The 144179-nt window shown below is 41.8% G+C and overlaps 1 protein-coding gene across 1 annotated transcript; it reads right to left on the bottom strand.

Annotated features, from left to right (window-relative positions):
- Positions 1-41351: 41351 nt before the first annotated feature.
- Positions 41352-139051, bottom strand: zbbx (zinc finger, B-box domain containing). Its single transcript, XM_080185473.1, has 20 exons — positions 138972-139051; positions 134336-134459; positions 131973-132086; positions 129876-129972; positions 127465-127513; positions 127280-127383; positions 120113-120208; positions 111473-111613; positions 106879-107074; positions 97585-97705; positions 94723-94832; positions 90212-90321; positions 89421-89500; positions 83897-84108; positions 80133-80464; positions 75530-75692; positions 56297-56461; positions 48879-49145; positions 46437-46530; positions 41352-44724 (listed from the first exon to the last, which is right to left on the bottom strand). The coding sequence occupies exons 2-20, from the start codon at positions 134401-134403 to the stop codon at positions 44607-44609; spliced, it is 2637 nt and encodes an 878-aa protein (XP_080041599.1). The 5' UTR covers positions 134404-134459; positions 138972-139051; the 3' UTR covers positions 41352-44606.
- Between the last annotated feature and the right edge of the window lie 5128 nt (positions 139052-144179).

The raw sequence follows: 144179 nt of genomic DNA, 5'->3' as shown, positions 1-144179 counted from the left end.
CAAGGCCAAAATATCTTTGCGCAGGTGCAGCGCCCAAAACTGCACACAGTACTCCAGCTGCGGCCTCACCAATGCCCTATACAGCCGCAGCAAGACCTCCCTACTTTTATATTCAATCCCCCTCGCGATGAAGGCCAGCATCCCATTCACCTTCCTGACCACCTGCTGCACCTGCAAGCTGAGTTTTTGCGACTCATGCACAAGGACCCCGAGGTCCCTCTGCACCGTCGCCTGCTGCAGTTTTTCGCCCCGTAAGTAATAGTCCTTCCTACCATTCTTCCTACCAAAGTGGACCACCTCACACTTGCCAACATTAAATTCCATTTGCCATTTCCTGGCCCATTCGCCCAGCCTATCTAGACCCTTCTGCAGACTCTCCACACCCTCCGCGCAATTTGCCGTTCCACCAATCTTGGTGTCATCAGCAAATTTTGACACCCTACACTCGGTTCCCTCCTCCAGATCATCTATATAAATGGTAAAAAGCTGAGGCCCCAGCACCGACCCCTGGGGCACTCCACTAGTCACCATCCGCCAATCCAAATAGCACCTGTTGACCCCCACTCTCTGCCTCCTATTTGACAACCAATCCTATATCCACGCTAACACCCTACCCCCAACTCCATGTCCCTCGACCTTCTGCAATAACCTCTTGTGAGGTACTTTGTCAAACGCCTTCTGAAAATCTAGAAAGACCACTTCCACCGGCTCTCCTCTATCCACCGCCCTAGACACATCCTCATAGAACTCCAGTAAATTTGTCAGACACGACTTCCCTTTAATGAAACCGTGCTGCGTCTGCTCTATCAAGCAATTCCCTTCAAGATGCCTCGCAATTTCCTCCTTAATGACAGATTCTAACATTTTACCTACCACAGACTTCTCCTCATAAATGTGGACTTTCTTCTTTTGCAGATAACAGTCTAATTTATTTTTAAATATTCCAATTGAACCTGCCATCACCGCACTTCTGGACACTGCATTCCAAACTTTAACCACATGATTTTCTTTTCCCTCTGTGTTGTCTTTGTTTCTTTTATCAATTATTTTAAATCTATGATCTCTCATTCTCTATTCTTCCATGAGTAGGAAAAAGTTTTCCACATTTAACCTGACCAGGTGCTTCATAATCTTTAATATCTCTTTCAAATCTCTTGTCACCTTTGATTTCTCAAAGGAAAACACCCAAACTTCTCCAATCTATTTTCACAATTGCCATTTCTCACTCCGAGAACCATTCCCGTAAATCTTTTCTTCACTCTCACCAATGCCTTCACATTCTTCCTAAACCTTACTGCTTTTAACCAATCTTACTACTACAATAAACCCCTACTGATAAATACTACTAATACTTAAAGCACCTTAATAATAGTAATTAATTGTTCTGAATTAAGGGCATATAGAAAAATGTCTGTGTGCTACCTCACTGAAGGTGCTGGCACACAACCGTGTTGTACAAGTGAAATGAAGAATGAAGAATTGAATACAAATAACTGTAAAATCTGCCTGAGATCAACAGACCATTCCATGGTCCGCTGCTTGCCTGCTCCAGTTCCTGAAGTGGGAGGGATGGTAAAATTCTTGCCATTGGTACTCCATCTGAAATGATGAAAGATCTTTCCCATTTGTTTACAGAGCCTAAGAATCTGGGGGATATATTTCACTTTCTTCCAAAATTCTATTACTAGAGATTTAACCTCTGGTTTGACAGGAATATGGCCTGTGATATTAAGGGGTTTCATGATATTTGGAATCATAAGAAATTTGACATATCAATATCTATTTGGTAGGTGATTGGTGCCTTTAAATGAATCTCACTGCAGGTACATTGCCGAGTTGAGCACCATCTATATTTAGTGTGCGCTGGCAGAAATTGCTTTCATCAGCAGATATGTCTATAGATGATTTCTCAAAATCTAGATGGCCATGATGAGTTGGTGCATTTTTTAAATTACAGCACCAATAGGTTTGATCACTTTTGGCTAATTTATACATAATCATCGGTCACTTAGGAAGGATGTCGGCTTGTCATCTTGTTTAGCGGCTCAGTGGGCAGCATGGTGGCACAGTGCTTAGCACTGCTGCCTCAAAGTGCCAGGGACTCAGTTCCCAGCTTGAGTCACTGTCTGTGTGGCTCTGTACACATTCTCCCTGTACCTGCGTGTTTCCTCCGGGTGCTCTGGTTTCCTCCCACAGTCCGAAAAATGTGCTGGTTAGGCGCACTGGCTATGCTAAATTCTCCCAAACCGGCACCAGAGTGTGGTGACTAGGGGATTTTCACAGTAACTTCATTGCAGTGCTAACGTAAACCTACTAGGGACACTAATAAATGAATTTAAACTTAGTTGAAAGCCAGAGTGTGTGCAGCCTGCCTTAATGTGTTGTCAACTCACCTTGAGGAATAGCTGTACTTGTTTGTACTAAAACTGTTTTCTTCTCCTTTGTGTTGAGAATAGATGAAAGACTTGAACTTAATAATCCTGCTACATTATCGGGGTGGTGGGGGTGGGGGAGGGGTGGGGTGGAGGAGAGTCCCACAGGGTGTTTTGAGTGCACAGAAGTAGATTGATTGCTTGGTGCCCAGGCAGCGATATACACTGGACTAATTTACTCTCTCTCGATTCTCGCTGAACTTGTCCATTCAGTGAATAATGCAAATAGACAAGGTGAAAAGAATCTCATTAACATACGAAGCTTACTGTGCGAACCCTATGTGTTTCCTGACAATACTTCTTCATATTCAGCTAACCTGACAGTCGCATCAAGATAAATTGTAAATTGATCTTCCACCTAGTAAACAGATAGTAAAAATAAATGATAGACCGCCTTACAATTTTATCTATGTTGCAAGTCTCTATACATCACATAATGCTTCCAGTAGTTGAGACAGCATAGCTATTCACTACACCTTAACTCAATAAGAACAAAGCACAAGGTAAGATGCATTGATGAAGGATTCGAAAATTTCACAGACGACAGAGGAAGCAATATATTCAGCTTCCAGGTTAGATGGATCATGAGGTGGATGTTAGTTAACAGATGAGTATGGGCATAATAACCTTGAGGAACAAACAGTTACAGTAAGCAAGTAAGGAACTAATACTGGGAGAAATAAAAGGTAATTATACATGAAGAATCTTATTTTTGAATAAGAGCGGTATTCAGGATAAAATGACCAAACTGAAGCTGATGATGAGGATTGCAGAAACATGGAATGATTCTCAGGGGGTGGGAATTAATATTCAGGTGTAGACAGTGTTCAAAAATGACAGAGAACAAGATCGTGAAGCCCTACGTGTCGGGGACTTAGGTGGCTTGTGATTTATCTCCTGTCAGCCAGGCTGCTCACATCCACAATCAATGCTTTACTTCGGAGAACTGAACACATTACTTTGTACAGTGGAGTGATCTGCCAAAGGTTTTTCCTCACCTTTCATAGTATGTGTCAGGGCCTGGCAGAAAAACAGACGCCATTGCCACGTGCTCAGTCCTTTATGCTTCAGCTTGTAGCATCAGAGCAATTCAGTCAGATGGTTGAACATTACACTTGGGCTTCACCAACAGCTGCTCCTACTCAATTGTCTGCTCTCACATTACTGAAGGAATCATATTGGGTGGAATTTTCCAAACTGAAAACTAAGTGTGATAGTGGATGGGAAAGGAAACAGGACTCCCACCCAATGGCATGATGGGCTGCCGCTACGACTCATCTATTTCCTAGCTTATGTATGCATAAAATGCAGCACATTCATGGTGGAGTGAACTGGGATTCATTTAACTCACCATTGCCTCATCAAATAATGATGAGCACCACATAAACATTCGCTCTCCGTAGACCAGGACTTGTTATAGTGAGAGATACTCCGCGGAAGAGACAAGCACTGTGCCCCAAAGCTTAGCGATAATGCACAGGTAACACTCCTCCAGATAGTCAGTGACCAACTTTAACCCCTGCGATGGAGCCAGAGGTCCAGCAACCTCACTACCATGGAGGAGGCCACCAGGGCAGTGAGTGCCAGCAATCTGCAGAAAAGTACCACTATCCAGTGCAGAAATAAGGATAAATGACCTCATCTGTTATGCCAGGGTTAGTCAAACTTTTCCTCAGTCTCTATTCATAGTCTCATAACGTCATCAGGCATTCACAGTGTTGCAATCACAGGGATCTCACATTCTACCAGGGACCTGGGTGTTCTTGTCCATAATTCACTGAAGGCTAGCATGTAGGTGCTATTAGGAAGGCTAATGGAATGTTAGCCTTTATCACAAGAAGATTTGAACATAGGAGTAGTGAGGTCTTGCTTCAATTACATTGGAGCTTGGTTGAACCTCACCTGGAGTGAGTTGTGTGCCGTTTGGTAACCTTATCTCAGAAAGGATATTATTATTATAGAGGGAGTGCAGCGAAGGTCATCAGACTTATTCCAGGGATAGGGGGACTGTCTTATGAAGAGAGATTGGGCAAATTGGGCCTATATGCTACAAAGTTTCAAAGAATGAGAGGTGATCTCATGGAAAGCTACAAGATAGTTAAAGTAGCATGAAGCTTTTGTTTTTGAAACTTCAATCTCAAGGTGCATCGCACCAAGCAAGAAGAAAGAGAAAAAAAACACCATATAGAAGAGCTGAGAAGTCAATCTCCCCCATGAAGAATGGAAAAACCAATGACCATCCATAGCAAAAAATAAGGAATTGACAAAGAATGATTTAATGCCAAAGAATGGGAAAAGAAGAAAAGACACCCAGATGCCAGAACAACCTCCAATTCAACAAAGTTTACCTGCAGTGACAGAGACTACCACTCCTGTGACAGTAGTGAGAACAAGATATGATAGGGTTAGAAGGCCTCCAGACCACCTGAATTGATGAACCAAATGTATTTAATATTGTGAAAGCATGTTTGTGAACATCTTGAATTTCAGTCATCTGATTGCGGACTGCTTGTTTTATCCTACTTTATTATAGGACACACAGAATTTTAAGAATCTAATGAGCCATAATATAAACTTAGATTGTTTCTATTCTATTTCAATCTTTTATTAGTTGAAAGAAAATAACCTTAGTGGCTAAAATGGAATTTTGAAGATGTAATTATAATAATTATGCAATAGTAATGATATATAAATACTCTCTACCTCTGCAACATTGTTTATCCTATTCAACGCCCCTTGCCCTATTTTCTCTGAATTCATTGACGTATATTGAAGCGGGAGTTTTCTCTGAGGTGCTATTAGGCAGAACCCAGTTAACCACAAATGCCAGAATTTCACCGGTATGCCCGTCCCAATTCTGGGCATGGGTGAGGCATTCTCCATTGGCCTCAGGTGGGATCATATGAACATTGGGCAGACATGCTAGTAAAACTCTGCCCAAACACTCGTGAAAGATAATATGCTAGTTAAAGATGTATTTATTGACCAACACATTCTGGGAGAAAGGTTACATCAAGTCCTTTCTGAAATTTACAGTGCAATGGCAAAGCGGTTACACATTTTCAAAACTTCAGTTCTCCTGCCTACCCTGTCATCCTAACCGGATGCTCCAATCGCATTAGTGCACATTATTTACCTTGGCCAATTCAATCCAACCTCCAGCAGAATTAGGAATTCATTGGTCTAGAGGACCCGGAAATTCTTACCCACTGTTGCTAAGCAATCTAACTTATGCAAATCTATAAGGTTCAAGGGTTGCTTTCTTACTGTAAGCCACAGAGTTGAAAAGTGATATCCCCATTGTCTCATTCTGCTATAATATGTGTAAGAATTTAATATTTTAATCAGTGGAATTAAATACATCATATACTTTGTGAATACTTCTATTCATTTTCTAGCATGTAAGAATTTAAACTCTGCATGACTTTTCTAATAGCATAACTGTATCTGCGGCTTATTGTTCCCAAAGAACGTGGTCCAACTAACTTACTATTCCCCTTATGTTTCAGGGCAGTTTGCATTTTGGCCAAGGTGCACAATACATTCAAAAATATTTGTTTAAACCTAATATACGTGTTTAATTTCCATAACAGTAGTTATGTGCGTGTCTATACAAATAATACCGATGTATAAAATAAATATAAGGCACATTGTGGTCCTTACTCGAAGTTAATTTCCCCCCCATTGAATAACTGTTGTAGGAAATTCTTCTAGGTGGCCTGTTACTTTGAAGACTAAATCTTTTTCATTAAACGTTTCATTTCATAAAGGCCAAAATGTTTATTTAGTTCAATGAAATTCTTCAATTAAACTAGTTTTATTAAAACATTGAAATGTTAGAATCAAAAACATTACAAATTAATAATATTCAGACAAACATACAATTAAGACAAGACAAATCTCATTTTGGCCCCAAATGGGAGATAAATGGTTCCACCTACACAGTTAATGCGCGAGCAGGCTTTCACAAAAGAGTACGGATTTTATGCCAAAGAGCAGAATTGGTTATAGTTTTCGCTATCAGATTATTCAGCCCAACACTTAATTAAAAGCAATGTCATTCATTCATTCATTGTTCTGTCAATCTAACAAACAGCATGTCCTTCAATCAATCATATATTGACACTTCAAATATTGATCTGTCATTCATCCGTCCGTTTTACGGAAGTTCTCTCCCAAAAATGGCTTCTTATGATTCAGCATCTCCCTAACCAATTTAAACCGGTTCCATTGAAGGCACCTTTGTCTATGCGACTTATTTCCCTGGCTTAGATATGCATTTGTAATTTACTTTGTTGTATTATTTGTGCCTGACTTGTACTGATATCTTTCATGAATATATCTTTCATTTTACTGGCATGTTACAAATTCATTTCTGACAGACATTATTAAGATGTAACTTAATTGTTTTGTATTATACTCAAACCACATATAAAAACGTTAGCTGCTAATTATTCTCATGTTGAGTGTTTAGAATTAATCGAAATCTCAACTACAATATTAATTGTATTAGTTTTTAAAATCCCAGGGTTTTCTGAACCCCCGACCCCCCAACATATATGGAATAAGCTGTCAGAGGTGGTGGTAGAGGTGGATACAATTACAACATTTAAAATACATTTAGACAGTACGTGGATGGGAACGGTTACAAGGGATATGGGCTAAATACAGGCAAATGGGACTAGTTCAGTTCAGGAAACTTGGTCAGCATTGATGAGTTGGGCCAAAGGGTTGTTTCAATGCTGTCTATCTCTATGACTCTACGGCTGTATCCTCCTTAAACCTCTCCTCTACGTAAATTGAAACCTCTTCTCGGTGCCGTCCATCTTCTATTTCCGTAAACCTCAGATCAAGCAAAACTCTGCTTCTGTCTTCAGGATAACCTAGTCTACTCCTCCACTATACCCAACACCTCTCCCATCACCCCTGGCACCTTCCCATGCAATTGCAAAAAGTGTAACATCTGCCGCTTTACCTCTTCCATGCTCACCATCCAAGGTCCAAATCACTCATTCCAGGTTAAGCAGCGTTTCACTTACACCTCCTTCAGTTTGGTCTACTGCATTCGCTGCTCTATGTTGGAGAGACCAAACGTAGACTGGGTGATCGCTTTGCAGCATCTCCAGTCTGTGTGCAATCAGGACCCAGTTGCTTGCCATTTTAACACATGATCCTGCTCCCAGGCCCACATGTCTGTCTTTGGCTTGCTGCAATGTTCCAGTGAAGTTCAACGCACACTGGAGGAATAGTATCTCATCTTCTGGCTAAGCAGATAAAAGGATAAAAAAGTTTTTACTCACATCCCCCCAAACCTCCTTCCCCTCACCTTGAAACTACATCCCCTCATGACTGACCCTTCAAGTAAGGGGAACAGCCACTCCTTATCCACTCTAAGAAGTCTCACAACAGCAGGTTTATTTGGTAGCACAAGCTTTCAGAGCCCTGCCCTTTGATCAAGTCTCAACATCAAATCCAGCAACTTCAGGTGATTAGCTCTACCCCACCTCAACCCCTCTATTTTCCGTTCATTTCATTTTTAACTGTTCTCTATCTTTATTGTTTTTCTTGAATTTTCTTCACCGCGCCAACTCTTTTCCCCTATTTTATCCCCCTTTCCTTACTTTTTCTCCCCATTTCCTTCCCCTTTCCCCCTTTTTCTCCATTTAATCTCTCTCCCACCCATTCTCCTCACTCCACTACATCTTCAACTGTCACAGCTTACCCTCTGATTTCAGCTTCTCTACTGTTTGGCCTTCACACCTTTCATTCTCTCTTTGGACTGCCATTAGCAGTCTTTCCCCTGGTTTTTGTAGCTATGATTCATCTTTCATTCCTTCATCCTGCAGTATAAATATCTCCCACTTTCGGTACTTTTTAGCTTTGACAAACGGTCATCTGGACTTGAAACGTCAGCTCTTTTTTGCTCCTTCCAGATTCTGTCAGACCTGCTGAGATTTTCCAGCATTTTCTCTTTTGGTTAAAACTCTGCTTTTGCTGCCCGTATTGTTTGGAATGGATGTCACTGTACACTCTGGTTCCTATCCCTAACCTGGTTAAAAATCTACAAGAAGCATTCACTGGCCTGATTAGGCCTTCCTCTCTCATCTGGAAAAGAATTCCCACCACTGAGAGCTGCCACTTAATCTGATGTCTGGCAGTTCTCCAGCAGTTCTCTAATCCCAGCAATGCCACTAGGAGCAGTGGTCACCACTGCAACTGCGTCCAATTCTGGACATGGAGGAGCCAGGAACCAGATGTGAGTTCATTGGATCCAGGCAGAATTCACACAAGGTATGACCATGGGTCTCCATCCACTCATCCCCACTCCCCAATCCAAATAGTTACGGCTATGGGTAAAATGCGCGTGCTGGTGGGATAAGGCTATTAATTGGCCAAATGGCCATTTAGCAGCATCAATCAGTCCGTGTGTGTGGGCCATCTGATGGATCCCCTACTGCATGAATAATTATGGTGGGGACAAGCACAGGCGAGTACATAACGGATATAATGCCCAAGGGATTTTGCTCAGCCCACCCATCTCCAAACTGGTGGGGCAGGGGTTGGGTGTAAAATCCAGATGTATATTACACTAATAACCATTCTCCCATCACAATGGCACAGTGGTTAGCATTGCTGCATCACAGCGCTAGAGATCCAGGTTGAATTCCTGCCTTGGGTCACTGTGCGTGGAGTTTGCATGTTCTCCCGGATGCTCCAGTTTCCTCCCATAGTTCAAAGATGTGTGGGTTAAGTTGTTTGTCCTTATTAAATTGCCCCTTCATGTCAGGAGACTAGCTAGGGTAAATGTATGGGGTTATGGGGATAGAGCTTGGGTGGTATTATGGTTGGTGCAGACTCGATGGGCCAAATGGCCTCCTTCTGCACTGTAGGGATTTTATGATTCTATGATCACTCTTCTCATCTACATTGGTTCTTCAAATTTTAAATTTTCCTCTTTACCTTCAAAGCCCTTCCAGGCCTGTTCTCGCACAGACTTTGAGTTCTTGGAATGCTGCCGGGATAGTTTCCTGGAACAGTGTGTGTTGGAGCCGACGAGGGAGCGAGCTATCTTGGATCTGGTGCTATGTAATGAGGCGGGTAGAATTAGGGAACTTGCGGTGAAGGATCCTCTTGGGGAGAGTGATCATTGTATGGTGGAGTTTCTGGTGGAGATGGAGGAGGGGAAAGTGGGTTCCCGGACACGCGTCCTTTGTTTGAACAGAGGTGAGTACGGTAGGATGAGAGAAGAATTGGCGAATGTGGACTGGGGGAGCGCGTTGGAATGTAGGTCTGCTGAGGAGCAGTGGAGGATCTTTAAGGAGATCTTTCTTGGTGCTCAGCAGAAATTTATTCCGATGGTCAAAAAGGACCGTAGGAGGAGAGGTAATAAGCCGTGGATAACGAAGGAGGTGAAGGAAAGTGTTAAATTAAAAGCAGAGGCGTTTAGAGTAGCTAAGAGTAGTGGGCGAGAAGAGGATTGGGAGAGGTTTAAATGTCAACAAAGATTGACAAAGAAGTTGATAAAGAAGGGTAGGAGAAACTATGAAGCTGGGCTAGCGCTTAATATAAAAAAGGATAGCAAGAGTTTTTATAAATATATAAAAAGGAAGAGGCTGGCTAGGGTGAACGTTGGTCCCTTAGAGGATGAGAAGGGGGACTTAGTGGTAGGGGATGGGGATATGGCTGAGGTCTTGAATAACTTTTTTGTCTCTGTCTTCACGGAGGAGGACGTGAATAATTTGCCGGATGTTAGAGATGGAAAGGTGGTAGGACTGGAGGGTCTCGATGACATTACTGTTACTAGAGAGGTGGTGCTCGACAGACTGGAGGGGCTGATTGTGGACAAGTCCCCAGGACCGGATGGAATGCATCCGAGGGTCCTGAAAGAAATGGCGGAGGTGATAGTGGATGCCTTGGTGGTTATTTTCCAGACGTCGCTGGATTCTGGGGAAGTGCCGGAAGATTGGAAAACGGCTAATGTTACGCCGTTGTTTAAGAAGGGTGGCAAGCAAAAGGCGGGGAATTATAGGCCTGTTAGTTTAACGTCTGTTGTAGGTAAAATGTTAGAATCCGTCATCAAGGAGGAAATAGCAAGGCATCTTGAGGGGAACTGCTTGATAGAGCAGACGCAGCACGGTCTCGTTAAAGGGAAGTCGTGTCTGACAAATTTACTGGAGTTCTATGAGGATGTGTCTAGGGCGGTGGATAGAGGAGAGCTGGTGGATGTGGTCTTTCTTGATTTTCAGAAGGCGTTTGACAAGGTACTTCACAAGAGGTTATTGCAGAAGGTCAGGGGGCACGGAGTTGGGGGTAGGGTGTTAGCGTGGATAGAGGACTGGTTGTCAAATTGGAGGCAGAGAGTGGGGGTCAATGGATGCTATTCGGATTGGCGGATGGTGACTAGTGGAGTGCCCCAGGGGTCGGTGCTGGGGCCTCAGCTATTTACCATTTATATAGATGATCTGGAGGAGGGAACCGAGTGTAGGGTGTCGAAATTTGCTGATGACACCAAGATTGGTGGAAAGGCAAATTGTGCGGAGGGTGGGGAGAGTCTACAGAAGGATCTAGATAGGCTGGGCGAATGGGCCAGGAAATGGCAAATGGAATTTAATGTTGGCAAGTGTGAGGTGGTCCACTTTGGTAGGAAGAATGGTAGGAAGGATTATTACTTACGTGGAGAAAAACTGCAGCAGGCGACGGTGCAGAGGGACCTCGGGGTCCTTGTGCATGAGTCGCAAAAACCCAGCTTGCAGGTGCAGCAGGTGGTCAGGAAGGCGAATGGGATGCTGGCCTTCATCGCGAGGGGGATTGAATATAAAAGTAGGGAGGTCTTGCTGTGGCTGTATAGGGCATTGGTGAGGCCGCAGCTGGAGTACTGTGTGCAGTTTTGGGCGCCGTACTGACACAAGGATATTTTGGCCTTGGAGGGAGTGCAGAGGAGGTTTACTAGGCTGATGCCGGAGTTGAGGGGGTTGAGCTATGAGGAGAGGCTGAATAAATTAGGCTTGTACTCGTTAGAGTTTAGAAGAATGAGGGGAGATCTCATTGAGACGTATAAGATGATGAATGGGATGGATAGGATAGAGGTGGAGAGACTCTTCCCGCTCAGAAAGGATAGCAGGACTAGGGGGCACAGCCTCAAGATAAAGGGGGGGTGGTTTAGAACAGAGTTGAGGAGGAACTTCTTCGCTCAAAGGGTGGTGAATCTCTGGAATTCTCTGCCCGTTGAATTGGTGGAGGCTACCTCACTAAATATTTTTAAGACGCGGGTTGATGGGTTTTTGATAAGAGAGGGGATTAAGGGTTATGGGGAGAGGGCGGGAATGTGGAACTGAGCCACGACAGATTAGCCATGATCTTATTGAATGGCGGGGCAGGCTCGAGGGGCTAGTTGGCCTACTCCTGCTCCTATTTCTTATGTTCTTATGTTCTTAACTTCACTGACACCAAAGCCTGAGCTCTCCATTTCTCTGCCTCCATCATCATGTCCATCTCTCCTTGCTTTAACTCTTTTGGAAAGGATGTCATCAGTTGCTTGAACATCACACTTCAAAATTCCTGCCTCGTCCCCTTAGCTACTTCACCTTCAAGTTTGTGTAGTTTAATAAGGTCAATCTCTTCAAATCCAGAACTAGATCAAATCTAGAACTAATAGAAGAGTGCTCAATGGGCATCTTTTATACTTTTTCATATCTTTCTTTTGTACAAAAATGAATCATAGAAACAAGCAGCACAGAGATAATTTGGCCCATTTGTTCCTGTCCTGGCCCTTTAAAAGAACTCCCCAGTGACTCCCACTCCTCTGCTTTTACCACTTAGCCCTGAGATTTTCCTTTTTTTAAATATGTCCCCTATTGCCTTTTGAACATTACTATTACATCTGCTGCCACAATGTTTTCAGGTAGTGTATTCCAAATTGTTAAATCCAATTCTTAGACAGGGAGTTTTATCAGATTTGCAGAAAGCATTGTAATCCAGATGTTATATGGGTGAGAACTACAATGGGTTAAACAAGATGAATTACATACATTAGATACAAATATATTTTTCAGAATGTCAAGGGAAAGTTTTGGTTAGATTATTTAGCATTGGAAGATATGATCCAGCCATTTTAAAGTATTGACATCATCAGCATGCAAAAACATACCAGTGTTGTCATTTGTGAGCATAATTCACTGACGTGGAATATACTTATAGTTGTTACAAAGATCCCAAAGATGAAGACTTGATGTGCTCTGTCTCCACCTATTTTGAAACTGTTGAGTGGCACCCTTCTATGATGTGGGCAGTTAAATCCTGGCCAATAGTTTTTGGGTTGGAGATTGTAGCGTTTCATAGGAGCAATTGCTGTCCGTTCGTCATACCAGCTAATCAGTAATAAAGTCACAGGAATCAGGAATGACTGATCTTACTGAATGTTTCGATGAGATCAATGGTGGATAAAACAAGTCAGAATGAATTGACAACTTGATTATGTCATGAAGTGTCATCAACAATCTTGCCACTACATCTCAATAGTGAAGATATGGAGGAATTAGTTTGTGGGAACCGATAAACATGTGGGTTGGTGAGGGAAGAGCATGCAATATAGGTTGGACGTCAAGTAATATTCTTAGAAAATATTTCTTGTAAAGTTTACCAGTGCCTGGGCATTAGATTAATTTAGAAGCCATCTAATGTCTTGCAAAGATGGTAGTATTTGTACCCTGGAAGGATGAGATCAGATGATTTGGAGGACCCACTTCAATATTAATCTTCATAACAAAAGTTAAGGTTTTTACAGTAAAAGAATACTCTCTGACCAATGCAAAGCTGCCAAAATTTCTATAGCAATACGGCTTTACAATAATTAATCAGGATGCAGCTGCTGCAATGCGAGTTCTAGTGCAGCGTTGTTAACTCTGGATAACAAGTCAATCACTCTGCACTTTAGAAAACTGATGGACTTATTTGAATAATTGTTAACTCTTTGACTTAAATAAATATTTGTTGATGAATGCATTTGCAATAAATGACATTTAGAATGTCAAACAGTCTATATTGAAATAAGGAATTAAAATATAGCTCTAAATTTTAGGACTTTCCAACTTTTACTCAAATTCCATAGCATATTGAGCCAAAAGAATAATCTTCTAGGTGTTCAATGTTTTCTTTGAAAATGTAAATATATCATTCTTTAAAAGCATACAATTTTCTCCTCATAATTTCATTATTTTGCACACACTGCAATAAAACTAACAGATTTGGCTTTGCCTGCATCTACTTTGTTCCACCTCCGAGCACCACAGTAGCCTATTTTAACTCTTCGGTATCCCATTAACTGTACACAAAATCTTAACATCCATTGAAGTTGACAGGAAGGATAACTGGGGGAAGGATTGGAGCGCACGGAGAGAAGCAAATCCATTACTGCTCATCTTGTGTCCTCACTACAGTTGAATTTCACCCTGAAGGTTTCATCAAGTTCTGTAAAATTCAGTTAAAGGTTTTGGGAAGTGAAAGTGAAGATTATAATGGTTGATTCCTTCCTTTAAAATGAATTCAATTTGGTGAATAAAAACTAATACATTTGAAAAATTGAATCAAAGATTTCTCCCTATTCAGTGACGTGCCCTGAATCCATACGCCAGCTTTTTTGGTACCTAAAACTTCCGTTGAAATATAATGAAGAAAATGACCCAACATTTCATGCTACACTGCAATACAGGGTCCAAACTACAGAATATATCATGGCCTCAATCTTCTGGTCTCCATATTGTCAGCGACTAGATGTAACCCCACCCTGCACACAGATGTTTCAGGACCCAACAGAAGTACTGATACATTGATTCCATGGCAAATGCCTGGGAAGTTGGAACTTGTAATGGGCAATTTCCATGCTCCTCAAGACCCTTCTGACTTATTTACTTAGATAGGGACCCAGGAAATGTTACATACAACAAACACCCTGACTCTCCCCTCAACTTTCCCGACTACTCCCTGACACCTGTCCTTACTTGACCAGCCCCCATCACCTGACTCCCTCATCTCCTAATTCTGTGACTCCATCCATTCAAACCCTACTAGCTCCCACCACTGAACCACTCCCAGCACTCTGACTCCACTCCCCTGACAACCCTTCCTGACCTGACTACACTCCTGGCTCATCCTACCCAGCCACCACCCTATGCAGCTGTCACCCTCCTTACCTACACAGTTCAACCATGCAACACAGGTACTCCTCCACACAATTACCCTTTTACCTATTTACTTATACAGTGTAAAGCTATCGAAATGTCTTAAAATCTTTTCAGTTTGTTAGTGAAATTTACTAGGATACAGCAGCTGGCGCCATGAAAAGGTGGCGTGGCTTATTACCCTCCCCAACAATCCAGCAGATTGATGGGAACCCACTCCATGTATCTGGAGATGCCTGGATCAGAAGACCAGGCCAGAAATGCGGAGCAGTCATGATGTAGAAAAATAGGGGAAGATTCAGGGAAAATGTATTCCTTCCTAAGAAAACAAATTGTATTGAAATGAATAGGAAAGATTAAAGAAGTGTGGATTATTGCTTGACTGACTTTAACTTGTTTAAGAATATATAATAAATATTAACAATCATTGATTGCTTTTAATTTACAGATTTAATTAACTTCCATTTGTATGTGCAATACAAATTGTCCCAGTCATACGAAGTATAGGGAAAACAGAAATACGAGATCGGGGGTTTTATCATAGCCACACAACAGAAGATTAGTACTGTCATCACCTTGATGAGGCGGTGACATGGTAGCAATATCACTGGACTAGTAATTGAGAGACCTGATGTAATGGGTTGGGGACACGGGTTCAAATGCCAGCAGGGCAGATGGTGAAATTTGAATTCAGTAAAAATCTGGAATTAAGTGTCTAATGGTGACCATGAAACCATTGCCAATTGTCATAAAAAGCCACCTGGCTCACTAGTGTTCTTTAGGAAAGGAAACCTGCCATTCTTATCAGGTCTGGCCTACGTGTGATTGACTTATAAATGTTCTCTGAAATGGCTGAGCAAACCAGTCAGTACAAGGTCAATTAGCGATGGGCAATAAAGTGATGCCTACATTCCCTGAATGAATAAAACTTAAATCAGGTGCAAATGTATTTTACATTTTCTGTCAAACTTTAGCATGTGAAGGATCTCCCATAAGAGTGGAGAAATATGAACTGCCAAGTCTACAATGGAGAGGCACAAATGGTAATTAGGAATAAAATAACAGTGAACATATTTCCATATATTTTCCATGCAATCTCCATACAGCCTCAATTTCTAACATTGTGCATATGACTTTGACATAGTGCAATCTAGGTATCGTTCACTAATGCATTATCTACATCATTGGTATATTTAGATACTGTATGAGGAATGCAATAATACATCCAGAATTTTTAAAATCAGAAATCTATTTCTTTTAAGAGAAAAAAATGTGATTTAAAGCATACTTCCGAGCAGAGCACTGTAGTTCTGCTTGAAAAATCTGTAGAACATAATAAGATTAAGATCTCTTGACTCCTCTCCTTACCATTTCCTCACATCTTTTAAAAAGGTGTAATCAAGTTGATGTATGAGACCTGTCATAACACAGTCTGATGTACCACAGAAATTGTTGACAAATGACTGCAGTGCTTTTTCAAAAATGTTTAAGGTCTATAGGAAAAGAAGCTTTCCTTGATAAAATCTGAGCACTGCATTCATCAATTTTAGAAAATTTATGCTGCCACAGAATATCTCAATGACCCAGACTTTTGCATTTAACAGTGTCTGCATAGCTAGACTCACCCTTGCATGCTTAAGTTTTTACATTTGCTGCGTGACAAGTTGCTGAAAGTTTATAACAGCACAGTGAGAGAAACACTTGAGCAAACAGGCAACTAACTGCACACCCTCTTACCAAGGAAACTGAAGGACTATGTAATAAATACAAGGACAGACTATGAAGTACTAAATTAGAGTGAGTGAATTCAATGTCGTCAGGTACAGAAAGAGAAAATAGAAAGGGGAGTAAGAATAGTTGTACGTCCATCGTCATCGATGAGGACCTCGACACCTGGTGCATGACTTTTGTCCTTTTAATGTTGATGGTGAGTCCAAAGTTGTCACAAGCTGTGGAAAATTTGTCCATACTGACTTGCATCTCTGGCTCTGAGCCAGTTTACAGGGCGCAATCATCGGCAAAGAGAAAGTCTCTCAGAACAGTCTCCTTCACTTTGGTAATAGCTTGAAGTCTCATCAGGTTGAAGAGCTTCCCATCCACTTTGTACTTGACGCTGATTCCAGCAACACTGTCCTGGATGGCATCATTCGGCATGGCAGTAAACATCATACTAAACAGCCCTGTTTGATGCCATTGGTGACTGGGAATGCCTCAGAGGATTCTCGCCATCATGGAGCTGGCGTACTACCTGAATGAATTTGGGTGGGCAGCCGAACTTTGACATGATCCTCCACAGGCCTTGTCGGCTTACAGTGTTGAAGTCTTTCACGAGGTCAACAAAGGTTGTGTAGAGCTCACTATTCTGTTCCTGACCCTTCTCCTGAAGTTAGCGCACAGCAAAAATCATGTCAGTAGTCCCACGACCTTTGCAGAAGCCACACTGTGACTCTGGAGGCAGGCCCAGCTCCAGATGAGTGACCAGATGATTTAGCAGAACTCTTGCGAGGGTTTTTCCTGTGATGGAGAGCAGTGAGATTCCTCAGTGGTTGTCGCATACTTGATGATTGCCCTTCCTCTTGTAGAGGTGTACAAAGGAAATATCTTTAAGCTCCTGAGGAATGGATCCTTGCTTCCAGGAGGTCTGGAACAAGTCGGTGAGCTTCTTGATAAGTACAGGACCAGCAACTTTGTAGATCTCCGTGGGTAAGGCATCTGTCCCTGGGGCTTTGCCACTGGATAGCTGGCTGACAGCTTTTGTGACTTCGGCTACTACCAGTGGGTCATCCATGGCGCTTGTGATATCAATCTGGGGAGTCCTGCCTATTGCCTCAACGTTAATAGATCAAGGTTGGTTGAGGACAGCTTCAAAGTGTTCAGTCCATCTCTGCAGGATCTGAGCCCTCTCTGTAATGAGAGTTGTACCATCTGTACTCAGGAGGGGGGAACTACCGAGAGACTGAGGTCCATAGAGAGTGTTGAGACCTTCATAGAACCGTTTCAAGTCGTTTCTGTTAGCATATCCCTGTATTTCATCTGCCTTGGCGCTCAGCCAGGCATCCTGTATTTTACACAGTTTATTCTGGATTGTCCTGCGAGCACTGGTAAAAGCATTTTTCTTGGCAGCTGATGATGGGTCATTCTGACAGGCCCCATGAAGACGGTGTTTTTCAACAAGTAAAGACTGTATCTCCTCATCGTTCTCATTGAACCAGTCATGCTGCTTGCGGATGGAGGGCCCGAGCATCTTCAGTGCAGATGTATGGACAGCATCCCTGAAGTGTTCCCAGTCGTCCTCAGCGCTGCCTGTGAGGTGTAGGTCAGTAAGCTTGATTTCTAAGTCTTCAGCTAGTGCTGAAGCTATGCTGGGGTTCTTTAGCTTGGTCACGTTAACTATAATTACAGAAGAGATTCCTCCCAGCAGCGTGTGACTTTCTTTTTTTCCATTTACCGTACCACTCATTGCTAAATGAGATTTCCCACCTTTACCAGATCAGGAACACTTTACTCTGACTCCATACCCATCAGGCAATTATTTGAGGCTGGCCTTTTAAAGTGACTTGAGGAAGAAGTGTTTGATTGCAGCAGTGCAGAGTGAATATGAGTCAAAAGCCCTAGAAATAAAGAAATGGCACTTAATATATTTAATTTTGTGGATCCAGCACCCTGACATCGGGTGGATGATGTGGGTGCTGGACCCACACAATTAAATATATCGTCGAGTGGGAAGCAAAGGAGAATTGATAAAACAACCAAATAAAAACTGAAAGAAAGGAAAGGGGGAATCGATTTTAACCCTACCTGCTGGACAGAAACCAGAGAAGTAGGCAATTAAAAAGGAGCGGGTTACTTACTTGACCTTGTCTTGCCTTCCATTATTAACCTGCAGGGTCCTGCAGGCAGCAGTCTCATTAATTTCAGTAAATAATGGTTCTTTTGCATCAATTGAAGACCAGCTTGCAATTAAACCTGAGGTTTGACTGGGGAAGCACTGGTGAGAAAGATGAAGATGTCTTCTCGCCAAGTTCACAAAATGACCTTTTGGAAGCCAGGAAAGGAGGACTGCTTGTTTAGAATGCACAAGGAAATTTATGACCTCCCTGACACTGGACTTACCATGTCACTTATTTGGAACCTGAGGATCGACTATATTCATTGCAGGCAGCCAGGTATTGAATTTTTCCCACAATTTGTTTTCCCAATTGTACTAATAACTTTTCTTTAGGGATCTCCATCTTTAAAGCACAAGACATACCCAAAAGCATAGAACATTTTAATTAGAGTTTTGTTTCTTTTATATTTGCTAATATTAATCATTTCCATTCACTTATTCATAAGAAATAGTGAGTTTTTTCAAAGGGTTAATTAAACAGATTTATACCTGTTTCTGAAGCTGGATTGCATCTGGTTTTATACACTTTGGATTTGATTTGATTTGATTTACTATTGTCACATGTATTAACATACAGAGAAAAGTGTTGTTTCTTGCACACTATAAAGACAGAGATCACCTTCATAGACAAGGAAACGAGAGAGTGCAGAATGTAATGTTACCATCATAGCTAGGTTGTCAAGAAAGATCAGCTTCATGCAAGGTACGTCCATTCAAAAATCTGACAGCAGCAGAGAAGAAGCTGCTCTTTAATCAGTTGATATGTGACCTCAGACTATTGTATCTTTTTCCCGATGGAGGAAAGTAGAGAATGTCCAGGCTGCGTGGGATCCTTAATTATGCTGGCTACTTTGCCAAGGCAGCAGCAAGTGTAGACAAAGTCAATGAATGGGAGGCTGGTTTGCTTGATAGATTGGGCTATATTCACAACCTTTTGCAGCTTCTTGCAATCTTGGACAGAGCAGGAGCCATACCAAGCTGTGATACAACCAGAAAAAATGCTTTCTATGGTGCATCTGTAAAAGTTGGTGAGAGTCATAGGTGACATGCCACATTTCCTTAGTCTTCTGAGAAAGTAGAGGAGTTGGTGGGCTTTCTTAACTATAGTGTCAGCATGGAGGGACCAGGACAGGTAGTTGGTGACCTGGACACCTAGAAACTTGAAGTTCTTGACCCTTTCTACTTCATCCTCATTGATGTAGCCAGGGGCACGTTCTCCTTTACACAATGATGACAATCTTCTCCATTTCACATGCAGCATTTCAATCTTAGCTCTCTGCTAGTTTCTGATAGTTTTTCTACTTTCACGTATCCTTTACACTGGCAGGATATACTGCTAAATCAATGCAAGAGAAAATGGTTATGTGACTGTGGAGAATGGATATGGATGAATTGTGATTTGTTCTACATATTAAAACAGTAATATTGAAGAACTGAAAATTTAAGGAAATGGCTAATTGCAGTTTCACATGAGTTTGAACAATCCTTTGTCAACACTCCCAGATGAATAATTCATTTAATAATTTACCCCAAGAAAAGTGCATTGATTTTATGCAGCTACTTTAGTTTGTGACACAGCACCTTTAGGCAAATATTGGTGGTAAAAAAAACACCTTGTTATATTGGGATAATTAGTCCATGCTACGCACACTGGAGACAGATTGAGATGGATTTCCAACCTGCTGCTTGGTTATAGAAATGTAATTTTAGGTCATCCCTTTTAGAGAAATTTCCCAATTTACAGTCAGTTGACAGTCTAGCCTCTCAGTATTTGGTGCACCAGAACAATTGAATTATCGTTGCTGGTGTTTGATAGGATCATGGTTTCAATGGTATGATGATTGGCTTTGGAATTGGTTTCATGGTACAATAGGAGGGAATTATTAACTTAGATTCCTCATCTTACAGGAGAGAATAACGACATTTATCTGAGATGCAGAGGTGGATAACGGCTTTTAACAATTTGTGCGGGTCAGTTTGATTTACTGATTTGCTTATCATGGTGTAGGATCAGAAGCGCAAACAGCATTTAACACAAGGCACATTCCATTTAAAAATATGCAAAAGAAGTAGTGCAATGGTGTACATCAAGCTTGTTATTGACAACTGACGGAATGTGTTCATTTGTCTCACAAGAACAGGTTTGGCAAATTAGCATCACCTGCAATGACACAATGGCCTAGTGGTATTATCGCTTGACTATTCATCCAGAATAGTCAAGAATATATCCAGAATTCATCGATTTTCAGAAGGCGTTTGATAAGGTGCCACACAAAAGGTTGTTACAGAAGGTTAGGGGGCATGGAGTTGGGGGTAGGGTGTTAGTGTGGATAGAGGATTGGCTGTCAAATAGGAGGCAGAGAGTGGGTGTCAATGGGTGCTATTCGGATTGGCGGTTGGTGACTAGTGGAGTGCCCCAGGGATCGGTGCTGGGGCCTCAGCTATTTACCATTTATATAGATGATCTGGAGGAGGGAGCCGAGTGTAAGGTGTCGAAATTTGCTGATGACACAAAGATAAGTGGAACAGCAAATTGTGCGGAGGGTGTGGAAAGTCTGCAGGGGGATCTAGATAGGCTGAGCGAGTGGGCAAGGACCTGGCAGATGGAATACAATGTTGGCAAGTTTGAGGTTATCCACTTTGGTAGGAATAATGGTAGGAAGGACTATTACTTACAGTGTGAAAAGCTGCAGCATGCTACGCTGCAGAGGGACCTTGGGGTCCTTGTGCATGAGTCGCAAAAACCCAGCTGACAGGTGCAGCAGGTGGTCAGGAAGGCAAATGGGATGCTGGCCTTCATAGTGAGGGGGATTGAATATAAAAGTAGGGAGGTCTTGCTGCAGCTGTACAGGGCACTGGTGAGGCCGCAGCTGGAGTACTGTGTGCAGTTTTGGTCACCGCACTTGCGCAAGGATATTTTGGCCTTGGAGGGAGTGCAGAGGAGGTTCACTAGGCTGATACCGGAGTTGAGGGGGTTGAGCTATGACGAGAGGCTGAATAGACTGGGCTTGTACTCGTTAGAGTTTAGAAGGATGAGGGGAGATCTCATTGAGACGTATAAGATGATGAAAGGGATGGATAGGGTAGAGGTGCAGAGGTTCTTCCCGCTCAGAAAGGACAGCAGGACTAGAGGGCACAGCCTCAAGATAAGGGGGGGGTAGTTTAGAACAGAGTTGAGGAGGAACTTCTTCACTCAAAGGGTGGTGAATCTCTGGAATTCTCTGCCTGTTGAAGTGGTGGAGGCTACCTCGCTAAATATATTTAAGACGCGGGTAGATAGGTTTTTGGTAGGCAAGGAGATTAAGGGTTAGGGGGAGAAAGCAGGAAAGTGGAACTGAGCCACTTCAGATCAGCCATGATCTTATTGAATGGCGGGCAGGCTCGAAGGGCTAGATGGCCCACTCCTGCTCCTATTTCTTATGTTCTTAAACTCAGCTAAAGCCCTGGTTCAAATCACAACATGGCAGATGGTGGAATTTGAATTCAATGATAAAAAAAATCTGGAATGAAGAATCTACTGATGACCATGAAACCATTGTTGATTGTCAGAAAAACACATTTGGCTCCCTAATGTGCTCTAGGGAAGGAAACCTACCATCCTTACTTGGTCTGCATGTGATTCCAAGGTCACAACAATGTGGTTAACTCTCAACTGCCCTCAGGCAACTGAGGATGGGCAATAAATGCTGGCCAGCCAGTGACACCCATGCCCCACAAAATGCATCTTAAAAATAACTTGTAATGAAGGAATATTGGTGACAGATATTTGATGCTACTTTGAATCTGTGTGGGAGAGTATTGTGCTCTGCTACTGTAGGTGGGTAATAAGTGGTTTTTCAGTCAGCAATGCATTGCAGTAAGTGTTCGCTCCCAGTAGATAGGCCTAATGAGCACAAGTTTGGACCTCAGCTTTGCATTCTCTGCCCATTTATGACAGATTTTCAGCAACGTCCTAAAATATATGTTAGGGCTTTGAGTGGCATATTCAAATTGTTCAAACATCTGCTTCAACTAGTACCCTTTTGTAAATTCCAATTTGCCAAGCAGGAGGTAAAAGTCTTGGTATATAATTCACATTTTAATCACCATTTAGAATGCAATATAAAGATTGGCACATATACATGGGATTAAGGGAGATGTTGAAATATCACTAAAATAGCTTTTAAAAATATATATACTTTGTACTATTTTGAAATTCAAGCAATATTTAAATGTTCTGAGGGGATGGAAGAATTAAAGATGTTTTCAAGGGTCAGATGGAGTGTTCATCAGTAACTAAGATGGATATGCTATTAAAAACTCAGTTACGGTTGATTGAACAAGAATAAATATTTGCATTCTTTACATCAAGAATAGTGCATACAAATATTGAAGCTCATGTCAAATCCATGATCCTGTTTTGAATGTACCTGAAAAGATTGCAACAGCACACTGTTCACTGCTTGCTGACAGCAACTTCCAGATTTCAGTGTTGTTTTGTATATGCCAAGATTTGCTGTCAGTTTCACACTGTAATAATGTTGAGAAATGACAGTTCTACCATCATTACACCCACAAATACAACCACCGCCTATCGAAAGAATGTCCAATAAAAGCAACATTACACATTGCAAAAAGAAACTTGCAAAAGCTGTCCCATATCCCGATGGTATTTGATTTGCTTCTATTTCAAATGAGCTCATGCTGAGAGAGAGAAAAACACGGAAAACTGAGACAAATCTGATAGAATTGTGGCAGAATTCATTGAATCTGTCCTTGGATTTTAATGAGGTAAGATATGAAATTGATTCACAAACTCAGGAAAAACAGGCACAGATCTTACTTTTCCAAACTTGTAATTCCATCAGAGTCATTCTGCAACTACATGCCTGGCAAGTGCACAGCAATATTTTTTCCAACTTGTATTTATTCTTCACAATCAAATTAAGAGTACTATTTAATCTTATTAAGATCCTCCTTTTAATTAATTCAGACCTGAGATTCAGAAGATTCTAAGTTTGTTATTTTCTTACCATTGACATGAGGGCAGGTCTGAGGTGCAGAGACCAAAGGGTAATAGCTGCGGAGGGAGTCAGTGAGAATGAGCCTGAGGGAAAACAGTACCCAGAAGTAAGGATCACTTAACTGAAGGAGTGCAGAGCCAGAATCCGGATGACAAACCAGTGTTAACTGGGATCAAGGTAAAAAAAAACTGACGTCAGCTCAAGGCTGATTAGAGAGGAGTTTTAAAAAAAAATTAAAGTCTTCAGTTTATTTCTTTGAAGTTTACTCTGATAGAGGAAGACAGGGTACTCAGTCCCATTGAATGTACTTCCTTTGTCTTGTGGAAACTCCAAGGTGTTTCTGATATATGCAAAATACTGTTGATGTAAGAATTTGAAACAAAAACAGAAAACTGCTGGAAAATCTCAGTAGGTCTGGCAGCAGAAAGGTCATCGAGACTCAAAATTTTGGCTCTACTCTCTCCCCAGTTTGGTCACCCCATGACTTAAGGGTGTGCAGACAGAAAAGGAATGGATGATTGCCAGGCAGTCAAGGATGACTAGTCAGGTAGTGCAGGAGTCCCTTGAGTGCATCTCATTCCCCAATCAATATTCAATTCTGACTACTTGTGAAAGTGATAGTTCCTGTGGGATTGCAGCCAGAGGCAAGTCCATGACACCATGGCTGGCCCAGCACTGGACTGGGAAGTGTAATGGTAATGGGGGATTCTGTAATTAGGGGAACGGACAGGTTTGTGACACCAGTATGATACGGTGCTTCCCTGCTAGCAATGTCCATCACGTCACTAAGCAGCTGTGGACTATTCTGAGGGTGAAGACCCAGCAGTCATAGTCCCTATTAGCAAGCAGATATTAAGAATCTATGGGAAAAAATGAGTAAGCAGAAACTTCAAAGGTAATAATCTCTAGATTACCCTCAGAATTATGTGAGTAATGAAATACGAGAACAGAACATGTGAATGAATGGATGGAGAGATGGTCCAGGAGGCAGGGATTTAAATTCCTGGGTCTTGGGACTGGGTCTGCGTTAGTGGGGCTTATTCAAGCAGAATGGATTGCACCTAAATAGAGCAGGGACTAATGTCCTGACAGGGTGGTTTGTTGGTGCTGTTGGGGAGTGTTTTTACCAGCTTGGCAGGGGGCAGGAACCCAGGAAATAGCATCAGGAAGGGTAAATAAGTGCACAGAGGTTTGAGAGAAGCAAATGTCATAAGAAATAACAAGATATTAGGTGGGGTCTTAGGAAGTGCAATAAGATCTAAATTGGTTTTACAGTCCATGTATGTAAGTTTGATAAATAAAGCTGGTGAACTGCAGTCACATGGAAATATGATGCTGTGGTGATAATGGATTTCTGTTTCAAAAAAAGAAGTATGTATTACAAGAAGGAAAGAAAGGAGAACAGACAGCTTTAATGATTAAGGAGAATATCATAGTAGTTGAGAGAGAGAATGTCCTAGAAAGGTCAAAACCAATTTTATTTGATTGGGATTAAGATTTGATTTATTATTGTCACATACATTAGTATACAGTGAAAGGCATTGTTTCTTGAGTGCTATACAGACTAAGCATACCATACATTGAGAAGGAGAAGGGAGGGTGTAGAACGTAATGTTACAGCCGTAGCTAGGTTTTAGAGAAAGATCAATAGAAGTAAACCATTACACAACTTGAGATATTCTATAGGCCACCAAGTAGTGGGAAATTACCAACTTTACTGGGGAACTTCAATTAGCTTAACATAGATTGGAATAGTAACAGTGTAAAGAGCAGAGAAGGGAAATAGATTCTGAAGTGTGTTCAGGAGAGTTTTCTTGATCAGTCATTTCTGACCAATAAGAAAGGAGGCATTGCTACATTTGGTGCTGGAGAATGTGTTGGATCAAGTGTCAGTAGGACAACATTTAAAAGACAATGATCATAGTATCATAAGGTTTAGGTTAGATTAGCTAGTGAAAAGGACAGTGAGCAATTGAAAGTCAAAATACAAATTGGGGAAGGACCATTTTTATGAGGTAAGAACAGATCACTCCCAGGTTAATTGGAAAATAAAGTTGGGAAGCAAAATTGGAACATCTTCCCTTTAAAAGGAGACGGTTGTATCACAAAGTTCATTCGCACAAGGAGGAAAGGTGCAGCAGCCAAAACCAGAGATTTCTGGATGACAAGAGGAATAGAATAGAAGAGCATAAGAAATAAGAACATAGGTAATATGAAACAGAAAAATGGGGCAAGTGACAGATGTCAGGTTGATAATATTAGAATGCATATTCAAAGGAGGAGTGAAAAAGAAAATCAGCATGGCAAAGATAGTGTACAAATAGAGATTGGCAGCTAACAGAAAAGAGAATCCAAAGGTCTTCTAAAAGCTAATAAGTAATAAATGGATAATAAGTGTGTGTATGTGGGAGGGAGGGGTGGTTAGGGTTGATTAAAAGAAAGATTTGAAGTTTTTAATTTTTTTTTAATCAGTCACAAGTAGGCTTACATTCATACTGCAATAGTCTTACTGCGAAAATCCCCTAGTCGCCACATTCCAGCATCAATTCAGGTGTTGAGGGAGAATTTAGCATGGCCAATTCACCTGACCTGCATATATTTTAGACTGAGTGAGGAAACCAGAGCACCCAGGGAAATCCCAGGCAGACACATGGAGAATGTGCAAACTGCAAACAGACAGTGACCCAAGCCAGAAATCGAACCCAGGTACCTGGTGCTGTGAATCAGCAGTGTTAACTATTGTACCACCATGCTGCCTGTGGAACAGAGAGTATAACTGAAGTAGTAAATGTGTATTTTGCAATGGTCTTTACCAAGAAAAAAGATGCTGTTAAAGTCACAGTGAAAGAGGTGGTAACTGAAATACTTGACAGTCTAAAAATTCATAATGAGGTGGTATTAGAAAGGCAGCATGTAATTAAGGTTGATAAGTCACGAGAACCGAATGCAATGCATCCGAGTGTCTAAGTAAGGGTGGAAATTAAAGCTGAACTGACCATAATTATGTTATCTTCCTGAGACACTGGGGTAGTTTTAGAGGACTGGAAAATTGCAATTGTTCAAAAATAAGTGTAAGATTACACACAGCGCTGCATGGTCATCTCTGTGGTAGGTAAAGCTTGAGAGTAGAAACAATAATCTGGGACAAATTATTAGTTTGATGGACAACTGTGGTTTGTGAATGTTAGCATGGATTTGTTAAACAGATTCATGTTTAACTACATTTATAGAGGTTTTTTGGTGAGGTAACAAAGGGGGTTGATGAGGGTGTTGGAGTTGATATGGTTTTATGGGCTTCCAAAAAGCATGTAATACCTCATAACAGACCTGTCATATGGTCTATGGAATAAAAGAGAAGGTGGCAGAATGGATATGAAGTTCACTAAATTACTAATTGCTTTTCTTGGTCTATGTTAATGATGTAAGTGTACAAGGCATATATTTAAGATTTGCACATGGCACAAAACTCTGAAATATTGTAAGCTTTGAGGATATTGATAGATTTCAAGAGAACATAGACAAACTGGTGGAATGGGTGGACACATGGAAAATGAAATATAATGCAGAGAAGTAAGAAGTGAAACAGTTTGGTAGGAAAACTAGGAGAAGCAATTTAAAACAAAGGGTATAATTCTAAAGAAGGTGCAGGAACAGGCAGACTAGAGTGTATCTTCACAGATCATTGAAAGTGGCAGAACAGATTGAGAAAACAGTTTTAAAAAGAAAAGGCATATTTGATTGTGAATTGTATAAATAGAAGTTTAGAGAACAAAAGGAAGGAGGTTATGATAAAGCTTTACAATGCATTGTGTCCAATTCTGGTACCAAACTTTAGGAAGGATGTGATAACTTTAGAGAAGGTGCAGAAAAAATTTATAATCATGATTCCAGGAATGAGGGATTTCACTTATGTGCATAATTGACAAAATTGGTCTTGTTCTTCTTGGAGAAGAGATGGCTGAGAGGAAATTTGAGAGAACTGTTCAAACTTATGACATGTGTAGACAAAAGGTAGAGAGAAAATGTTCTTGTTGGTAGAAGGATCAATAAACTAAAGGACATCAACTTAAGGCAAAAAGTATTTGCTACCATCTTCAGCCAGAAGTGCTAAATGAATGATCCACTATGGCCTCCTCCAGTAGTCCACAGCATCATAGATGCCAATGTTCAGCCAATTCAGAACCTGGTATCAGTGGTAATCAGCAGGAAAATTCTCTGTTTATTGGAGTCATACCTAGCACAAATGTTGTTAGTTGATAATTGCACAATGTTTAGCACCATTCCTGACTCCTCAGATACTGAAGCAGTCCATGTTGAAATACAATAACACCTGGACAATATCAAGGCTTGGGTTGACAAGTGGCAAGTCACATTTGTGCCACACAAGTGTCAGGCAATTACCATCTCCAACAAGAAACTACCTAACCATCGTCCCTTGACATTTAATGACATTAGCATCGTTATATCCCCCACTATCAACATCCTAAGTGTTACAGTCAACCATAAACTGAACTGGCCAGCCATATAAATATTGTGGTTACAAGGGCAAGTAAGAGGCGAGGAATCCTGTGGCACATAACTCACCTCCTGACTCCCCGAAACCATTTACAAGGCATGAGTAGGTAGAGGATGTGGTTAAGAAAGCATATGGTGTACTGGCCTTCATCAATCGAGGGATTGAGTTTAAGAGTCAGAAGATAATGTTGCAGCTTTATAAGACCCTAGTCAAACCCCTCTTGGAGTACTGTCGACTCATTACAGGAGGGATGTGGAAGCTATTGAAAGGGTGCAGAGGAGATTCACAAGGATGTTGCCTGGATTGGGTGGCATGCCTTATGAGGATAGGTTGAGGGAGCTTGGTCTTTTCACCTTAGAGAGACAAAGGATGAGAGGTGACCTGATAGAGGTATATAAGATGTTGAGAGGTATAGGTCGGATGGATTCTCAGAGGCTTTTTCCCAGGGCTGAAATGGTTGCTACAAGAGGACACAGGTTTAAGGTGCTGGGGAGTAGGTACAGAGGAGATATCAGGGGTAAGTTTTTCACTCAGTGGATAGTGGGTGAGTGGAATCGGCTGCCGTCAGTGGTGGAGGAGGCAAATTCGATAGGGTCTTTTAAGAGACTTCTGGATGAGTACATGGGACTTAATAGGATTAAGGGTTATAGGTAAGCCTAGTAGACAGGGGTATCATCGGCGCAACTTGTGGGCCAAAGGGCCTGTTTGTGCTGTAGTTTTTCTATGTTCTATGTTCTAAGTAATGGAATACATTGCCCTTTCACAGGATGTGTGAAACTCCAGCAACACTCAAGAAGCTTGACATCATCCAAGACAAGGTATCCCACTTAATTGGCACCCTATCCACAAACATTCACTCCTTCAACAGCCAACTCAGAGTGGCAGCATTGTTTACCATCTACAAGATGAACTGAATAAATCACCAAGGCTGTTTTGACAGGATCTCCCAAACCCACAACCACCATCATCTACAGGACAAGTTCAGCAGTTACATGGAAACACAACCTCCTTGGGACAGATAGGTCCACATTGAAACTTACGAGGAACAAATTGCAAAGCATGCACAATTGAAATAAAAGGAGGCAGCCCTGGGTTGAACGTGGACAGACCTTCAGTCTCTGAGTTTTTGAACAGAAAGAGAAAAAGAGAGATAGAAAGGAAAGTCTCACCCAGATAAAAGCTTGCAGCTATTAGAGAGGGGTATGCTCCCAGTGTTCTGCAAAGTACCAGACAGAATGTGGGAGGGACAGTGGCCTCTGGTCACAGAGATACTTCCCATGGCAAGCACCCTGTAACTTGGCAAAGGTGTAAGAATAAATCACCAGAGTTGCCCTTATTGCTGGTAGTAGGCTCAGGAAACGGAGGAAGGCACCTTTCAATGGTCGCTCAAAATGGGGAGACATGAAGCCACTGAAATCTGGGAATGACTGTGGACTGTTTCTTATGAATAATAATATAATGTATACTTCTGCAACATGGGGTATAAGAGATTAATAAATGTTATAATTTGTACAGTTTAGTATTCTTGTTGCCTGCTAAGTGATATTTAGTCAAATTGTTAAAGTAAATGTCTTAAAACTTGAAATATTTTTGCACAATTCTTTTAAGTCAATCACTGGGAATTCAAAAACTTTTGAAAAGTTATCAGTCGCTACTGGAATTGTACCACTTCCAATCCCCATTGAATTGCCAATGATCAGGAATAAAATTTCATTCCTTGCCCTTATATAGCACTGCAAATGTTAAAAATACTGACACTGGTATATAAACATGATCAAAAAAATGGTTGATATGATTTTTTTTCTAACAGGATATCAGTTATATTTTTATAAATTAAGGTTAAATAAAAGATGAGGAAATAATGTACTCAATTATACTACATTTGAATTAAGAATCCATGCTATACTAATGTTTCCCACTTAATTTTGGTCTAGGGTTACTGCTTTTGGGACTCATTGGCACCAACTTCTGCAAAGTTTACCATCTTTGCCTTTCAGCTGTTAACTCTCTGATAGAATCAATCCATCACTTCTGCTATCCTCTTAGGTGTTACTGACAGATTGTGTGTACAGTCAATGGAACTTTGGCCATTCAATGCAAATTTCCAAACTATCATGATTAACTCTCTAATTCTATAAATCATTCATTTTCTTGGTATTTGTGGAACAATGGATGGTGTCACTGCCTCTGAGCCAGCCATTGTGTTGAAGTCCTGATCCAAAACTTGATAGCCATGGAACATGGCCAAACAGGTTGATTGTCAACCTAAAAGTCCTTCCAACACATCAATGGCAGCTGCTAAGAGAAGGAAGATTCCTAGTCAGCAATGCTTGATGCAAAGTGGCACCCCTCAAACTATAGCCTTTGGCTTTCAGCTAGCAGTTTGCTCATACTTATTTCATAAACAGAATAATTCAGAACTTCATGTACTTATTTAGCTGTAATCTACTTCAAGAATTGAGAGTTGCTTCATAAGTGCAAGTTTTTCATTTTCTAAGGATTGGAAAATCTTTTGTTCATCGTCCATATTTATCACTTGTGCTTCACATCAGCTGGGAGGATGCAATAGACTGGAGTTGCATTTGATAACAGCCAGTTTCGTCAATTGCCTCAGTGCAATGAAAATTTCAATTTTATGTCTCTTGAGCCTCGGTAATTATCCTATCAAAGAAGTAAGCAAGCACATCGACCTGTTTCAGTTGGTAATGAGCCAGAATCCTAATCCCCATATTTGGTCTACTTATATTGAAATACTTTTTTTTAATTTCCTTCAGTATTATTCCAAACCCAATAATCTTTGTCAAATATCTGCCTTGGAACTAAGCATTAACCTCTGTTATCTCACACTGAGCAATACCATTCTACTTGCTGTTTAAAGCCAGACTTCAGTGAAATTGTTCCAAAATGACGGAAGATGCATTCCAGTGAATGAAGGTGCGCATTGCAAGGACATCCCTGGGGCTCACTGATGATGAATAAGAGGATGTTTTGACATTAGATGCAATTCATTTAAAACCAATTGTACCAAACAATTCACTCCCGTATATTTCTAAATTCTGAACCTTTGCAGCCTTTGAGATCTGCTTGAAGACATTTTCTTTAATGTACTTTTTTATTGTCTTTTACTGAGTAATCTTTTCTAATATTTTCAAATAACTTTGCTGTGTGATAAAGTGCATGGCATCATTCTGATCTGTGATCAATTCACTGTTACTAATAAATTACAAATTCTCAGTCATTATGTCTACAACAGTGATAACAATATTAATCACCAGACATTTTGAATATCATACTGTAGGAAGGCAATATCAGAGAAGCTCGCCATAGCTTGGCACTCATCATAAACCAGTCCAAACTGCTGTGTATGAGTATTAGGCCCAGTGGAAGTTCCTCAATGAAGTTGACAATTCTTTGACATGTTGATAGTCCTCACTGTTCTAAATAAATCTTTTTGCTAAATGATCATAAACCTTCTCAGTGTCAATACAATTGATTGGATGTGATTGTGTTCAATATACATTTCACTGAGTTGTCAGCCTGAGTGGTTGACCAAACACATGGCAGCTTCTTCTAAACAGAGCTTATTCTTTTCCCAATGTTGTGTCTGCTTTCACAAGTAACTTTCAATGTATACATAAGAGGAATATCTTACAGGCTTATCTTTAGGGATTTTGACCAAGTTGTTCTCTTTGCTATACAAACATACCTTGGGATTTCTACACGCCTTCATAGAGACATCTTACAAGTTAACAGCATCCACGGTGCAGTTTCGAACCTGGGAAGGAACCCAATAAACAAACTTTCAACATAGCCGTCACCCTTAACAGCCACTGACATTGTTTCACAATCTGGTTAAAACAGTACATAGCTCATTAACTTGAAACCTGGATTTTACAGTGCTGTCATTAAGACAAGTTTTATTTTCTGTGTGTATTAACTCTTCAGGCCTGTGTTGATGAAACAATCTGCCACTCTTTATGTAAGTGATGGTATAAGAATGAAGCACTTAGGTGTAAACATACCTCATTGACATTCAGTTTGGTCAGAGATGAAGATGTTTGCTGATGATTACACAATATCCAGCAATGATCACAATTATTCAGATACTGAGACAGTCCATGTCCAAATGCAACAACACCTGGGCAACATTCAGGCTCAAGGTGATAAGTGGAAAGCAACATTTGTGCCATGTTAAGTGCCAGGCAATGATCATCTAAAAGAGAGAATGTAATCATTTCCCCTTAACGTTCAATGACATTCCCATCAATGAAGCCCCATTCTCAATACTTTGGGGATTGCCATTGAACATCAGAACATAAGAACATAAGAAATGGGAGCAGGAGTAGGCCATCTAGCCCTTCGAGCCTGCCCCGCCATTCAAGTGTAGGGTGTCGAAATTTGCTGATGACACCAAGATTGGGGGAACGGCAAATTGTGCGGAGGGTGTGGAGAGTCTACAGAAGGATCTAGATAGGCTGGGCGAATGGGCCAGGAAATGGCAAATGCAATTTAATGTTGGCAAGTGTGAGATGGTCCACTTTGGTAGGAATAATGGTAGGAAGGACTATTACTTACGTGGCGAAAAACTGCAGCAGGCGACGGTGCAGAGGGACCTCGGGGTCCTTGTGCAAGAGTCGCAAAAACCCAGCTTGCAGGTGCAGCATGTGGTCAGGAAGGCGAATGGGATGCTGGCCTTCATCGCGAGGGGGATTGAATATAAAAGTAGGGAGGTCTTGCTGCAGCTGTATAGGGCATTGGTGAGGCCGCAGCTGGAGTACTGTGTGCAGTTTTGGGCGCTGCACCTGCGCAAAGATATTTTGGCTTTGGAGGGAGTGCAGAGGAGGTTTACTAGGCTGATACCGGAGTTGAGGGGGTTGAGCTATGAGGAGAGGCTGAATAAACTAGGCTTGTACTCGTTAGAGTTTAGAAGAATGAGGGGAGATCTCATTGAGACGTATAAGATGATGAATGGGATGGATAGGATAGAGGTGGAGAGACTCTTCCTGCTCAAAAAAGACAGTAGGACTAGGGGGCACAGCCTCAAGATAAAGGGGGGACGGTTTAGAACGGAGTTGAGGAGGAACTTCTTCACTCAAAGGGTGGTGAATCTCTGGAATTCTCTGCCCGTTGAAGTGGTGGAGGCTGCCTCGCTAAATATTTTTAAGACGCGGGTTGATGGGTTTTTGATAAGAGAGGGGATTAAGGGTTATGGGGAGAGGGCGGGAAAGTGGAACTGAGCCACGACAGATCAGCCATGATCTTATTGAATGGCGGGGCAGGCTCGAAGGGCTAGATGGCCTACTCCTGCTCCTATTTCTTATGTTCTTATGTTGTTATGTTCAAGAAGATCATGGCTGATCTGTCGTGGCTCAGTTCCACTTTCCCACCCTCTCCCCATAACCCTTAATCCCCTCGCTTATCAAAAACCCATCAACCCGCGTCTTAAAAATATTTAGTGAGGCAGCCTCCACCACTTCAACGGGCAGAGAATTCCAGAGATTCACCACCCTTTGAGTGAAGATGTTCCTCCTCAACTCTGTTCTAAACCGTCCCCCCTTGACTGGAACTTGAATTGGACTAGCCATATAAATACCTCGCTAAAAGAGCAGGTTAAAGGCTGGGAACTCTGCAAAGAGTAACTCATGCACCTGACTATGCAAAGCCTCTCCACCATCTATATGTTACAAAAGTCTCCACTTGCCTACGCAACAGTCAACATCCTATATATTGCCCTCATGAATTTGGGCAGTATAAATGCCAGCAATGACAAGAAACGTCCAACGATCCTAAATTACAACAATTATAGCAAACATGATTAGTGGGTGGTCAAAGTCTTTCTCGGATATTCCAGAGATTCTAAACCATTTTGGCCTTATAGAGATGACTATAGGATACCCAAGCTGTTATCTTCAAGGGCAATGAAGTTTCTATTCCAGAATACCTTAAATCTAACATCCTATAGCAGTTGCCCCAACCAGATAGGGGGCAGATTGAAACAGGAAACGGCTAGAGAAGCAATATGCTGCCCAGGATGAATCAGGATATTTAAACGGCCGTGTGGGAATGTAAAGCATGCCAAGCCTACATACCCAGTTACCACAAAGAACTATTACTACCTCACTCAGAAACTTCCACATCTATTAGGATTGCAATTGATCACTTGGAGATTATTTCTTGTTGTGACTATTTCTTGAAATTTCCCATTATCTACCAGTTACATGGCACATCCAATGTACCATTGCAGACACAGTGGCCCATGACTTCCAGGTTCCCAGGTGCTGTATACAGGGATAGCCCAAAGATGCACTGGAGAACTTCTCTCCTCCAACCAGAAGTGCCCACGTAAGTATTGCGCAACAATAGCTGAGAAGTCCAAACTTCCGTTGGATAATTTCCCTGCATTGGGAACTATTCGAAACTCCAATCTAAATCACAAACGTCTGAAAATTTTGATTGTCTTACTGCAATAATTTGAAGAGTTTAGACAAATTACAATACTGACCCATCCCAACACTCACAAGATTCTCCCCAAATCAACTCTCCATGACAACTCCCTCGACTGCCCTCCTCCATCCTGAATGCTCCCCCCTTCCCACCTCCCCACTACGCTGCTGACCGCCTGGCTAAACCCACCCTCCAAATCACTTCCCAACCACTGATCCAAACCGCCTCCACAATCCAGAACTACCCTCCCACCCCCACTGATCTCATAACCCCCACTGACCACCTGGCCCCGCTGACCACCCAATTCTCCCCACTGACCTCATGACCCACCCACCGACCAACCCCCACTTACCACACCCTCTCCTCCCCCCCAACATACTATTGGTATTCTGGGGCTAATGTTCTGGGGGCATCAAAAGAAAATTCTATGGGCCCAATTTTACCATCACGTTGTGCCTGGTTTCAGGCGCAAAAACTTGGTAAAGTCAGGCATGAGGCAAGTAGCGCGATCCGTGCCCACCTCTGCACTGGTTCCCCCTTTACCAAGGCCTGAAAATGGCTGTAATCGGGACCGTGCCAAAAATGGGCGCAACGGCATGCACTTAAGTTGACTTAATGGGCTGCACACACAACCTTACCGGCAATTCCCCCTTTACCACCACATTCGCTCATCCAGATTTGGCGCGAAACAGACATGCTCTACAAAAGTTCATTTGGGCACTCTGATGCTCCAGCTATTGAGGAAATAAGTGCTGAGCGTTGGACAGTTCTCTGCTTGAGATTGGTGCGAGGGGTGAGGGGGGGTCTGCTGCCACTCTGCCTATGATCAGAGAGCAGGAAGAGGAGGTTTGTTGCCACTCTGTCTGTGATCAGTGAGGGGGGAAGGGTGGGGGTCCACTGCCACTCTGCCTATGATTGATGAAGAGGAACAGGGTTTCTGCTGCCACTCTGCCTCTGATCGGTGGGACGAAGCAGGGATCCGCTGCCATTCTGCCTGTGATCGGTAAAGGGGAAAAGGGGGTCCGCTGCCACACTGCCTGAGATCAGTTGGGGGAAGGGGAGAGGGGCCCATGATCGGTTTGGGTAGTTGTGGGGGGATAAGGGGGTCAGTAATTTTGTGGGGGGGTGGGGCAATGTCTTGGGCACCAGGGGGAGGCATCATCTGGCCCAGGAAGGATGTAGCAGGGGATCAGCATTCTATCTTTTTTTCCTGCACATGCACAGTTGGAGACCCCGACCAGAGCTGTAAGGTTTCCGGTGCGTTAAGCCCTGCCCACAGGCTTGTTTTTGGACTCGCTGCTATTTTTTCAGAGTGCACATGGGGGTGCCTAAGAATGGGTCAAAAAGTCAGATCTAAAATACTCCCAGTTTCAAGTCCGCCCAGTGCTTAGAATCAAAATGGTAAAATATGTGTTTAAATATACAACGATACAAAGTATAAATGTGTGAGTTTCTGAAGCCTAATGATGGTTTGCTGATATACCTAGACTTAGAACATAGAACATTACAGGGCAGTACAGGCCCTTCGGCCCCCGATGTTGCACCGACCAGTGGAACCAATCTAATGACCCTCTAACCTAAACTTGGTTACTGTGAAACTGGTTTGAGATCCCTGTATGCTCTCCCAATTCTGGGTGTCTGCATAAGTGTTGTGCCTGGATCATATCTTAGATCATCTTCTACTTATGGTAGGGTTACTTGATATTTCTTGTTCTAGGTCTTCCCTGATTTAATTTTCTTTTGCAATGTCATGCCGTTGGATATTCATATTTGGTATGATTGTGGTTCTTGACAAATACTAATGATTTCATCTGAGTTTCATGTTCCATTGACTGGGTGGTGAGTTCATACCTCTTGTCCAATGATTACATTGTGTAATTCTTTGATCACATGCCACTCATGCGTATCCTTCATCTTCCCCTGTTTTCCACTAAAAATATTTCATACTTCTGGAAATATCAAAGGATGATGACTGCATTGGAAAGATTGTTCACGCTGGTCTGCTGAAAAATAATTGTGCTGGTGAAGGAATGGTTGCCCTGAGCATTGTCGCTATAAAGTTTAGCATTGTAACATGCAAGTCTCGTTTAGTTTGCTGACACTTTATAATTATGGGGTCCAATTATTACCATCAACTTGTGCCCGCTTCCAGGTGCAAAAACTTGGTAAAGTCAAGCATGAGGTGAGTAGCATGATTTGCGCCCACCTCCGGGCTTGTTCCCACTTTTCCAAGACCCAAAAATGGCCCTGATCAGGAATGCGCAATAACAGTTCCCACGGCTATTTAAAATGCATTTGCATGTATTTAAATTGACTTAATGGGCTACACACCCAATTTTTCTGGCACTTCCCCCTTTATCACCATGTTCATCAGTCTGGAATCAGCATGACACAGATATGCTCCATGTAAGTCCAATTCTGTCAGTGAGGGTTAGTGAGGAGGTAAGTTCTCACCAACTTGAGTGCCGTTAAAGTGCTAGCATCCGACAGCCTCTGCTGCTTATGGGGGTCCTTTCGTTGCAGACATTTTGTTTCTTGGGTCAGAGGGGGTCTGGAAGTGTATGTCGGTGGGGTGTTCGATATCTGATTTGTAGCACGGTCGTGGGTCTCAGTACTGACGTCAGGTCTTCTGGATGTTGGGGTACCAGAAGGATTAGCTCTTGGGCCCCAACTATTCACAATATATGTCAATGATTTGGATACGTGGAACAAATTTCAATGTTTGTGGATGATACAAAGCTTGGCGGGAATGTATGCTAAGGAAGATGTAAAGTGACTACAGGAGAATTTGGACAAACTTAGTGAGTGGGCAAGGACATGCCAAGTGGAATATAATGTAGAAAAATGTGAAGTTATCAACTTTGGTTGATGAAACAGATGTGCAGAGTATTTCTTAAATGTTAAGTGATTAGGAAGTGTAGGTGTGCAAAGGGAGCCGAGTGGCCTTGTCCATAATTCACTGATGCTGTTCCTGAAATGTTAAATCTGTTTCTCTCCATATTCCAATCCTCCTTATGTCTTTATGATTAGGAATGGGTTGGAGGGATATGAAGAATGGACAGGAAAGTGGAATTGAAGCTAAGATGAAGTCAGCCACGATTGTATTGAATGCTGGAGCAGGATCAAGAGGCTGAATTGCCTACTCCTGCTCCTAGTCCTCATGTTCCTAATGTTTTTATTTTCAGATTTCCAGAATCCACAGTATTTTCTCTTGTAAAAGTTCCTTGCGAGGCCCAAAAGAACACTCCTGCACCAACATACCTTCCTGAGCTGTGTCCTGCTGAAAGTTTCTCTGGCAACCAGGGTGAAAGAACATTGCAGACCTAATTACATCATAGGACCCCAATTTGTACAGCCTGCAGTGAGCATCTCCTGAACCCCAGGAATTAAAATGGTAGTGAACATGATTGAGGTTTGGAGAATTTTGAGCAGAATTTCCTCATCCCACCTGCCACGGAAATCATAATGGGCAGGACAGGAGCACACAAAAGTCGAACGACCTTGGGTGTGATTTTTCAGTCTTGGGGTGAGTGCAGTAGAAAATCTTCCCTTTTCTCTATTTTGATCTTTCACCCTCATCAGGTACAGGTTACTAGATTGGAACTGGTGTATTGAATGAATGAATAAGAACGATGATTACAATTTTAATTTGATGTCCAACTATCAGTTGCTTTTACATTTCAATAATAATTGTAGATCATATTGTAACGTTATTATCTATAACATATCAATAGTGATCGTGCATTACCCATCAGGTTTCCTACTGCAATCAGCCATGAAATTTGACATCTTTCTTAGTTCCTGCTCACACACTAGATTCAATATATATTGTCAATCACTGTTCGTTAACTGAACCATGACCTTGGTGCATCATCACATCCAGTGTAATAGAATGAAAATATATCAAAACACATACACAGCATTACCGTGGTGATAAGAACATAAAAAATAGGAGCAGGAGTAGGCCATCTAGCCCTTTGAGCCTGCCCCGCCATTCAATAAGATCATGGCTGATCTGAAAGTGGTTCAGTTCCACTTACCCGCCTGCTCCCCATAACCCTTAATTCCCTTATCGATCAGAAATGTATCTACCTGTGACTTAAAACATATTCAACGAGGTAGCGTCCACCGCTTCAATGGGCAGAAAATTCCAGAGATTCACTACCCTCTGAGAGAAGAAGTTCCTACTCAACTCTGTTCTAAACTGATCCCCCGCATCTCGCCCCCCCCCCCCGCAACTTATTTTGAGGCTGTGTTCTCTAGTTCTTGTTTCCTTTCTAAATGGAAAGAATCTCTCTGCCTCTATCCTATCTAGCCCCTTCATTATCTTATATGTCTCTGTAAGATCACCCCTCAGCCTTCTAAACTCCAACGAGTACAGGCCCAATCTACACAATCTCTCCTCATAAGCTAACTCCCTCATCTCCGGTATCAACCTGGTGAACCTTCTCTGTACTCCCTCCAAGGCCAATATATCCTTTCGCAAATAAGGGGACCAAAATTGCACACAGTACTCTAGTTGCGGCCTCACCAGTACCTTGAACAACTGCAGCAAGACCTCCCTGCTTTTATATTCCATCCCCCTCGCAATAAAGACCAACATTCTATTTGCCTTCTTGATCACCTGCTGCTCCTGCAGACTGAGTTTTTGCGATTCATGCACAAGAATCCCCAGGTCCGTCTGCACAGTAGCATGTTGTAATTTTTCACCATTTAAATAATAGTCCGTTTTACTATTATTCCTTCCAAAGTGGATAAACTCACACTTGCCAACATTATACTCCATCTGCCAGATCCTCACCCACTCACTTAGCCTATCCAAATCTCTCTGCAGACTTTCTGCGTCCTCCACGCAATCGCTTTCCCACTCATCTTCGTGTCATCAGCAAACTTTGTTACTCTACACTCAGTCCCCTCCTCCAGGTCATCCAAGTGATCTACAATACTTCCAGGGCTCTGCATCTATTTAATCTTAAACTTATTTTTCATTTTTTGCAGTCTGAATACATGTTTGTTTGGAGCTCTATAGATGTCTATTTCAACCAGGAATTTTAAACTTTCAAAAACTGTTAGCGGAGGCTGATGATGATTGACATTTAACTGCTATTTGTTTGAAAGTTCAGACTCTGCATTGCTTTTTCATTTTAACCATTGCTTCCATGATATATCTCCATGATATAATTCTAATGGATCACAATAAAAGTGGGGGGGGGGGGAAGAAATGGGGAGAAAACTGGATAAGGCCTGAAAGAGAAGACTTCACAATACGCAATTAACTCATATTTATTCCTTCCAAGGAAGGCAGCTTGCAAACATTGCACAGCATGCAAACCTCCATGATGGCAGCATGCAGAGTGCTAAACATGATGATGAGTAAATACAAGAGAAAGAAGGGGTTGATGATGAAACTCAATCTCACTTAATTTCATAATTACTGCCACCAACACATTTGCTTTTTAGAGGGTAGCAAAAGATGGGATCTAAATGTAATAAGCCCCCAGGAATGGGTATGAAGGGAAAGGGATAATTAAGTGGATAAATAGACACAAAGGTGAGGCAGTAAATAAACTGCATTTAAATAAATGGTCCAACAAAAGTATGTTCCATTAAAAAACAAAAACTCAGTGAGAAAGATCCATCTGTGCATTTCTAAGGAAATTCATAATAGTATCAGATTAAAAGAAGTTTATAATGTTGCAAAGAATGGTAGCAAGCATGAAAATTTTAGAAACCACCAAAGAATAATCAAAAATTTGATGAGCAGGGAAAAATAGAATAAAAAACTAGGCCGGAATATAAAAATAGAATACAAAGGAAGTAATGTTGTGTGGCACAACCGTCATGCTAAAGGAATAGATTCAGAACAGATCTAGTAGGTCAACGTTGGACATCCATAAACTGCTGTAGAAGCAAAATTATATCCCACTGCAATCTGAAACCTTATGATTCAGCATACCTCTCATTTTCACATACGAGGAGATCAGCCCTGGCTCGATGAGAGGTGCAAGAAAGCATGCCACTAGCAGTACTAGGCATACCTAAGAACGAGGTGCCAATCTGGTGAAGCCACAATACAAGACTACATGCATGCTAAATTGTGAAAGCATCAACAGAGTTAAACAATCCCACAACCAATGGATCAGATAACAGTTCTGCAATCCTGCCACATCCAGTCAAGAACACTTAATTTAACATAAAAAAATTAGAGAAGTAAAAAGTAATTAATTTCAGCAGAGAAATTAGGGCGGCACAGTAGCACAGCAGTTAGCACTGCTGCCTCACAGCGCCAGGGACCTGGGGTTAATTCCAGCCTCAGGTGACTGCTTTAAATTAATATAGTTATTTAAGGAATAAGCATGGTATTCTACAGACTGCCATTAAGTGTTTTCTGTTCATTTTGTAGGCGATCTTCTGTGCAATAACTATGCATAAATCGAACATGACTGTGGAAATCAGTGCAGCAACTGCAAGATTTATAACTTTGTGTAGGAATCCCTGTGCATGCAATAAATTTGATCAGTGGCATTAATGTTAACTGGAAAAATCAATTCCAGGTACAAGTTCAAATTTAATAACTATTATTATAATAGTGATTTATGTGGACAAGTAGAAAATAAAGGCATTGGTACCTGACCTGTATTTTTTTTCCAAGTATTTCTAAATTTTTTTTAAAGGATATTCCTTTTGTAGATTCTATTGTCATAACTGGAACTAAGGAACAGCTAGAGAGATGCATTCCTTAAATCAATTAGGTAAGTATGTTTTTCTTTTAAAATGGCCTACTTTAAGTATTCATTGAATAGTCTTCATAAATGGAATTAAGAAACCATAATAATGCAAAAAAAATTTCAAACCAGCAATAGGATTAACACATTTACTAATATGCTTCATTACAAATTTTACAAAATACTTGCATTGATCATTTTATAAATAGTGCAGTTAACAATTCTCAGAAGCCTGTCAAGATATATTAGTGAATAAATGGAGGGCAACAAAGAATATTTTTGATGAAACAATCAAAGATGAAAGACTCTCAGGACTGCACTTAACTACTTCACGGAGTGAATTTAGTCTAGTTATACTCAGTGAGGTCGATGTTGACCTTTATGTCCATGACCAGTCATCCACACTCATAATGTAATGATGGCAGGGATTTTCTTTCATGCAAGTCACATTTACATCGGCAAAATCATGGGCTATTGGTATACTTCCGCTTGAATTAGATTTGCACCAGTTTTTAACCATTCAAGACTCAATTGCGCCAAGAAAGAAAAATCACCTACTTAAATCAATAAGGAGTCTTAAGGAGTTTTAACTCTCTGGCAGAACCAGGACAGCAGCCTCCTTTGGACCCTCACACACATGCTTAGCTCACAGGACTTGTATTGGATATCTGCCATTTTGTACCATGTGTTAAAATTGGATCAAGGCTTCTATTAATCAATAGAACCACAATATGCTTATGTTTGAGGTCCTTGCCCAACGAAACAGAGCAAGCAAAATACCCACTGGGTAATGGGAGTTAAAGGTTCCCCTTAAATGTTAATTACTGTGACTAATGCATCCAAAACGTTCAGAAGTACTTAACACTGTTCCTGTCACTGTTTGACAGGTTAAATGAACATGCAACAAAAATGTAGCACTTAGTATACATTTGCCTTTCGTAATTCAATGATATTCAACCAAACTGTGAAAACTAAAGATAAAGAGATGTTTTTGACCCTGCAAAAGTATATTGTCACTGCATTTTAAGAAAGACATTTATTGAATACCAAAGTGTATCAAAATAGATTTGTGAGGAGTCTTGTGAAGTACATGATAAAGAACGATAATGATAAGAACAAAAAAAGTGACCAATAGTATCTACCTTAGTAGTGGAAACAACAAAGGCAAACCTTGCCCAATTAACCCTTACACGTCAATAATGTGAGGACTAGTTGGAAAAATAGGAGAACTGAAACAGACTAGTTAAGCAACAACCTGGCATTGTCATACCTTACAGTCCCAGATTGCTCTATCATCGTTCCTGAGCTGATGTCTATTCCCACTGATACGACAGACTGACCAGAGAAAGCAACATAGTGATAAGCAGTCAGGAGGGCATTGCCCTAGGGAGTCCTCAACAATGACTCTAGATCCATGAGATCTCACGGCATCAGGCCAAACACAGACAAGGAAAGCTTCTTCCTGCCCATCACTTTCGAATGCTCCCCATCAGCTGATGAATCAGTACTCCTCCATACTGATCACCAATTGGAAGAAGCAGTGAAATTAGCAATGGCACAGAATATAGTCGGAGTGGGGACTTCAATGTCTGACGTGCCTCAGTGACATCTCTATTCAGCAAGTTGGTCAAGTATTGAAGGATGTATCTGCAAGACTAGACCTGCAGCAGGTAATGAAGAAACCAAAAAGATGGAAAAAAATGACTCAATCTTGTCCCTACCAAACAATCTTTTGCAGACAGATTTGTCTATAGCAACCGAAGATCGATGACTCACACTATGGAGACCCTGTGTAATGCTGTATGGAATACAACATGCTGAATGAGACACATGAAGAACAGATCCAGCAGTTCAAAACTGGACATTATCAGGCACTAAGGGCCATCAGCAACATCAGAACTGTAAGGCACCAGTCTGTAACGTCATGGCCTGAGATATTCCTCACCCTTTCATGGCCATCAAACCAGAGGACCAACCCTGGTTCAATCAGGAATGCAGAAGAACATGCCAGGAGCAACACCAGGCACATACAAAAATGAGGTGCCAACATCATTAAGCTACAACACAGAACTACATGCAGGCTACATAGTGGGATCAGAATACAGTGGAATGAACTAAGCAATTGCACGATCAACAGAGCAGACCATCCAGTCATGAACAGTGGTGGACAATTAAACAACTGGCAGAATGAGGAGGCTTCACAAATAACCTCACATATCAGTGTAAAAGACATGGCTGAAGCATTTACAACTATCTTCAACCAGAACGGCTTTGGCTGCTGCACAAATGACCTTCTCTCCAACCTTGGGTCAGAAGTGGGGAATTTTGCTGGTGATTGTATGGCACCATTTGTTACTCCTCAAATACTAAAGAAATCCATACCCACAGTAGAATGATCTCAATAGCATTCAGTCTTGAGCTGACAAGTAGCAAGTAACATTTGCACCTCACCAGTGCCTGGCACTGACCATCTCCAATAGAGAACATAACCATTTTCTCTTGACGTTCAGCAGCATTTCCATCACAGAATTCTCCACTGTCAACATCCTGAAGGTTACTGGACCAGCCAAGTATATTCTGTAGCTACAAGAGTAGATCAGAGGCTACAAATTCTATAGCAAGTAACTCACCTCCAGACTCTAAAAATGTACCCATCATGCAGCAGTGCAAATGAAGAGTCTGATGGAATGCTCTCCACTTATCTGGATATATCCAACTCCAACAACACTCAAAAAGCTCAACACCATCCAGGACATGTCACTTCTGACTAATGGCACATTGTGACAGATCTGTGTACCATCTACAAGATGCACTGGCAAAAAACTGTCAAGACTCCTTCAAAAACACTTTCTAGACCTACAAACTCTGTCACCTAGGAAAAGAAGAGCAGGAAATGCATGGAGACACTGCCACCTGAAATTTTCCCTCAAAGTCACACAACATCCTGACTTGGAACTATATTGCTGTACCTTCACTGTGGTGGATCAGATTCTTGCAAATTCCTTTCTACACAACTTAGACTGCAGCAATTCAAGAAGGCAATTCAACATCACCTTCTCAAGGACAATTTAGGATGGACAATAAATGCTGACCCTGTCAGTGGCGCTCATATCACAAGAAGGAATAAAATAAAATGAAGATCTGGATCCTAATTCCAAATGTTCATGTTTAAAGGTGGGTTCACTCGCAATTTACAGATGATTAAACTTTTGAAATAAATACATCAAATGAGCTCGTAGTCTTTTATTTATATCTGACGAAATATCAATTGCCTAACCCTGACTCATTATCAAATCACACTCTTTTCAACTGATATTGATATTTTATATTACAAATCAAGCAATACATCCCATTTGATTGAGTTTTCTAGAACTTATTGCTTGGTGAGGAATTTTATCGGATATTTTTCTCTGACATACTGTCAGAATAACAGCAGAACGTTTTGTTTGTCTCGGGCCTCCTCTCCCTCATCATCCGTTTGACATTCATCAACCCCTCCTATCAGAGAATCAAGCAGAAGCTGAGAACCAACAGTATCCCTGGGAAAAATTGAAAGAGACAGACATGTAAAACACAATTATTCCAGTGAAATAAACATAAATCATCCATTTCTTCACTGGTAGGCACAATTGCTGGGAAGTTCCAACTCAAACCAAAGTAAATAGCCTAAAAGCAGAAAAAGAATTTGCTACATAATTTAGGATTCTTTGTACGCAACAAAGGCAATGATTAGGTTTTCCACCCTGCCCATACGGCAGGTTTTCTGTACCTGCCAAAAACAATGACTATTGCTTTGTTCACTGGTTACGTCACCAGGAACTCAAGGGGGGAGGTCGCCTTAGGCAAGACTGGAAGATGTCACCAATGGAATAGCCAATGTAATGATTTTATTGTTCACCAAAACGAACATGTATCTAATGTAAACAAAAGCGCTCAAAGGTTATGAGGAAAAAGCAAGAAAATGGGGTTGAAGAATTTATCAGCCAAGATTAAATGGCAGAACAGATTTGATGGGCTGAATGGCCTAATTCTGCTCCAATATCTTATGGGCTTATGCTGGAAAAGCTCAGCCAGTCTGGCAGCATCTGTGGAGAAAGAAACAGAGTTAAGGTTTTCAGTCCAATATGATTCTTCTTGTTCTAAGTTAATTGTGTGGCACAGTTTTCCCATTTTTCAGCAGTGGCCAAGAGAAACAGCGTTAAAGCTGCTAGTTCAAGTAGTGGCTTTCTTCAGCCACTACTGATCGGTTGACAGTAAGAAAAAAGTGAAGGGACAGGTCCCAAGAGACGCAATGCAGGTGGGGGATGGGCTCTGATTTAGCCCATCCCACCAGCTGCTTAGTTCTTCTGAAGGTCAGACCGCTCTTTAAAAACTGAAGATCAAGGCCCCCAAACCCTGTGCCCCATCCCAGTGGCAGTGCCTGAGCATTACCACCCCTCCCCCTCCCCCACAATTAAGCAATGCATTCATCTGAAATCTTCTAGGAGATTCTGTTGACCAAATGCATGCCTTGGGAGACCTGTCTTAATTATGTAATGTCGGGCGGGGATTACCAGGCATAGAGGCCTGATAGTTCATACAAATTTATTATAATGGGGATCCCAATGGTCCCATTATGTCAATGGTGGGGGCTGGAGACAATCGTGTTATGCTTTATATCAGAATGAAGTGTGATTTAGGTCTTCTGTGGTATTTTCTAATACCACCATCGATCCAACAGAATGAAAATGGGAGCAGAAAATTCACCCCCCCCCAACCCACAACATGTTTCTCGCTGTGTGAATGCTGCCAGCTGGCTGAGGTTTTCCAGCCCTGATTTATTTCCAATTTCCAGTATTTTGCTTTATTTTGTGCATTTGACGTATATGGAGATTAATCACTACTCTCAAAAATTCTGACGAAGGGTCATCCTGACTCAAAAAGTTGGCTCTGTTCTCTCTCCTCTGATGCCGTTCAGCCCTGCTGAGATTTTATGTTTTCTGTTTTTGTTTCAGATTCCAGCATCTGCCGTATTTTGCCTTTATCTCACTGTATAAAGTTACTTTTGTTTCCTTTCTAGGAAGCTTAACAAAATCTGAGCCTCAGACTTAGAGTATTAATACTTATGTTTAGAACCTGTTATACCATAAAGCCAAGGGAACCAATAATATTTTTCTTGTTTCCAATTTATTTTGTGAAATTCTTGGAAAACTTTAAACATAAAAATGATACAATATGCCTTTGAAAAATCACTTACTTAGTTCTTTCAAACCTTTGAGTAACAGCAATAGCCTTTTCAATTGCTTGCCCAGGAGAGATCAACTGCTCAGAAGCTGCTGGCAAGTCACGTCTCCTTCTTTCATTGCCTACAGTAGCAAAAGATGGATTTGAAATAATTATAAATGCTTTTATAAAAGTTCTAAACATACATTTTGGGCAGAATTCTTCCAAAAAATATTCCAAGTGTCGAATTGCGTGAAAACTGGAGGAATTCATGCTTTATTTTCACTGGGATTTCAGAGGAAAATCTCTCACTCTGTGCACTGCAGGGGCCACAGCATGAATATCATTAAATCTCAGGGCATGGAGCCTCTCCCCACTGGAGAGGCTGAAATCAACGTGCTGAGGGGGCTACTGCGCATGCGCCAACCTGCCAGTGCCAAGATTGGTACATGTGCACTGACGACCTCCCGACTGCAGGTCAGCTCCATGGCCCCAGCATCACTGGTTCTTCACGCCTCCTGCCCCCACAACCTGATCTCTGGACCCACCACCAACGATTCCCAGGCCCAATCCTGACCTCCCTGGCCATCCCTCCCTGATCATTGGCCTCCCTGCTTCCCCCACCAGTCCTATAGAATGGCAGTGGGAACCCCATCCCCACAGATTGCCCCTGGAGGCCCTACCCCTCCGTCAGGCCTGCCCCAATTAGGGCCCACCCCTTTGGCACTGTCCCATACCTGATAGGCAGTGCCAAGGTGACAAGGAGGTCAGACGTTCAGGAACGTATATCAATATAATGGGGGTTAGTTGCAGGATCTCCTGAGCTGCAGCATTACTTAGAAATAGAGGCAGTTGCTGTGTTCAGTGGCAGGAGGAGGAATTAGTCTGTCTCATCAAGAGGCTGGGAAGATCACTTTGTGAGATAGGTTAAAAGGTATCTAACTGAAATACTGTGATTTCTTTATCAACATCATTTGAATGGTATTAAGCTTCTTGAGTCTTATAGATATTGGACAGACTTGGATGTGTCATTGTTGTAAAGGGTTGCATGGCTAAATGGTGCTGAGGTTGTTGCAGGCTTTCAACAACATTAGTGATCCCATATGGCCATTCCAAATCATTTGATGGGAGGAAAGGATGGAGTCAGAGCTTGCTGAGGAAGCCCTTTGCTAAGCTCTAGGAGTGATATTAGGAGACCTCCTGCTGCCACACCCCCCCCCCCCCCCCCACCCCCACGTATTGGGAACTCCTTCCCCCAATGCCGATCACCACTCCCAGTCTAATCCTGCACCCGGCAAAGTTCACCCATTCCCCTCCCACATTGGCAAAGTTCTCTCCTTCCTTTGCACCTGGCAGAGCTCTTCATATCCCTCGCATCTCCATTATCTCCTGGCATCATCCCCTTCCTTTCCACCCAGGCAAAATTCTCCCATTTTCTCCCACCCCGGCAAAGTTCTCCCATTCCCTCCTACCCCAGCAAAGATCTCCCCTTCCTTCACATCCTGTCAGAGTTCCCCCATTCCCTCCCCCCCCCAGCAGTTCCCCCCTTCCTTTGCACCTGGCAGAGTTGCCCCCTTCCCTCACACCCCCATCACCTCCTGGCAAATTTCTCCTTTCTTCCCATCCCATTCCCTCCACCCTATCACAGCTCCACACCACAGGTTTTGTTTCTACTCAGGCACCACCCCTTGGCATTGCCCTGGCACACTGCCAGTGTCCAACTGCCACTGCCGTGGTGCCCAGTGCCCATCGCTGGAGTGCCTGTAGGTCACTGCCGGGGTGTCTGGCCCACTCTGCCAGGGTATCTGGTGGACACTGTCAAGGGAACTCTGCCCGATGCCCAGCCATACCCCCGACCACCTGAGGGCTACAAAGGCTCCGTGCCAGGTCTCTGCTGGTGGAGACCAGTAATGATTCTCACCTTTCTCAGGTCATGCCTGAAGACTGGAAGATTCTGTGCGTTGGAAGTTGAATGGGCTATGGATATTTAAATGCCATTTAAATATTCTAATCACTATGATCTGATCCATGTCATGAGAAAAGGGCCAGAGAATTGCAAACTGTTTTGTGCTGGGCGCGAAACTAATTTTTAGGCCGGAACACTTTTCAACCACCCCCATAATACTTATGGACTTTGAAAAGGTGTTTGACGAGTACCACTTGATAAATTTAAAATACAATATGCTTAATGTTAACGTCCATGGGATTAAAGGGACGGCAGCAGCATGGAAACGAAATTGGCTAAGGGACAGAAAACAGAATGTAGAGGTGAATGTTTGTTTTGCAGACTGGAGGGAAATGTGCAGTGATATCTTCTAGGAATCTGTTGGGACTACAGATCTTTTTCTTATGTATTAATGGCCTAATAATCCTGCTTTCAATTAGTTGGAAGCTATTTATATCCATTTCAAGTCAATCATGAATCTTGGAACATCAACCGATATTTGAAAAGCATTATAACTTTGCATCCTTTTTTTTAAGCATTTTATACCTTTATGGGTCTTCAATAGCTCCCTCTCCAATTCAATTAAAGCTTCTTCATCAGCATCATTGTCGAAATTGGGTTCACCTTGACCGATGCTTTCAACTTCAGAGATTTCTTTTGCAGCTCTAGACAGCAGATTTGGAGCAACAGAGCTTAGATGAGAGATTTTATGCTGTTTTGGTGAAACCAGAGGTTTTGTTGAAATTTGAGATGTAATATGTAATGATCTGACTGGAGAGGGAGACATTACTCGTCCAGAGCATCGCGGAGTTCCTAAAAACATCACAAATCTTAGTTAAGTCACAAATAAATAGTTGATCAAAGAATTTTATTTAATTTAAAACCCATTCAGGCTAAAAGCTAGTTATTCACGTTATTTTACATTTATCGACCACAGACATCTTCTCCCATCCCACCCGCCACTGGAATTGTAGTGAGCGGGGGACAGGATCACACAAAGGTCCATTGATCTCAAGTGGGATTCTCCAGTGTTGGGGTGAGCGCGGCCAGAGATTTCCACCCCAGCCTTCTCATTGTTGCTTATTTTTCTCACAATCTATACTTATTTTCCTTCCTAAGTTACATCCCTTACTGCATCTCCCTTCTTGTTAGTATCTCCTGCATTTAATTCACAAACCCTCAGAACAATCTAATGTCTGGCATTCAAAATAATTTGTTTCTTCCCCTGCAGTTTAAACAAGCCCGGAGTCAGCAATATTGGGCATTGGTTATTCACATGCTTGTCCATTGGCCTACTTTTATTCCTCTGTTTGAGAATGATTTTCTGATTTATTTTTCTACAATCTTTCTGCCATTCATCAAATGAGAGGCCAACAACCTATTTCTGAACCTCTTCATCACTAAAATTCTGAAGCCAGTTGCAAGGAAATGCACAAAAGCAGTCTTCTGGTCATTTTCTTTCTCCCACTGAAATAAATGGCTGGTCACTACTGAGTTCCTTTCCCACAGGGATACAAGAAGGATGTGGACTATGAGGCGTGGACTATGAGGGCCAATCTCCTTATTATCCCATAACCTTTTTGTCCATTCTAGTTTTTCATATACAATACCAAAGGGACCAATCCCTGGGTTACCACTGTCGATAGCTGTTACTTCCCACCATTCCCAGTTTAAAACTTGGTAATCTTCTTCAGTCTTCTATCCAAGTAAACTGCTAATTTTGTACTCTAATACAAACGATCACATTAACTCTGTAGAAGGACAAACACTAATACCCAGCTCAAAATTCTGCAGAGGTCTTGTCTCTATTTGTTTCCATATTTTTCTAAATTTGAATTCATCACAGCATTCTCAGTTTTTATTTATCATATTTCTGCTTACCAAAAAAAACCATGCATCTTGCTGTTAACTTTAAAGGAAGATTCAATTAACAAATATTCATATAAATATTGAATTCCTTCGTTATTCAAGTATGTTTTAGAATTGGATTTAAATTCACAGCAATTGTTAAAACAAATACTTGAAGAAGCCAATTTTTTTGTTTTTTAGAACTAGCTTTTCTCAAAGTGTAAGTTGAGTTGGTAGTATTATCACCTCTAATTCAGAAAGCTGATCTGAACGCATTATCTAGACAAAACAGAAGTGCTGTATCATTGGAGATGCTGTCTTTCAGATGAGGTACTTAACCAAGGCTTTCTCTGCTTGCTTAGATAGGAGCAAAACAAAATCCATATCACTATTAAAATAACAGAAAAGTGAGTTCTCTCACTATTCCAATCAATGTTTTTCTGTCAATCAAAGCTAATGGAACAGATTTAACTATCACTCATGTGTCTGCTGTTTGTCAAACATTGTGCATAAATTGACAGTAATGTTTGTCTACATAATAATATTGACTGCATTTCAACATATTAGTGAGAAAGCACTTTAGGACTTCCTAAAGATGTGCTAAGATGCCAAAAATAAATTCAATCTTTTCCTTCTAATTCCGTTCAAATTTGAACAACTTGCAGAAGGCTGCACATTTTTTGTATGTTTAAGATAGTGACTGCGCCTTAACAATCCTATAAAGCTTTACTCAGATAATAAATTCTATCCTGTTAAATTCACCCTACCATATAAATAATCTATTCGTAGTTGACCTTCCATCACAACAATTTCATATGTTCATGAATTGTCCTCTATAAAACTAACACAGAAATAACCTTCAACTCTTTAATATTCCAAGGCCATTTGCCAGAAGTTACAGTTGTGAACAACACTGGAAAACTTTTAGTTGTAATGAATGTAAGGTTTTACAAGGTGATTACAATTTGGGATTCTCTCTAATTCAAGATGAAATGGAGTATTGAAGAAAGTCGTGTTTGAATTCCAAATTCGACCCAAGAACAAGCCTTGGTTATCATGGGGGTGGGGGGGGGAGTTGGTACAAAATGTTCACACCTGAAACAAAGACAGCTGCTTCCTATTTCCAAGATTTCTGACAGAAAGAGAAAGCAAGGTTTTATAGAGAGGCACACAACTGCAGTTCGTGTGGTCAGCAGATAGATGCATAACTACCAAGAAGGATATGGGAGGCAAGAGTGTCTCAGGTCAAAGAGGTGCATCCCATGATAATCTAAGGAATTCAGAAGATTCACTCTCATGTGGTGGATGTTGGGAAAAGAAGTAGCACCTTAAGGGAGGGAGATAACTTCAAATTAACAGAGGGGCTGATGGTAGACAGGAAGATGTTTATGGGACTAGGAGATATAGGGTTGCAGCTGTTCAACAATGAGTTCCATATGGTCCTTTATAATTGCTTTCATTTGTAGTTAGTTGACACTTTGCACTCATGTAGGATCGCGGGAATAAGCCGTACTGCTGGTATTCAATTTGAGACTCCTCAGAAGCTGAGGGAAATGTGTTTTAACAGTCACTCAATTTTACAGCTCGGTGAAACAGGGAACAGCAAATCCATTGGGAACTGGGAATTATTTTAGATTGATTGCTGTAAAACTGGAATTCTGCATAGAGCGAGCAATGAAATATAACCGTGGCATGGGGTTTTGGGATGTGTTAAAGCATTAATAAGGGTTAACATTTTTTGTATTTTAGAGTATTAGATGGGTAATGTTTGGTCTTGCTTTTAGCTGCTTTGTTACAGTAAAAGTCTTAAATCTTGAAATCTCATTGGCAATTCCTTTATGTCACTCTCTATAGCTATCCTGCTTTATTTACTGGTAATACTGAAAGAAATGCTCAAGTGCACCAGAAACATATATGTACTGGCTGATATAATAGAGAATGGAATTTTTCATAGCCAACAAAATCAGAAGTGCTTTGGCTTTCCCATCTCATTTGTTCATGATTGTAAAGTCCCAACTAACTGCAAATGAAAACAATTAAAATGGAGCATATGGAGCTCATTGTTGAAGAGTGATAACTATTAGTCCTACACCTCCTATCCCTACAAACATCTTTCTATCCACTGTCCCTCCCTCCCTTCCTTAAGCAGCTACTTCTGAATTGAATTGGTGGATATGCTGCTAAATTCTGTCTTTGTCTCGCATCCAATCACCCTGCAGCTAAGGCTACCAATTCATTGGACTTAGTCCAAGAAGTTTAATCACATGACCTCCTGCCTTCAACTGCCAGCCCAATTAGATTCTTCTCCTGCATTTCCAATATTTTTACAAATGCAAAATACTACAGATGATGGAAATCTGAAAAAGACAAAGAAAATGTTGGAACTACTCAGCAGACCAGGCAGCACCTGAGAAGATTTCAAGTTAATAACCCTTCAAGACAAGTGGAAAAAGTTAGTGATGTAATAACAGAGGCAGGGAAAGGGGAGTCACATGCAGGAGAGATTAAATGACAAAAGCCATATGGTGCATGGAAAAATGGGATCTTAATGAGACAATAAAAGGAACAAAAGATGGTTCTTAATGGGAGTAACAGATTTTCACCAGTATCCCCTATCCTAAACATTAACAGTGGTTTACAATCTGCAATTGTTTAACTCAATGTTGAATCTGGAAGGCTGTAAAGTGCTTAACTGCAAGATGAGGTCCTGCTCCTCAAGCTTCCAATGAGCTCCATTAGAACAACAAAGGAAGCAGAGGAGAAAGTGAATTGAGTGGAGTGGAAAATAAAAATAACAAAGCCACCAGAAATTCGGGGTCATGTTTTCTGACTGAAGGTAGGTGTTCCACCATTTGATCATTCAGTCTGATTTTTGTCTCAATGTTGAGGAGACTGCACTGTTAACAACTAACATACGATAGTAAATTACAAGTAAATCTCTGTTTCATCTCAAAAGAGTATTTGAGGCTTTGGACAAATTGAGATAAAAGACAGGTTTGTATCATTTGATCTTGTGTCGAAAGTTCTATGGAAAGGGAGGTGGTGTTGACGGTGACTGAAGACTTGACCAAGATAATATGTTAGGAAGAGTCTCTTTGGATTGCTGAAAGAGAAAATATGTTTGGTCACGGCATCACATGAAGGGTGATGAAAATAGTAGAAGTATTTTGCAAAGTCATCACCTAATGGTGTTTAGCCTATCCAAAGTAGAGGTAGTGAAGATTGTGGGAACATCAAAGAAATCAGCTATGAAGTGATTGAAATGATACGTTCATCTGTGGCAGAGAGGAAATGTGGTGAGTTGATTGATGGAAATAGGGTTGCCAAGAAGAAGTAGAGGAAGGCCTAAGAACAGGTGGAAAGATGTAATGGCGAATATTAAATATAATTGGATTGGAAAAGGAATGAGTGACTGATAAGAGATGAAAAAGGGTGATCAACCAGTATATGGGAGAATCCAAAAGAAGAAGACTGTAGAGACAAATGCATTGCAAGCAACAAGTACAAATGGAATTGAAGGAAGTGCAAGCATTGGCAGTCTCGTTCTCAACTTCTGTATCTCATTTCAACGAATAGGCTATTGACTAATATTTGATTTATTATTGTCACATGTATTAACATACAGTGAAAAGTATTGTTTCTTGCACACTATACAGACAAAACATAACATTCATAGAAAAGGAAACAAGAGAATGCAGAATGTAGTGTTACAGTCATAGCTAGAACAAAGAACAAAGAAAATTACAGCTTAGGAACAGACCCTTCAGCCCTGTTCCAGGGCTGCACCAACCATGCTGCCAAACTGCTCTATCCTTCCAGGGACCATGTCCCTCTATTCTCACCCTACTCATGTATATGTCAAGATGCCCCTTAAAAGTCACTACCGTATCCGCTTTCACTACCTCCTCCGGCAATGAGTTCCAGGCACCCACTACCCTATGTAAAAAATCAGCTTCGTACATTTCCTTTAAACCTTGCCCCTCACACCTTAAACCTGTGCCCCCTAGTAATTGACTCTTCCATCCTAGGGTATAGAGAAAAATCAACTTAATGCAAGGTAAGTCCATTCAAAAGTCTGCCAGAAGCAGCAAAGAAGCTGTTCTTGAGTTGGTTGATACATGACCTCAGACGTTAGTATTTTTTTCCTGACGGAAGAAGGTGGAAGAGAGCATGTCCAGGATGTGTGGGGTCCTTAATTATGCTAGCTGCTTTGCCGAGGCAGCGGGAAGTGTAGACAGAGTCAATGTATGGGAGGCTGGTTTGCGTGATGGATTGGGCTACATTCACAATCTTTTTTAGTTCTAACTATGATCTACTATAAGGTCACCGACTTTCACAGCTACCTTGATCATACTTCCTCACAGTACACGTGGAGGCTGGTGGGGTGGAAGGTGAAGACAAGGGGAACCCTATAATGCGTTTGGCAGGGGAGGGTAAGAAATGAAAGCAGATATGTGGGAAATGGAACAGATACAGTCAAGAGGCCTACAAACAATGGTGGTGAAGAATCCTTGGTTAAAGAAACGTGAAGATATATTAGTTATTGAACATTTGGTCCTTTTATCTCCTCCTTTCCCACTACCGAGAACCCCAAACACTCCTTCCAAGTAGAAAAAAAAGTACTTCTTTCAATTTGGTATACTGAATTTGTTGCTGATAATGCATCTCCCCTACATTAGGAGGGCCAAATGCAGATTGGGTGAGGGCTTCTATTGAATCCAGAGGAATGATCTTGAACCTCTTGTAACTTTTAATTTTCATTTGCTGCCCCATTGCTACTCTGATCTCTCTGTCCTAGATCCCTATCCTGTACCAATGAAGCCTAATATAAATTGAAGAAAAAGTACCTTTTCTTTCAATCATGCACTTTACAGCCTTTTGGATTCAATGATGAATTCAACAATTTCAGATCATAACCACAACTCCAGTTTTCTCAAGCAGCCACTATTGCTAACAAATCTGCTATTCTCATTTACACCACCTCCAAACTCATTTTTACTTCTTTACATGTCCCATTGTTATTTCCTTTCGCCAAGCAACATCAATCCTTTTGTCATTTATTTCTCTTACTGTCACCCTCTTACAGACTCTTTTTTAACTCTTTCCCCACCCTCCTGTTCTCTCCACTTCTGTGCTGACTGAAGATCTGTTAAAATCTCCAATGTTTCTCCAGTTCTGAAGAAACGGTCATCATCTGGAATTAACAGTCTTCTCTCTTCAGAGATGCTCCTTCACCTGCTGAGTGTTTTCAACATTTCCTGTTTTTAATTATAGCCAGGACACTTATGGCAGCACCTTTTACTTGAGAAAAGTGAATGGAGTTAAAGAAAAAATATAAGAACTCGTTCAGCCAGTCCGAGGGAGAAGATGACAGATGGTAACTCATTTGCCTCCATTCATTGAAGTAGCAGAGGGCATTTAGATCACCCTAGTGAGAGGTATGATGTAGAGAGACTTTTCGTCCACGGTGAAAGTTAGACTGATAGGCCAGGAAATTGTTAAAGTAGGAAAGCTGTCAAGAGAGTTGCAGAGGTGGACGGATATAAACTAAGCAAAGGGAGAAATATTGAATCGATACAGGGAAAGATAAGTTCAAAGTTCACACAGCACTGTTTGTGGACTTTCAGCAGTTCAAAGTGGGTTTCCTGGACTGGGGACTGAGGTTGAAGACCATGAAGGAAAGATCTCCAATGATGAGATCAGTGGCAGTCTGAAAAATTATGGCTTAGTAATGATGGTGGGGTCATGATCCAGGTAGTGGTAGGAGGAGGTGTCTCAGAGTTTGTGATTAGGCTCTAGACGGTAGAACTTGTTTTACCGAACAACAATGCTGACATCCCTGTCAGCAAGTTCAATGACAATGTTAGTTTTGGACCTGAGAGAACAAAGTGCTGCAAACTCGGAGGCAGATAGGTTAGAGTGACTGTGTAGAATGCCTTGCATGAGAAAGCTGAATATTGCTAAGGATAGAGGCTAAAATTTGGCCAAAGAGAGGTGTCAAGCCCTGTAAATGTATTGGATTACTGTAAGCATAGTAAACTTGTCAAACAGAGGAGATAAAATAAGCCTCAAAAGACATGTATGGAAATTTCATTATTTGAGTACTGACAGCTTACCTGTTGTAGATTTTGATAATGGTGTCCATGGTGAAACTCTTGTTGATACAATTTGCCTTCCAAAACTACTTGAAGGTCTGCTCTGAAGATCATCAATTACATCATTAACGATGGAGTTATCTGCATATGTGCAGAGGCTGCTTTGTGGTTGCCAGTCGCCATTTACTAGCGAATTGGGAGATAAAAAGGAATAGCTTGTTATTCTAAAACCTGCCAGGGCTGAGAGTTGCAGAAAATGGGCAATATGGATCAGCAGCCCATTGGGCATCCCATCTGAAGTTGAGGTGTATAATAAGTGGCTGATCTGCTGACACATTTTTTCCCAAGGCTGAAAATTAAAGATTAATCATATAATGTGCTGGAACAAATTAAAACGACATGTAATGCAAATGCAAGCTTAAAATAATTTACTAAAATAAGACGTGTATAGATCAGAATTTAAAATGTAAAAATCATATTGAACTTGAAATTAGTTATGCTTAAATTTACATTCAAGTAGATCTTATCTCCAATTAAAAAACTAAGTATCTGTAGGGAAACCAAATACAATCGAATGAACTATGGTCTAAATTTTCCTCCTCACTCTATCCAGAGAGGAAGCACCTAGCCTCTTGTGATGCCTTCACCAAAAAAGTACAGCAATTCATCAAGATAGAACATAGAACATTACAGCGCAGAACAGGCCCTTCGGCCCACGATGTTGCGCCGACCAGTTAAAAAAAAATGACCCTCTAACCTAAACCAATCCCTTTTCGTCCATAAACCTATCCACGGATCTCTTAAACGCCCCCAAACTAGGCGCATTTACAACCGCAGCAGGCAGGGCATTCCAATCCCTCACCACCCTCTGGGTAAAGAACCTACCCCTGACATCTGTCCTATAACTACCTCCCCTTAATTTAAAGCCATGCCCCCTCGTGCTAGCTTTTTCCATCTGAGGAAAAAGGCTATCACTGTCCACCCTATCTAAACCTCTAATCATCTTATATGTTTCAATAAGATCCCCTCTTAGCTGCCTTCTTTCCAGCGAAAACAACCCCAAATCCCTCAGTCTCTCCTCATAGGACCTCCCCTCCATACCAGGCAACATCCTGGTAAACCTCCTCTGCACCCTCTCCAAAGCCTCCACATCCTTCCTGTAATGTGGGGACCAGAACTGCACACAGTACTCCAAGTGCGGCCGCACCAGAGTTGTGTACAGTTGCAACATGACACTGCGACTCCTAAATTCAATCCCCCTACCAATAAACGCCAAGACACCATATGCCTTCTTAACAACCCTATCTACTTGATTCCCAACTTTCAGGGATCTATGTACACATACACCTAGATCCCTCTGTTCATCCACACTATTCAAAGTCCTCCCGTTAGCCCTATACTCAACACATCTGTTATTCCTACCAAAGTGAATTACCTCACACTTCTCCGCAATAAACTCCATCCGCCACCTCTCGGCCCAGCTCTGCAACCTGTCCAAGTCTTCCTGCAAACTATGACACCCTTCCTCACAATCTACCACACCTCCGACTTTGGTGTCATCAGCAAATTTACTAATCCACCCAACTATACCCTCATCCAGATCATTAATAAAAATTACAAACAGCAGTGGCCCCAAAACAGATCCCTGAGGCACACCACTCGTAACCGAACTCCATGACGAATATTTACCATCAACCACCACCCTCAGTCTCCTATCTGCTAGCCAATTCCTGATCCAATTTCCTAGATTACCCTCAATCCCATACATCTGCATTTTCTGCAGAAGCCTACCATGGTGAACCTTATCAAACGCCTTACTAAAATCCATATATACCACGTCAACTGCCTTACCCCCATCCACCTCTTTGGTTACTTTTTCAAAAAACTCAATAAGGTTAGTAAGGCACAACCTACCCTCTACAAAACCATGCTGACTATCTCCAATCAATTCATTACTCTCCAAATAACTATAAATCCTATCCCTAATAATTTTTTCTAAAACCTTGCCCACAACAGAAGTGACACTCACCGGTCTATAATTCCCGGGAAAGTCTCTGTTCCCCTTCTTAAACAATGGGACAACATTCGCTAACCTCCAATCTTCCGGTACTCTACCAGAGGCCAACGACCTGAAGATCAGAGCCAGAGGCTCTGCAATCACTTGTCTTGCCTCCCAGAGAATCCTAGGGTAAATCCCATCCGGACCAGGGGACTTATCTATCTTCAATCCCTCAAGAATATCCAGCACATCCTCATCAACTGTAATACTGTCTATTCTACTCCCCTGCAACCCTGTGTCCTCCTCAGCTATATTCTTGTCCCCCTGCGTGAACACCAAAGAGAAATATTGGTTCAATGCCTCTCCAATCTCTTCCGGTTCCACACATAACTTCCCTCTGCTGTCTATAACTGGCCCTAATCTTGCCCTAACCAACCTTCTGTTCTTGACATACCTATAGAACACCTTAGGATTCTCCTTAATCCTATCAGCCAAAGTCTTCTCATGTCCTCTTTTAGCCCTTCTTAACTCACTCTTCAACTCCCTCCTAGCCAATCTAAAGTTTTCTAGTGCACTACCAGAGCCCTCAAGTCTCATCCGAACATAAGCCTCCTTTTTCTTTTTAACCAACGAATCAACTTTTTTAGTGCACCACGGTTCCCTAGCCCTACCAATTCCTCCTTGCCTGACAGGGACATATCTATAACAGACTCGCAGTAGCTGCTCCTTGAAAAAACTCCACATTTCGGACGTTCCCAGTCCCTGTAATCTCCTAGTCCAACCTATGCTTCCTAATTCTCTCCTAATGGCCTCATAATTACCCTTCCCCCAGCTAAAACTACTGGCCTGAGGTTCATGCCTATCCCTTTCCATCACTAAGGTGAACGTAACCGAATTGTGGTCACTATCAGCAAAATGCACCCCAACTTCCAAGTCTAGCACCTGGTCTGGCTCATTTCCCAGCACCAAATCCAATATAGCCTCACCTCTAGTTGGCTTATCTACATACTGACTCAAAAAACCCTCCTGCACGCTTTGTACAAAAACTGACCCCTCTAAGATGGGTGAATAAATCTGTGTGTGTTAGCAGTGCCATGCGTTGTGGCAAGCACTTGTATTCAAAGAAAATAATCCTGAATTTCATTACTTTGCTAAGTGGTATTTTTGCAGCTTGACTTGTCTATTTTCACCATTTCTCAAAACAGTAAATATCGCGCTTAGATAGACCTACAGCCCCACAGTACAGAATGGCTTCAATAAATGTTTAACAATTCTTGAAAAATGCAGAGTCTATGATTTAAAAAAAATAATTCTGCCACAATTGTATTTTGTATAAAGAGTCAGCATGTCAAGTGTTATTATATAACAAATTAACTTGTGATGTCAGCTACATAATGTCAATTAAGCCCACCATTTTATGACTTATTCTGCCAACAACTGGTTTTATGACTACGTGGTTGTACCTCAGCATAACAATCAGAGAAGTAACTGGAACAAGGCAGAAGTCTCTCAAAAATGCATCTGACCAATATTTATCCTTCAACTAATGTCATTAGAAAGGAAGAATCTGGTTATTTCTTGAATGGGTTTTGTGAGGCCTTGCTGCACGCAAATTGGTTGCCACATTTGGTTACACAACATAGGAACTGAAATTATCTATTTCAGCCCTCAAATACTTCCACCAATTAGACCATGATTGATCTGTACCTTAGCTTAATTTATGCACCTTTGTTGCACATCCTGATGCCCTTAACAAACAAAAATCTATGACAAATAACAGAGTCAATGGATGGGAGGCTGGTTTGCCTGATGGATTGGGCTACATTCACGACCTTTTGAAGAGATCTTCTACCTTTAACTGCAAAACAAAACTGGTTTGGGTCACTTCGGCGAGACGGGGACTCTTAGAGCTGGGAACTGACTCCACTGAGTTCTTTATCGGGCACTCTGATCACAAACAAATATAACTCTTCCAACCTCCCTCCACCAATGAGGTAACTGTGGTATGCCTCCTCCCACAGCCCAATCATTCCTGGCATAACTGTGCACCCCCCCACCCTCTTCCCTCCCCCACCCAATCATTCCCATCCCTGTCTGCATCTGTTCCCCCGCTCCCCCCCCCCCCGCCCCCCAACTATCACGAATAGATAAATCCCCACATGTGAGGATCCCCTTGGGCCCAATCCTGGCAGTGTCGACATGTGACAGAGGTCATTACCAGGACACTGCTTGGCTTTGTCCCTCTCCTGCAGGGACTATATTACCTTTGCATCCCCAGAGGGATACCCCTTAACTGGAGAACCTGTTGTGATTTTCATGTGTCAATGTCACATGAAAATCTCATGAGGGCGGTGTTTGATTAGATTTGAATGTATTGAAATCAAATTCATGCATATTATGGGCATGAACCTGACTATGTCGCTGGCAAGGTGCAGCAAAAAACAGATACTGAGATCTCACTGGTGAGATTTAAGATTTCCGTGTTTTGCAGGATCTTGAGCTCCTGCAGTGATTTCACAGACAGAGAACATGAGCTCAAAATCTTGCCCAGTGTCTCTGTATCTACCCTGCCCCTTAATCATTTCAAACACCTCAAAAGAGAGCTCAAACCTCAAAGACAGTTTAGGCCTATCCTCTCTGGAATTTAGAAGAGGGGAGATCAAATTGAGGTATATAAGATGATGAAAGGTGTGGATAAAGTAGACGTGGAGTGGATGCTTGCTCTCATGGGGCATTCTAAGATGAGAGGTCATAGTCTTAGAATAAAGGCTAGCAAATTTGAAACAGAGTTGAGGAGAAATTACTTCTCCCAAAGGGTTGAAACTGGGGTAGCGAATTTTACAAAGTGCGGTGGATGGTGGGACAGTGAATACATTTGAGGAGTTGGACAGATTTTCAATTGGTAATGGGTTGCAGGGTTATAGGGACTGCAGGAAAATGAGGATGAGGACCATATCAGCCATGAATGAATGGCAGAATAGATCTGATAGGCCAAATGGTTTAATTTTGCTCCTATATCTTATCAACTTAGGCTATTCTCCTTTTAAACAGGTATACTGTTTTGGATACTGTTGAAAGGGATAGCCTGTCAAAGGGAGATACCAGCAGCAGCCAGGCCTGTGGCACCACAGCTGGTTCTGCTGTGGGACAGGATTGGACAAAGTGCAACCGAGCAGTAGTAATAGGGAACTCGCTAGTTAGAGGCACAGACAGGCGTTTCTCTGGCCGCGATTGGGACTCCAGGATGGTGTGTTGCCTCCCTCGTGCCAGGGTCAAGAACGTCTCTGAGCAGTTGCAGGACATTCTTAAGGGGGAGGGAGAGCAGCCAGAGGTCATGGTATATATTGGTACCCACGACATAGGTAGGAAAAGGGATGAGGTCCTGAACTGTCAATATAGAGAGTTAAGCCGAAGGCCTTGAAGATAATCATTTCTGGACTACTATCGTTGCCATGTGCTAGCGAGAGTAGGAATAGGAGGAATAGGCTGATGAATGTGTGCCTTGAGAGTTGGTGCGGGGGGCAGGGATTTAGATTTTTGGATCATCAGGATGTTTTCTGGGGAAGGGATGATCTGTGCAAGAGGGACGGGTTACACCTAAACTGGAGGGGGACTAACATCCTGGCGGGGAGATTTACTAGAGCCACTGGGGAGGGTTTAAACTAGTTTGGCGGAGGCGGTGGGACCTAAAGCAGTAGGAAGACAGAGGACAGCACAGAATTTAAAGAGAGCACATTAAGTAGTAAAGGCAGTGTCAATAATGCCAATAGCAGACAGATCAGGCAAAAGCAAGACAGAGAGCGAGGGAAGTCCAGATTAAACTGCATTTATTTCAATGCAAGAGGCCTGACAGGCAAGGCAGATGAACTCAGGGCATGACGTGGGACTGGAATATTATAGCAATTATTGAAACATGGCTGAGAGAGGGACAGGACTGGCAGCTCAATTTTCCAGGGTACAGATGATTTAGGATAGATAGAACAGGAGGTAAGAGAGGAAGGGGAGTTGCACTTTTGATTAGGGAAAACATCATGGTAGTATTGAGAGGTGAAATATTCAAGAGTTCAGCCACTGAATTTATATGGGTAGAACTGAGAAATAAAAAGGGGGAAATCACTTTGATAGGGTTGTACCATAGGCCCCCAAATAATCTGTGGAAAATTGAGGAGCAAATTTGTAAGGGGATTATAAATAGCTCGAAGAAAAATAGAGTGGTAATAGTAAGGGATTTTAACTTCCCCAACATTGGCTGGGACAGCCATAGTATTAGAGGATTGGATCAAGAGAAATTTGTTGAGTGCATTCAGGAGGAACTTCTCATTCAGTATGTGGATGGTCCAACTAGAAGGGGGCAAAACTTGACCCCCTCTTGGAAATAAGGAAGGACGGATGACAGAAGTGTTAGTGAGGGATCACTTTGGGACCGTAATTCTATTAGTTTTGAGATAGCTATGGGGAATGATAGATCTAGCCCAAAAGTTAAAATTCTAAATTGGAGCACTATTTGTCCATTATGCCACCAATCTTGGTGTCATCTGCAAACTTAGTAACCACACCTCCTAAATTCTCATTCAAATCATTAATATAAATGATAAATATCAGTGAACCCAGCACTGATCCCTGAGGCACACTGCTGGTCTCAGGCCTCCGGTTTGAAAAACAACCCTCTACAACACCCTCTGACTTCTGTCGTCAAGCCAATTTTGTATCCATTTGCTACCTCACCCTGGATCCTTTGAGATTTATCCTTATGGAACAACCCACCATGTAGTACCTTGTCAAAGGCCTTGCTAAAGTCCATTTAGGTAACATCAACTGCACTGTCCTCATCTATGTAAGACATGATTTTCTATTCACAAAGCCATGTTGACTGTCCCTAATCAGTCCTTGCATCTCTGAAGCTTGTAGATCCTGTCTCTCAAAATATCTTCCAACAATTTACCCAGCACAGATGTGAGGCTCACTGGCCTGTAGTTCGCTGACTTTTCCCTGCAGCCCTTTTTAAACAAAGGGACAACATTTGATGTGCAATAGGCAGGAACTTTCAAAAGTTAATTGGGGGAGTCTGTGGGAAGGGAAGGGGCATCTGTTAAATAGGAGATTTTCAAAAGTGTGTTAACCAGGGTTCTGGGTAAGCACATTCCTTTAGGGTGAAGGACAAGGCTGGCAGAAGTAGGAAACCCTGGATGACTCGGGATATTGAAGCCCTGGTCAAGAAGAAGAAGGAGGCACATGACATGCATAGGCAGCTGGGATCAAGTGAATCCCTTGAAGAGTACAAGGGGTGTAGGAGTAGAATTAAGAGATAACAGGACAGCAAAGAGGAGACATGAGATTTTTGGCGAATAAGGCAAAGAAAAATCCGAAGAGCTTCTACAAATACATAAAGAGCAAAAGAGTAACAAGGGAGAGAGTAGGGCCTCTTAAAGATCAACAAAGTCATCTGTGTATGCGGATGCACAAGAGATGGGTGAGAACCGAAATAAGAACATAAGAACATAATAGGAGCAGGAGTAGGCCATCCAGCCCTTCGAGCCTGCCCCGCCATTCAATAAGATCATGGCTGATCTGTCGTGGCTCAGTTCCACATTCCCGCCCTCTCCCCATAACCCTTAATCCCCTCTCTTATGAAAAACCCATCAACCCGCGTCTTAAAAATATTTAGCGAGGTAGCCTCCACCACTTCAACGGGCAGAGAATTCCAGAGATTCACCACCCTTTGAGTGAAGAAGAAATGAAGATTTCTCATCAGTATTTACTGTTCAGAAAAGCATGGATGTTAGGGAACTTGTGGAAATAAACAGTGATGTCTTGAGGAGTGTACATATTACAAAGAAGGAGGTGCTGGAAGTCTTAAAGCGCGTCAAGGTAGATAAATCCCCGGGATCTGATGAAGTGTATCCCAAGATAGTGTGGGAGGCTCGGGAGGAAATTGCAGATCCCCTAGCAGAAATATTTGAATCATCGATAGCCACAGGTGAGGTGCCTAAAGATTGGAGGGTGGCAAATGTTGTCCCTTTGTTTAAAAAAGGCTGCAGGGAAAAGCTGGGGAACTATAAGCCAGCAAGCCTCACATCCGTGGTGGGTAAGTTGTTGGAAGATATGTTGACAGACAGGATCTACAGGCTTTTAGATTCATAAGGACTGATTAGGGAGAGTCAGGATGGCTTTGTGAGTAGAAAACCATGTCTCACAAACTTGACTGAGCTTTTTGAAGGGGTAACGAAGAAAGTAGATGAGGACAGTGCAGCTGATGTTATCTACATGGACATTAGCAAGGCCTTCGACAAGGTACCGCACGGTAGGTTGTTGCACAAGGTTAAATCTCACGGGATCCAGGGTGAGGTAGCTAAATGGATACAAAATTAGCTTGATGACAGAAGCCAGCGTGTTGTTGTAGAGGGTTGTTTTTCAAACTGGAGGCCTGTGACCAGCGGTGTGCCTCAGGGATCAGTGCTGGGTCCACCGTTACTTGTCATTGATATTAATGATTTGGATGAGAATCTAGGAGGCATGGTTATTAAGTTTGCAGATGACGTCAAGATTGGTGGCATAGTGGACAGTGAAGACGGTTATCTCAGACTGATCTTGATCAATTGGGCCTGTAGGCTGACAAACAGCGGATTAAGTTTAATTTACATAAATGCGAGATGATGCATTTTGATAGTTTGAACCAGGCAGGACTTACTCAGTTAATGGTAGGGTGTTGGGCAGGGTTACAGAGCAAAGTGATCTAGGAGTACAGGTGCATAGCTCCTTGAAAGTAGAGTCACAGGTGGACAGAGTGGTGAAGACATTCAGCTTGCTTGGTTTCATTGGTCAGATCACTGAATACAGGCTTTGGGATGTCTTGTTGAAATTGTTCAAGACATTCGTCAGGCCACACTTGGAATACTGTGTACAGTTCTGGTTACCCTATTATAGAAAAGATATTATTAAACTAGAAAGTGTACAGAAAAGATTTACTGGGATGCTACCAGGACCTTATGGTTTGAGTTATAAGGAGGGGCTGGATAGACTTAGACCTTTTTCCTCTGGAGCATAGAAGGCTGAGGGGTGATTTAATAGAGATCTAAAATAATGAAGGGTGTAGATAAGGTACACAGTCAATATCTTTTTCCCAAAGATAGGGGAGTCTAAAACTGGAGGGCATAGCTTTGAAATGGGAGGGGAGAAATACAAAAGGGTCCAGAGGGACAATTTTTTCACATAGAGGGTGGTGAGTGTCTGGAACAAGCTACCAGAGATCATAGAGTCATAGAACCCTACAGTGCAGAAAGAGGCCCTTTGGCCCATTGAGTTTGTACCAACCACCACCCCACCCAGCCCTACCCCCCTATCCCTTCATATTTTACCCGCTAATCCCTCTAACCTAAGCATCTTAGTACACTAAGGGGCAATTTTTTAGCATGGCCAATCAACCTAACTCACTCATCTTTGGACTGTGGGAGGAAACCAGAGCACCTGGAGGAAAACCACGCAGACATGAGGAGAATGTGCAAACTCCACACAGACCCAAGCCAGGAATCAAACACAGGTCCCTGGAGCTGTGAAGCAGCAGTGCTAACCACTGCGCTACCGTGCCACCCACTAAAGTAGTAGGGGCAGGTAGAATTTTGTGTTTTAAAAAGCATTTAGACAGTAACATGGTTAAGTTGGGTACAGAGCAATATAGGCTAAATGCAGGCAATTGAGACTAACTTAGGGCTTTAAAAAATGGGCAGCATGGACAAGTTGGGCCGAACGGTCTGTTTTCATGCTGGAAACCTCTATAACTCTAATTAGATCACCAAATCCTCTAGATTGGAAGGCACCAACTATTGTCCCATTATTTAAGAAATAGTGAGGAAAAAGCTGAATTATGTTATAAAGGATGTGATAAATGGGCATAGAGATAGTTATTGTACGATTGCATGTAGTCAACATGGTTTTATGAATGGGAAATCATGTTTGATGAATCTGTTTGAATTTTCTGAGGATGTTCTAACAACATTAGAAACGAGCCGGGGCAGGTGGGTGAGGTAGAGGTAGGCGAACATGTGGCGAACAGTGACCACAAGTCCGTCTACTTTAGGATAAAAATGGAAAGGGACGAGTGCCGTCCAAACGGGAGTGTGCTGAACTGGGGAAAGGCAAGCTATGGCAGGATTAGGAGGGAGCTGCAGCAAACTGACTGGGAGGGACTGTTAGCTGGCAAGTCCACAGTTGGCAAGTGGGAGGCTTTTAGGGACAAAATGAAATGGTTGCAGGGGAGGTTTGTTCCGGTTAAGCGAAAGGATGGGAAAGGTAGGATTAGAGAGCCGTGGATTACGGGGGATATTGAAGACTTGGTCAGGAAGAAGAGGGAGGCGTATGTTAGGTCAAAACAAATGGGTACGGAGTGTGCGCTGGAGGAATATAGAGAGAGTAGGAGGGAGCTAAAAAGGGGAATTAGAAGGGTGAAGAGAGGGCATGAGATGGCTTTGGCTGGTAGGATTAAGGAAAATCCTAAGGCATTTTATTCCTATATTAGAGGCAAGAGAGTAGTTAGAGGGAAAATTGGTCCTCTTAGGGACAAGAGTGGAGAGTTGTGTATTGAGTCGGAGGGAATGGGGGAGCTCCTGAATGAATACTTTGCGTCGGTATTCACGAAGGAGAGGGGTTCGGAATCGTGCGGTCTCTTGGAGGGAGCGGAGGTTCAGTTGCAGGATATAGTTATTACGAGAGAGGAAGTGCTAGGGCTTTTAGGTAGCGTAAGGAGGGATAAAGCTCCGGGGCCTGATGGTATTTATCCCAGGCTGCTTAGGGAGGCGAAAGATGAAATTGCTGGGCCTCTGGCGCACATCTTTGTCTCTTCTTTGGACACAGGTGAGGTCCCAGAAGACTGGAGGGTAGCAAATGTGGTCCCGTTGTTCAAAAAAGGTAGTAGGGATAACCCTGGGAATTATAGATCGGTGAGTTTGACGTCGGTGGTAGGGAAGTTAATGGAAAAAATACTTAGGGGTAGGATGTATGAGCATTTGGAGCGTTGCGATCTGATTAGGGATACGCAACATGGCTTTGTTAGAGGGAGGTCTTGCCTTACGAATCTGGTGGAATTCTTTGAGGAGGTGACAAAAACGGTTGACGATGGGAGAGCCGTTGATGTCATCTATATGGATTTCAGTAAGGCGTTTGACAAAGTCCCTCACGGTAGGCTGGTAGAAAAGGTTAAGGCGCATGGGATACGAGGCCAGGTAGCTAGGTGGATTGAGAACTGGCTGGGAAATAGGAGACAGAGGGTAGTTGTGGAGGGTACCTTGTCGGGCTGGAGGCCAGTGACCAGTGGTGTGCTGCAGGGCTCAGTACTGGGACCTCTCCTCTTTGTAGTCTACATAAATGACTTGGAAGAGGGCGTAGGTGGTGTCATCAGCAAGTTTGCTGATGACACCAAGATGGCAGGGTTGGCGGGTACGGAACTGGATTGTCAGGTGATACAACAGGATATAGATAGGTTGGTGCAGTGGGCAGATAGGTGGCAGATGGCATTTAATCCTGACAAATGCGAGGTGATGCATTTTGGACGGAATAATGCAGAGAGGAGCTATGTGATAAAAGGTAGGCCGATTAGGAGTATAGACATACAGAGGGACCTGGGAGTGCAGGTTCACAAATCCATGAAGGTTGCGTCACAAGTGGAGAACGTTGTTAGGAAGGCTTATGGGATGTTAGCCTTTATAGGAAGGGGCTTAGAGTATAAAAGCTGCCGTCTAATGCTTCAGTTATACAGAACGTTGGTTAGACCGCATTTGGAGTACTGCGTCCAGTTCTGGTCACCTTACTACCGGAAGGACGTGGAGTCTCTGGAAAGGGTGCAGAAGAGGTTTACCAGGATGTTGCCTGGCATGGGGGGACTGGGTTACGAGGAGAGATTGAAGAGACTGGGGCTATTCTCCTTGGAAAGACGGAGATTGAGAGGGGACATGATAGAGGTATATAAGATACTGAAGGGAATAGATAGAGTTAATAGTGAGAGACTGCTCCCTAGACTGGGTACGAACACGAGAGGTCATCACTTAAGGGTGAGGGGGGAGGAGGTATAATATGGAGGTAAGAAGAAGGTTCTTTACGCAGAGTTGTGGGGGTCTGGAATGCGCTACCGAGTAGGGTGGTGGAGGCAGGAACGTTGGACTTGTTTAAGATGCAGTTAGATAGGCACATGAGTGAAACGAGAATGGAGGGATATGGTAGGGGCTATTAAATAGGGTTAAACCTCGGGAGACACCAGAAGGGCAGGCTGTATGATTAATATTTTTTGTCTTTATTCCACAGGTGGAGGTCCACCTCGTGTCAAGCGAGGGGCATGCACACGGCGGGTCGTGCGTGGGCTGCTCTTGGAAGTCCAGGAGTGGCCTAGTACTTCATGTCGGTGTGTGTGCTTGATCCTGGACCGATAGACGGGCGCCGCAACAGCTCAGTGACTAGCACTGCTAGCTGTGCAGATACATGGATTTGGGCCTGTGTCTGTGGGAGTTTGCGCATTCTCCCTGTGGTTGCGTGGGTTTCCTCCGGGCGCTCCGGTTTCCTCCCACACCCCAAAGATGTGCTCTTAGGCTAATCGGTTTCTACCAAATTGACACTATTTCTTCCCTGAATCTGACTGAGTAGGGTCCCATTCGTAGACATGCAGGGTAGAATAGGTGTAGGGTGATGCGGCGGCGCGGGCTCGTTGGGCCGAAGGGCCTGTTTCCCGTGCTGGGTTGTTCTTTGTTTCTTTGTTTTTTTATTAAACAAGGTGAGTTGGTGGGAATAATGTACTTGGATTTTCAGAACATGTTCAATAAAGTCTTGCTTCAATTGAATAAGACCATAAGATGTAGGAGCAGAAGTAGGTCATTTAGCCCAACCAGTCTGCTCTACCATTCAATAATATCATGACTGACCTAATTTGATTATCCTTATTCTTGATCAGACCATTAGGATGTTATTGCCACAGAAGGAGCGCAGTGAAGGTTCACCAGACTTGTTCCCTGGGTGGCAGGCCTGTTGTATAAAGAGAGATTGGGATAGCTGTGTTCTCTAGAATTTGAAAGAATGAGAGATGATCTCACTGAAAGCTACAAGTGGGATGAACAGGGTAGATGCAGGGAAAATGTTTTACCCTGGTTGGAAATCTAGAATCAGGGAACACAATTTCAAAATAAGGGTGAAGCCACTTTGAACTGAGATGAGGATATTTCCTTCTACTCAGAGCATTGTGAATATTTGGAATTCTCCAGCCCAGAGGGCTGTGAAAGCTCAGTTTGTTTAAAGTAGAGACTGACAGATTTCTAAATGCCAATGAAATAAAGGGATAGGAGGATAGTGTGCGAAAGAAGCACTGAAGTTGATGATCAGCCATGATTATATTGAAAGGTGAGTAGGGTTGATGGGCTGAATGGCCTGTCTGCAACCCGCCTTTACCAATTGCCCTTTTAAGCCTTAGTGTCATTAAGTTTTGGTGATCAAAACTAATGCATTACTCAATATGAGGGCTAACCAATACTCTGTACAACTGAATATCACTTTTGTACAACTGAACTTTGTATGCCAACTCCTGAGATAAAAGCCAATATTTCATCAGACTTTTTGTTTTTTTTTGTGTACAAGCTGCTAATGTTTTGTGGTTTGTGTATATGGAGTCCCAAAACCTTTTGTTCCTCCACAGCACTTAAGTCTCTCAAAATAAGAAAACAAATTACTACACATCAAAAGGATTGACTGTAATTCCCTGTTATATAACATCCTGGGGAGATGAAAGTCACAATACAATGATTTATTCTCAACATAGTACACAAGATAAGTAGGAGTGGGATCAGAGCATTGATCCTCAAAATAAGACTTAAGTATTTGTTAGACAATCTTCAGCAAAAAGTGTCAAGTGGCTGATCCACATAGGTCTCTTCCAGTCTCCCCAGCATCACGGATGCCAGACTTCAGCCAATTCGATTCACTCCACACGATATCAAGAAACGGCTGAAGGCACCGAACACTGCAAAGGCTCGGGGCCTTGACAATATCTTAGCAATGGCCTGTGCTCCAGAATTTGCGATACCCCTAGCCAAGCTGTTTTAGTACAGCTACAACAATGGCATATACCCAGCAATGTGGAAAATTGCCCAGGTATGTCCAATATACAAAAAAGTAGGACAAATCCAACACAGCCAATCACTGCCCCACCATGCTACTCTCAATCACCAGTAAAGTGATCACTGACAATCAGGATGGGTTCTGCCATTCAGCTGCTGATTTCAATATAGCCTTTGTTCAAACATGGACAAAAACACTGAATGCCAGAAGTGAAGTAACAGTGACTGCCCTTGACATCAAGGTGGTATTTGATTGAGTGGGGCATCAAGGCGCTCTAATAAAATTGGAGTCAATGGGAATCGGGGACAACAACACTGGTTGAAGTCATACCTAGCACAAAGAAAGATTGTTTTAATTGTTGAAAGTCAGTCATCTCAGCTCCAGGACATTCCAGCAAGAGTTCCTTGGATGGGGTGGGGGTGGGGGTGGTGGGGGGATGCCCTAAGCCCATCATCTTCAGGTGGTTCATCAATGGCCTTCCTTCCATCATTAGAAGTGGGGATTGCACAATGTTCAGCACTATTTGCAATTTCTCAGGTACTGAAGCATTCCATGTCCAAATGCAACAAGATCTGGATAAAATCCAGGCTTAGGTTGACAAGCGGCAAGTAGCATTTGTGCCACACAAGTGCCCCAGGCAATGACCATCTCCGACAAGACAAAATCTAATTATCGTCTTTAACATTCAATGGCATTACTATCACTGACTCCTCAACTATCAATATCCTGGGGGTTACCATTGACCAGAAAGTCAATACTGCAGCTACAAGAGCAGGTCAGAAGCTGTGAATCCTGTAGTGAGTACTTCACTTTCTGACTCTCCAAAGTCTCTCCACCATCTACAAGGCAGACTCTGCTTGCCTGGATAAATGCAGCAGCGGCACTCAAGAAGCTTGGCAACTCCAGGACAAAGCAGCCCACTTGAATGGCACTCCTTCCACAAACATTCACTCCCTCCACCACCATCACACAGTGGCAGCAGTGTGTACCATCTGCAAGATTCACTGCAGGAACTAATAAAGGTGCCTTCAGCAGCATCTCCCAAACTCATGGACATATGGAAGAACAAAGAAACAGATACATGGAATACCACCATCGGGATGATACCCTCCAAGCCACGCAACATCCTGACTTGTAAATATATTGCCATTCCCTCATTGTCGTTGAGTCAAAATCCTGGAGCTCCCTTCTTGTCAGCACTGTCAGTGTACTACACCACATGGATTACAGTGATTCAAGAAGGCAGTTCACTACTGCCTTCCCAAGGTACTTAGGGGTGGACAATGAATGCTGATCTAGCCAGCGAAGCCCACATCCCTTAAATGAATTGAAATAAATAAATAGGTCCTGCTTGACTGGGAAAGAAAATGATCAACAGATATTGAAATCAAATGTTGTAAAAATTAAAGCATGTTGTCAATTGCATTTACACTCACATTCACTCAAATCAGTACAAAATTGGCATCTTGTTCATCACTATTAATGAATGATACTTATGTTTCAACTGTTTTGAATGGACAACCATTGACAACCTCTTGTTGTGGGAGTTCAACTAGGATTGATGTTCGCTTTTCCCTGGAAAAGATTTAAACTGATGGAAGAGTGGAAGGCAAAGGAATGAGATCAATAAGGGACAGGATTTTCAGAGTTCATACTGCATCAATAGGAAATAAACATCAGTATGCAGTCACTAAGCTTCTAGACTTCCTGAGAATGAAAACCTGTAAAAGCAACAAGTTAGAGAACTGAGATCCCATTGTTTTTACTTACAGTTCACCAGTAATCCATTTATAACTGATACTAGGAAGTTCCTACAATAAACTTTTTAATTAGGTGGTAATAGTTTGGAACTAAATGGTCATATTTTAAGATGGGAGCACAATTCTGACATGGTTCTTTATTAAATTGCACACTCAACTTGACTGATCAACCTCTTCTCAAAGCAAGAGATGGAAATTCCTCTATATCATTTAACAAGAGCCTTCAATTTTTTCAAACTGAAAAATCAGAGGACATACGTGAATTTCTGGTTAGTGAACAGAAACTATAAATGATTTGAAACTTTTGCTGATTTACAATAATAATCTGCATGAAAATGAATGGAGCACAATAAGTTGTTAAATGAAATGCATGACTTGCTCCATGATTCCGTGTTCAAGAACAGCCATAAGATAAAGTGTTCATTTTAGCACAGTATTTATAAGTAACCCATATACTTAAAGTGGTGGCAGTTGTGGCACTCCTCAAGAACATTGTCAACAGAGTGAAAAACTGACTTTGTCTGGGAAAGATATCAATGACTGGGACCCAATTTTATAGCTGTTAAAAAGCTATTTAAAAAAATAAATATCTAACTGGAACAAATGGATTGGTAGATGGTTTTTCATTAACATTTCGAAAGAGGTTAAGTGGAACCCTGTAAAAAAAAAAACTAGCCTTGCTGGACTAATACATACCCAAACTGAACAAGCTATGAGGTAAACGAACAATAAATGGATTAACAGATGAAAAATGAAACAGAGAAAACATTAACTCTAGAAATTCTACACGGGAAAGGCACACTAAAGGATGTCTGCAAAATCACACAGATACAAGTCAATCAGGGGTACGAGAAGAAACTGAAAATATAAAACCCATTTGTTTAAACATTGTTGAAAAAGACATTTTGTCAAAGTTTATCATCTTGTTCTCATCAGAATAGTACGCCACACTGTGAACCCAACAGACAATCTTAACTTAATTGTCAGTGTAATTTTTAGCACACAGAATTACTAAGCAAATGTTGCCTAATTGTGAAATCACATCCAGTATTGAACACTGTGTTTTGTGTGCAGGAACTGATGGGTATGGTCTGTACTTTCCCAATTCTGAAGAGCAGAACGGAAATATTATTTGTTACAATCCACCAATCTTTGGGCTGTTATGGCCTACATACCTAGCATCACACCGACACTGAAATTCATAGACCACATTACTCTTTTCTGTGATAGGCAGAACATATTTTGGCTTGATAGCAGCATCCTGTAAGTGGTGAATATCACTTGTGTTGTTACTATATGAAAGCAGTGTGAAACTCTGTTCACATTTTTGAGATATTATGCCCTCCAGGGGTAATTTGAAATTCATAGGACACTTTTCAGGGAAAGTGACAGCGTTAGGCCCATTCTGGAGCAAACGTGAAGTTTAGCATAAAATGAGCTGTTAGGGTTGCCGTTGTGCCACAGGATGTCTTTGATGCAACCCTATTTCAACACCAAGCTTGCACAGTGAGCAAATGGTTTGGGCCCAATTTTTGAAACCTCCCAAATAGGGTTGGAACATTTGCTCAATACAACCACTCAACTCCTGACCTCATTGCAACTTTAGTTCAACCATGGACAAAAGAACTGAATTTAAAAGGTGAGGTGAGAGTAACTGCCTCTAACATCATTGCAGCATTTGACTGAATGTGGCATCTCAAAGCACTGACAAAATTGGAAATCAGGGGGAAACACTTCAGTTGATTGGAGTCATACCAAACACAAAGGAAGATGGTGTGGCTGTTGAACACCAATAATCTCAGTCCCAGGGCATCGCTGCAAGAGCTCCTTAGAGTTGTGTTTTAGCTCTGCCCATCTTTCAGCTGCTTTAGCACTGTCCTTCTGTCCATCATATAATCAGAATTGGGGATATTTGATGTTGATTGCACCATGTTCAGTGGCATTCAAAGCTCCTGAAATAACAAAGCAGTCCATGCTCACCTGTAGCAAGACCTGAGGTCTAGACTAATAGATGGCAAGCAACATTTGGGTGGCATGGTAGCACAGTGATTAGCACTGCTGCTTCACAGCTCCAAGGGCCTGGGTTCGATTCCCAGCTTGGGCACTGACTGTGTGGAATTTGCACATTCTCCTGGTGTCTGCGTGGATTTCCTCCAGGTACTCTGGTTTCCTCCCACAGTCCAAAGATGTGCGGGTTAGGTTAATTGACCACGCTAAAAAATTGACCCTTAGTGTCTGGGATGCATAGGTTAGAGGGATTAGTGGGTCAATTGTGTAGGGATTTGGGGTGGAGCCTGGGTGGAACTGTGTTCAGTGCAGACTCGATGGGCTGAAGGGCCTCTTTCTGCACTGTAGGGTTCTATGATCTAACATTTGTGCCACACAAGTGCCAGGAAAAGATCATCTCTCCTTGACATTCAAATGCATTACTGTCGTTGAATCCCTCACTATAACATCCTGGGAGTTACTATTGGCAAGAAATTGAACAGGATTAGCAAAATAAATACTGTGGCTACAAGAGCAAATCAGAGGGTGGAAATTTTGTCGTGATTAACTCAATTCCTGCCGCCCAAAATCTATCCACCATCTACAAAAGCAATTTCTAGATATCAGCATTCAAGAAGGGTAAGTTTCCTCCATGTGATATGTGTAACAAATTATAAAACCATTCATAAAAGATGGGTTATGACTTAATCATGTCTAACATGTAACATTTTGTTTCCTCCAACTTCACACATTTGTATGCATCACAGCCTAATACAAGCCAAAACTCTCTTCATACTGCCGAAAGAATATGCTTTCAGAAGGGTATCCCTAAATGTTTGTGTGATATTCACTTTTATGAACTCCATGGCATAGATTTTTGTTTTTACTATCTAGATATTAAGGAGCATCTCAGTGGAACACAAAGGAAATCTGAAGGTGGAAGATTTCAAGTTCTTTAAAGAACCTGTCAAATTTTCTTCCCATTAATATTAATTGAAATGAATTCTAGCCGATTTTGTTAATACATAACATCCCCCTGTTAGATTTTCCTCTCCACATCCAGCCAGGCAGTAGAGATGAAAACCTACCCAATTAATCCCTGAATAAAATTGACAATTACTGCTGAATTATTGGTAGTTAGATCCGGGCAGCTTTGGATCTTCTATGTTGGCATTTAACAATCCCCACTTACTTTCAATCAAACCTGGCTGAGTTCAAAACCAATTCAAGAAGATAGTATTCTGACCATTGTGTCAATGTATTTACTGTCCACATTTCCTGAAAGATTTTAACATACAGTAGAAAAATTGAATTCTATTTTAGTTACAACTGACTTTCAGATACTGTACATTCACTGAAATAACTGGCAATTACAGCCAAGCTGAATCCTGCCTGATTTCACACAAATATAGGATGTCATACCTATGAGAAGTGTTTCTGATGTGTGTTGTACATCATTGATCACTCGTTTTGCAAAGGGTTCTGCAGCAATTTGATCAGGATCCATTTGTAAGGTGAAGAAACCTTTCAAACCCAGATACTGGTTAGGATCAATATCTTGACAATGAGCGATCTCGTGTAACTCCTATAAAGATCGAAACAAATGATTTCAAAAACATCTGTGTTGTCTTATAAAAATGAAGAAGTTACAGAACAAAAATTCACTTGGCCCATCATATCAGTGCCGGTGCACGGTCTTTACCATTTATCTGCCATTACCAACAATTACTACACAATTCCATTTACTGTTCATCATGCACTGGTTATTTACTCATAATGGTGGTTCTTCAGTTTTAGAAAGTTAAATGTACATAAGTCATAAAAAGAGAATCCCATATTATCTATTGGCAATTACCTGTCTCCACTATAACATAGTAAATTAATATGTTTTAAGAAAGGACTTGCATTTATAGAAATCTATGGACCACTCATCTATGGGAAGGTTGTACAGAAAACTTACAAAGAAATTACAGAGAAGTGCAATAATTAGAGAAGTTATAATGATGCTTTTTAATTATCTGGATACAGATTGGGATAGTAGTAGTGTAAAGGTCAGAGAGGGGCAACAATTCCAGAAGAATTCTCGACAATAGTACGTTTCCAGTCCAAGGAAGTATGTTTGGGAGTGAGTTGGCCCATGTGTTAATAGGGGAACATTTATGAAACACTGACCATTGCAACATAAGGCTTAGGTAAGTTGTGGGAAAGAGAATAGACAATCCAGAATAAGAATAATTAACTGAGGAAAAAACCAACGTCAATGGGTTAAGAATAGATCTGACCCAGATAAATTTAAATCAAAGGTTGGCCAGTAAAACTAAGCAGTAGATTGCCTTTAAAGAGATCATTTGAGCAGAGTCAAGGCATATTCCCACTAACGGGAAAAGTATGACAAATAAATCCAGAGCTCCCTGGAAGACAGGAGAGATAGAAATAACGATGAATCAAGAAAATATATTTACGATGGATGTCAGGTGGATAATCCAAACATGAATCAAACTGAATATATAAATATTCATAATGAAAATGAAAAAGCAAAAACAGAAGCAAAGAGAAAGCATGAGAAGAGACTGACAGCTAATATAAAAGTGAATTAAAAAGTCTTCTGTAGGTGTACAAGACTGAAAGAAGGAGAAGGGCCATTTAGGGACCAAAAAAAGATTTAATGTATGGAGACAGGAGGCATGGAAAAAAATGTTACCCGAGTCATGGTAAAAGAGATATTTTAGATACTTGAAGGGTTTAAAATTGATAAGGCTATCTGTACGTAATGTTGATAAGACATCAGGACTGGATGAAGTGTGTCCAAGGTAAGAGAGGAAATGAGCGTGGAAATTGTAAAGGAATTGGCCATAATTTTCCAATCTTCCTTAGACACAGAGATGGTACCAGAGGATTGAAAAAATTCAGATGTTACACCCTTGTACAAAGAAGCGTGCCTAAAAATCACAGGACGTCAGTGGGGATGCTTCTTTTAGAAATTATAATTTGAGATAAAATCAGTAGTCACTTGTGTGCAAATGTTTGCTAATTAAGGAAAATTAGTAAAGATTTGATATAGCTGTTTAACCAATGTGCTTGTGTTTTTTGAAGTGGTAACAGAGAGAGCTGATGTGGGTAATGCTGTTGATGTGGTGTGCTTCCAAATTTCATACAATAGTTGCACAGACTGTTGGAATAAAAGGGACAGTGGCAACACAGACATAAAATTGGCTGAATGACACAGAGTGGGCTGTTTTCTGGACTGGAAGGTGTTGGTGTTAGGACTCCTGCTCTTCCAGATTTATACTAATGACATGGACAAGGCACAAATTTCAAAATTAGTAGACAATACAAAACTTGGAAGTATTGTGAACTATGTGGAGGATGGTATAAGAACTTAGACAGGGTAGTTGAATGGGCTGACGAATGGCAGATGAAATTTAATATCGAGAAGTGTGAAGTGATTCATTTTCGTAAGGACAACACAGAGAAACATTGTAAAATAAAGGATACAGTTCTAAAGGGAGCACAGGAACAGAGGAATCTGAGTATATATGTGCATAAATCACTAAGGACAGAGCAGCTTGAGAGATCATTTAATGAAGTATACAGTGTCCTGGGCATTATCAACAGAGGCATAGAGTACAAAAGCAAGTAAGTTTATGTTAATCTACATAAAACACTGAGTCAGCCTCAACTGAAGTACTACACCTAGTACTGAGCATTTTAATTTAGGAAGAATGTGAAGGCATCAGGAAGAGTGCTAAATAGTTCCAGGGATGAGGAACTTCAGTTACTTCGATCGATTGGAGAAGTTGGTCTATTCTCCTCGAAGCAAAAACATTTGAGAGGAGATTTGACAGAAATATTCAAAACTATGAGGAGTTTGGACAGATAGGAAAAAACAATTCCTAAGAATTGAGAACCTGAGGGCAGATTTAAAGTAACTGGTAAAAGACAGAGAAAGAGAGGCAATGTACATGAGCACTGGAGACTTATTTGAGTAGGATTCTGATCACTGCTCTGCAGAACCACACACTTCGTCTTTTTCTATTTTGAGTAAGTTATTTGCATAACTAGGTTATCATCTTACTTGGTCATAGTGCAGTCTAAGTCGATCACCTGGGTACACAAAAGGACACACCCACCCACAGAATAAAAAATATTTTTAAAATACAAAGACTGCTTGTATACTAGTTACATAATGAAAGGAATAATTCTAATTTATGGGGACAAGATTAGAAGATGGCAGCATATATTTTCACTCAAATGGAATAGATTGACAAGTTTAGGAAGGAACTAGCACTACTCTGTTTCTAGTTTAAAAAAGTTAGCAAAAGTCTTATAACAACACATTTAACCATTGCTTTGGCACGGGTCCTCCAAACGGTGTTATTTCCTCTAGTCCAATTTTTCATACTTCCCTTGATGTTTTGTCACCTTCCTATTCGAAAAATTATTCCATTTCATTATAAGTTGTTACAAGTAATAAACATTGTGGTAAAGTGTACCATGGTCTAATAACACTTTATTCTAACTGCCACTCCCTCATTATTCAAATGATGATCCTGAATGTGTGTTCCTTTGTTACTAGTTCGCCAAATAACAGAAACAATATTGCACTTTTTCCTGATAAATCTTTTGCAAAGTTTTTCTTCTTTGTTTTAGCAAAAAAGCCTCAATTTTTCAACTGTTTCTTTCTGACTGTATCCTCTCATTCCTGGTGTTAGTCTAATAATTTTTTGTATCAATTTCATATCACTAAAATACTTCAAATACGGGACCAGAAATGCATGCACACTTTTCCAACTTCACATTCTTACTTTTATATTCCTATCACATTTATAAATCCCAGAGTTCTATTTTAGTTATTTAGGGTCTGTGTATAAACACAGCTTTTAGAATTCTTACATTGTTACTGAGCACTGTGTTCTTTTTCTAAAATACATGTCACATTCTGTCTCCATCAAATTATGGTCCACGATCTAACCACCTGTTGACTATGGGAAAAAAATCCCATCATGGCCACAAAATCTTATGTAAAAGCCAAAAATGTGCACTGAAGAGATCTCAAAATGAGATCTTCCTCAACCCCTGCCGGTGACATAATCAGGTAGATTACCTGAGAAGGATGCGTCAATTAACATTACAGCAGCGGGCTTCATGCTGCTACTTCTGCCCTTATCGTAACTTACCACCTAGCCCGCGTGGCGTCAAATTGGCGTGAATCACTTCAGGCTTTCAAAAACGATAAACAGTCAAGATGACCATGCTGGAAAGTTGATGGGGGGAGGGGGTTCCCCTGTCTGTTTGGCAATGGCCTTTTATTTTAATCACCCTTTATCAATGATGCCTCAATCTTGGGATTCCTAGCATTGCCAGCTCCAGCTGATGGTGTAAATCTCACCTCCCCTTTGAAATTGCACAGTGTTGTTCAACATGGCTGAGAAAAGTCAGCTGTGAGCTTGGCACTGGTTTCCTGACCTGAGCCAACACTCGGCATTTCGGAAAGATTCCTGCCACACTCCTGTGTGCATGCTCGTCGGAAGCCTGTACATCCTCCTTCAAGGTTTGTCATGTTTCCTAATTTGTTATCAAAGTTTGATACCACTTCCTTTGTGCTTATTCACAATTGATGTAAATAAATGGAAATCAAGAGAGGTCTCAGCACAGATCACTGGAATACAGCAATAACATCCTCTCAATCTGAAAAACATCCACTGAGACTTGCTATTACTTTTTGTTATCTTGCAATGTCTTTGTGCAAGTTAATATGCTTTAATATCATGTATCACTTGGCACTTATTATATGCTCTGAATCATTCCCGAGCTTGCAATAATGGAACAGTAATCTATTTTGAACATCTGAGTAGCATCATAACATTAACCAAATCACTGAGCCTAAAAAATAGGAGATCAGCCTGGCTATATAATATTTCCGCGAGCCACCAGCATGATGCAAGTTTAGCTATTTGAACAATAAAATATGGAAAATTGATACTAGGACTTAATTTATTATAAGATCCTTTTTTTCATATCTTACATTAGATGGTTTGGAAGTGAGGCCAATGTTCTTCCTGTATTCTGAGCTGTCTACCTGCAGCTTATGGTTGAATTCCTCTGAAATTTGCAATGTAGAAGCAGGGTCTTCAAGTGCAACATTTGAAAACACTGAAATCCTCTGAGATGGCAATATAGAAGTATCAGTGTCTGTTCTATCAGGGATTTGGTTTACAAATCTGTGTCTGCTGGATGAACGACTGTCACAATCGGGAAAGATTGTATTCAGTCTTCCACCACATTGGTTTCCTTTCATTTGTTCATTCTGAGGCAGAGAGTTTGAAACTGAATCATTCCTGTTAGTTGTTGAGGAATCTGTAAAGTTTGGAGAAAAACAATTATGTATTGTAGCGATATATAAGACTTCTAGAACTAATTTAAAAACATATTAAACCAACAATACATGTACCAATAAGCCACATTTCCAATACTTGAGACAATTAAACAGCACAAAGTTAGTACAGCAATAATTATAATTGTCAATCACTTTTAACACTGGGTTCCAATGAAAGGTCATCAATCTGAAACAGGAAACTTGCCCCTCTCTCTCTCTGCAGATCCCTGATCTGTGGGGTACTTTCAGCATTTTCTGTTTTTATTTCAGTTTTCCAGCGTCTGTACTATTTTGCTTTTCTTTAAAATAAGCTGTTTGTACAACATTGTTACACCGTTTGATACCAGCTTACTTAAAAAAATGAAAAACAACTTTGCATAACTTGAGTACAAATTACAAAGTGGAATCAACTATGATCCAGGAAAACTGTTACTAAGCCAAGGATGAAACCAAAATGAGAATCAGAACATGCATTTGGAAAAAAAATGTTTTAAGGATATTATGTTTGTGAAATTGGCTGCAAACAAGTTGGAAGAAAAGGGCATTAAAAAAGATTTTGAGGATTTCAATAGGTATATATTTCACTGATACAAATGGAATACATTATCACCTTATTTGAAAATAAGGCTGAGAGTTTTTTTGTTCAGTCTAGACAGGAGACATTGTGCACTTAATTTACTTAAATAATGTTTTATATCCTGTTCTTTGCATATGTTCTCATGGCAATACCTGTTGGTAGTAGTTGACTCTCAGTTCAGATCTGGAATACAGAAATTCTTTGGATAGAAAACATTATGATTACCCTATGTTACTTAACACAAGCAGATAATATTGAATATATGCTGGCCTGCATTTTGCAGTTATGATAGTGAAACTGTCAATGTTCACTATCGGTATTCTGTAAAACTGACACAACATCTGGCAATCACAATGCGGAGTTAAAGGAAATCCAGAAGTTGCTGTCAGTGATACCAACATAGAATGTGTTGAAGTTCTTGTGGATGATAGTCCATTAGAAATTACTGAATTGACATGAATCTCCACTTTTTTTGGTTACTATTCTCTCTGCAAAAGCCTTTGAAAAAGTTACATCATGCAGAATAACCTGAAAATGGGGTTTTAAAAGCTTACTAAATTCTTAATTACTGCAATCTTACTACTTAATCTTAAAACTGGGTTCCAGTTTTACTTACTACTAATCTTATTGCAATTACAATGATCTGGAGGAGGAAACCGAGTGTAGGGTGTCGAAATTTGCTGATGACACCAAAATTGATGGAAAGGCAAATTGTGCGGAGGGTGGGGAGAGTCTACAGAAGGATCTAGATAGGCTGGGCAAATGGGCCAGGAAATGGCAAATGCAATTTAATGTTGGCAAGTGCAAGGTGGTCCACTTTGGTAGGAATAATGGTAGGAAGGATTATTACTTACGTGGAGAAAAACTGCAGCAGGCGACAGTGCAGAGGGACCTCGGGGTCCTTGTGCATGAGTCGCAAAAACCCAGCTTGCAGGTGCAGCATGTGGTCAGGAAGGCGAATGGGATGCTGGCCTTCATCGCGAGGGGGATTGAATATAAAAGTAGGGAGGTCTTGCTGCGGCTGTATAGGGCATTGGTGAGGCCGCAGCTGGAGTACTGTGTGCAGTTTTGGGCGCCGTACTTACGCAAGGATATTTTGGCCTTGGAGGGAGTGCAGAGAAGGTTTACTAGGCTGATGCCGGAGTTGAGGGGGTTGAGCTATGAGGAGAGGCTGAATAAATTAGGCTTGTACTCGTTAGAGTTTAGAAGAATGAGGGGAGATCTCATTGAGACGTATAAGATGATGAATGGGATGGATAGGATAGAGGTGGAGAGACTCTTCCCGCTCAGAAAGGATAGTAGGACTAGGGGGCACAGCCTCAAGATAAAGGGGGGGGCGGTTTAGAACAGAGTTGAGGAGGAACTTCTTCACTCAAAGGGTGGTGAATCTCTGGAATTCTCTGCTCGTTGAAGTGGTGGAGGCTACCTCGCTAAATATTTTTAAGACGTGGGTTGATGGGTTTTTGATAAGAGAGGGGATTAAGGGTTATGGGGAGAGGGCGGGAATGTGGAACTGAGCCACGACAGATCAGCCATGATCTTATTGAATGGCAGGCAGGCTCGAAGGGCTAGTTGGCCTACTCCTGCTCCTATTTCTTATGTTCTTATGTTCTTACTATTTAATCTTTCTAACTCTAAAAACTAATACATTTGCAGAGTAGGAAATTTCTCTGTTCTGTGATTAAAAATTGCATACATTTTTAAAATAATAATTTTAAAGTATGTTTGCAATTTGTTTCTCCCTGTGTATGTATCTATATTTCACTTCCTGTAAAATTATAATAGATTGCTTTCAATGAGAATTCTTCAATGGGATCGGCTGCTTAGTCTGCTGCATTGCATCAATGTTGTTGGATGCCAGAGATCTCCTAAAGCTGGCACCAGAAGGACATAAATGTCAGAGCTTGTGAGGTCTTTGTTGGGCAGTTTTCTTTGAAATTAGCAGTGAGTGCCATCACTTTTTTGATTACAGTAAACGGTCGGACACATATAGGATTAAAGTGGAACTAACATAATGATTAAGGGAAGACATAAGTTGCACTGAGGGATTGCTCTGTTGGGATAGAACAATGCTAGCTTGAACCCTTTACTGCATATATTCATAATTCTTGTAATTAATAAATACACTTAGGTAACCTACTTTAAACTACAAAGACTTCATTAAGACTCATACAACAATATCCAACACCCAACAATACGTGGTAGCTCTTGGAAAAACCTAGAACCTCTGAAAAGCTGGAGCACAAATTCAAAAGCTGGGAAATTAAAGGAGCAGCCTTGTGACTTGAATGAAAGCATAGGAAGTGAAAACACAGAGGGAGATCGCTGAGAAAAGCTCCATTGCAGAATTGGAAGAACGGGGCAGAAGATAGAACTGTACCATATAGTTGAGAACTCCATTGAGCGTGTGAATACGCACAGATTGCAGCGTCAAAGGGGTAAGTTAAAACATATAAATTCAAAGATAAAGCAAGTCTTGAAAACCTTTTAAATAGATCAGTGGTCAGAAATTGCTGTCTGAAAACTGTCGAAAAACATGAATAACCAATTCCAGCTCGTTCCAAATTATAAATAGATTAATTTAAGAGGGAAGACAGTTGTATAGTGGCAATGTTGCTGGATTAGTAATCCAGAGACGTAGGTGAATGTTTGGGAGAGGGGTTCAAACATCACCATGGCAGCTGAATTAAAAATCAGTTCATAGATCTGGAATTGAAAGCTAGTCTCGGTAATATGACAACAACACTTAGGCGTGACCTACAACTTCATTGGGGAGATACGGATTACTATCTACACTTGTGATGTAGGGCTAGGAAATATATTTGATTTTCTATACCTTTATGATTGTGCTGCTTTTCCATTAAATCTCCACTTCTGTCATGAAGAGATAGGTGTTGATTTTCCTTTTCTACTGTATAGGTATGTTTGGAGGCTGATGAATCAATTCTATCTGAAGCTTCAAATAAATAAGTATCAATATTTCCTGATGTTGTGATATTTTCTTGTTGCAATGATGAGTTAATTGTGTTGGATAAATTTCCATAAATTCTGGGATAAAACAGAGAAGCAGTGACTGTGATATATATTCATATAAACCATATTAAAAATCTTGAACATGCATTCTATTCTCATCAACCTTTCCCACTGGCATCAGCAGAGAGGTGTAACTACAGTTTGCAAAATTTACACTGGAAGCTTTAATTATAAATGTGGCATGATAATTTCTAATAGATATATAAAGATAAGCACAGAATGTATGACTTTATGATGGTGACTGAATTACATCTGTCACTTGCATCCAATTATTCCCCACCCTCTACCTTACTTAAAAGTACACTGCACTTATGACTCCCTCAGCTGAATTTTCAGCTCCAGTGGTGTGTACATAATATCCTTCGCACCATTTATCTGCCTGCCCATAAGCCATGCCAGAAGCCCGGTCGCAATGGTTGCGTGGGATCATATCAGGAAAGGGTGAGCGGAGAACATCCTTTGCAAGGCATTTGAACGCATACCCTCTCCCAAAGTTCATCCTCCAAACCTTCCCCCACCCACTCCCTCATTAACTCTCCCCTAGAACTTTTGACTCTGGCCCTCCATGCCTTTACCAAGGTCCTGAGCCTACTTGGGCTCCTTGGCATGGTGGGGCTGCTTGTACTCTCACCAATTGCCAATTCCCACTGATACTGGTGGCTTCATAGGGCTGCGAGACAATCTGCCTAGCCAGCAAAACACTAGGGCATGATTCTTCCTGGGATATGGGATGAAGTCCCACCCTAAAGCAGTTAATGCTATGTCCAGGGTTATGTTGCTACAGAGCAGCCACTGATTGTGGGCTACTGAATAATAAAAAAGGCCATTGTTTTATTATTTAAGATTATACAATAGGTTTTGCCCCACACTGATGTTAACTTTTAGGTGATAATGATGATGATAATTTCCAAAATAACAATCACTAAATTGGCATCACATAACCTCTGAATGCACCCTTAAATAATAATGTTGTTATTATTAATAATAATGAAAATCTGGATGCAATGTTGCAGTAACAGGTGGAAAGAAGACCAAGAAAATTTCACTGGAAAGCAGGGTAACAAAGAAGGAAAAGTACTGTTTAGAATCACAGCTGAAACAGATGACAATTGGGAAAATTAACAGCTGGGAAGTCTGAGAACAATCAGGATTCAAAGTTTGGGAAAGGGAGAACAGTAAAAAGAAGAAAGAATTGCAGCTACCAGGTTGTACAATGGGAATCTAAGACATGGCAAATAGCCAAGTTGCATTATCCTGATTTTACCCTCTGTTCCTCTTTTCTCCCTTTTCAAACTCCAAGGCTATGATCTAGCAGCCATGCTAGCTTTGGGCACAAAGAGGGCCAGCAAGATCCTGATTTGAGATCATCCCAGCTCTCTGCCAGTGACGTGGTCAGGTTCACACCCAGAAATGGCAGGAACCTGATTTCCATATGCGGCAACAAATTAACATGTACTTACTGGCCTTGATGTTAGAAGGTCCACCCATATCTTGTCTTCCTACGCAGTCAGCATGATGTGACACCGGTATGAATTATGACTGATTTTAAAAAACAAAAAGCAGTAACGATGACCACACCAGAGGCATGGAGGTATGTATAGCCACCCAATGGTGATGGACATGGCTGGGTACCTTGGCAGTGCCAACCTGGCATGCCAGAGTGGGGAATCCTATTGGGGGGAGCAGGGGAGAGGGGAGAATCCTAATGCCTGTAGGAATGGGGTAGGCGTGGATGAGAGGTAAGGGCCCCAATGCTTGTGAGGGGGAGAAAGCAAGGGAAGGATCCTGATGCCAGCAAATGGTGAGGGAGCGGGCCCAGGTGTTGGCGTGGTGGTGGGGGAGGGGGGGGCAGAAGAGGGAGGGTGTGGGGGTTGAATCGGAGGGGGGGGTTTATTTAAGTGGGAGAATGTGTGAGCTTTTTAATCTCGGTATCTTTATGCTTCACCCCTCCAGCTGATGATGCGAATCTCACTTTTCCTTCTAAAATACACAGAGTTGTTCAATATGCCGAGAAAAGCCAGCTGTGCAGCCTGCAAGCTTCACACCAGTTTCCTCACTCGAGCCAATACATAGTCACAAAATGGAGCACAATGATGTCAGCAGGAGTCTCAATGTCATCATGCTTCTTCATGATATTTGTGTTGTTTGCACATTTCCCAATGATTACCCCCACATTCATGTCCAAGTTGTCAATATAGAACATTAACAGTAAGGATCCTAATACTGATCCCTGTGGAACACCACTTGAAACAACTTTCCATTTGCAAGGGTATCCATCAGCCCTTTGTTTCCTGTTACTAAACCAACTTCTCATCCAGTTTGCCACATTACCCTGCATCCCATGGACCAATCTGCATGTGGGACATTGTCAAATGCCTTGCTAAAATCCATGTACACAACATCCACTGTACTACCCTCATCAATCCTTCTTGTCACTTCCTCAAATGATTCAATCAAATTTTTGAGGCAAGACCTTCCTTTAACAAATTTATGCTGACCAACATAGAATCCCTACAGTGCAGAAGAGGTCATTCAGCCCCTTGAGACTGCACCAACTCTACAACGAAGCATCTTACCCAGGGTCTCTCCCATGCCCAATCCCCTTAATACAGATTTCCCATGTTTAATCCAACTAACATACACATCTTGGGATACTAAGTGGTTATTTACCATGGCCAACTCACCAAACCTGCACATCTTTGGACAATGGGCAGAAACTGCAGCACACGGGAGAAACCCACGCCGACACAAGGAGAAAGTGCAAACTCCACACAGTCACCATCTGTCAGAATTGAACCTGGGACCCTGGATCTGTGAGGCAGTACTGCTAACTACTGTGCCACCATGCTACCACCTGGCTAGTCAGTCCATGACTTTCTACATGACAGTTAATCCGATCTCTCAGGATTGACTCTATAAATTTGTCATCCACCACCAATGTAAGACTAATCGGCCTATAATTGTTTGGCATTTCCTTTGATTTCTTTTTAAACAATGAGATGTAATCTTACCAAAAATTTGACGGGGACTAATGAAAGCACACTGATTACAAAGATTGGCTAAATAGTGGATAGCACAGAGGATAGCTATAATCTCCAAAATGACATAGATGGTTTGGTGAAGTAGGCGGTAAAGTGGCAGATGGATTTGAACATAGAGAAGTGTGAGGTAATGCATTCAGGGAGATCAAACAAAAAGAAATACACAATAAATGGGAAAATACTGAGCCTGATTTTACCTTCGTATTGCACCTGCAAAAACTTGGTAAAGTCAGGCATGAGGCGAGTAGCGCAATCCGCTCCTGCCTTCGCGCCGGTTCCCCCTTCAATAAGGCCCAAAAATGGACATGATCAGGACCGCACCTGAAACGGGCATGAAGGCCATTTAAAAGCATTTGAATGCATTTAAACTGAATTAATGGATTGCACTCCCAACTTTACCAGCACTTCCCTCTCTAACACTGTGTAATCTGGAATCAACGCGAAACAGACGTACGCCATAAAAGTCCGATTCGGGTGCTCCATCAGTGAGGATTAGTGAGGAGGTAAGTGCATAGCGTCCAACGGCTCTCTACTGCTCACAGGTGTCCTTTCGTTGCTGTGGCCATTTTCTTTCTCAGGTCGGTGGTGGCTCTGCAAATGGGTAGGGGATGTGAGGCTGTGGCTCAGCAGGGTCTCCGACGTTTGACTCGTAGCACTGACCCGGGTCTCAGCACTGACCTTGGGTCTTGTGGTGTTGCTGGATCCTAATGCACTCAGCACACTTCCAGCTGAAGGATGTGCACAAAGCCCTTGTAAATTGCACTGCTGCAGCCTCTCAACTTTTCAAGGAGCTGTGATTGTGGGGAGCATGTGGCTAGGGGAATTGGGGAGATGGGTTGACTGCTGATGTGCTAGGGGCAAACAGCGTTCCTTAACGTCTACATGTGTTCCTCTCCATCTGGCCCCCACCTCCCCCCTTCAGAGTGACGACATGGCTTTTGTGATGCAATCAATCGATCTTGTTGTTCTTTTGTTTGCTGCTGGAGCCGAGGAGGAGGAGGAGAAGCTGGAGGAAGAATTGAGGGCACAGGAGGCCTGGGCCTTACCACTTGCAAGAGTAGAGAGAGACGACCACCAGAGGCAGGAGGTGGCTGTCATTTACCCAGAGCGGGGGTGGCGCAGGAAAAGGAGAGAACAGCGACCGCAGTAGCTCCATGCACAAGTGTCAGTTGAACAGATGTTTGACACTGTGTGCTGCCGACATCTCTGTCTCCAAAAGGTGACAGTGCAATACCTGTGCAACCTGTTGCAGGACCTGGCCCTTACAGGTAGAAGGTGGGAGGGTGGGAGCACCCACTCCCGGTGGCTGTCAAATTGGCAGCTGCTCTGAAAATTTATGCAACTGGCTCCTTCCAGACTCCTAGAGGAGATTCTGTGACATCTCCCAATCAGCCGTGCACACCTGTATCAAGCAGGTCACAGGAGCCCTGTATGCCCGGGTTGGGCAGTACAGCAAATGTAACCTGGGCCAGGCCCATCAGGAAGCCTGGGCTGTAGGGTTCGTAGCCATTGCGAGGATGCCCAACATACAGGGGGCCATCGACTGCGCAGACCTTACCCTCAAAGTTCCCCCTGCAGAATCCACGGAGATTCATCAACAGAAAGGGGTTGTACTCCCTGAATGTTCAACTTGTGTGTAATCATAACATGAATATTATTCATGTCTGCACAAGATATCCAGGTGGTGTACACGACAGCTTTGTTGTCAGGAGCTTGGACATCTTGGAGGCATTTGAGTAGGACCCCAGGCTGCAGGTGGCTCATGGGTTACCACTTCAGGCATGGCTGATGATGTCTGTGCAAAATCCTGTGACTGAGACAGAGACCTACTATAATGAGGCCCACGTTGCCACACACGCAATAATGGAGAGCTGCATTGCACTCCTCAAAATGCGATTCTGGTGCCTAGGCTAATCTAGCTGGAACGAAAATACAACCCAGTGATCTTTTCCCTCATAGTAGTCGTGTGCTGTGCCTCGCACAATCTGACTCTGCAGAGAGGTGACATATGGGAGGAGGAGGAGGACGTGAGACTGACCAGCCAGGCATTGCTGGGGAGGATGACCAGCAGAAGGAGGAGGGAGAGAAGGAGGAGAAAGAAGAGGAAGACCATCCTGAAGAACACCAACCAGGTGCTGGAGGGCTGGCAGCCCAAATGAGGCATGTGAGGGCTGCAAGGGAGGTCCTAATCAGCAGGTGGTTCAGTCGCTAGGGATTTGTGTCTATGGTATTTTAAAATGATAATTTTGTCACATATTCACAAATATTGCAATATTGTGTTATTACCTTGGTATCTTGTCTTGTTCATTGCTATCAGCTTCTTCAACCAGGTAATTGGAAGTTTCTTCAAATATTTCATCATCAGTCTGGTGAAAAGACAATTTGATTTACTGCACGTTTTAACAATAATATACACCCAGTTCATAAGTCTGCCTCTACTGTATTATAATGCGATCCAACATGTTGCATTTTGCACATTTCTAAAATTATTTGCCTATTTTCTCTGGCCTCCCATAGGTTCTTCACAAATTTTGGCCCTGTCCACGATCAGCAAAAAATCACCAGCGTTTCATGCTTTTGGATGAAATCTAAATGAATTGTGTAATTTTTTTTAACTGCAAATCAACAGAAAGTAAAATTGTACACCAATAACACAAACCTTTATTACGGACCAAAAGTATTCAATTTGATTTAGGTTATACTGATATCAGTTTGCAACTTCTCAGAATGTGAATTCTCAAATCTTTGCAGCTGCTACAAAAGTAATACAGGGTCTACATTCTTTAAGAGATGTAGACTGTAGTACTCTTCCAAAATGAAACCAAAACATTGTGATATTTATTGCTCAGTTCAGAAAGATTTAATTTGATGTTAAGAGCTCCAGTCGCACAATCTTTGCTGCACAGTCACGGCTGGAGTCCCAAAGCTATTGCATAAGTTCAACGAGATTTTGAACGGCTTAGAAATACAAATCTGACCTTCACACTTGGAGGTCTTAACACTGGAAAATTCCAAGTTTATTTGCTTCTGTCCTTGCAGTCCCAGATATTTAATTTACTTGGTATACACATACTTACCTCTTCTAATTCCATAATTCTCAAAACTGGCTGCACTTTCTCTGTATCCTTAGGGTATTCATCTACTTTAAAAAGGGCAACACAGTTTTCATGTTCCTCAATCTCTTCAGCTGCCAAAAAGAAAGACGGTGTATGTGATGGTGCCGCAAAAATTGCTTTAAAACTTCAAATGTTTTTAAAACTTTTCCAAGCCAGCATTGTCAATGTGCCTCTCCTCACTGTCACCAAGTTTCCTTTTTTCTCTTTGATATCTTTATCATAGTAACCTGGCTTAAAAGTGGAGGAAGGGGTAGATTATGAACACATAAATTAGGAGCAGGAGCAAGCCATTCAGCCCCTTGAACCAGTGCTGCCATTTAACAAGATTATGGCTGAAATGATTGTGGTTCTTGTGGAGTGATATTTACTTTCCTGCCCATCCCTGATACCTTTGACTCTCTTGTTGTCGAAGAATCCATCTACCTATGCCTTAAAAATATTTAATAACATTGCCTCCAACGCTCCCTGGGGAAGAGAGTTCCACAAACTCAAGATTTTGGGGAAACATATTAAATTTAAACAAAATAGCCCTTATTTTTAAACTGTTTCCCCGGTTCTAGTCTCTCCCAGAAGGGGAAACATCCTTTCTGTGTCCACTCTGACATGTCTCCTCAAGATCTTATATGTCTCATTAAAAATCATCTCTTATTCTTCTGAACTCATCTGGGTAAAGCCTAACCTTTGTAAGACAACTATCAGTTATCAGTGGAGTCAGCCTTCTCTGAACTGCTTCTAATGCAATGTCCTTTATTAAATAGGGAGACCAAAATTATATGAGTACTGTAGATGTGGTCTCACTTATGCCCATGCAAGTGTGGCAAACATCCCTACTTTCACTTTCCATTCCCCTTGAAATGGACAACAACAATTCATTTGCCTTTGAACCTGTCTCTTTGAGTCTGTCCAGACTCTGCAGTACTCTAGCCAAGCCCAAATAGTGATAGTAAGACTTCCATATTCCAACCCCATTGTAATAAAGGATAAGATACCATTTGTTTTTTCCAATTGCTTCCTGGACCTGCATGATAACTTTCTGTGATATATGCACAAGGATACCTTGGTCCTTTTAGATATCAATAGATCCCATTCTCTTACTGTACGAAAAAAATCTGCTTTACTACTTTTCCTAACAATGTGGATAACTTCACACTTCTCCACGTGCTTGTCCATTCATTTACCCTATTTAAGTCTTTTTGTGGCTTCTCTGCATCTTTTTCACTGCTTGCTTTCCTATCTAATTTTGTATTATCAGTCAATTGGGATGCATTGCACTCAGCTTCCTCACTGATGTCATTGATATAGATTGTAAACAGCTGAAGCACCAATCCTTGACTCCACTAGTTACAGCCTGCCAACTGGAAAATGACCCATTTGTTCCTGCTGATGCTTAACCAATCCTCTATCCATGCTAAGATATTACCTAAAAGAGATCATGCTAAGATACTACTCCTAGTCCCATGAGCGCTAATTTTGTATAATAACCACTTATGTGCCACATTAATCAATTGCCTTTTGAAAATCTAAACACACTTCATTCATTAGTTAGCCCTTATCTAACCTTACAAACTCAAAACATGATTTCCCTTTTGCAAATCTGCTTTGATGTGGCAGCAAGGCACTTAATTAGGTATAGTCAAAGCGACAGGGAAATCTGTATGAATACATATATTCTCTACAACTACCTCCATTAAAATCTTACATACTTACCAAAAAGATGATCACAAAATTAAATACTGATGGAGGATATATTTATCAAAATCAGCAGAGAAGCTTAAAAGTAATACAATAACATACATGGAATGACCTGCAGTACAAATGGTGCAGGAACGCTGAGGCACTTGTAAAATGCAACACAAATGACAGCTGACAGTGCAATGGGGAAACAACAAAGTATAACAGACCTCAGGTATGGGGAAGCCTCAATAATTTTCAGAGAGAAAAAACTGCAAGAATTGACACTTTATGAAACATGACACCAACAAGATCAAGGATAAAATCCATACCCCAAATCAAATGAGAAAATCTCAAAGCAAGACAAACAGTAAATATATATTTCAGATATTTACATGCTTTTGATTTACTATTTAATAAATTTGTTTCAACAGTGTTTAGTGTTGTGCCTTCAAGAAGCAGGAAGATAGTGGTATAGTGGTTATGTCACAGGACAAGTAATAAAAATGCCCAGAAGACATGGGTTCAAATCCCACCACAACAGCTGGTGGAATTTAAATTAATTAACAATAAAAATCTGGAATTGAAAGCTAGTCTCAGTAATAGCGGCTGTGAATTTATGATTAATTCATGGTGACCTTTGGAAGAAGATATCCAACAAGATGCACCACATTATTTTTTTCTGGTGGTGCTACAAAATCGCTGCCTGGTCCAGCAGCTTTTGCCCAGATTTCCCAAGTTCTTTGCAGCCAGGTAATATACCTTAGGTATATTCTTCATGCCACAAACACTTGCCATCAGCTAAGTCAGAAGATACTTCCCAGCTTCAGTATATGCCTAGGCATTCCTTCCAGGTAAAGGCAGGTCTGCAACTGTTGTGAAGGAAGTGGCCCTCCAATGGGTACTTCTCAGAAAAAAAGTCAAAGCCGCCCTCATCTCTCCATTTTCCCACACTCAACATCTCTATTCATTCCTGTGACATGCTCCTTATAATCTACTTCTACACAGAAACATAGAAGATAGGTGTAGGAGGAGGCCATTTGGCCCTTCAAGTCTGCTCCGCTACTCATTAAAATCATGGCTGATCATCCAACTCAAAAGCCTAATCCTGCTTTTTCCCCATACCTTTGATTCCATCTGCCCATCTGAGGCCCAGAAATAAAAATGTTCTAGGCCTAAAAATTGCAGTCTGCAAAATCATTTTGTTCTCACCCACCTTGTCAAAACTTGGACAAAGTTAAAATTGATCTTCATAACTCACCCTAACAGGTTTGAAATACGAGGAAATTGCAATTCCCTTAGCATGCTGATAAAGTTACCAGTTGTCTACTCAGGTCAATCAAGTACTTTATGGCTTCTTCATTGTGTAAACCGGCTTATTGACTGCATCCAACTCTCAGTTTGATATTTCGTTGAGCTCATAAATATGACCATACTGCAGCCCTGTAACTCTTGCATGGCACATGCCTAAATACTCCATGGTAGTATTTAGAAGATCGTGGGTTCAACTCCCTTTCTATAAACTGACGTAGAGACTTCAGTGCTGTAGAATCATAGTTGCCATCTTTTAATTATCGTGGTAAACAAAGTTCCATCTGCCCTATTTGATTTATTTAATGTCTTGCAGCACTACATTAAGGAGAACAGCGTGTACCCTGGTCAATATGGGAGCCTGGAGCACAGATGACATGTTCGCAGAGTGATTAGCACTGCTGTCTCACAACGCCAAGGACCTGAGTTCGATTCCTGGCTTGCATCACTGTCTGAGGAGTCTACATGTTCTCCTAGTGTCTGTGTGGGTTTCCTCCAGGTGCTCCAGTTTTCTCCCACAGTCTAAAGATGTGCAAGTTAGGTGGATTGGAAAATCTAAATTGCCCTTCAGTGTCATGGGTACTAACTAGGGTAAATACATGGGAGTATGGGGATAAGGTCTGGGTGAAATTGTGGTCAGTGCTGTCTCGATGGGCCAAATGGCTTCCTTCTACATTGTAAGGTTTTATGATTCTGTAGATACTTATCCCCTCATTTTTAACCAACATCATTAAAACAGATCACCTTTCCACGTATCTCACAGCTATTTATAGGACCTTACAATATGGAAGTTGGCTGTTGTGTTTTCTTATGTTATAAGAGTGTTTATCAGCCTGTGTAAAGTGTTTTATGTCCTAAGAGGCATTAAATAAGTGCAACCCCCTCCACTGCCGTGTTCTATAGTTAGTGGAGCATATATTACACAAAATTCTATCCAAGAACTACTGACAAAAATAAACTATTTAGTTCAATAAAAGTATGCTTTCTTTGTACCTTGATCCCCATTTTTGAACTTCTCAGCAAAAAAAAATTCACAGCCAACTGAATAAAATTGTCCTTCCCCACATTTTATACAATGCTAAAAATATTTAGGCCAGAGTTTGCAAACCCAGATGTTGCCATGTACAAGGTCATTATTAACTTAAGACATTAGTTTGCGCAAAAGATCTCTAGTCTTCGTATTGCACAAGGAATGAAGAACAATTGTAGCTGAAAACAATTTAAGACAGAAATAAAAACAGGAATTTCCAGAAAAACTCAGCAGATCTGGCAGCATTCAGAGCTTTGAAGGGACTCAAAAGATTCACTGTATCGCTCTGTAAATGCTGCCAGACCTGCTGCATCTTTCTCACATTTTCGTTTTTATTTCAGATTTCCAGCATCCAAAGTATTTTGCTTTTGTTCTACAATTTAAGTAAGTGAAGTTTGGGCCAAATTGCATAACATCTGAAGAGTTGTCTTCAGTCATGAAGCACATTGACAAAACTAACCTGTTAGAAGGAGCTCTTCATCTTTTTGGTCAACTTTCTCTTCACAGGGTGAAGGGGTAAAGGACCTTAAGTCATTCATACAGGAAACTTGAAAAGATTCAACTGGTGTTCTAAGAGACAAAACCAAAAGGATTGATTTAAATTATATTGAAATATTTTAAAACCTACTTCACAAATATTTAAATTCAGGGAGAAAATTGGGTGAGCAAAGTAGGAAGATACCAAGATAACATGACTATGAAGCCATTATTTAAATATGATAAAAGCAAATTACTACAGATGCTGGAATCCAGAAACAAAAACAGAAAATACTTGAAAATCTCAGCAGGGTCTGACAGTATCTGTGGAGAGCCAACCTTTTGAGTTTGAAAAACTCAACGTCAGAGCTCTGGACTACCCACCTGATTGGTCAGGAAGCAAGCAGCACACCTGCATGATGTGTACAATTTCATGTGAACTCAAAGCTTATTTAAGCTTATTTATCAGTAACGAATCTCTTCAAATGAAATTGTGTTCCCTCCCGAAGTTAAATGTAAAATACTCTTCAGTTTCACATGTTTACCTACATTTTGTGAATAAATGTCTTCACAGTGTTTATGCTTTATGTGTAAAATTAACAAAGGAACTGGGACAATGTAATGAAAACGAGCTGGGAGTCTATTATCCTTAAGAGGTTGGGATCATGTTTGATCTGCTGGGAAGCAGGGCTATTTTACATACTATTTAAATACCTTTAGTGGGCTGAATTCCCCGGGGCTGCTAGCATCTCCCACCTCGCCAGAGTGTTTCATTCCAGTGCGGACTACTATAGCTCCCCATGTCTGGGGAACGACTGAGACGGCCCTGCTTGAGTAAAGGGATGCAATTGGGGCTGTCCAGGAGATTGGGTGGTGGGGGGTTTCATGCCCCCTGGCATGAGCACCCTGGTAGTGCCAGCCTATGCCTCTGGCACTGCCAAAGGGAAAAGTACCATGCCAGGGGAAACCCTGGCACTACCCACTGGAAATGGGGCATTGCCAAGGAGGTGGGGGTGATCTTGCTGCCACTCTGCATTAGGATCTGATCAGAGCAGCCAGGAGGCCAGCGATCAGGGTGGCCTGGGGGAAGGGGGTGCTCAGTCACTGCCTGGGAAGAGGGGCTGAGATTGGATGAGCTGGGGGGAGGGGGAGTGTTCGGGGCTGGCCCACAAATGGACACTGGGCCATGAACGGGCTATGGTGGGCATGGAGGGGTAAAGCACTGCGGAAGGGGTCCCAGGCTGGCCAGCAATCGAGCTGCCAGGAAATGAGAGACTAACACTTCAGGGCCACTGTGTACGCGCAGAAGCCCGTTGATTTTAGCCTCTCCAGCAAGAATAGGACCTGCCCCTGAAATTAATGATATTCACGCTGGTGGTCTCTGCAGTCTATAGTGTCGAAGGTTCCAGTGTGAAATCAACATTGTGAATTACTCCAGTTCTCCAGTTTTCCCACGAATCCAACACTTAGAATTTTTTGGGAAGATTCACCCCCACGATGTCTGTGATCCTTGCAAAGAACAGTGATCTGTGGGATATTTGCGAGTTATGCTGAATTAATTTACAAGCAAACACTGAACTCATTTACTTCACCAGATCAAAGAAAAGGTTGTAAATGGGGGATAATTAATCTAAAGAGTGGTTTAAGGACATCTCAGAGCAGGCTACATCATTATGGAGATGGATTCGGTTCAGGGAATTTCTTTGTTTTCAATTTATCTCTTTGACAGGGTTAGTTGACGTTTGGACCTCATGTGGTTTGCAGTACACAGATAAGACAGCCAAAGTAAATGACAGTTTGCTAGACCTATATGAAAACAGAGTAAAATATTTAACTTCATCATTAGCCATGTGAAATATCTGTAAGCCTTAATTTTGTGTGAGGGAACTGAAGCTGGAAGATTGCCTAGTTTGAAAGTGGAAGAATCTTGAGTAGTACTCTACAGAGCCTTGTTTAGAAGAAAGCATCAAGCAGATTAGCTTGTAAGTATTGGCAAAGTAAACAGAACAAGAGACTGAGGCATCCAATCAAGAGATGAAAGTTTTACTTTTGAGAATAGCTGGAACTGACCAGAGTTCCCCAGAGTTCTGTGACAAACTAATGAGTATTCCTTACAGAAGTAAATAACTTTTAAGATTGATTGCCTTATAACAGAATTCATGCAGCAAGAAAGAAAGAAATCGGAGTATGTGACATCCCGAGATATAAGTCATATTGTAGCTTAAGTCTTTTATATAAAGTTTGTGTTATTTAAAAAAAAAGAAATCTTGTGGTGTAGTTCTACAAGTTAAAATTAAGTTTTGGGGTTTCCATTTAAATGTTAACAGTCCATAATTGGACTGCAACAACACAACACCTTGAGTTATCACTTTGGCCTGAACCTTACTTGCTTTAATCGTAAAATGGGAATGCAATCTAACATGCTGTTCAATAAATAATTCAAACTTCTATCTATTGGAAGCAGACTAGAGCAGAGAAACATTCTGTCACTTTTGCAGTCACTCTGGACGTTTGAAAACAGGTAACTGTCTGTTTTGTTGCAGTTCCAAATTAATCAATATTTACTAAGTAAAACTGTTGAAGAAATAATTGTCATGTGATTTATGTTCTCTTTAAAGGTTCATTTTCACTTTGAGACAACAAACTATTGAATTAGAGACAAGAACTGTTCTCAGTCACGTGACCTCAATAAACAATATTACTGGCTAAGGTATCCATATCTTTTCTACTTCATGTAATATCTGAAATTGGCTACTAAAGTATCTACCCTTCTCCCTAGCATCTGTCCAGTGTAAGAAAGTGAAAAAAAAACACTGAAATGTCAAGGCAATCAAACTAAAGTTACCTCCTGTACTTTTTGAGCAGCAGCTTATCCAAGTAGCTTATGTTGGGTTCCTTGAACTGAATTTCAGTTGGATTTTTTGGACTTTGCAGGTTGTTTTGAACATGTGATGTCCCTGTGGAAACTGACAAGAATATGCAAATCAGTCATTATTCTTCTGGAAAAGTTTATTTCTATAATGCAGTATAAGTTGCCCCGATGGCTGAGTGAATTCAAACAACGAAAATGGCCATGCAACCCTTGAAGATTACAGCTTTCAACTTATCTGTGGAGTGTGACACATTTGCAGATAATGTGTTAGAGGCACCAGAAGAGATATCTTCATGCCCCATAGTTAAACAAGAGCTGGCACTTCTATTTTGGTTGCTATTGAGCAATAACAACTCAGACCAAATTGAGTTTCAGATGCAAATTCCTCCACAATCATTCAGTTTGCTAGAACTTATGGGAATAAAGATCATTTGGGTGAGACAAGGGGCCAGGAAGAACAGGAGTTCAGAATCAAATTACTTAATCATATGGCTTATTCTAAAGGGTTCTGAATCTTAAAGGAAACTAGGATGATTTAAGGAACAAGCCAAATATAATGGGTTGGTGAACATTACTTAAAGGGATGATGGTGGATAGACAATGGCAAACTGTATAGGGATATTTAATTAGTGTCCATGGCACTAGTTCAATGCAGATGAAGTCCAAGGTCCAATTTCACTCAAGTCTCAGTTCACAACTTGGCAATTTATCAACATCACTTGAAATAAGTTGTGATGTCTTTTTTTTGAATTAAGTCAATTTCAGTGAACTATCATTCATAGTTGGTCAAGTTTATAACTCACTTTTTAAAGGCAGTGATTAGAATCAAATTACTTAATCATATGACTTATTCTAAAGGGTCCTGAATCTTAAAGAAAACTATGATGACTTGAGGAACGAGCCAAATATGATAGGTTGGTAAACATTATTTAAAGGGCTGATGGTGGATAGACAATGGCAAACATTCAAAGAGAGCATGTGAGAACTGCAACAATTAGTCATTCCTCCTGGTGCAATAATAAAACAGGAAAAGTGGCCAAACACTGGCTTATGAGGGAAATTAGAGATAGTATTAGATCCAAGGAGGAGGCATACAAATTGGCCAGAAAAAAACAGACCTGAAGATCGGGGACAGTTTAGAATTCAGGAAAGGAAGACTAAGATTGATTAAGAAGGAGAGAATAGAGTATGAGAGTCAGCTTATGGGCAACATAAACACTCACTGTAAAAGTTCCAGGTATGTGAAGAGAAAAAGATGGGTGAGGACAAATGTCTTACAGTTGGAAATAGGGGAATTTATAATGGGAAACAAAGAAATGGCTGACCAACTAAATATATACTTTGGTTTTGTCGTCACGAAATAGGACACAAATAACATATCAGCAACGTTGGGGAACACGAGGTTTAACGAGAAGAAGAGACTGAAGGAAATCAATATTAGAGAAAATGTGTTGATGAAATGGATGGGATTGAAGGCCAATAAGTCCCCAAGCCTGATAATCTAGATCCCAGAGTACTTGATTTGATTCATATTGTTAGATGTATTAGTATACTGTGAAAAGTATTGTTTATTGCATGCTGTACAGCCAAACCATTCCATAAATAGAGAAGGGAAGGAGAGGGTGCAGAATGTAGTGTTATAATCATAACTAGGGTATAGAGAAAGATCAACTTAATATGAGATAAGTCCATTCAAAAATCTGATGGCAGCAGAGAAGAAGCTGTTCTTGACTCAGTTGGTACGTGACCTCAGACTTTTCTATCTTTTTCCTGATGGAAGAAGGTGGAAGAGAGCATGTCTGGGGCATGTGGGGTCCTCGATTATGCTGGCTGCTTCTCCGAGGCAGCAGGAAGTGTAGGCAGAGTCAATGGATAGGAGGTTGGGTTGTGTGAAGGATTGGACTGCTTTCATGACCCTTTGTATTTTCTTGCAGTCTTGGACAGAGCAGGAGCCATACCAAGCTGTGATACAACCAGAAAGAATGCTTTCTATGGGACATCTGTAAAAGTTGGTGAGAGTTGTAGCAAACATACCAAATTTCCTTAGCCTCCTGAGAAAGTAGAGGCATTGATGGGCTTTCTTAACTATAGCACTGGCGTGGACCAGGATATGTTGTTGATGCTATAGAAACCTAGAAGCTCTCAACAATTTCCACTTCATCCCCATTGACGTAGACAGGAGAATGCCCCGCACTATGCTTCCTGAGGTCAATGATTATCTCCTTCATTTTGTTGACATTGAGGGAGAGATTACTGTTGTCGCACCAGCTCACCAGATTCTCTATCCTTTTCCTGTACTCCATCTCATCATTTGAGATCCGACCCACTATGGTGGTGTCATCAGCAAACTTGAAAATTGAGTTGGAGAAGAATTTGGCCTCACAGTTTTAGATGTATAAGGAGTATAGTAAGGGGCTGAAGACACAGCCTTGTAGAGCACTGGTGTTGTTGTATATCCTTACTAATTGCAGTCTGTGGGTTAGGGAGTCTAGAGTCCAGTCACAGAGGGAGGAGCCGAGCCCCAGGCCATGGAATTTGGAGATGAGTTTCGTAGGAATAATGGTGTTGAAGGCTGAGCTGTAGTCAATAAATGGGAGTCTGACATAGGTGTCCTTGTTATCGAGGTGTTCCAGGGTTGAGTGTAGGGCCAGGGAGATGACATCTGCTGTGGACCTGTTGTGGCAATAGGTGAACTGTAGTGGATCCAGGCAATCTGGGAGGCCGGAATTGATTTCTGCCATGACTAACCTTTCGAAGCACTTCATAATGATGGACACCAGAGCCACCACAGAATAATCATTAAGGCACGCTGCCTGGCTTTTCTTTGGTACAGCAATGATGGTCATCTTCTTGAAGAAGATAGGGACCTCAGATTGAAGTAAAGAGATGTCTGCAAATACTCCTGATAGCTGAACCACACGTGATCGGAGTTCTCATCTGGGTATTCCATTCGAGCCAGTCGCTTATCGTGCGTTGACTTTTGAGAAGACGGATCTGACATTTGTGATGGTGACCTTGATTACAGGTTTGGCTGACACTTCAAAGGTGGAGGGTATGGTCTCGTCAACCTATTGCTCAAAACAGGCAGAGAATGCATTGAGCTCATAGAACATTGGTGCCAACAATTCAACATGCTTTCATCTTGCAGCAAGTTATCTCTTGCAAACCTTGCCTTTGTTGGTGGGTGTCCGTATAGCTAGCCTGGGACTTTAGCTTGGTCCGGTACTGTCTTTTGGCACCTTTGATGGATCTCCATAGGTCATATCTGGATTTCATGTATAGATCAGAATCACCTGACTTGAACGCCTCAGACCTGGACTTCAATAAGTAATGGAGATTCCGTGCATCCATGATTTCCAGTTGAGGAATATATAGCTTTGCTTCTTTGGCACAGGAAGTGGCCTGAGAAATAGTGGATGTATTTGTGGTCATCTTCCAAGATTCGATTGACCCTGGAACAGTTTCAACAGATGGGAGGATAGCAAATGTAACCCCACTATTTAAGAAGGGAGGTAGAGAGAAAAAAGGGAATTATAGACTAGTAAGCCTGACATTGGTAGTGGGGAAAATTCTAGAATCCATTATAAAGATGTTACAGCAAAACGCTTGGAAAGGATTGCGTGCAGGAGCAGGGATGTTTTGCTGCAATTATACAGGGCCTTAGTGAGACCACATCTGGAATATTCTGTGCAGTTTTGGTCTCCTTATCTGGGGAAGAATGCTGTTGTTATGGGGGGGAGTGCAGCAAAGGTTTACCAATCTGATTCTTTGGATGGCGGGACTGACATATGAGGACAGATTGAGTCAGTTAGGATTATATTCACTGAAGTTCAGAAAAATGAGAGCAGATCTCATAGAAATCTATAAACTTCTAACAGGACTAGATAGGGTAGATACAGGAAGGTTGTTCCTGATAGTGGTTGGGGGGGGTGTAGTCTAAAGAAAAAAGTTTCCTTAGACTACAGTAACCCTCTATCTTCACACGGAGAGTGGTAAGTCCATCGAATTCACTGCCAGAAAAAGCAGTTGAGGCCAAAACATCATGGTCGGGTTGCTCCCGGCCCCACGTGCTGCTCGATTAATGCAGTAGACTGGGAGACACAGAGGGAAGCCTTTTGCGAAGTTCGTGAATGGCATCCGGCCAATCGCAAATCTCACAGGCGCTTTTTTTTGGCACAGAGCTGATCATCATATTCCATATGATTTGCGGACCTAGGACAATATTCTTCGGGCCCGCTAGCATCAACCCCCCCCTACTGGGAGTGGATCCCACCAGCGTGTTTTATAGCAGCTTCCCACAAACAGGGTACAGGCAAACTCACCCCGCTAGCTGAGATAGAGGCCATTGAGCCCCTCCCAGGAGATTGGGGGCAAAGATGGTGCCTTTGGGTAGTGTCAGCCTGGCACTGTAAGAAGTCTCACAATGCCAAGTTAAAGTCCAACAGGATTATTTGGCAGCACTAGCTTTCGGTGCCCCAAGCTCCTTCCTCAGACGAGTGAGGACTTGTGTTCACAAATAGGGCATATAAAGACACAAACTAATTTACAGGATAATGGTTGGAATGTGAGTCTTTACAGATAATCAAGTCTTAAATGTACACACAACGGGAGTGGTCCAACGCTGGCTTCTCCACACCCTGGCACTGCCCACCGGGTAGTACCAAGGGGGCAGGGAAGATCAGGGCAGGGGAGGGGTCCAGTGGGCTAGCAATCCGGTGTGAGGGTGGGGGAGGGGTTGGGCGGTCAGGAAGGCCAGCAATCGGGCAGTTCCAAGAAAGCCAGCAATTGGGAGGCCAGTAATGGGGGGGCCAGTACGTATGCGCCAATCTTGTGACTGACAGACGGGTGCATACGCAGTGGCCCACCACTTTTCAGTGTGAAACACTCTACGGCATGCCGCATTGAACAGAGTTTTGGAAATTCATTCAGGTAAGTAAGCCCAAAAGACAGGTGGGAAAACAGGTAAAATTGTTAGTTTTATTTTGTTTTCAAGAAGGAGTTAGATATAGTTCCTGGGATAATGGAGGATGGCAGGATCAGGCTACTGAGTTGGATGGTCAGCCACAATCATGATGAATGGCAGAGCAGTATCAAAGGGCTGAATGGACTACTTCTGCTCTCATTTTTTATGTTTCAATGTGATAACGAAATTCATTGCTGGAGAAAGAAATGCCCAGTAAATATTGAATCAACATAACTAATTGGTCAATATGCACTGTTCAGCCATTAACTTCATGTAATCAGCATCTTTCCCCAACCTGTGATTTTCAAAGAAATTCTGCATTTGCACATTTTTATTGCCTGTTAAAAACATCACAAAGTCAAATTCAGTGACAAATTGTATCAGTACCCAACCAACAATGTCATAATTGTTAATCATAGCAATTAATTTCTTATCCAAGAAATTAATAATTATAAAAATGGAGTTTCCTTTGAGATTTTCTTCATTTTGAAACAGTCTCGCTTTAAGAGGCTGCCCTTTCAATTTGTTTTAATTGGTTTTCTCAAAGCAGTATAATGTTTCGTTTCTTTAGGTCATGAATTGTTGTTTCAGATTTCATAAATACCATTTTCATATCTTATTTTTCCTTTTTTTGTCAATCTCTCTTGCCTTTATTTTCTTTTGTATTTGTTTTGACTACAATTCATCCCCTTTTTAGTCCTGCTGTTTCTTGTTCAGTCATCAAATCCCCTTGGTTAAGGAGATTCCCTGTTGGTCCTTTGGCATGTCATTATCGGTTCACACTGCCAGCAACAAACATTTTTAGCTGTAAGGTACAGGAAGAGGTCTATCTACATGAGACGTTTGCTCGAGCAAGTTCTCAGTCATTATATTTGTTCTTTACAGCTCCATTAAAATTTAAAGACAACATTGTAGTCAAATTTCAAAATCTTGTGAATTTCAGCATGATTAATGGAAAGTGGGTAATTGGATAATTCTGTCAAAGAACTGGCGCAAGCTGAATGGGCTGAATGGCTGTCTTCTGTGCTGAATCATTTCATGATATTTAAAATTTAGTATCTTCAATTATTTAAAAAAAGATAAGTTTGCATCATTTTAATTCAAAATAATGAATGTCTAAATGATGGCAAAACAATTTTTCTTACTTTTATATAGCTTAGACAACAGCATCAATGTATGTGACAGCTGACAGCTTCCAAATATCACTGGCAACTCAGAAAAATACTGTGCAGCTTTAATCATGTAACATTTCCTTAATCCTTGCTCATGGGCGTTTCACAATAACATCTGTCACTTCAAGGACGAAAGCATGCTTCTGCAATCGGGAATATTTTAAATAGTTGGTCTTTTATTGAGAATTATTAATGCCAGATTTCATATAGGTGCATTCTAAAATATCAACAAATTACTGAGAGATAGATCACCATAAAAGAAATGAAGCATCCATCTTGCTACAATTTCTACTCTCATTATATTGATATGTTTAAGCCAATTCCTAAAAATCTTCTTTTATGTATCACTTATGTATCAATAATTTACAAGAATTTCTATGGCTTAGTTTGGTTTTCCAAAACTGGTACTCAGTTTTAGATGTGTTTGACTGCACATAAAATGATTACATTCAAGAACAAAATGTATTGAACAGCTTTATTGTGGCCATTTAAATGTAATAAATGTGTTGGTCTATCCTGACAGTTTCTGCTGTAAACTGTTCCTTGAATATCTGTGATCATGCTTAAAGTAAATCACAGAAGATCCCATCACAACCATATTTAGTATAGATCGCAAACAAGGAGAGGCATATATTTCAAATCAGCAGTCAACACTATATGCCCCATCAGTAAAGCTGAAAAAGTTCAAAGCTGTCAATGAACAACTTAACTGCCTATGAACAGAGTCAACAAGATATTGCCACTGCTCCTTAACTAATCTATTTCCTGGGTTCCACTTTGTGTGTATGTTGCTTGGGCATGGGGGTGGGAGGAGGGTGGAAATAAGGTAAGTGTTGAAAACCTCCACCTTACCAGCAGCTGGAGTTTCAGATGGAACACCTAATTCTCCATTCTCACTTGCAGCAGAGTGGGCATGAACAAGATCAGACAATCCCAAAAGGATTATTTGTTTGAAGGGAGGGTCTTTTACTGAACATTGCTATAAGCATTGAGGAGAAGCATCACATGGGCACAATTATGCAGAGGAAACTCTGAGCCATGAAGCAGAGAGAATACAAATGAATTACCCACTATTAACTCTCAGGGCCCTATTTTACCATTTTGATTCTAAGTGCTGGGTGGACTTGAAACTGGGAGTGTTTCAGATCTGATGCTTAGACCCATTCTCAGGTACCCCCATACACACTCTGCCTGCAAAAATATCAGCAATTCCAAATCATGCTGCACAATCCTATGGGAGGGGCTTAATGCGCCCAAAATCCTGCAGCACCGAACGGAGCCTCCAACTGTGCAGCCACAGAAAAAAAGATAGAATGCCTATTCTATCCTATCACATCGCTTCTGGGCTGGATAATGCCTCCCTGTGGCCCCCACAGACACTGCTCCACCCCCACAACATTACTGACCCCCTTATCCCCACCACCCCCTCTGCCACTCAGACTGATCGCGGGCCCTTCCCCCCATCAATTTCAGGCAACTGACACCCCTTCCCCATCACTGATCACAGGCAGAATGGCAGTAGACCTCCTCTTCCTTCTCACTAATCTTAGGCAGAGTGGTACTGGATCCCCCTTACCCCTCACTGATCACAAACAGACTGGTAGTGGACCTCCCCCATCAATCTTAAGCAGAGAGTTGTTGGATGTTAGACACCTACCTCCTCACAAACTGGAGCGCCCAAATTGGATTTTTGTGGAGCATGTCAGTTTCATGCCGATTCTGTGTGGGTGAACGCGGTGGTAAAGGGGGAAATGCCGGTAAGGTTGGGCGTGCAGTCCATTAAGTCAATTTAAATACATGCAAATGCATTTAAATGGCCATTGCACCTGTTTCAAGCGCGATCCCAATCACGGCCATTTTTGGGCCTTAGTAAAGGAGGAACCGGCGTGGAGGTGGGCACGGATTCCATTACTCGCCTCACACCCATTTTTACCAAGTTTTCGCAACTTGATGGTAATATCAGGCCTAGGGGTAGCAGTATATATCATACTTAATGTCCACAATCTTGTAATTATCTTTAGAATTGTTTTCACAACAATAAACAGCACAGAAACAGGTCATTTGGCCCACTACTTCATACTGGTGATTATGCTCCACTCGGGTTTGACATTTTACGTTCCTCCATCTTTGGGGAAGGGGAGGATTTTGATGCCTCCTCCTCCTCCAGTTAGTTGTTTAATTGACTGCACCATTCATGAATGGATATAGCAGGACTGCAGTTTTGATCCATTGGTTTTGGAATCACTTTGCTACATGCTACTTCTGATGTTTAGCATGCATATATTCCTGTGTTATGGCTGCACCAAATTGGCACCTCATTCTTAGGTGTGCCTGGCACTGTTCTCGGCATTTTTATTCTCTACATTCTAGGCTTCTTAACTTCTCTAGTTTGCATCTACTGACTTTCAGGGTCTGAGGCACTGGTGTGCCAAAGGCACAATCCATGTTTTCACCAGAGTTATGCCTGAAAAAGAAGCCAAACTTCTGAAAAAATAAACCATTTTCTTGCATAAGATTTGTCCAGTTGCTGTTGAGTTATCAGAACAGCTCATCTTGGACACCACTGGAATTGATACTAAAAGGCCCCCTTCATCTATTTTTGAACGTTGGTGCGAGACTGAAGTAGGCTTCCTGAGTCAGGCAAATGGCAGAAAATACAATTAGACACGTATCTATATTTGCAGGGGGATTTGTATTGGACTAGGCTGTGGAATATTTTTCTGGCACCATTTCTCCTAGGTTTACTGAAAAATTGATGAGACACAACTGGAGACTGAGGGGGTGTGGGTGATATGATGGACTGTATGTTAGAGAAGCAAATGTGACAGAGATATTGAAAGAACTGAAGAGACTGGAGAAAGACATCACAGAGACTAAGAAGGATGTTAGCTTCAATTTATAGAGCATGAATACAAATCATTAGGCAGTGGTTTATGACAGCTCCTAATTTCATTGAAATGTTGTTCTTTCCTTGTTTATGATTAGTATCATGACATTGTTCAAATTTATCAGTGTTTTCACGTTCAATAATTTACACAAAACAATGTTTCATTTAAGTTGCAAATTCACATTTTAAGATTTTTTTTTAAATTGTTTGAGTTTTCAAAATAGAAGTGTCACAATCATTTCTACCTGAAAATATTTCAGGAGCCCATTCTGTTTCACCAGGTTTGCTGTCTCTCCATTCTTTTAGTGCTTCTTGGAAAGTCTTTGATGACTGTTCCTCATCAAAGTCACCATTTAATAATGAACTACTGTTCAAATCATCTGCACTATTGCTTTGCATGCATACAGCTGATTCATCATTCTCTTCTTCCGTGTTAAGAATCTACAATTATACAGGAAATTATGAAATGTTATCATGTTTTGATATTTAATTTACTCCAAGTTCTCCAACATGAAAGTTGCTTTCATTTATTTAAGCAGCAGACCAAGTAATCCTGCAGTAAACTTTCACAATTTAGAAAACCAATAGATAACAGACATTTCAGTAAAGCTTTGTTAGATTAAACTTCCTACTGTAAACATAGCTTAGGTGTAGGAAATGAAAATGAAGTAGTTGGACAAATCCCACCCAGATGAAAATCACATGGGGTTTACAGCATTTCATAGTTATGTGAAGAGACAGATCCACCCATTTGGCTTCTTTTTGTACGTATTGTATTGCTTATGTAGGGTGAGTTAAAATCTTCTAAGTTATGTGACATGACAGAAATTGGACAATTGGATGGGAGGTACCTCAAGTTCATGGAGATTATAATAGTCTTTTTTAATTAATGACCCACTGCTGCACAATTGTAAGAGTACTTGGCAATCAGGGAGTTTATCTACCTGCGTTCACAACAACTACCTCAGAGTAAGCCTCTTCTCTTGGGGACTTCAAACGTCTGGATCATTTGTATACTTACACTTTGCTTGGTTGTTAAATTGTGAAGTCTGGCAATGATCTTGCTCATGTTGACTGGTCTATACAACAATGTTACCTTAATTGGTTAGAATGCTCAGAGGTGCTGCATCAGCAAGCATGTGGTCTGCAGATCAACAATGCTGGTGGAGCCTTTTTGCATTTACTGTCATTCTACTGCTAAATGTGTTTCTGGGGTCATAAAGCAAGGGCTTCAAAGTGCAGCACAGGTGGATTGCTGCAAAATACAAGAATAATATCAACACCAAGGAAATGGCCAATAATGTACAGAATTTTGCATGAAATCCACTTGATTACAAGTAGTTCTATGCTATAGTATTCTGAAATTATACTTTTGTATTAACTGCAGTAACTAATTTACCTGCAGTTCTCAAGTGAAGCACTCATGGCCTCATAACTTCCACCAAAGGCACCCCACATTAGTGGAAACCTTGTGAATCAGTACTTCTGTGCTCTCTCAAACTGCTGGAAGCTTTCTTTTTGAAAAGTTATGAAGATATTGCCACGAGCAAGCATGGTATTTTTCAGTGAACTTTAAGCCCACCTAAAGCTGACTGGCTAATGCCTTTGGTAACAGTCTGGAAGGACTCCATGGCATAAAAGATTAAGATGACCATCAATCCATAGTTACAAAGAGTCCTGGAGGCTGTTTGAAGATTAGCTTGCAGAAGGTGGCAATTCCGAAACTATTCTTTCAGCTAAATGCAAACTTTATAAAGTGTGAATTACGTCCAATAGAGCTACAGAACAATGCCAGGCAAAATAAATAATTCTGAAATGGCTACCAAAATATGATCTGAAGCTTTATGAGAAATTCAAAAAGGAGATCAAATACATTTACCATTATAGTTGAAAAATCAGATATGGGACTTATTTATACAATTAAAATACTAAAACAATTGTTGGGCTGTCCAATATAAGAACATAAGAAATAGGAGCAGGAGTAGGCCATCCAGCCCTTCGAGCCTGCCCCGCCATTCAATAAGATCATGGCTGATCTGTCGTGTCTCGGTTCCACATTCCCGCCCTCTCCCCATAACCCTTAATCCCCTCTCTTATCAAAAACCCATCAACCCCCGTCTTAAAAATATTTAGCGAGGCAGCCTCCACCACCTCAACGGGCAGAGAATTCCAGAGATTCACCACCCTTTGAGTGAAGAAGTTCCTCCTCAACTCTGTTCTAAACCGCCCCCCCCCCCTTTATCTTGAGGCTGTGCCCCCTAGTCCTACTGTCCTTTCTGAGCGGGAAGAGCCTCTCCACCTCTATCCTATCCATCCCATTCATCATCTTATACGTCTCATGAGATCTCCCCTCATTCTTCTAAACTCCAACGAGTACAAGCCTAGTTTATTCAGCCTCTCCTCATAGCTCAACCCCCTCAACTCCGGTATCAGCCTAGTAAACCTCCTCTGCACTCCCTCCAAGGCCAAAATATCCTTGCGTAAGTACAGCGACCAAAACTGCACACAGTACTCCAGCTGCGGCCTCACCAATGCCCTATACAGCTGCAGCAAGACCTCCCTACTTTTATATTCAATCCCCCTCGCTATGAAGGCCAGCATCCCATTCGCCTTCCTGACCACCTGCTGCACCTGCAGGCTGGGTTTTTGCGACTCATGCACAAGGACCCCGAGGTCCCTCTGCACCATCGCCTGCTGCAGTTTTTCGCCACATAAGTAATAGTCCTTCCTACCATTATTCCTGCCAAAGTGGACCACCTCGCACTTGCCAACATTAAATTCCATTTGCCATTTCCTGGCCCATTCGCCCAGCCTATCTAGATCCTTCTGCAGACTCTCCACACCCTCCGCGCAATTTGCCGTTCCACCAATCTTGGTATCATCAGCAAATTTCGACACCATACACTCGGTTCCCTCCTCCAGATCATCTATATAAAAGGTAAATAGCTGAGGCAAAAAAAAATAACTGAATAACTGTAGTATGACAAGTTGAAGGTCTACCTTTCTGACTCAAGCCTCGGGCTCGCCTCTTCCCTCTGCAACTAGATTCTAGACTTCCTAACACACAGACCGCAATCAGTAAGGATAGGCAACAACACGTCCTCCACGATCATCTTCAACACGTCCTCCACGATCATCCTCAACACTGGGGTCCCCATAAGGCTGTGTCCTCAGCCCCTTACTGTACTCCTTATACTCCTATGACTGTGTGGCTAAATTCTGCTCCAACTCCATTTTCAGCTTTGCTGATGACACCACCAGCAGTGGATCCACTCAAGTCTGATGACAGCAGAAAAGAAGCTGTTCTTGAACCAGCTGATACGTGATCTCAGACTTTTGTATCTTTTTCTTGATGGAAGAAGGTGAAAGAGACTATGTGCTTGGTGCGTTGGGTCCTTGATTATGCTGGCTGCTTTTCTGAGGCAGCAGGAAGTGTAGACAGAGTCATTGGATGACAGGCTGGTTCAGTGGATGATGACTGGGCTATGTTCACAATGCTTTGTAGTTTCCTGTGGTCTTGGTCAGAGCAGGAGCCATATCAAACTGTGATATATCCGGAAAGGATGCTTTCTATGGTGCAGCTGTAAAAATTGGTGAGAATCGTAGTGGACTTGCCAAATCTTCTTAGCCTCCTGAGAAAGTGGAGGTGTTGGTGGGTTTTCTTAACTATAGCCAATAGTTTCGGAAGGTGTATGCTGCTTCTGTGATTATGGGGGATAGAAACTATGAGACCTTTGAGGTCTTGTTGTTCCACTGATGACCTAAAACTTTATCTTTCCTTGCAATTAGACCTATAAAGTATTTAAAATTAATATTAATGCATCAACACGAAGTAAAACCTCAACATTTTCTGGGACACCATGTCCCTGTACAGTGGTTAGAATTTATAAACGTGCTGCCTTAAACTCCAAGATTGAGTTCAAATACCCTACTCAGGTAATGGAAACATTTCTCAGCAAAAGATGCTGCCACTGGGCAACAGAAGTTTTGAAATATAAAAGAAGATCATTAACTCCCAAATGTCAGGAGGTATTCTCAAGAAAATTTTACAAAAGCCCCTTCTTAAATGAAACTTTAGCAATGCCCACGCAAATTCTAAAACACTAAATAAAAACAAATAAATTGTCAAAAGTTATAACTGCTGAAGGTTAATTGTTCTTCCCCTCCCATAGAAAGTAAACCTTGGGCTTTCTCACCATTCAGCTGGTAACACCCTTCAATATTCTTAAAGAAAATGAAGGAATGTTACAGATGAAAATATTCAATGTCCCATTTACACTTTCACTGTAAGTCACTGTTAGGGGCAAAACAGTGGCACAGTAGTTAGCACTGCTGTCTCACAGCACCAGGTTTGATTCCTGGCTTGGTTCATGGCCTGTGTGGAGTTTGCTCATTCTCCCTGTGTCTGTGTAGGTTTCCTTCGGGTGCTCCAGTTTCCTCCCACAATCCAAAGATATGCAGGTTAGGTGAACTGGCCAGGCTAAAATTCTCCTTCAGTGTACCCGAACAGGCGCCAGAGTATGGCAACGAGGGGATTTTCATTGTAACTTAATTTCAGTGTGAAAATAAGCCTACTTGTGACGAATAAATAAACTTTATTTGTTTTCTAATGTCATTGACTTGCATTCTGATTTGCTTTAGTAGTTAGACTTTCTGAAACTGTTGAACAGTTTTGCTAGCTTTCTCGGTTGATGTGATTCCTGTGGGTAATTGGTACCAGTTATAAAATTTGATGCTTCCTATTTAAAATTGGGTTCTAATTAACAAATGCAAATGTGCACCAATTTAAATTGGAGCCCTTTCTCAGATAAAATCTTAATTTCAGACAATAAAACTTACCTCAGCATGTTGTTTTCTGCTTTGAGATGAAAACTGTTTCTTTGGAAGCTGCTTAGTATTCACAGGTGGGTCATCAGATTCAATTTGTTTTTTAAATTGGGTGACTAAATGCAACGGATTGCTTGAAGTATGTTCCTCAGCCTGTCAATATTATAAAAATGGATGACAATTTTAAATAGGTTTTGTTTAAAGAGGTAGCTTCATAAGGACCGTGTTAGATTATCATTCCCGCCTAGATTTTTAAGTCATTTATTATTCAGTTATTCCTCATGAATATTCAACAGTTCTCCAAAGAACACTTGCAAACATAATGGAACAAAATAACCCAAAACTAGTACAACACAATAGATCTTGCGACTGAAAATCTCGACATGAAGTTAATGTTGCCCTTTGCACCAAAACATGTCTTGAAGCAGTACCAGATAAATAACTATATTGCATCCTTCAACGTTTGCTTCATTCCACATGCTCAAGGCAAGATTAACAAAACATCACTAAAGGTAAACACATTTTCAGCTCCATTATCAAGGCAGAAAAGGCAAAAGTGAACAGAAAATTTAAGTTCAGTGTGTATAAAATTATTCACCAGCTAAAACATGTTGGCCACAAAACATAGAAATCCAGGAATATTGATGTAACCACTATTTTGCTAATCTATCCAATCAAATATCATTATTTCAAAAGATAGCATGAATGCTTTCATTTATTAATACACTGTCATGTACAGAATACAAAATGATACAGGGTATAAACATGACAGTAATGTTCTTTTCCATATGAGCTACCTCTGCACCTTTTCAAGCTCTGCTGCATTTCCTTCCCTCTCCAAAAGAAAGGGAAAATAGGACTTAAAAATATTTGACCCTTGAGCGTGCTCCGCCATTTGATAAGATCATGGCTTATCTGAATGTGATCTCATCTCTACTTTCATGTTTACCCCCCCCCAACCCTTGCCTCGCTTGTCAATAAAAACAGAAGCAGAAAAATAGTCATTCTCATTTTTTTTTCACTTTCTCATTAATGTAGTGAACAGAATTTCTTAAAGGCACAAACCTCTTGAATCAGTGTAAAAATTCTAATCCCCTTTATACTACAAGGTGCACAGGTAACCTTCTGCACCATTATTTTGGCAGTGCATCTAAATTCCAATGGCGTGCTCATGGCCTTTTTGGAGCATTCTCTCAAAAATAATTAAGCCACAACGTTTAATCTTGGACTACATGTGTTATTCTGGCCTAGTGGTAGAAATTAATGCTATTTAGAATTCAAGTTGCAATTTCAATGGAGTTAATGGACAAAATTTTCATCTGGATGCAAAGATATGTTTTACTGTATAAGTATCCACTGATTTTCGAGGAGAAAATCAAATTTTCCTCTGCATTCTTAGCCTTGCGTTATTTTCCTCTAGTCTTTTCGCAGGTAGGTAATGCCAGGTGGCAAAATGCACATCCAACCCTGCAAAGATCAAATTCCCCATTTTAAATGGGAGACAAAAATTGGATTTCCTCCCACATATCATTTTCAGCTGGTGGCATGGGGTTTTGCAAGCCCAACTGAAAACATTCCTGGTTTGAGAATTTGTTAAAAAAATGGAAAACATGCTGAAGTTTCTGGAACAAATTAAAGTGTCAAGTGTTTTTACACCTTCAAGTAAATTTACCCTTACATTGACCATCTTGTGTATTTGTTCACAAGCAATACAGTGCTTTTCCAATGAAGAATGATCCATAAATCAATAAAATATATTCCAAGACTTTCTGTCAAGTTGTGTAATCATCTCTTTAAATGGCTCTGACTAGTTTTTTTAAAAATGGTTTTGATACCACCTGTTCCCTTATATTGATTGACAGATACTCTGCTTTGAAATTGAAATTAGGACCTGCTGTTCTTTCCTTCCCAGAGAGAAGTGCATTGTTTGGACAGCTGTGGTTATTATCAATGCTCCAAATGCTCATGGGTTCCAGCATAGAAGGTGTTCCATTCATTTAAGAATGAATGACCGTTTCAACAACTTGTAATTGTAAATGATTTTGGATCAAAATCAGGGAATTCCTTCTTTAACAGCATTGTGGATGTACCTACACCACATGGACTGCAGGATTTCAAGCAGTCAGCTCGCCACCACCTTTGGGGCACAGAGGTGGCACAGGTGATCCATGGGGTATAGAGAATACATTGGGTGACATGGGTGATCTGAGGGTGCCTGAGAGGATACATGGGGGTGTGATAATGGCATGGGTGATCAGAAAAAAATGAGCTGGTAAGTGGATGGAGGTAGTGAGGAGTGAGGTTCAGAGGGTTTTAAATGTTGGGGGAGTTGGGATACTGTGTTGTAGAACAGGAGTTGCCAAAGGGAATTAATTGGCCTGCCTCTGTACTCATACTCCTCAGGCACTCCAGAGCAGCTCGCAGACCACACTGCAAGTCCAGCTCTTGGGTGAAAAGTCAAAAATCACATGTGAAGGCACACATAGGTTGGGTGTGGAGTCTGAATGCCATGAAACTGTGCAGGTCAGGTTTCCCAAAACCCCAGAGGAAGATTTAGCCCAATTAGTCAAGCTGTTCTATTTCTAGTCAGTGCATAATTAAAAGACTGAGTGGAACACAGAGCAGGAGAATGAGTAACAAGATTTAAGATTAGCAAATTAATTTCACTGATTTCTCTGATGTTCACCAACACCGCTATAATAAAACAGAAGCAGTATGGAAAATAAAATATTTGATAAGCTACATAACCAACGAATTATACCCTACAGTAAAGTGGCCTGTTGTATTTGCATTATAGGTCATTTCTGCATAATTTAAATCTGTACATGTATAACAGTTGCTGCACTTTAATTAAATACTACATACACTGGGCAGACAAATATTAGGAGCCATATGAAGATTTAAATACTCTTTCTTGATTTGAAAATACTTGATGATTCCACTTTTGCCTAACATAGGCAGTGGCTTCATCCTCAAACTTTATTTATGCATGGAAGTCACAGATAAAAAGAACTCAGACATTTTATTATAACCACAAAAAATGTGCCCACATTTTATGCTGGAATTGAGTTAGAAATAATACAAACAGTAGTGGTATACAAGAAAAACATGAAATTTCATTAGTAATTAATATCTGACAAATCCCTACAGGTGAGAGTTGATTAGAGCACAAGTCTGAGACCACTGAAAGCAGAATAAAATCCGCATAAATATTCTCTATAATCATTAATAGATTAAATACATTTTAAATTAATTCCCTCTAGTAACTCTTACAATTCACTGCCAGTACTTCAAAAAATGGAAACCTCATATATAATTATGCCCTTCCAATTGGCCAAACGTTGTCTGAATTTACCTAAATATTTTAACTGAATAGCGAACTATTTTAACCATAATTTACCTGCAAAAAAGAGCTTTGGTGCTAATGTCATAGCATTTCTGGGGTGTCATTCTCCTAGTACAAGTACATAAAATGTATCACATTTGTACTCATCATTCTTTAAAAAGTGAGGCTTGTTGGACTAATACTCCTGTTTCAATAAGACTCAAAAGGTAGCCTTCACCTATCTCCCACCAGCCAAAGCTGAAAATAATCCTACAGATCCCAAACACAAAGCAGACCTACAACATGCTCAAATCATGAATGGCCTTCATGTCCACGAGGCCTATACCAAGAATAAACCTCTTCCCTCCCTTCAAGCCCTACACCCATCATACAGCTGTCCACAACTTCCTTTCCTAGCAGAATTGAACAAAACATAAATACACAAAATTAGCAACAGAAAACACAGATACAACAACATATACTTAAATATGAACAGATGAACTAGAAGCTGGAATAGGCCATTCAATCTCTTGCATATGCTCCACTGTTCAATTTGATTAATTGAAAGTTGATCTTCTACCTCAATAAAATTTTCCCTTACTATCTCCATATCCCTTATAAGTTTAAACTAATTTCAGTTGGAGTTTAAGGTAGCACAATTATAAATTCTAACCACTGTAGGGGGACATGCTATCCCTGAAAATGGTGATATTTTACTTTGTATTAGTGCATTTATGTTAATTTTAAATACTTTATGGGTCTAATTAAAAGGAAAGATAAAGCTTTAGGTTCTCAATAGAACAACAAGAACTCAAAGGTCTTACAGCTTTTATCCCCCCATAATCATTGAAGCAGTGAACACCTTCCAAACTATCAGCTATAATTAAGAAAGCCCACCAACACCTCTACTTTCTCAGGAGACTAAGGAAATTCAGCATGTCCACTACGATTCTTATCAATAAAATTTTCCAGCACTATCCCCATATCCTATAATATCTTTCGTATCCAGAAATCTATCGAACTCTGTCTTGAATATAATCAAAGACTAAACCTCCACAGTTCTCTGTGTAAAAAAATTACATAGGAACATAAGAAATAGGAGCAGGAGTAGGCCATCTAGCCCTTCGAGCCTGCCCCGCCATTCAATAAGATCATGGCTGATCTGAAGTGGCTCAGTTCCACTTTCCCGCTTTCTCCCCATAACCCTTAATCCCCTTGCCTACCAAAAACCCATCTACCTGCGTCTTAAATATATTTAGCGAGGTAGCCTCCACCACTTCAACGGGCAGAGAATTCCAGAGATTCACCACCCTTTGAGTGAAGAAGTTCCTCCTCAACTCTGTTCTAAACTGTCCCCCCCCTTATCTTGAGGCTGTGCCCTCTAGTCCTGCTGTCCTTTCTGAGCAGGAAGAACCTCTCCACCTCTACCGTATCCATCCCTTTCATCATCTTATACGTCTCAATAAGATCCCCCCTCATCCTTCTGAACTCTAACGAGTACAAGCCTAGTTTATTCAGCCTCTCTTCATAGCTCAACCCCCTCAACTCCGGTATCAACCTAGTGAACCTCCTCTGCACTCCCTCCAAGGCCAAAATATCCTTGCTCAAGTGCTGCGACCAAAACTGCACACAGTACTCCAGCTGCAGCCTCACCAGTGCCCTGTACAGTTGCAGCAAGACCTCCCTACTTTTATATTCAATCCCCCTCACTATGAAGGCCAGCATCCCATTCGCCTTCCTGACCACCTGCTGCACCTGTAGGCTGGGTTTTTGTGACTCATGCACAAGGACCCCCAGGTCCCTCTGCACCGTAGCATGCTGCAGATTTTCGCCCTGTAAGTAGTAGTCCTTCCTACTATTATTCCTATCAAAGTGGAGGTGCCGGTGATGGACTGGGGTTAACACAGTTAGAAGTCTTACAACACCAGATTAAAGTCCAATCGGTTTATTTGGTAGCAAACGCCACTAGCTTTCAGAATGCTTGCTGCTCCAACAGGTGAGTCAGGCTCAGCTGACGAAGGATCATAAACGCTCCGAAAGCTAGTGGCGTTTGCTACCAAATAAACCTGTTGGACTTTAACCTGGTGTTGGAAAACTTCTTACTGTAAAAAATTGCAAAGATTCACCACCCTGAGTGAAGAAATTTCTCCTCATTTCAGTCCTAAATGGCCTACCTGTTACTCTGAGGCTGTGTCTGCTGGTTATAGACCTCCAACCAGGGGAAACATCTTCCTGCATCTATCCTGTCGAGCCACACAAGCATTTTGAATGTTTTTACAGTCTGTTTTTATGTTTTTTGCTGGTTTACTTTCGTTTCCTATTTTCTCTTTCTTGGTCCTCCTTTGCTGAATAGTGCCCTAGTCCTCAGCTTACTACTTCTTCACAAGTTTACAAGTCTCTAACTTTGATCCAATACAATCTTAACTTCTGTTGTTCACCACAGTTAGATACTTAACCTGTTGGGCTTTTTGCTTCAGTGAAATGTATATTTGTTGTAAACCTATTTATAATTCTTTAAATGCTAGCCATTGCCTATCTACCGTCCTACTTTTTAACGTAGTTTCCCAATCTACCTCAGACAACTTGCCCCTCATACCCTCACACTTTGTTGTTTTTCCATAGATTTAAGATTAAATTAAAATTGAGGATTTTAAAGTCAAGTTAACAAGCAGAAGTGATAGGGCAACAGGAGTTGCTGCAAATTAAGACACAGACAGCTGAGTTTTGAATGAGCTCAAGGTTTACTTCAAGGATCGTAAAATGCGGGAGACTGGTAGTAGTCAAGTCCAGCGGTTACAAAGGTATGAATGAGGGGTTGAGACAGGGATAACGTCGAACAGTGTTACTGAGGTAGAAATACATAGTGTTAGTGATGGCATGAATATGAAGTTGGAAGTTCATCACAGGATCAAACGTGGCACTAAAGTAATGTTGTCAACAGACTGGCTTAATATCAGACTGTTGCCAGGGAGAGGAATAGAATCAGTAGCTAGGGAATTAAGTTTGGAGCACTACAAGGAGAGCATAATTTAAATTCTCCAGTTTCCTTTAAGACAAGCCTAAAGGTATTGATTAGTTAGAAAGTAAAATTGGAGTGCATATTTAGAACTGTTACTGTGAACTCAGTTGGGCCTTGCTCACAGCAAAAATGTTGAAGGTAGATTTTTTTTTACCAGCACCTGTTCACGTTATCAGGAAAGTGGAACAGATTTTTCTGTATAAAAAAGATGCAGCAGGGGAAAACCATGGTAGCAAAAACAGTAAATGCTGGAAGCAGCATTAGTCATGGTAAATGCACAGGGTCACAGAGATGGGAGAGCAGGGAGGAGTGGGCCTGGATAACTTGCTCTTTTGAAGAATCAGTGTAGATTTGATGGGCAGAATGGCCTCCTTCTGCAATGTAGGGGTACTATGATTCCATGATTCTTCTCCCCATCCCACAAAGGCCTCAGAAGAATTTGCTTTAAGGTGGTCCTATTTATTTCAATATCATTTTGCATTTCCAAGGCAGTAAAAAAAGTAAATGCTGGAGACAGCTAGCAGACCAGGTACCATCAAGATAATACAAATCAGTTAACGTTTCAGTTAACATTTCAGGTACAGACCCATCAGAACCCACTTCTCCCATGCTTCATTTCAGTTTGGATTCTCAGCAATGCAAAATGGAATGAAATAAATGGAATGACCTTGAAGCAAATTCTACTGAGGCCTCTGTAGGCTTGGGGAGAACATTGCAGAAGGTGGCCATTCTGCCCATCAAATCTGCACTGACTCTTCGAAAGAGCAACTTCCCAGGTTCACTCTCCCAAACCTCCCCCCCCATCCCCTCCTGCCCTATCCCCATAACCCCATGCATTTACCATGACTAATCCACCTAATCTGCCCATCTTTGGACACCAAGGGGCAATTTAGCATGGCTAATTCACCTAACCTGCACGTCTTTGAATAAAGAGGAGGGAAATAATTGCTTCTCTTAACATCAATCCTTTTCAAAAGCGACGATTAGTAGGTCCCGTTCATCAGCAATATATTATCTTTGACCAATGTGTGTGTATACCGCTGTCTTCAAGTATGAAGTTAAGTATATATTCAAATGTGAGCTAAAACAGTGGGCATGATTGTTGGCCATTCATTTATTATCAGTAAATGCTAGAATTTCCAATGTGCAATGATAAACACAATTTGTGAATTTCTGTTGGAAGGCAGAGAATCAAAAATAGCATATTGAAATGCCATCGGGGCGATTTCCCAGAGTTTCTAAGTGTCGCAACAGCATGAAAATGGGAGTCCTCCACACTGGTGAGTTCGGGACTGCAATCTTCCAGCACTCTGCCAATTTTTTTTAACAGTTGGGAGCTTTGTGTCGGTGGGGGGAGAGGAGGCCTAAATATGTTGGTGAATCCAGAATCAGATCAGGGCACCGCTGTGCTGCGCCCTGATCTGACAGTGAGCTGGGAGACCTTCACTCACCACCTCCCACCTCATCCCACGGACATCAGACCTCCCTTCCATCATCAGTGGCACTACTACCCACTTATATCAATACAGGCCGCCGACATCGGGGCATCAGGACCCTCCCAATGAATTGTCTGGCGGAGCCCTGTCATTCCCCCTCCGCCACAACATCTTCTGCAGCCCGCCCCTGCACGGCAATCTGCCCCTTGCAGAGCTCCACCCTAGCACGATCAACCCCTCCCCACCTTTGCAAAGCTCCATCCTTATGTAGGTCCGCCTTGCATTTCCCTGTCATTCTGCATGGCATCCCTTCTCCCCGCCACATGTCACAACCTCACCCCCAATCAGGCCCCATCCCAATCAGGCCCCACCCCCTTAGCACAGACCTTGGAACACTTATGGTGCCCAATTGGGCACCGTTAGGGTGCCATGTGGGCAATGCCAGGCTGGCACTGCCTGGCGAGCACTGCCCACCTTATCCTGACCATCCAGGGGCTTCAATGGCCTCCAATTCCCCCGGAATGGCCACGGCATCTCGTTCCTGCTACTGCAGAGCTTAGTGATTTTCATCAGTGTGACCTCTTGCCGGCGAGGGAAGAAGTATTTGGGAAGGGGGGAAGCAGCCATGCCGAACCCGGTAACTGGATTGTAATGTACGCAATCCTATGTTCACTCAGTCGGTAAACAGGGGCCAGGAGGATAGCCAGAAATTAGACTTTTGGCCAGTCACACTATCTTCTCGGCCCAACAACTTTGGAATGCTACCTTAAAATCAGACAAAATATACAATTTAAAAAATAAGTAGAAAGTTAAAACATATGTAACTAACATCACCATGTTACAAAAGTATGTTACAAAAGATGTGTCTGTACCTGAAAAGGAAAAAATCGGTGGAGCTTCAGTGCCCCCTTTTGATGGAACTTAGCAAAGCAACTCGAACAGTAATCCTCTCCACACTCCACACAAACCTTTGGAAAGCATAGAAACAGGTTAAGATGAGACGAGCTGAAATGCACATTGATTTAAAAGAGAGAAACATTTCCGTCTCCAAACATGTGTACAGTTATCTTCAAAGCACAGATGCAGTTGACAATCAAATGGAACTTAACTGCTTTCGGGCTGGTTTTACAAAAGCAAGCTCCCTGTGGGGACCCTTAAGTCGTTAGGAGCACATGCTGAGAATGGTGAGCACGCTCATGATTTTCCACACATTATACTGTATAGATAGAAAATTATGCTAAATACATGTGATTTTATGGTATTAAGGCAAGCTTTCTCTCTAACTTCCGTAAAGTTAGCCTTTGTACACAATGATTTTTGAAAAGCATCAAACTAAAGCAATTGCTCAGAGAAGAAAAAATGCAAATAACACAGAACACAAAACTATCAGTAATCAATAGAATATGTTGCAGAATTATTGCATAAGTAAGAAAGCAGCTGTTTAAATACCACTGCATTATAACAAGATACGAACCACGATGTACGTGATGAAATTTTAAGGAACTTTGCCTTAAATACTTCATATTCAATGTAGACAGCTATCAAAATTCTGAAATATGATAATAGACAAGTTGTGTGGAAAGTTTTGCCTCTCTCCCGCGCATTGCAGATTAACATCAATATTTCCTACAAACCATATTACCAAATTCTTAAACATAAAATCAAGTATAAAACAAATAAACTCATGACCCAAGGAATGCAGCAAACTAAAATTCCTCCTTTTGCATGAAAATTAAAGTTTGGAGCAAATCGAACCGCCACCATGTGTATACATTAGCCACAGCACATTTAAAAAAAGCACAAATAAGTTTTTAAATGTCAGTGCAAATCATTCTGTTGCCAAACGTACACTTTCAGAGATAAGCCTAAAAACATGGCTGTAAAATGACAGCCTGCATAAATTCTGGAAAATTGAATGAGCTGCATTTTTGCTTATGAGTAGCAAAGGATATTGCAGAGATGATCAAATTGGACATAAACAAAATTGGAGCCATTCTGACATGCTCAAGTCATTCGTCAAAAATTTTTATGGCAAAAAATAGCCACATAATGTTGCACTTATTTCAACATTTCAATACAAGTTTTCAGTAAATTATGGGCAATCTCTGATAAGAACTTCTAAGTCTGCTATCAGCTGTTCAGGTAGATGATGCATGCCAAAACGTTATAAAGACTAACATAATATGTAGTCAAATGATATTTTAAACAAGAAACTCCCACTGGGATGCAAAATAGCATACATTAGGATATAAAGGCTTAAACCAGTTTAAACAGACTTTTCTGAATCATAATGTCAGATTTGGCTCTTGCCTGAGTAGAAGGGTGTGCAATTAAGTCCCATGTCATGATTCAAATACATACAGGCTGACACTTCTTTGTAGAACTGAAAGGGAGCTTCATAATTGGAGGAGCTGTCTTTCAGAGGCAATATTGCCTAGTCCTCTCAAATGGGGGTAAAAATCACATAGCACTATTTAAAGGGTGGAAAAGTACTGCTGTTGCTCTGGACATTATTTATCACTTGATCAGCATGATTAAACTATATGGTCAAATCTAATTGCAGATTGTGTGGAATCTGCCTGTGCAGAATCTGACAGGCATATTTTCCAATAGTGGTTTCATTTCAAATATATCAGGTGAATGTTGACATAGGCACTACCTGCAAAAACTGGATTATAGAGAATGAAACTTGTGACAGTCCAAACACAACACTAGTGTGATAGCTGCACTGACAGTGGGCTACAGGTCCTGGTGCAGCATTTGTCATACTCAGAAACAGCTTCCTTCACAAAGTAAAGCCAATGCAAGTATTCTTCCTCCAACAACAGCTAAAGGAGAACCTTTGTCTGTAGCATGTGAATTTAGAGAGGATGTGATTTGCCAATTCTGTAGGTTCCACTATTTATGCTTTCAGAATTAGTTGGACAGGATTTCTTAGATTAAATCAAAAAAGCAAGTTTATTGAAACTATTTCCTGAACTTCAAAAAAAACTAAGTAAACAACAACTACCACTCATATCACAGAATCACAGAACTGTTATGGTGCAAGAGGAGGCCAATTGGCCTATTGTGTCTGCACCAGCTCTCCAAATGTGCATTATGACTTGGTGCTATTCGCCTGCCATTTCCCCATACATTGCTTCAATTCAGATAATCATCTGATGTCCTCTTGAATGCCTTGACTGAATCAGACTTCAGTACACTTCCCAGGCAGTGCATTCCAGACCTGACATAATTTGTGAAGAAGTATTTTTCTCACATCACATTTGCTTCTTTTGTAAATCACTTTAAATCCATGCCTACTCTTTCTTGACCCTTTTTTTCAAACAGGAACAGTTTCTCCCTATCTACTCTGTCAATCCCCATCATGATTTTGAATGCCTCTATCAAATCTCCTCCAAGGCTTCATCTCTCCAAGGAGAACAGTCCCAACCTTCCCAATCTATCCTCATAACTGAAGTTTCTCATCCCTGGAAACATCCTGAAAATCTCTTCTGAACTTTCTCCAATACATTCAAAACCTTCCTATAGTGTGCACCAAGAACTATACACAATACACTATCCAAAATCTAACTGAAGTTTTGTATAAATTCAGCATAATGTCACCGGACTAGTAATGATGTGAAGATGCTGGTGTTGGATTGAGGTAAACACAGTAAGAATTCTCACAACACCAGGTTAAAGTCCAACAGGTTTATTTGGTAGCAAAAGCCACCAGCTTTCGGCGCGCTGCTCCTTCGTCAGATAAGTGGGAGTTTGTGAACAGAATTCCCATTTACCTGACAAAGGAGCAGGGCTCTGAAAGCTAGTGGCTTTTGCTACCAAATAAACCTGTTGGACTTTAACCTGGTGTTGTGAGACTTCTTACTGGACTAGTAACCCAGGGAGGCCAATGCCCTGGGGACATGGGTGCAAATCCCACCACAGCAGTTGGCAAAATTTAATTTCAGTTAATAAAATCTGGAATTGAAAGTTAGTCAGGAGTGACCAATTTCAGAATGAGGATGAACATTTAAAATTGAGATGAGAAATTTCTTCTTAGGAGATCCTTAGCTTTTGGATATGCCAGACAACAGTGGAGTATGAGTAATTGAACACATTTAAGGCCAAGTTAGACAGCTTTTTGATCAAAAAGGGAGTCAAATGTCAAGGGGGACAGGTAGAAAAGTGGAGTTTAAGCTACAATCAGATCAGTCATGATCTTGAATGGTGGAGGAGGTTTAATGGGATGCATGACCTACTCTTGCTACTTTTTCTTTGTTTATATATCCAATTCAATCCAATCAAAGTCCAATTCAGAGTTTCATCAAGTGAGACATTCCCGATCCAAGCTGACAAGACAGGGCTCTCACCTCCTGTCTTGGACTTGATCTACATGATCCAAGCTGATTGGAGTAGGCATTACACCTCTTCTAAGGCTTAATCTCATTTGCATCTTAGCCAAAAGGTCGAGATGGCGCTTTAAAAAATTGCTTCAAATGAAGTGACAATGTAACCTTGTGACTTCAACCAAGTACAGCATGGCTACTTTTGTTACTATTTCTTATGATCTTATCGAAGGCTGGTTAAATTTGAATGATACAATAGAACTGCTTGCCTGACAACTCTTTGTTAACATTAAAAAGGATACACTTACAGTCTATTTTGCACAATCAGCAACATACTTGGGTATCTGTAATCTCAAAAGACTTAACTAAATTTAATATGTGCAATTTTATGGGAAGATTATAGCACAAATTTCTCATTAATGGGAAACATCAGAACTCAGTTCATATTTTCTTACTCTTCCCAATTTCCTGATATTCCCATTCTGACTATAAACCAGTTTAGATTATATATAAAACAAAAAATTAAATTCACTAATTAAAATAATATTTAAATATTAAATGCTATGCCAGAAAGCTATTAAGCACAGGTTCTAGGAATTGCAGATTCCACATAATGTACAGGAATAGACTTTCAAGCAGATAACAGTCACATTTTTAAAGCAAAATTGCTGATTTAAAGAGGTCGCTTTGGGAGCAAAAACAAGAAGACAGATTATTATCTCAATGGTGATAAATTAAGAGAGGGGAATGTGAAAAGAGGCCTGGCTGTTCTCTTACACCAGTCACTGAAGGTAAGCATGCAGATTGCTGAGACCACACCTGAAATATTGTGTACAGTTTTGGTCTCCTTATCTGAGGAGGGATGTTCCTGCTACAGAGGGAGTGCAGAGAAAGTTTACTGGACTGATCCTACGATGACAGACGTATAAGGAGAGATTGAGTCAGTTAGGATTATATTTGCTGGAGTTTATAAGAATGAGAGGGGACCTTAGAACATAAGAACATAAGAAATAGAAGCAGGAGTAGGCCATCTAGCCCTTCGAGCCTGCCCCGCCATTCAATAAGATCATGGCTGATCTGAAAAGGATCAGTTCCACTTTCCCGCTCTCTCCCCATAACCCTTAATTCCCTTGTCTGTCATCTACCCGTGTCTTAAATGTTTAAATGTTAGAGGTTTAAATGTCAACAAAGATTGACAAAGAAGTTGATAAGGAAGGGTAGGAGAAACTATGAAGCTGGGCTAGCGCTTAATATAAAAAAGGATAGCAAGAGTTTTTATAAATATATAAAAAGGAAGAGGCTGGCTAGGGTGAATGTTGGTCCTTTAGAGGATGAGAAAGGGGACCTAGTGGTAGGGGATGGGGATATGGCTAAGGTATTGAATAACTTTTTTGTTTCTGTCTTCACGGAGGAGGACGTGAATAATTTGCCGGGTGTTAGCGATAGAAAGGTGGTAGGACTGGAGGGTCTTAATGACATTACTGTTACTAGACAGGCGGTGCTCGACAGACTGGAGGGGCTGATTGTGGACAAGTCCCCAGGACCGGATGGAATGCATCCGAGGGTTCTGAAAGAAATGGCGGAGGTGATAGTGGATGCCTTGGTGGTTATTTTCCAAACGTCGCTGGATTCCGGGGAAGTGCCGGATGATTGGAAAACGGCTAATGTTACGCCGTTGTTTAAGAAGGGTGCCAGGCAAAAGGCGGGGAATTATAGGCCGGTTAGTTTAACGTCTGTGGTAGGCAAAATGTTAGAATCTGTCATTAAGGAGGAAATTGCAAGGCATCTTGAAGGGAATTGCTTGATAGAGCAGACGCAGCACGGTTTCATTAAAGGGAAGTCGTGTCTGACAAATTTACTGGAGTTCTATGAGGATGTGTCTAGGGCGGTGGATAGAGGAGAGCCGGTGGATGTGGTCTTTCTAGATTTTCAGAAGGCGTTTGACAAAGTGCCTCACAAGAGGTTATTGCAGAAGGTCGAGGGACATGGAGTTGGGGGTAGGGTGTTAGCGTGGATAGAGGATTGGTTGTCAAATAGGAGGCAGAGAGTGGGGGTCAACGGGTGCTATTCGGATTGGCGGATGGTGACTAGTGGAGTGCCCCAGGGGTCGGTGCTGGGGCCTCAGCTTTTTACCATTTATATAGATGATCTGGAGGAGGGAACCGAGTGTAGAGTGTCGAAATTTGCTGATGATACCAAGATTGGGGGAACGGCAAATTGTGCGGAGGGTGTGGAGAGTCTGCAGAAGGATCTAGATAGGCTGGGCGAATGGGCCAGGAAATGGCAAATGGAATTTAATGTTGGCAAGTGTGAGGTGGTCCACTTTGGCAGGAAAAATGGTAGGAAGGACTATTACTTACGGGGCGAAAAACTGCAGCAGGCGACGGTGCAGAGGGACCTTGGGGTCCTTGTGCATGAGTCGCAAAAACCCAGCTTGCAGGTGCAGCAGGTGGTCAGGAAGGCGAATGGGATGCTGGCCTTCATAGCGAAGGGGATTGAATATAAAAGTAGGGAGGTCTTGCTGCAGCTGTATAGGGCATTGGTGAGGCCGCAACTGGAGTACTGTGTGCATTTTTGGGCGCCGCACCTGCGCAAAGATATTTTGGCCTTGGAGGGAGTGCAGAGGAGGTTTACTAGGCTGATACCGGAGTTGAGGGGGTTGAGCTATGAGGAGAGGCTGAATAAACTGGGCTTGTACTCGTTAGAGTTTAGAAGAATGAGAGGAGATCTCATTGAGACGTATAAGATGATGAATGGGATGGATAGGATAGAGGTGGAAAGACTCTTCCCGCTCAAAAAAGACAATAGGACTAGGGGGCACAGCCTCAAGATAAAAGGGGGGTGGTTTAGAACGGAGTTGAGGAGGAACTTCTTCACTCAAAGGGTGGTGAATCTCTGGAATTCTCTGCCCGTTGAAGTGGTGGAGGCTGCCTCGCTAAATATTTTTAAGACGCGGGTTGATGGGTTTTTGATAGGAGAGGGGATTAAAGGTTATGGGGAGAGGGCGGGAAAGTGGAACTGAGCAGCGACAGATCAGCCATGATCTTACTGAATGGCGGGGCAGGCTCGGAGGGCTGGATGGCCTACTCCTGCTCCTATTTCTTATGTTCTTATGTTCTTAAATATATTTAGCGAGGTAGCCTCCACCACTTCACCGGGCAGAGAATTCCAGAGATTCACCACCCTTTGAGTGAAGAAGTTCGTCCTCAACTCCGATCTAATAGAATCTCATAGAAACCTCATAGACCTCATAGGAACACATTAAAATCATAGAAACACATTAAAATCCTAACAGGACTATATAGGATAGATGCAGGAAGGATGTTCCTGATGGTGGGGGTTTCTAGAACTAGGGATCATAGTCTAAGGATATGGAGTAAACCTTTTCAGACTGAGGTAAGGAGAAATTTCTTCACCCAGAGAGTGGTGAATCTGAGGAATTTGTTGCCACAGAAAGCAGTTGAGGCAAAAACATTGTACATTCTCAAGAACGAGTCAGATATAACTTTTGGGGTTAAGGGGAACAAAGGCTAACGGGAGAAGGCAGGATCAGACTATTGAGTTGGATGATTAACCATGATCACAATGAATGGTGGAGCAGGCTTGAAGGGCTGAATGGAATTCTTCTGCTCCTTTTTTTATGTTTTTATGTTATGTCAAAAAAATTAAAGTGCAGGCTTTATTTGACAATGTAAGTCTTGGCTTACTTACCAGCATAGGACTTCTGATCTCACATTGCCCACATAATTTCCCCTTAATCTTTGCCCTTTCAGATTTACAAACTGGTGCACTGGTGAATACACGTTTTGGAGGCTCTGAGAAAAGTATAATGAGAAACCATGTCATATGCTTGTAAACTGTATAAACGCAAGTCAAATAAAAAATAATAGCCATACCTTCACATTGGTCTTTCAGTATTCTGATTTTTGTCTTTCCAGAAGTTACCTATGACAGAATAAGTGTGATTTTAAAAGGGTTACCTTACAAAAGAGTAGAAACTGACATCAGTGCAAATGTATATCCATATACATTTATGTACAACTATCTGGTGGTATGAATATAAACAAGAGTACAAATGTCATACCTGGAAGAAAAGGCTGGTGAGTGCAAAGATCTACTTGTATGCTGGTCAAATAAATTAACTGGAGAATGCTCACAAACATTTTCTGCTAGGCTTTCATTTTATAAAATGAAGAGACCTACTCTGAGTAGTGAATATGCATTACAGAGGCTCTGAGATAAGCATAATGAGACCTACCCAAAGACTATCCCCTTTTTCACCAAAGTCTCCAGTTTTGCTGCAATCTTTCTGCACTGCCTCCTCCAATAATAGGCATGAAATCCAAGGTATATCTTGTTCCAATGAACTGTTACTCAGCTCTCTCACCATCAAGACGACATCCCAATGCTGAAATTATCAAAAGCTATTGTTGCAAGCCTTGGACATCATCGTGTAAGTATCATATCATGAAAATCTCTGGCAGATGTTTGAACTAGTCTTTGGAGATTACCAGTTGTCAGGAAGAATTTTGATGCACTATCAACCACATAGCATATTTCTCTCAAAGTTTCTCAACAAAAACTGGATATAATTCAAAATGTTGGGATAGTGAACCCAGTTCTGCATGAGTACAAGTTATTATATGTTACAGCACCTTGTCTTTATTTTAACTTATGTGTGTTGTTTTATCTTTGGAAATCTGCAGAATATAAGGTCAAATTTAATCTCAAACAAGGAAGTCCTGTCCCTAAGACTGAAAGCATTTCCCAAGCCCGCAGAGGTAGATGGTGGGACAAAGTAGGTGATTTCACCAGCAGAAGCTGCGTCTCCAAAGTCTGCCAATCAATTCAGGATCAGAGCCTCAGCAGCTTCACTGCATTGCCAATATAAATGGCTGCAGTTGAAGCTGCAGGGAGTAGAAAAAGGCGTGCTCAACATGAAGATGCTCTGGATGGACAGGTAAGAAATATTTTAAATGTGCCAGGATCAGACAGAAGAGTGAATCCTTTAGCAGCAGAGTCAATATTGCAATGGCAGCATTAAGGCAAGGAGGACTCTCTGTAGGCTATGGAACTGGCCCGAAAGAAAGGTCACCCCCAGAATGCTGCTGGGAGGCTGCCTCAATATATCCAGCAGTATTCCCACATACCTGGGGTCCATATGCATGCCTGTAAAATACTGGCAGGAGTATGAATTGGTTGTAGTTGAATTAATTGGCAGCCCGCTTCTAGTCAGGGGATGACCAAGCCCTTTGTGCTTCTGGGAATACCATGTGGTAGCAGAAGTCATTAGATTTCCCTTCCAATGCCTTTCAGACACCATTGTAAAAGTCCTTCCACCTCCTTGTCAGTCTCAGGAGAATTAATAAAATTCCACCACAGTTTTAGCTGGTAGATGGTGATGTTTTCCAACAGCAGAGAAGAGAAATTGTGCCTGTTTTTTCAAAGAAAAGATTCAACGCAGACTTGATGATTGTGTAGGTTTTAAAATAAATTCTGAAGTAAAAGCTATTTATTTTTGCTTTCAGAAAGCAAGAGATAAATTGACCATTTCATCTTGTCTGCTTGTTTATATTGTTGCTTTGAGAAACGTGGACTTTTTTCTTGCCACCCACCCCTCCCACACCCACCTCCCACAACTGTTGAGAAGAAAATACTTGAAATAACACAAACAATTGATTTTGTAATATTAATCTAGAAACACATCTAAACCATATTCTACTGATATCTTGTCCAGAGGTCACATCAGAGCAATGAAGCATTTCTGGAAGGGTGCATAATCATTAAGATTGGCAACTTGTATGGCAACTTATAAACAAATAAAGTAATTCTCAAAAATAGTAAAAGTTCACTTTCCAACTCAGTTCTGGGAAAGTGAACTTAATTTTCCCTTTTGAACATTAGGGCAGGAGAGGGAAAGACTATGGGGTGGGCAAGAGAAGCAATGTGGAGGAGCTGAGGATGTTGCATTTTGGTAATAGCAATGATGGAAGAGGTCATGGGAAAGGGATTGGAGCAAGAGTAAATGCAGCACAAGTGCTGTAGCTACCTGAAATTATCAGGGAAACAAAACAAAAAACTGAGCTCACACTGATGTTGAAATATTCGGTTGAAAGGCCACCTCAACACTATATTTACTTATATGACATTTATCTCAGTACCAGTTGCTGCAAGTCCTTGACTGAATTTCAAACATTGCATCAAATGTTAAAGAAACAGGTGAAGATACTAATGCACAACAGCTTCAAATGATATAAATGCTTCCCAAATTATTTTCTTTCACTTTTAATCTGAAATCTCTCCTTACCTTTTGATTAAAATTTTCTTTATTCCTCAGCACATCCTGTGCATGATTTACAAGACTCCCCATCTGTCCAGATTTCCAGTGGTACGGTCCTGATCGCCTATAATAACCAAAATGGAAAATAAAATCATAGTACACCGATTAAAAACTATACTGATTCAGAGATTATTTTTATCACGCAGATTATTAGGATATCTGCAGTGAGGTAGCAAATCCTTACAACTGGATAATACCGAAGAAGAGACAAAAGGGTAAATGTTCAGTTCTGTATACTGACAACTGCAGCAAGAAACATCTGTACAACAGTTGATTACCATTTATTAAGGCTAGGCTTCACGCTGCTGAGAAATGACTAGAAATAAAAATTAAACTTTGTAAGTTCAAGAAGCAAAAAGAAAATGCAGCAAATTGTAATGCAGTTTTAAAAAGAAATGCATTAGGATCAGTTTCCAATGTATGTTAATTCCGTATCAACAATGCCAATGGGCTGTGCTGGGGGGCAAGTTCGTCTGGGAAACTCCACGGGATGGGGTTCCGGTGGCCGTGAGGGCATGGGGCTGGTACCCTGTGTACATGGAGGGTGGGGTTTATAACTGGAATCAAGGCACCCTTTAAAAAAAGGCACGCAAATCTCTGGAAAGCCGATATTGTCAGTTCTTTCAGACTCCGCCCCACCATCATGACGGTGTGGGACAACAGGACTTTATTCTTTTAAGCGCTGGACAATTTGGAGCACAAAGCCGGCGTGATGCCCGTCAGGAGTCCTGATTTTTGCCCAAAGCTCCATTCTGCGGGGTATCGGGTTTCCTGTGGGTTGTCTGATGAGGCTGTAGAATCCCATCCATTGTTTATTCTCATTGACCACCCCTTTGCAACATTTTCTGAAGCAGAATATTCTGTTAAATCCAGTACTTTAGAAGGTTTCTTCCCCACTGTCCCTGAAATAAAATTGTACCCTGAACCCGTTACATATTAACGATGGCTTTTTAATGGTACCATACTAGATGGTACCAGTTGCCTGAATAGAACATCTGAGGGAGGAGGGTGGGGTTCTGAGGGAATAAGGGAGTTGTGGGGTAGGTCTGAAGGGGACGGCGACTAACTAATGGCTCTGAGGGGGAAGGATGGCAAAGTGGAGGTAGGTCGTGTCATTCTCATGCTTGCATGTTGGGGGGGGATTTAACACATTATTTGTGGGTAAAGGGGAGAGGATGCCTTTCTTTGGTGAGTAGTGGTGCTCCCCTGGTTAGTGTGGGGTGGGGCGGCGGGGAAGACATCATTTCATTTCGCAGAGGGACAGGCCTTGTCTCTGAGTGAGGAGATTAACGTGCCTCAATCTCTGATCTCTGAGGCTGGCAGGTGAGTTGCTCGAAATGAACATATTAGCATCTCTCATGTAGGTAAATTTCCCTGACAGATGCTCCTAGCACCAGCAGGAAAGCCTCTCATTTTCTCAACAGCATGACACTTAGCCTGAAAATGGGAGAATTCAGCACAATCTCTGAAATGCCCTGAATCTTAGAGTGGGATTTTCTGGCTGGTTCTGCTGGTGGGATTTTCCAACCCCACTAGCAGTGACCCCATGCATCACCAACAGGGTGGGTTCCCTGGCATCAGAGGATATGAATAATTGGAAACTCTACCGACAATGGCGGGACCAGCGATCCTGCCACTGCTGACCAATGGCAGGCCGCATCCATCACCATAAAACACACTGCACTGGGTGTGGGAAATCCCTCTCTTAATCTTTTTAAAAAGTGTCCCAATGCATATATCAGGATAAGTTTTATTTTGAGACTTTCATTTTGAAGCAAAATTTCTCCACTCCTCCGATTCCATACTTTCTAGCATCCCTGATTTCTGGTTTTTCAGCTACCTAAGCCTCAAGCTCCAAAGTTCATTCCTCCACTCCATCCTCTTAAGCCACTCCTTAAAACCCATTCTAAGATTTTGGTCACCAGTTCTAATACATCCAATTTTGTCTGATATGGGATGTTGTTATTCCATTGAAGATGCTTTATAAATGCAAATTCTGCAATCATCATTGAAACTCTGACCATGTAGCTCAATTTTAAAATAGATGAAGCAAAGTACACTTACCCTCTTTCCTCCTTTTCCTTACTCATAGCTTGTCGAAGCTGCTTCAATCTCTGTTCCATTACATCACTATCTAGCTCGAGTTGCACAGTTTCTAATCGTAGCTCCCGAAGATTTCTAGTGGAAAAAAGATCAAGACTTTAATGTTATATGATATATTGGGAAGATGAGTAACCTGAAAAAGATAACCAAATAGTAATAGATATCTTTCCAGTCTTGCTTCTTATCGAACTTTTCGAATCAGTCCAATAATCAATACAATGAAGCATCATAAAGTGACAGACGTCACTGCTAAAAATGTTGCAGTGCAACAAGACCCATACTTGTAGGGATCACTGGCAATAAATCAACAAAATATAACAACATATCAAGTAAAATGATTCTGGCTAGTGTAAAAATGCTCGATTAACACTGATACCTGTCCAATAGCTTTTTTTGATACATGAACACCTAAATCTCTTTCCTCTTCCACAGCTCCTAATTTCTCAGCAAAAAGAAAACATTTCAATTTGTCTTCTGTGGAATCACTGGTGATCTCACACTTTTCCCACACTGAATTGCATTTTTCAAGCTTAGCCCACTCCTTTAATCAATATCCCACAGTCAAATGCTAAATTATACTAATTAATCTTCATGGCCCAAGTCTCCAATAAAAACCATGTATTCAGCTAAGCATTTTATAATATTAACCAACCTTAAGAAAAACTTAAGAGTTTTTCTGCTTGTAAAATAGACATTGTTACAAAATTTTGAGTAGGAACAAGCATTGATTTCTGTTTTCCATGCCTTCACCACATGCTCCGTCTGTGAACATATCAAATAGCTATATAGTGGATAACAAATCAAGCTAAACAAAAAAGCTTAATTGTCACACTTCCATCATCTATATGTCAATATGTATTTTGAAACAAATTCTTCACAAACACTAAATTAGCTTGTCCAAATTAATCATTGCTTAACATATCTGTTTCTCACCTCATTTTAACATTTCTAAAATCAATCCCATCAATTTCTTTATGGCTGTGCATAGATATTGAAATTTTAAAAACACAAAGTATATGTCAAAAAACGTTGAAAGCTTGGGTGGATGCCCAAAATGAATCAGACATAAAGATATTTCACACAATAGGATATAAAATCTAATATTGCAAACTTCCACCTGTTTTGCAATACAAGTGAAAAATAGCAATTATTTACCATGATATTAGTTTGGAATTGATCATCTCTGAATGCCATTTTAAAAAATAGCTGCCAATTAAGGATTTGCACCCAGCTTAATTGCTGCCACAGATTGCAAGCACCACATAAGTTAGGTTTGCAATAGTACCAGGTTGAGATATTAAATTATAGGTATAATATCTCAAATTTGGCTATCCCAAAACCGGCAATGTCTGAAAATCTGACATTTTTCAGTGACCCGTAAAAATGCCCCATGAACACAGGTGCATAAATTTAAAAAGTAATGATTTAAGCATTCACCTCCCAAATATTTGTCAATTAATCATAAACCCACAATCACAATCGGAGACAAAATTCTAAATGTTCCCTCTGGCCAACAGCAGAATGAATTACTAAATGAAGGTTTTGATGCAGTTTTGTGTGCCTACTGTTTCCCATGATCAGAGAGGTCATAGCAACCCTTGACCTCATCCAACATAGCTTGGCTCAACCCAATCCAAACCTTAATCACAACAAGGTGCCAGTTTCACCATTTGTACCCAGCTGTCAGTATCACTGGTAAATGAACAACTGGTTAGGTGTATTGACCCGAACAGGTGTGGGACTGTGGCGACTAGGAGAATTTCACAGCAACTTCATTGCAGTGTTAATGTAAGCCTTACTTGTGACTAATAAATAAACTTTAAGAACTTTAAATAAAAGTATTGTGTGACAGTTTCTCCTACTACTGACAGCAACCAACATCTATAACCCCCTATAGCTTACATGGCCTTTAGAATGAAAAGCATCAAGGCAGAGGGAAATAGCCAAATTTCAGGGCCAAACACAATTCATAAGAGAGGGATAAGCACACAGGAGCAGACAAGTTTCAATACACATGAGCCTGAAGCCACCTATTACCCTGCCTCCAAAAACTGGCAAGATCCAAAAACCAGTACAGACTTGATCCTGCGGTTGCCAAATTTGAGACACTGTCCCTGTATTAAATGCATTTAGTTCACATCATGATCTAAAATGGAGAAGTGAGCAAGCATTCTTACCATTGTTAAAAATACAAGGGAAGGTCAGAATCTGTTGTTTCAAAGTTTTATTCTTCTATAAACATTCTACTTCATACATTCATATCCATTAACAATTTACAATAGCAAAAATGTTATGTTTGCCCAAGCTGCTTTTATCGAATTTACCTTGCTTTTAACTTAACAGATGTGCCTGGTTTATTGCCTGGGAGCACGACAAAATCATTGGGATTCATAATTCAGTGATTGTGACAATTCAAAGTCAAGCGATGTCAACTGTGAATGGAGATCTCTGGAAAATCAAAGAATTAATCTATTACATTTTAAAATGTAAAAAGAAATTAAACCACTGGATAATAATCAAATCATTCAGCATGATTAAACAATACAGTGATACCAGTGAGAGCTAAATGCAACATCATGAAGGTAGTACAGCACTGTGATTTACACTGGTTTCCTAAGAGATGAAAAGAGTTTATATCCACAATTTCTCAGATGAACTTTGATCTCATCAAGGCAGCTTGCAAATTTACCCACTAATGCAGTGATGGGTGTTACAGAGATTAATGAGAATTTATAGAAGTTGATAGCAAACAAAACAATATTGACAATGATGGCTTAATTTTTTTATTGTTTAGGGAATTCTAAGTCATTACAGTTACTAGTGTAGAGATCAATATTTGCAGCAAATGTTATTCTACACCAAGTCTAAAGGCCACCACAACATAAAATGTACAATGAATGGGTCCAATTATTCACTAAATTAATAGGAGAGAGGCAGAGTTGAGTTAAAGAGCAGAGGATTATGGGTTCATTTTAAAGTTGGAAGACACTTTATTAAAGCTAAGAATAATCTCCATTTTTGGATGCTCTATTGTAGGAAGGATGGTGAAGCTTTGCCGCACATAGAAAGGATTAGTAAAATAATGCCAGGGTAAAGAGAAACTGAGATTGGTTCACAGAACAAAGAAAGTGAGAAGAGATTTAATAAAAATGCTCAAAATTCTAAAAGGGTTTTGAGAAGGTTAAACGGATAAAGCAATATCTTCACTAGTCAGCAAACATGAGCATGTGCACTCTGCAATAATGGACATAATCCAAGAAGTGTCATTTTAGTAAACATTAACTAAATAAATAGACCTTTTCTAGAAATATAATTGAAGAATTTCCATATTTTAAATTTATTCATTTTAAGGGAATTTCACAGTAACTTCACTGCAGTGTTAATGTAAGCCTTACTTGTGACTAATAAATAAATAACCTTTTTAAACTTTTTTGATAGCTCACAGGAAAGAAAGGTTGAAGGAAAAATATTTGATAGTAAGAACAAACATGAATAAAAACAAAAATGAAGCAAAAAAACTTATGCCTTATCACCAATTAAATGCTCCGGAAGCCATGACTCTAAAATATTTTTGGCAAATGTGGTGGTCAATATATGCAGGGCAAGGTCCCAAAAACAGTAATTAGAAAAATACTTTGCTAATCAATTTTGATGGTGCAAGTTGAGGAATAAACATAGACTACAATAGTTGGAGAACTCTTCGCCCTCTGGATAGCATCTTGGACATTCGAACAGACAGACTGGGCCTTGGTTTAACATCCCATCTAAAAGACAGCATCTCTAGCAATATAGATCACCCTCAATATGATACTTAGGCATTAACCTATGTTGTATGCTCAATGCGAGCCTTGCTAGCAATGTCCATATTCCATGAAAGAATGAAAAAGGCCATAGATAAACTTAAATCCAAATCGTTCTGATTCACACACAAGAACACTACCAAATATTTAAATCGTATAGTTCTAATCAAGATTCAATTTCCTGGCAGACAAATAGCAAGATATCCAAGGTGGTTTGTTTCAGATCTTTAAGGTACAGAGCTTAAGGTACCCTTAAGTACAGAGCTTTAAGGTGAATTATAGCTCTCAAAGAAATCATTATTCTGTTTCGATACTGAATTCACTGATTAACTACTGCCTTTCAACAAACTCCCAAGTTTCCCTTATTCTAGAAAGCAACAGATTCCCCAGTGTCTTGGGGTCAAATAGGTGAGTGAAAGAGAGAAAATCTGCAGCACTTACCCCGCTATCCCACCCCCATTTACAACATCCAACTTACTTTAGAATAACTATTATTTTGCTTCCCAAGTATTGGTTATTCTTTGTAAATTATTCATTTCATTTTTTTCTCAGAATCAGGTTCAAGCTGACGGGGCCACATTTGTTGCTATCACCCAAAGAAGGCAACTAGTAGTTCCACAACTGCTACAGCCCTTATGGTGACAGTGCTCCCATGAGGGTGTTCCTGACCAGCAATAATGAAGAAATCTGAATCTCAGTCAGATGGTCTTCCAGATCTGCCATTCTTATTCTTCTTGGTGACAACAGTCACAGAAGAAAGGAAGTGCCGTCAAAGTAACTTTGTAAAATTGCTGCAGTGCAGTTTGTATTATATCGTATGTACTCTATCCATAGTGCACTAATGATGGGGAATGGATAAAGAATTGAATGACAAAAGTCTTAATCGAGCAGTGATTATAGTCAGGCCTTGAGTGCTATTGCCATCAATGAGCAGGGAACATTCACCCAAACTCCAGGTGAAAGAAGTGATCCACACATCACAAGGTTACACAACTTTATCCCCTACACTTTTTCTTTTCCATGGTGATGATATGGTTGGCTAAATTGTGCTTTTGACCAATGATAACCCACAGGATGGTGGAGGCCAAAGATTCATTGATGGTACCATCTTGTTGAAGGTACTAATTGCTTGACATTTCATACATATGAATGTCAACTTGCAATGTCAGATCATGCCTGCACATTGTTCAAGTCCAGGAGTAGACAGACATGGACTGCTCAATTATCAGAAGAATTGTGAAATGAATTGAACACTGAAATGTTGAATGGACAGCACCATTCTAGTGGCTGTCTAATTTCCCAATTATCTAATAGTTATATCACAACTACATTGTTACAGTTTAGCTAATAGTGTGTGGGAGGTAACTACATTTAGTACACAGGACTTCAGTCCTGACAGATGTCATCAGGTCTCATTGTATTTACTGTGTCCAGTGCATTCTACAAACTCTTCTAACTGTGGACTAAATTCAAGTATCTGGATAGCTGCATCCATCCTCAAAAGGAAGAATTGATCATCCACTCAGCACTTTGGTTAAAGATACTTACAGGCCAAAATTTTACCACCCCACCTGCCATGGGAATCAGAGCAGGCGAGGGAAGGAACATGGAAAGGTCTGTTGACCTCAGTTGAGATTTTACAGTTTCGGGGCAAGCAAGGCTGTAAAATTCTGCCCATAGTCTCTCAAAGTTTGTACTAACATATTGGGCTACACTTTTGTTAAGGATGGAAATGTTCATATAACTTCCTACTCCCATTAATTACCTAATTTTGCAACACTCAGCTGGATGGAGAGAAAATGGAGAGCTTTTATCTCATCCATCGACAGCTGGACACATACTTCAGTGATCAGAACACAGGCAAATTTATGATGCTGGTACTTTCATCTTATTATTTGTGCTGCTGGTGATATGCCCTTCTGTGCTTCCTACTGAGCAAGGGTTAGTTTCCCAGAATAATGGCGATGGTGGGATGAGTCAACTGAAGTTACAGATTCAAGTAACATACAAGTCTGCTGCTAATAACATACAACACCTCATGGATCTTACACACAGGCTGCCAGTAAGTTGCTTCTCTTCTCCTACAGGTTCAACTGCAGGGAAGCTTGGTGATCACTGAGCTGCAATAGGAAAATGTCACAGGCCAGCAGATACATTATTTGTTGTAGGGGGTGATCAGATCTGATATGATTAGAGCATGAATGGTCATTTACGTCCATGCTTTATAAACACTGGCACACAAGACAGCAAAATCCTCACTCTCACCAAGGAAGAAGAGCACTTTCAAAGGTGGCCTTCCACAGGCACTGTTTTTTCTTAGATTGCGTTCATTACAGACATCCATCTGTTTTAACGTCCCATCTCTCACTACGATAAGTATCACTGTTATCTCAACTGTAACCACAGTCATTACTTTAACAGTTTCAATGTCTTGATGCTCGTGTTTTTCCCTCCCCAGCTGCAGCATGCTTCACCCAACTGAAGACAAAGAGGTTCAATGAGGCTATCTCAAAACAGGTACAGTGGTAGACAATTACATCACTGAGGTCATGATATTTATAGAAAATCAAAATCAGTCTGAAATCAATCAGCAGGATGGTGTGGTGACAATGATATTTGTGTTTAATCCCATTTTCCAGCAATAAAATTGGTACAGCTTTTACTGAAACTTTTATTCTGAGTTTTGTTTCTCTGGGGTCAATTCTATATTTTAATTAATTACAGTTGACTTTTTTCCCAATGAAATTTGGTGCCTTTATGCAAACTTTTGTGGTGTCAGTTTGTCAGGCAATAGCCTTCAGATCTGCTGAATCAGATATATTCATCCTAAATTTCTTCATCCACACAAATACACACTGGAAGGGACTGAGTACTTCCAGGTTTTTTTACATCTGTTGACGAGCACTTGAAGCACATTGGAAATAAAAACCACTGAATAAACTGGAAAAATAGTCAATTTGGATCAGTACTAGTAATATCACCACCATCACCAGTAATATTGTCTATTGAAACCCCAGTTCTGAACAGTAGGACTCAAAATGTTTCTTTTCTCTCCACAGACATTGCCAGACTTGCTGAGGTTTTCCAGCACTTTGTTTTTATTTCAGATTTCCAGCATCCACAGTATCTTGCTTCTATTTATTATCAAATTGGTTCTTACTTTCCAATTCAGAACTGGATCTAGGTGATACCAGTATTACTGGAACTTCCTTTCAGGAAAGAACTTCCCTGGAAGCTGACAAGCAAACTTAATAGGATTTGCCTTTCACTTTCCACGCATTGGGACTGTCCCATCCACCACTAGTTGAATACTAACGTCAATGGGATAAGTGCCTTAAGTGGACATTAATTTACGGGCCTCAACTGGCATCAGGGTAGATCAGCTATCCATGAGCTACCTGCCCCAGATTAAATCAGGACAGGAACAGAAAGATGACAAGGTTGCCACAGGGCATGGAATCTAATCTGATTCTACGGCCTGTGCCTCCAAACTCATCTCCAGGGAAGGCATTAAACTTCCATTCTATGTGTGTGCACCTGCTTCTGTCAGTGCTCCCTCCAAATATTATTCAAATAAGGCATACTTATTCAACAGCTCAGAAAGGTGGAAGCAGTAAACTTTATCTGTCTTGAGCTCAACATACAAAGTATTCCTTGGGGCCAACAGTCAATGTTGAAAACACAATGGAGTATTCTCACCAAACTGTATTTTGGTAAACCTACTCAGTTATGAGACATTACTATCACAAACAACTCCCTCCTATTACAAATCTCCCCATTAAAAATTCCAACCATCTTTCACAGCTCAACTGTCCCATGCTCCATTTATTTTATAAAGTTCAACTTCCTTGTTAACTTTTGCTTCATAAAACCCAGGGTCATGGTCACAAAACTCAGCCGGTAACGATCACCACCTCACCCTGCCTTCCTCCCCACCTCAGCCAGGTATCTATTCCTCTCCCAGACTTCCTCCTTCATCTGGACCTTGCCCCCCCGCCCACCCCGTCACCTAGATCTACCCCCACCCACTTCCCCACCAGACCTAACTATTCCACAATACACCATCCTCCTCAATGCTAGACCTACCCATTCCCCCACCTTTCTCCTAGATCTACTCTATACTTTCCCTTTATCCACAGACCTACTTCCCCTACATACCCCAGCCTTACCCCCATTGCATGCAACAGCCTCCATACCCTAGGGCCTACTTGGACCACCCCACCCCCACCCTCCTCTTAACCACTGGACTCTACCCTTCTGTCTCCCACCCTGCAGACTCTGCCCTTCACCCTGACTCACTCTCTCACCCGCCCTGTACTCTCTGTCACACCCTCCCGTAATCACACTCTCTCAATGACCTCCATACGCTCTCTTTCCCCAGCCTACGTATTCACACTCTGTCTCTCTCACTCTCTCGCTCTTTCTCCCCCCTTCATGATTTTCTTTCCCCTGTTCTTGTCTCTCACCCCCTTCCTCTCTCTCTCCCCTCTTAATCTCTCTCCCGTCCCCTCTTTCTCTCTTCCCTACTCTCTCTCGCTCTCTCCCCCTTGTTCTCTCATTCTCCTCTTTCCAATCTCCCCCCGCCCCCCAATCTCCCCCTTCTGCCCCCCCACCCCCCCCGCCCCACCCCCCCTTCCCCCCCCACCCCCACCCCCCCCGCCCCCCCACCCCCACCCCCCCTTCCCCCCCCGCCCCCCCTTCCCCCCCCCGCCTCTCCCTCCCCTCCCCCTTCCCCCCCCGACCTCTCCCTCCCCTCCCCCCCTTCCCCCCCGACCTCTCCCTCCCCTCCCCCCCTTCCCCCCCGACCTCTCCCTCCCCTCCCCCCCCTTCCCCCCCCGACCTCTCCCTCCCCTCCCCCCCTTCCCCCCCGACCTCTCCCTCCCCTCCCCCCCTTCCCCCCCGACCTCTCCCTCCCCTCCCCCCCCTTCCCCCCCCGACCTCTCCCTCCCCTCCCCCCCCTTCCCCCCCCGACCTCTCCCTCCCCTCCCCCCCCTTCCCCCCCGACCTCTCCCCCCCCTTCCCCCCCGACCTCTCCCCCCCCTTCCCCCCCCGACCTCTCCCCCCCGACCTCTCCCTCCCCTTCCCCCCCCGACCTCTCCCTCCCCTTCCCCCCCCCGACCTCTCCCTCCCCTTCCCCCCCCCGACCTCTCCCTCCCCTTCCCCCCCCCGACCTCTCCCTCCCCTTCCCCCCCCGACCTCTCCCTCCCTTCCCCCCCTCGACCTCTCCCTCCCCTCCCCCCCTCGACCTCTCCCTCCCCTCCCCCCCTTTCTCCCCCCCCCCGACCTCTCCCTCCCTTCCCCCCCTCGACCTCTCCCTCCCCTCCCCCCCTTTCTCCCCCCCCGACCTCTCCCTCCCTTCCCCCCCTCGACCTCTCCCTCCCCTCCCCCCCTTTCTCCCCCCCCCCGACCTCTCCCCCCCTTTCTCCCCCCCCCGACCTCTCCCCCCCTTTCTCCCCCCCCCGACCTCTCCCCTCCCCCCCTTCCCCCCCCGACCTCTCCCCTCCCCCCCTTCCCCCCCCCGACCTCTCCCCTCCCCCCCTTCCCCCCCCCGACCTCTCCCCTCCCCCCCTTCCCCCCCCGACCTCTCCCCTCCCCCCCTTCCCCCCCCGACCTCTCCCCTCCCCCCCTTCCCCCCCCCGACCTCTCCCCTCCCCCCCTTCCCCCCCCCGACCTCTCCCCTCCCCCCCTTCCCCCCCCGACCTCTCCCCTCCCCCCCTTCCCCCCCCCGACCTCTCCCCTCCCCCCCTTCCCCCCCCCGACCTCTCCCCTCCCCCCCTTCCCCCCCCGACCTCTCCCCTCCCCCCCCCGACCTCTCCCCTCCCCCCCCCGACCTCTCCCCTCCCCCCCTTCCCCCCCCCTCCCCTCCTCCCCTCTCCCCCCCTCTCCCCCCCTTTCCCCCCCTCACCTCTCCCCCCCCCTTTCCCCCCCTCACCTCTCCCCCCCCCTTTCCCCCCCTCACCTCTCCCCCCCCCTTTCCCCCCCTCACCTCTCCCCCCCCTTCCCCCCCGACCTCCCCCTTCCCCCTTCCCCCCCGACCTCCCCCTTCCCCCTTCCCCCTTCCCCCCCGACCTCCCCCGACCTCCCCCTCAGCCACAAGGACAGTTCTTCCGGGCTTCCCGGCTTCGGGCTGGGTCCCGGGACCGTCCCCGCTTTCTCTCCCCCGGCTCCGGGACCTACCCCTGCTCTCTCTCAGCTCCGCTCGGTCCGTGGCGCCGCCCGTTGCCCCGGTAACGGCTTCTCGCGATGTCCTCCCGGCCCGGCCTGTCAATCACGTTGAACCGGCCTCTTTGATTGGCTGAGACGGCAGTTATGCTAATAATTCATTCTTCCACAGCGGCTCTCATTGGTTCCCTGAATGATTAGAGCGCAGGGAGGCCATTCGGCTCGTCCTGGCGCTGCTGTCCCTTCCTGCACTATCCTGCACATTCTTCCTATTCAACTAACAATTCAATTCACTCCGCAATGCCTCCATTCACTGTTCCTCCATCACACTCTCCGGTGGCACATTCAGATTTGAAGCACCGGCTTTGTGCTTCCACACTGTCTCTTCAGCCAATTACCTTTAATCAGCATCCCCTGGCCCACTTACCTGATGAAGGAGCAGTGCTCCGAAAGCTAGTGGCGTTTGCCACCAAATAAACCTGTTGGACTTTAACCTGGTGTTGCGAGACTTCTTACCGTCTCAATCCTTCTGCCAATGGGCAGAGTTTTTCCCTATCTACACTGTCCTGACCGCTTATGATGTGGAATATCTCCTCTCAACTTCCTCTTCTCCAAGGGAAACAGTCCCAACTGCTCCAATCTATCCCCATTATGCAGCCTTGGAACTATTCTCATTTCAAACATTATGAGAGGGTGAGCAGGGAGCAGCTGTTCCCCTTGATTGAGGGGGTCAACCACAAGAGGGCATAGTTCTAGGGTAAGGGCTAAGTGATTTAGAGGGATTTGAGAAAACATTTCTTCACTCAGAGTGTGTGGCAATCTGGAATGCGATGCCTGGGAAGATAGTGGAAGCTGGACAGCTTACAGCCTTTATAAATTATTTAGATGAGCATTTGGAGCATTTTAACATTCAAGGATATGGGACAAGTGCAGGACAATGGGATTAGCACACCTTTAGTGGTAGTTATTGTTAACTCAATGGACCAAAGGGCCTTTTCTGCACTGAATGACCATAACGAGGAAGGAAGCATTTGGTAGTCCTAGTTCTGGGAAATGATGTTAGGGAACCGGTACAGTGGAAGATCTTCTAGATAACTGATAAGAAAAAAAAGCTCAGTTCAGAATAATTATGGGAAGAGAAAATCAAAATGCTTGACTGGAGAAGAGCTATTTTCAGTGATTTGAGAAGGGATGTATTCTGCATGGAGGTCGATCACCAGTGGAGTGCCCCAGGGATCTGTTCCGGGACCTTTACCCTTTGTGATTTTTATAAATGACCTGGATGAGGAAGTGGAGGGGTGAGTTGGTAAGTTTGCTGATGACCCAAAGGTTGGAGGTGTTGTGGATAGTGTAGAGGGATGTCAGAAGTTGCAGTGAAACATTGATAGGATGCAAGACGGGACAAACAAGGGACAGATGGAGTTCAAACCAGATAAGTGTGAAGTGGTTCATTTTGGCAGGTCAGATAGGATGGCAGAATATAATATTAATGGTAGACTCTTGGTAGTGTAGAAGATCAGACGATCTTGGGGTCCAAGTTCATAGGACGCTCAAAACAGCTGCGCAGGTTGAAGCTGCGGTTAAGAAGGCGTATGGTGTACTGGCATTCATCAATCGAGGAATTGAGTTTAGGAGTCGAGAGATAATGTTGCAGCTATATAGGACCTTGGTCAGACCCCACTTGCAGTACTGTGCTCAGTTCTGGTTGCCTCGTTACAGGAAGGATATGGAAGCCATAGTAAGGGTGCAGAGGAGGTTTACAAGGATGTTGCCTGGATTGGAGAGCATGCCTGATGGGGATAGGTTGAGGGAGTTCAGCCTTTTCCCCTTGGAGAGATGAAGGATGAGGGGTGACCTGATAGAGGTGTATAAGATGTTGAGAGGTATTGATTGAGTGGATAGTCAGAGGTTTTTTTCCCAGAGCTGAAGTGGTTGCCACAAGAGGACACAGGTTGAAAGTGCTGGAGAGTAGGTACAGTGGAGATTTCAGGGATAAGTCTTTCACTGAGAGAGTGGTGGGTGTGTGGAATGGGCTGCTAGCAACGGTGGTGGAGGCAGGTTCGATAGGGTCTTTTAAGAGGCTTTTAGATAAGTACATGGAACTTAGTAAGGTAGAGGGTTATTGGTAAGCCTAGTAATCTCTAAGGTAGGGACATGTTCGGCACAACTTTGTGGGCCAAAGGGCCTGTATTGTGCTATAGTTTTT

Source organism: Carcharhinus amblyrhynchos, chromosome 3 (genome assembly GCF_965287045.1).
Source record: "Carcharhinus amblyrhynchos chromosome 3, sCarAmb.v2.hapA, whole genome shotgun sequence".
Lineage (NCBI taxonomy): Eukaryota > Metazoa > Chordata > Chondrichthyes > Carcharhiniformes > Carcharhinidae > Carcharhinus > Carcharhinus amblyrhynchos.
This window is presented reverse-complemented; position numbering and strand designations above follow the sequence as displayed.

What these genes read in the sequence shown, in the direction of transcription:
- zbbx (XM_080185473.1), bottom strand. Translation starts at nt 134,403, where the DNA reads ATGAATCCCAATGATTTTGTCGTGCTCCCAGGCAATAAACCAGGCACA. An exon ending in AAGAAAATTTTAATCAAAAG is followed by an intron (nt 127,514 to 129,875) that starts GTAAGGAGAGAT and finishes ATTCTGTCATAG; the next exon opens with GTAACTTCTGGAAAGACAAA. An exon ending in TCACTTCCAAACCATCTAAT is followed by an intron (nt 75,693 to 80,132) that starts GTAAGATATGAA and finishes CGATCTTTATAG; the next exon opens with GAGTTACACGAGATCGCTCA.